The sequence below is a fragment of the Antechinus flavipes genome, chromosome 1 (assembly GCF_016432865.1).
Source record: "Antechinus flavipes isolate AdamAnt ecotype Samford, QLD, Australia chromosome 1, AdamAnt_v2, whole genome shotgun sequence".
Taxonomy (NCBI): Eukaryota; Metazoa; Chordata; class Mammalia; order Dasyuromorphia; family Dasyuridae; genus Antechinus; species Antechinus flavipes.
This window is the reverse complement of record NC_067398.1, coordinates 601,086,963-601,231,141: the sequence shown is the minus strand read 5'-3', so window position 1 is coordinate 601,231,141 and position 144,179 is coordinate 601,086,963. Positions and strand designations below refer to the sequence as shown.

General features: G+C 31.9%; 2 protein-coding genes across 2 annotated transcripts; both read left to right on the top strand.

Moving 5' to 3' along the window:
• The first annotated feature begins 72,559 nt into the window (after positions 1-72,559).
• Positions 72,560-86,106, top strand: LOC127544379 (CUB and sushi domain-containing protein 3-like). Its single transcript, XM_051971003.1, has 5 exons — positions 72,560-73,491; positions 75,628-75,816; positions 78,970-79,147; positions 80,632-80,777; positions 85,679-86,106. The coding sequence occupies exons 1-5, from the start codon at positions 73,194-73,196 to the stop codon at positions 85,771-85,773; spliced, it is 906 nt and encodes a 301-aa protein (XP_051826963.1). The 5' UTR covers positions 72,560-73,193; the 3' UTR covers positions 85,774-86,106.
• Positions 86,107-86,565: 459 nt separating this feature from the next.
• LOC127547617 (CUB and sushi domain-containing protein 3-like) lies at positions 86,566-135,609 on the top strand. Its single transcript, XM_051974540.1, has 11 exons — positions 86,566-86,663; positions 97,820-98,008; positions 98,472-98,618; positions 106,441-106,629; positions 117,838-118,023; positions 119,156-119,350; positions 121,531-121,704; positions 128,868-129,041; positions 129,680-129,853; positions 131,578-131,763; positions 135,425-135,609. Exons 1-11 carry the CDS (start codon positions 86,636-86,638, stop codon positions 135,607-135,609), a joined length of 1,827 nt encoding a protein of 608 aa, XP_051830500.1. The 5' UTR covers positions 86,566-86,635.
• Positions 135,610-144,179: the final 8,570 nt, after the last annotated feature.

Below are 144,179 nucleotides of genomic sequence, written 5' to 3'. Positions count from 1 at the left end.
AAACATGAAGTAGAATAATAACCAAACCCAAATGGCAGAAAGTTAATTAAATATGGAGAAAGCAGCCTGTTACGATTTCATCCTGTCAAGGTCAAATGTTCTAAAGCTGCCATGTATTAACAGAAGGATTGGGTATGATTCTTGTCAGAAAATGAAAACATATTAAAATTCTTGCTTGTACCAAGTATTAGAGGAACCATCATCAAGTAAAAGAAAGGAAGAGGAACTTGATCTATGTTGCAAGTTTGCCTCACTGTAGCAATCTCTGTTCCTGAAGTTCATCTCTATATCAGTAACATTAAACTTTAAAAAAAACTTTTATTTTTCCCTGTTAAATTTAAAATATTTTTAAAGATTTATTTTAAAAACTTAAGAGTCCCAGATTCTCTCCATTACCCTCCTTCCCACCTCTATTAAGGAATCACATAGCACTAAATTTTCAAAATTTGATTCCCATTATCAAAACTTGTTCAGAAAACTTAAAAGCTCTGTTCTCTATGGTTCAACTCGAGATCCCCAGGTCTGTAAAATCCATTTTAAAATCTTCCCATCTAATTCTCCCTCTTCTGTATAGAATGAAAAGAAGTGTAATGATTTTAAGTAGTGAAAAAAAGGATTTAAAAAAAAATTTTGGGGCCATATGACTTCTCTAGATTTAGTCAACAAAGTGTTGAAAGGTTAAGAGTTTGTCTGAAAGACTCAGAGTGTTCATTGTGTGCTTTAAATATTGTAGTAGAAAACAGGAATCTATATGAAATGAGGATGGTAAATAAGAGAGGTCTCCAGGAGACATAATGAACAAATAACTAGGCTTGGACTCTAAGAAACCTGAACCCAAATCCTGTCTTAGTTATTTACTAGCTAAGCAACACTGAATAGCACACTAATGTTCCATTTTTCTTGACTTACTCATCTGTAAAATGAGAATAATGATAGTATCTGTGTCCTAGGGTTGGATAATAAGGTAGCACAGTGGACAGAAGAGCCATACCTGAAGCCAAGAAGACTTATCTTCCTGAGTTTAAAAAAAAAAAAAAAAAAAAAAAAAAGGTTTAGACACTTACTAGCAGCATGACCCTAGGCAAGTGACTCCTTATTTTCCTCATCTGTAAAATGAGCTGGATAAGGAAATGATAAACCATCCCAGTATCTTGCTAAGAAAACATCAAATGGGGTCCCAACGCATCAGATATGATTGAAACAATGAAACAACAAACATTTCCTAAGGTTGTTGCAGTGGTGCAGTAATAAACTAGGATAAGATTTGTGAGACACTTAACACCCCTTAAACTGTTATGTAATTACTATCTATTGTAATTGTTATTAAATTGGAATAAAGCTATTGAATTTAGAAAAAAAATAATGTATAGGAATAAGTATAGCCTCCCCCTCCCCAACTTCTCCACAATAATCTAGAAAATAAGAATCCTTTTCAAGAAATTCAGGGGGAGAAAACAACAACAACATCATAAGTTGTTCTTCCAGCCCATTTCTCTATAGGTAAATAGAGAGATTTGTAGACTCTGGGGACAAGGTTTGGCCCAAAGTATAGAGCAAATCAGTTCAGGCTGTGTACTAGTCAAGAGGAAGTCCTAAATATGGCTTGGAGATGCCTAAAGTTGTGTGGAGTAAAACTGACTGGGGAGCAGCTCTATAGCTCACTACCAAATTCTGCATCATAAATCTTGGGTTATCTGGGGGATGGCACAAAGGCTAGGTATGGCATTCCATAATAAGGATTTATTATAAAACAAAGTGTGTGTACTATGAATTTACAATTAAGCAACAGTTGTGTGGCCTAGACCCCAGCAGTTTCAATTTTTAGTCCAGTCTAAAGCTTTCAAAGGAATAACCAGGGCACAAATATCACAAAAGGAGAAGTCATTCTGAAAACTGTCAATCTGAACAAGTAGAAGTTTCTGTCTGGAGGCTGGATCCAGAATTGCTCTTATTGAAACTCCAAATGGGGCAAACCCCTAAATCTATTTTTAAACAAACCTCAAACTAGGCTAAAACTTGCAGAACTAAGTCCAGTGAGAAAGTAATCAGTCCTTTCTTTAGATCAGACCACTTTGGGACCACTACTAGCTTACAAATAACTAGTCTGAACTGTCTCTAAGATTCTAGAATAATGGAATAATCAGTCCCGCCAAGAAAAAGCAACAGAACCAGCTCAGATCTTCCTTCCAGAATTGTATAAAGACTGCCTCTAACAATGACCAGGAAGATGAACAAATAACAACAAAGAATTTGCCATCAAAACAAACAAACAAACAAACAAAACTATTACAATTATAGGGATGCTCAAGACACAAACTGAGAAGAAGAGAATGCCTCCAAGACATCCACTAGCAAAAGCTTAAAGAAAAAAAGAGGGGGAGGAGGGATTGTGTGTGTGTGTGTGTGTGTGTGTGTGTGTGTGTGTGTGTGTTTATATGTGTGTTTTATATAAGTGTGTGTATAAGTTGCTTTAAGGCTGAAATAATTGCCTTATGGTAGATATCTGTTGATTATTTATCAATTTCCTTTTTTTGCTCTCTTCTATTACCTTTATCTTTTACTTCTGTTAGACTCCTTCCCATCTCTGCTCTGCTACTTTCTTTCTCTCTTTCCTTCAATTTCCCTTCTCTGTCTCCTTTTCCTGTATTATTCATTTCTTTGTTATCATAAACAAAGTTTGTTTTTAAAGACCTACCTCTGCTGGGGAAAAAAAACAAAACAAACAAAAAATCCTTTTATGCTGATGGCATATGTTTTTTTCCCTTCAGAGTTTGCCATTCTATTTCTTAAAGTTCAGTTCTGATCCTAGCTCTAAGTAATAAATATTAATATTATACTTGTATTGAGAAATGACAAATGCTATAGAAACCCAAATATGGCACTAGTATTTAATCTGTGTTCTCCCATTTCTGACGGTCAATTCTCCTCAGTAATGATCCACACATCCAGTCATTATTTATTTATCATATATCTCTTTCAATTGGTCTTTATGTTACTATAGAATACTCTATTCAGGTAATTGTAATTAATAGCATTATTACCATTAGCTTATGTTGTTCTTATATTATAATAAGGTAGAAATATGATACTTTTGTGCAAGAGATACAGAAGTAGCTCTTTCTGAATTTAGGGTCAATGTAAAGCTAGAAGCATGAACAAGGAAGTTTGTATGGTAATGTTGCAGTGCCTTATATTTAGAACTGGAGTTCCTACAAAGGAGTTGTCACTAATTAGAAATAAGTTCTTGATTAAATAACTTCTATATATAAGTCTATTAGTTCAGTGACTTTTATTGTGCATTTATGTTTCATTGTCACTATCCAGGGATATTGTAATGACTTTCTATTAAAAATCAGAACCAATTAAACATATACATTTTAAGACAATATTTGATTTTTTTCCTTAGTTCTTTAACTGAAGCCAACACAAACTATCACTGAGCAAATAACATGCTGTTGTACTTAGCATGATTAATGGTGTTAACTGCATAGTAATTTTTAATATATGTTTGTATCAAGGGTGCATGGCATTATAATAGGCCAAGTATTGGAATGAGAAATCAGAAGATAGAGATTTTAGTTCTGCCATTTTATAATTTTTCTTATATGCTGATTATATCACCTAACCTTTTCTCTTTGGTAAAATGAGAGAATTAATTTAAGGAGTCTTTAAGTTACCTTCTATAAAGTTTTTTCCCTCTCCCTGTTTTTTCTCTTTTGTTCTGATTCTTCTCTCCTATTATGATTCATAAAGCAATGTGTATTAAAATAAATTAATTAATTAAAAAATAAAATAACTTTTAAAATATATCACATGTCAGAAGAGTCAATTCTGGAAGAAAAACATGAAGAAATTCAGCTGGGGATTTTTCTCTCCTATTATGATTCATGAATCCATGGAACAACTCTACAAACTATTTCAAATTTTTAAAAAATGTCATAATAATGACAAGAACTAATGTGATTTTAAAACCAACATGGGATCAAGGAGTCAAGTTTATCATTACTATTTCTAAGGATCTGACAATAATTTCATGACTACAATATAAAAGTCTTAATGAAAATTGTCATTGTAATATGCCAATCTATATTGTATGACACATTCATTGTTCAAGTGCTAGGTAAATAGATGTTTACCATGACAGAACTTACAGCAATATCCCTGAAGTATTTTTTTTTGAAATTCTGTACTTACAGCAGATTATGAATTTATTGAAGCTACTTTTTCCAATGGAAATAATTATTTAAGATATCTTATAATAACCTATGATTTGTCACTTTAAAAAAATCCATAACTCATGGAATTTTTAGAGATAAATCCCCAGCTGAATTTCTTCATGTTTTTCTTCCAGAATTGACTCTTCTGACATGTGATATATTTTTAAAGTATTTTATTTTTTAATTAATTTATTTATTTTAATACACATTGCTTTATGAATCATAATAGGAGAGAAGAATCAGAACAAAAGAGAAAAAAACAGGGAGAGGGAAAAAATCAAGTGAAAACATAAAAGAAGTAAACATACCATGTATTGATTTACATTCAATCTCCATAGTTCTTTTTCTGCATGAAAATAACATTTTCTGTCCAAAATCTATTGGGATTGCTTTGGATCATTGACCCAGTGAGAAGAAGAACCAAGTCTTTCATAGGCGATCATTACATATTTTTGCTGTTATTGTGTAATTATATTCTGGTTCTGCTTGTTTCACTCAGCATCCATTCATGTAAATCTTTCCAGGCCTTTCCAAAATCAGCTTTTTCCATCATTTTTATAGAACAATAATATTCCATTAACTTCACATACCACAGCTTATTCACCCATTCCCCAATTGGTGAACATATATTCATTTTCCAATTTTTTGTTACCACAAAGAGAGCTGCTACAAACATTTGTATACATGTGGGTCTTTTACCCTTTATGATTTCCTTGGTTTATAGACTTAGTAGTGGCACTGCTGGTTCAAAGGGTATTCACAATTTGATGGAAAAGAGTTACAGACAGAGTGTCAGAGAAAGAGACAAGGAAAGGCACAGAGTCAGAAAGAAAGAGGTGGAGCAGATAAAGAAACAAACAGAGAGACAGAGAGGGATGAGGCAGCCCATTATATTTTTGGACAACTCTAATCTTCAGGGAAAATAAATAATTTCAGTCTTAATTTTGCCTCTTTGCAGTTTCATTTGCAATCATTGTTACAAATTCTGCCCTTTGAGGCCAAGAAGAAAGATCTAGTGCAGTTTCTACAAAATAACCCTTCACACACTTTGAGGCAACTTATATTTCTGAAGTCTTCTGTTTTCCAAAATAAATATTCCAGTTACTTTAAATGATTCTCCTTTAAAATTAGTTAGCCTCCTTGAGTGTTCTCTGATTTATTAATATCCTTCTTAATAAAAGCATAAAATACAAGGAAAATTTTTGAAACAATCAGTTTGATGTCAAGCATTAATTACAGTAGTATCTATCTTAATATTAAAGAATTTGGAAGTTGGGAAAAATATTATAGATCGTCTAGCACAACCCCTTAAACTGTAGATATATAATTTTACTTTTTTTTTTTTTTTTTTTAGTGAAATGGTCTCTGATCTTAAAGTGTTCATATTTTATTACAGTAGAGGTGACATTCATAAGGAAATCATTAATATATAAAGGGTGAAGGAGAGAGCCAGACAAAATTTTCAGTCTCATGGTTCAGTGAGGATTACATAGTCTTGGAGCATTTGCTTGCAGATTTCAAATAACAAAGAATCTAATTCTCTCTAAGGTAGCCCCTTCATTTTTTGGCAACTCTAATTATTCATAAGGTTATTTCTTTAGAATTGAAATTTCCTTCCCTGAAGCCACAATCCTGGTTTTTTTCTCCACAGCCAAATAAAGCAAAAATGATCCCTCTTTCTTATGACAGCTTTTCAGATAGTTGGAAACAGCTATCATGTGTCTATTTTTTTTTAATCCTCTGGCCTAAATGCTATCATTCCCCAGTTATTTCAGCTAATTCATAATGAAGTAGATTATAGAATAAAAAGGGCTGATATTTTTGAGCAACACAAAGTTTTCATGCAAATAAGATTTTCAGATTTAATTTAAAACACCTATTTACAAATATAACCAGGTGAAGTTAGTATTTACTAAAGCAGCAGCATGTTGACTAGAATAATAGATGTGTAAAATTGTGAATTTGACAAACATGCCAAGATGTTTACTGGAATGGAATTGAGTATTGGGGAGTACCTAAATCCATTTTTAATTTGGAATTATTTAAAATATGAAATGTATGAAATATAAAATTTTATAAATAACCAACTTATATTTTCATCTAATGACTAAAACCTAAACATAATTTCTAAACATATTTCTGTTTTCATAATTAATGTTTATTAATTTAATTATAAAATTATAATTATAAAATATTTGACATTCATTACCTAATAAGATGCTATATTCAACAACAGAGATAAATGAATGTATTATCTATCTCTCAGAGGTGTTGGGCTAGAAAATGCTTTTCAATTCTGAAAGCATTATAGAAGATTGAATAAGTGTAGGTTTTAATATAATTTTCATAGTGTACCAGTTTTGAAGAGTTAATGCATCTTCCAGAGTTTCCTAATATGTATCAGAGAAGAGTATGATGTATTTGAATTACTTATACATTTTTATTTTTACTTATTCATTGGAAGCAAGGAAGAAAAGAAGGGAAGAAGGAAGGAAGGAAGGAAGGAAAGAAGGAAAGAAAAAGGAAGAAAGGAGGGAGGGAGGAAAGAAGAGAGGAAGGGAGGGAGGGAGAGTGGAGTGATTTTCCAGAATCACTAGCTGTTGTCTAAGGCCCTGACTTTAGGCCTAACATTCCATTCACTGAGCTATCAAGTAGCCATATGTGTGTGAATATGGCTGTGGATGTGGGTGTGGGTGTATACACATTGTGCTAAGAATTAGGGATTAAAAGAAAAAAAAAATGAAATACTCCTGGCCTTCAAAGAATTTATTTTCTTCTGACTTTCAGTCTAGTCCTTTATCTAGTATCCTGTTTTGTCTCCTTCACTAATTAGCATTCATTCATTTATTGAATAACCATTTCTTTAATGCTTATTTTTGTAAAAAATACAAAAAATGTTGATGAGATAAAATAATATATCGCTTTAACTCTCATGTACCTTATAATCTATAAAACCATTTAGGACAATAGGTAAAAATGTAATCATTATTTTAATAGAGACATTATGGAGCAATTATGCAATACTATGTCAAAAATGGATATCTAATAAGAATATGTCATCATACAAGGTTCAAGAAAGGAAGAAGATTATTTCTGAAAAGGGGGGGTGTGACATAAAATTTGGTATAACGATCAAATGGCATTTGATAAAATGGCTAGGTTTTCAACAAGTGAAGATAACTGAAGACATTTTAAGCAAGATCAAATACAAGAACAAAGATAGAGAAACTGGAAACTATCTGATAATAAACACAGAATGCCAAATATTCCAGTTTGGCTACAGTACAACCCGTAAAACTTGCAGTAATAGGTCTTTGGAAGAACAAAAGCAATTCATAGTACCCATTGGGGTACCAGCTTCTAAGTAAATAAAACTCATGGAAGATAATTTTTTTCCCTGAAACTCTTTGGGTCAGATTTACAAGTTGCTGGTGGTCATTTGAAGAAAAGAATCTGCACACTCAAATAAATAATTGATTAACCATTGGTATTGGAAGTAATGACAAGTTAACAGAATGAAAGAATAAGTTTTTGCTGTGCATCTGATTTAAACAGAAATATTAGAATACAACTTTTTAAAACTTCTAGCTGAAAATACTGAGAATCTCAAATGTTGGATAAGCAAAGGGGGAAAAAAAGGGAAAAAAAAACACAGACACAAAGACATATGCAGAGATTTATATTTTTCAAGTGTTTCAAATTCTCTTTTTGTCTGACTGAGATAGTTGAATGTTTTATGTGTGGGAAGTGGGACATATTCAAAATTAAATGTTCTTTGATTGCAGGACAAAAGAACTGTGAGGAATTCACAATTCTTTCTCACTTATTTGTTTAAATCTAAACTTACTGGTACATGAACTACAAGCTGAGAAAGCATATGTTATAAACAAACTTTCATTGTAAATTAACTTATGTTGTTATAAATCATTTATTAAAGAATAGAAACCCTTCAGTTTATAATGGAATTGTCTGAAATAAAATATTTGCAAAACACCAAGAAATAGGAGTATTAATACATGTAACTGCACAACAGGAGGAAATTATTTTTATAATTGATCAATAATTATTTCAAAATAAAATTTAATATCCTAAAACTCATGAATATATACTTTAGGGAAAGATTCTTAGGAAATAATATTGTAATTTTTGTGTATTTAACATTTTACTTTGCAATATTTCCGATTCATCATAGGTAATTGACAGGAATCCACATAAAAGTTCTAGCTTTATTATTTATAGACTAAGACTAAGAGGAATCTATGATCTTGAATCATAAGAAAGAACGACAATGTAAGGGTGAAGGATTACTGATAGAATTTTGATAATTTTGTTGGCAGGAAGGATTCAAAATTACGGTCCCCAGAAACTGAAAACAGTATGATTGCTTTAAATTATTTTTTTTTTACACTCACAGCAAATTACCTGCTGTGTTTTACATATTCCTTTCCTTTCAAAAGAATTGGACTGAGATCACCAGCTAATTTTAATGGGCCACAGAATACAAGTATTTATTATGAGCAATTATTTTCATATAAATCTCTGCATAGAATTTATCTCAATGTCCATATGAAGAAACATTTAGGCTTCCAAATAGATATGTTTATCTCAACAGTGGTCATGGAGACTTGTATGTTCAGAGAATAGTAAAATTCCAGTATTGTTTTTTAACTGTTTAAAAAAAAATTGAAAAACAGTCCAAAGAGCTGATGGGGAATTATCATATTTTGAAATTATTATAAGTGTATTCTATTTTCATCATTTTTGAATGAACTATTTTAACTAAATATAAAAGCATAGGGTTTTTTGTTTGAAGTATCTATTTTTAGATTCATTATTTAGAAGTCCAGAAAGCACACTTCCTCTTCTTTGGGGCTAGATCTTATCTACCAAGTTCTAGGTTTTGTGGACTATTATGCAATTGGATCAATTTTTGCAAATAAGCTTTTGCATTTGTATGCAAGATACAGATAAAATGAAATCTCAAGGCAATCTTTAAAAATATATATATATACTGGTAAGTATTTCAAAATTGTTTATACAGTAGAAAGATACATTCACTTGATACAAACTGTTTTTTCAAGAATCTCAGTTGCATGAGGGAGGAATCACAATACAATTTAATTTCCCAGGTACATTTCTTCAATGTTAAGAGATCATTTTAACATCAACTTTTGAAAAAAAATGTACAGTATTCAAAAGAAGCATCATCCCAATAAACTGTCTCAAAGAATGAAAATATTAACAGAAGCCTAAGCATGATGAGATAGAATTTCAAATAATATGCCAAAGAAAAGTAAAATTCCCCAAAATTTATTACTTCATTTTAGTTAATTGTACAAAGTGGAGGGAAAACTAGAAAGAGAAGAGAGTCACAAAGTTATCAGAAACAAGCTATGAAAATAAAAATGTAGAGATTACAATGTATAAATTATAAATTTTGCTATTTATTATTTGAATTGAAATATGTAAACACAGTTTCCTCAGAATCAGTTTTTTTTTCATGATTCTGTTGATGTTATGAGATATTCATTATTTCTATGATTTGAAATATTTTTTCAGGGAAAACAACCAATTGGCAATTTTCCACTTTGAAATGTAGGGGAAAAAATTACTATCATATTGTAATACTTTGTTCTCTCTCTCCTCCTCTTTCTATTTTTTGTTTTGTTTTGTTTTTGGATGGTTGGTGATTTTATGTTGCTTCTCCTGGTTCCTGTTGATCAGTGGTGTTTGGCCAGTTTGTATTTTTCCAGACATCACTCCATGATGTGGTTGAGGTGTATGATGGGCCAACTCAGCAATCTGCTCTGTTATCTTCCCTCTCAGGATCCCATTCAGGTATCCTTTAATAGAACTGACATGCTTCAGTTATTGACTTAGTACTGATTGTGATGGGTACCATAGTGAAAGTTGAGATATATGTGGTCCTTTCTTAGAAACAAATTAAGTTGAAAATGTAATCATAGTTTAAAAAAGAAAGTCAATTAGAAGTTACTCAAAAGCCAATTGAACTAACACAGAATTGATAAAAAAAAAAAATTCTATAGTCTACATTTCTTCTGGGACTGTGTCCTAGCATAAGACTAACTAAATTTTGCATTGATTAATTCATTTTGAAACAATATATGTAAAAGTGATTTTGGGGGGAACATTGTAAAGCACTATACAGATGTTACATGCTAATACTCTATGTATATGATGTTTATTTTGTTATGAAATATTTGAGTACTTTTGAGAAAAGTAGGTTGTATTGTCAAACTTCTAATTGAAGATTGTAATTATACCTTTGAACTCAACCATTAGAGACTTTATGATCAATGGCAATCATTTAAAATTAATTTTTTATAGATCACAGTTTGCAATTTTCAAATGACAGACCATTTTAGTAGATTTTTTTTGAAGTTTATTTAATGAAAATTATTTATGACATCTTAGTGTTTGTTTTATTGAGTAGGAGAATCACTTCCACTGAGTTCAGGTAATCAGATCACAATTCGATTTACTTCAGTTGGACCAATAACAGCTAAGGGATTTCACTTTGTTTATCAAGGTAAGTAACACATTAGCTTAGAAATACACTAAGGAATGATATATTCAGATATTACTCTGTGCTCCACATTATTCTTTAAAAAGCACATATCCATAAATATCTTAAAGATGGATATTATCTTTTATATTTAAAAAACCTCTCAAGTCTTTAATTACTTCTGTCCTCATCCTCAATTTAGAATTCACATTTATCTCCTCTTTTTGATCTCATCATGATATTAAATCTCTCTCTCTCTCTCCTTCTCTCTCTCTCTTTCTCTCTCTTTTTTTCTCCCTCTCGCATTACTTAGTCATTAATGTGCTTATAATTTCAACTACCAATATTACCAATTCTCTCTCTCTCTCTCTCTCTCTCTCTCTCTCTCTCTCTCTCTCTTTTTCTCTCTCTCATTACTCAGTCATTAATGTGCTTATAATTTCAACTATCAATATTGCTAATTCATGACATGGCAGTATACAAATATTGTGAATTTCCATCTCTTCTATCTGCAAAGATAAGAACCTTAATATTTATATCCCAGGATTTCCTACTATAATTCTGGTTCTAGTCCACTTTATAAGTACAAAGAATTTTATGACTCTGATGCATATTCTACAACTCTTGTAGAATCTGATTTGTTAAAATTTTCACATTATTTTTATAGATTTCTGGGCAATTGTCAGTACACTATATATTTTTTCTTCTTTTTTAATGATCATTTACACACTCCCAAACTTTTAGGAACTTTTATTTTAAATAGTTTCTTGGAATCACATATGGCATTCTTGTCTGTATTACTTTATTTTACTTATCATTTAGTTCTCATTTTAGAATCTTTTGTCAACTCCATAATTTGTTGTTCTTGTTAAATCTTCTCATCCTTCTTTTGGTTTGGCTGAATATTTTACTATTGACTAGATAACAATTTGCTGTGTAAATATTTTCAAGGTTTTAGTGATGGAAAAGAACCAAAGAAGTTCAGTTACTTTTGATCAAGGGGTATTTGAGAGTAGGCTTACTTGGAAAGTTTGTCAGATCTCATTTGACTTTTGCTGATCTCTTTCATTGCTATCTATTGATGTGTGTGTGTGTGTGTGTGTGTGTGTGTGTTTAAAAAAAAAAAACATCCTGTTATCATTGGAATTTATTTCAAGCATTATAAAATATTCTAATTGAAATACTGAATTCTGAAAAAGACCTCAAGTTTGATATCTCATTTAGTCAAATTTTTCTATTGTTGTTAATCTGTCTGACATGTTCTGTTTAGCCTAAGTCTATTCTCTCCTTTGAAATTGAAAAAAAGAAAACAAAATAGTATACCTATTTCAAGTAGCTAATTCTATAATCTTGATAGTGAATTACTAAGATACTTTTCTGGGTTTCTATAATAGTCTTTAGAAGTATCAGACGATGAAATAATGAGATGTCAATTCTCATTATATAATATGATTTTTATAAACTTAGTATGCCATTTTAATTAAGTAAAATAATTTTCTCACTTTTAATCCTACAAATCCAGATCTTTCTAAGATTGTGTTTTTATTTTGAACTAGAATATTAATATAATGTCATTCATTTCCAAAGGCTACTTTATTTGGTTAAAATATAAATATGGATTTATTTAATGGCAGTATTGATAAAACATTAACATGTGATCTCATTTGAATAGTATAATCTGCAAAATCTAGGAAATTTTAGGAATTCTCAAAAAATTAGTTTAGAAATAAATTTATAATTTTTGAAGTATGGGTGTATAAGTAGCATTTGAAAATCTGTTTTTCTATCAAATGGAAAATTGAAATAAACAATTGTTTATATGCATGCAGCTGTTCCCAGAACAAGTGCAACACAATGCAGTTCTGTTCCTGAACCAAGATTTGGAAGAAGGATTGGCAATGAATTTGCAGTTGGTTCATTGGTTCTTTTTGAATGTAATCCAGGATATATTCTCTATGGATCCATAGCAATTAGATGTGACACAGTGCCCAATTCTTTGGCACAATGGAATGATTCCTTACCTACATGTGTTGGTGAGTATGTGAAAATATATGTTTACTTATTATGTGTATTAAACAGATGAATCATCTGAATTTTTTCTTTTTTGATTCTAAAACTCAATATTTCATTCAAAATTTATTTTTCTCTTTATTACATTTAAACATGTAAAATGAAGTAGAAAATTAAGGCAATTATCTTGATAATTCAAGCAAAGAAAAAAGTGTATCAGGTTATTTGTCTCAGTTTTTCCAGCTTCATCACATGCTCATATACCAACATGAGTATTTACAGACACCTGCAAAATTATGTCAATGAATTTTTGATATACATTTGATATATATTGAAGGAATGATGTTCTCCATATAGTTGCTACAAATTTAGAATATAACGACATTTGATCCAATGTGAGTTTTTGTTTTTTTAATCCAAAAGTACTGCAATAACTATTTGTTATTCAACTGTAGTGGTATTTTCACAACTCATTATTTTTAATAGCTTTGTTCATTGCATTTTTTTTAATAATTCTAGATACATTTCATAGATCTGAGTTAAAAAAATAAAATGTTTTATAATTTTCATATAAAGACCCTAAGGATAATCTCTGTTCTTACTGTGATAAGTTGACTACAGACTTTTATGAAAGGTTTCTAGTGCTCACTGTTCTGAAATGCTTTTATTCAACCTGTCACAAGCATTAGACAGTAAAAACTTAAATAATTGGAAAGATTGGGGAAAAGGAGATTCTAATTGAGTTTTAAGATTAACTTAGACTTAACCCTTGGTTTTGAATTTCTTCTTAAAATGAATTAGTATGCTTTGTTGTGACAGTAAACATACTATTCTGAATATATATATATATATATATATATATATATATATATATATATAATATATATTTATCTGTTATTGATCTTAGGGCATATTCAGAAATGGTTTTAAAAAAATAGTTGTTACAATCTTATTATTTCTCTTTTGTTATTTTACTAAAAGTATGGAAAATAAATTAAGATTAATTGAGTTTTAAATTCTAATTAATTGAGGTCTTAGTGGTCATATGGTTCAACAAAACAGAAGAGAAAAAAAAGTAGAGATTAATTTTATGTTAACCTATTTTCTCTATCTGTTCACATGAATATTGGTTGGCTTTTTAAAATAATATAAATCTCTTGTGATTAAAAAAATAATCTTTTGGAATATCAGATTCCAGGCCCTTCGATCCTTTAATGTAGATGCTGCTAGATCCTGCGTAATCCTTATTGTGACTCCTGGTTGTTTGAATTGTTTTTTGCTTGTAGTATTTTGTAGTATTTGTAGTGGTTTTTCCTTGATCTAATAGTTCTGGAATTTAGCCACAATATTTCTTGGAGTTTTGATTTGGGGATCTCTTTCAGTAGGTGATAATTTTTTCAATGTCTTTTTTTGCCTTCTGTTTCTATAACATTTGGGCAGTTCTCTTTGATGATTTCCTGAAAAATAGTGTCTAGGCTCTTTTTTTCATCATGATTTTCAGGAAGTCCAATAATCTTCAGATTATCTCTCCTAAATCTATTTTTACCAGGTCTATTGTTTTCCCAAGTGGGTATTTAACATTTTTTTCTATTTTTTCATTTGTTTGATTTTGTTTGACTGGTTCTTGGTGTCTCTTCAAGTCATTTATTTCCATTTCTTCAAGTCTGATTTTTAATGAATTATTTTCTTCACTTACTTTTTGAATTAATCTTTTGTATTTTTCCAATTGGGTTTTAAAATGAGTTGTTTTGTTCTATGGATTTTTTTTTTCCATTTTGCCAATTTTTTTTTTTAAGAATTATTTTCTTTTTTTTTTTTCCCAATTCACAAATTCTGTTTTCTTTGGAATTGTTTACCTTTTCCAATTCACAAAACCTGTTTTCCTGAGAGTTGTTTATATTTTTCAATTCGCAAATTCTGTTTTTCAGGGAGTTGATTTCTTTATCTACTCTATCTTTTAATGACTTATCCTGACCCTCTTGCAAAATTTTCCTTTCCTTTCCCCATTTTTCATCTAGCTCTTTTTAAAGATCCTTTTTAATTTCTTCTATGAGAGCCTTGTGTGATGGGGGAATAGATCATATCCACCTTTGGATTTAGAGACAAACTGTTTTTAGTCTCTTCAGGGTTTGGAGTTTGCTCTCTTTACATGTAGAAGCTATCAATAGTTAGAGAGCTCTTTACTTTTTTGCTCATTTTGAAATTAAAAAAAAAAAAAAAAACAAAAAAACAAAAAAAAAAAACATGGTCTGCTTATCGGGGGCAGTGTGGTATTTCCAAACTGCTTCTACAGACAACAGAAAGTGGCAGTGAAGGGATGGTGGGACAGCACTCACTGGATGTGCAGGGGCCTGAAATCTGGTCCTGAAATAATCATCAGCAGAAAAGTAACTACTAGGACTGCACTGGGACCAACCACTGCGACTGCACCTGGATCACACTGAGTCATTCTGGGTGCTGGGTGGGTGTGGCCAGGTCCCGAGAGACTCCAGTGTTTTGTGGTTATAGTCGTTAACCCCTGTGTTTATAGCTTCTCTGCTGATCTACTGGCTTGCTGCCGGGACAGAGTAGCTCACACTGTGGTAAAGTTCTCCCTATGGATTTTCCACCAGCAGAGACCATCCCCCATCCCACTTTGGTCTGCTCAGCATGCCTGGCTCTCACTGCCTGCCTGAGGTCTGCGCCTGGCCTAACCCTATTCCAACCCTGTGCACAAGCAAAACAGACCTTTTCTGGAGAATTTCAAGAATATCTTCCATTGTTAATGTGTTGCACTCCCAATATTTGTAAATTTTGACAGTCAAGCACTAATTTTGAGGCTGAATATTGTTAAAATAGATTGAGGGAAAAGGAGAGTTTAGGAAAATGTGTGTGTTCTCTCCACCATTTTGGCTCTGCCCTCCCACCCCAACTTCAATTAATAAAATTTTGAAAGTGATCAAGATCTTGAAGATCATATTGACTAATAACTTCTTTTTATAGGTAAGATTTTATAAGTTTTGCAAGTAATAAGGTAAAAGAGTAAATGACATAAAGAAAATTATCCAAATATCAGATTACTGAGGAGGATTAAACCCTTAATTTCAGTTTCAGTCACTTAACCAACATTTATTAAGTAACTATTTTGTGGCAGGTACTGGTCTGGGTCTTAGAAATGCTTAATAAAATAAAGTTGGATCTCTAATAAAATAAAGTTGGATCTCTCTTCAAGGAATTTACATTAAAAAAGGAAGAAGGGTTTTGTATATATAGATATAGATATCTATATCTATATATATATATCTATATAAAAAACCCTTCTTCCTTTTTTGAATGTAAATCTACATATATATGTATACATATATATGTAGATGATCAACATATATATGTATACATATATGTAGATGATCAACATATATGTATACATATATGTAGATGATCAACATATATGTATACATATATATGTAGATGATCAACATATATATGTACACATACTGTAGGTGATCAACATATATGTATACATATATGTAGATGATCAACATATATGTATACATATATGTAGATGATCAACATATATATGTATACATATATATGTAGATGATCAACATTATCAAACACTGCAGAAATCAAGAATGATGATTTTAAAAATCAATTTGGCAAAAAATATATCATTTTTAACTTTGGACAGAACAATTTCAATGAGAGATAACCACCCCACACACCCCAGAACCAAATACAAAATGTTAAACAGAGAGTAAGAAGACAAATAGAGATTATTAGCTTTTCCCCCCCCTAGGAGTTTGTGACAGATAGGAGAGATATTAGAGGATAGCTTGATGGGACTTTGATGGGACATATGACAAGTCATGTGTGAATCTTTTTTCTATTTAAAGGATTGGGGAGCCTTACTCATGCTTGGATATATCAGGGAGGGAAAAAAAAACAGCCAACGAGAAGAAATTGAGATTAGATAGAGAAAGGAATATTTATGGAGTCAGTTTGGTAAAGGAAATGTCTGGGAATGGATTGAAGACTTTGTGAAGGGCTTATGTAGAGAGGTTTGGTTTAGGGATAAGAAAGCAACTTCTTCAGACTGGGATAAAGGAGTAGAGAATAAGGGATGATTTCAAGGGAGTTTTGAAGTGGAGAAAAAGGACAAGAAAGTGCACACTTGTGATATATAATATTTGTAAGCTATGAAGGGAGATCCCATCAACTGAGAGTGTTGGAGGGAGAAGTTTATGAGAAACCAGAAGAAAAGAAAAGGTTTAGAACAACCATTATGGGAAGGTAGTAAGGTAAAAAATCAATTAGGAAAATAAAAGGATTACACACACACACACACACACACACACACACACACACACACACATAATGAGGGCTTACTTAGGATTAGATAGCATAAAGAAAAAGACAATGGAAAGATAGGGAAGGAAGAAAGGGAAAAAGAAGGGAAGGAAGAAAATAATTTGTTATAAAGAATGTCTTATATGCCAGGTACTATACTAAGATTTTTTTTTAAATTTCTCTCAATTGAGCCTCCTCACAACATTATGATATAGGTTCTATAATTATGTCAATTTTCTATTTGAGGAAACTGAGGCAAACAAGTTAAGTGACTTGCTCAGGGTCATACAGCTTATGAAATCAGATTTGAACTCAAATCTTCTTGACTCTAGGTCCAGTACTTTATCTACTGTGCCACCAGCTTCCTCATAGATAGCAAAATTTTACAGTGGATCCAGCTGGCAAGATTAAAGATTTTTTTCTTGCTCTATTCAGTAATAGAAGTTGAGAAGAGAAATCATGAAAATACTGGCATATTGGCATTTGTGAAGGTAGGGGTGGTGAAAAGATGAGAAACCAAGAATTTCAAGAGTGAAAGTATAATATCAAACTGGTGAACAATAAAGTTAAACAATATTTTTCCCCCCTCTGGAAAGAGAAAATAATTGTAGCCTGAGGACTGAAATTATAGTTCATTGAGAAGACAAAGCATAGATTTAAGAGGAGTGATTGATGATATGATAGGAAATAATGATTAGATAAAGAGATTTCATTTTCCTGATTATGGCACTAGAACACTGTGGGAAATGGCAAGATCAAGACCATGGACATTTTTATAATTTTGGGGGGAGGGACTAAATTAGGACATGATGATTGAGGACATTAAGGAATTGGAAGAGTAGGATATTTAAAGTAATGTTAACATATATGTTAAAGTCCTGTTTTTTAAGGACTAAAGTTAACCTATAGAAGAATGGAAAAAGGAAGGATCATGACTTTAAAGCTCATAGATTCTTGTCACCAGAATATTTATTGACTAATATATTTGGACAGAGCAAGCTTCAAAAGAAGAACAAACTGAGTGATATTTAGTAGCAAAAGTCTAAGTGTGGCAGAGGAACAATCTCAAAATATCATTTGGAGCAAGTATTCCAAAATTCTGTCCATTGTTTAAAAGGGAATTGGAGAATATGTACCTAGAAAGAATGGCCAGGAATTTATAAGCTGGAGAGACTATTTTACCTCTACACATAATTTTATATCTCCTAATTTAGATCTTAGATTGAAATATTGATCTTAAATCATTCATAAATTTAAGTAAACTAACCATCAAGTTATCTCTTAAAACTAAAAATATTTTCTTATTGCTCAGTGTAATGAAAACTCTGATTTTACCTAAGACACAGACTACAGAAATGTTAGTCTATGTTTAGTAGGACAAATTGGTATTTGGTTCATTGGCTCTGCTAAATGCCAGTTGCTTGAGACTTCGATGTCTTGGGTATTGGTTACCGAGATATTTTTTAAATGTAAACATAAGAATCTCCTAATAAAATAGAATATATTGAATAATCTAAAAAATGTACATAGCCATAAGTTAAATTTATCATGGCTGTACTTATTTTAAGAAATAAATGTGACGTTTTATTTCACATGGCTTCAGAGAAGACCTAAAGAGATCTTTTTTCCTTTAAGAAATTTTTCTTCCTATAATCAGGGTAATACTCTCACTACCTAAAAGTAAATAACTTCATCCCATGCACATGATTTGAACTCTCAGACATTGTCTTTGAGTGGTCTGCCACTGATTATCATGTCTCAGAATTTAGTGCCAAGATCCTCTATATTGGGAAAGTAGAATAGGGAGATTATCTCTGAGGCAAACAGGGTTAAGTGACTTGCTCCAGGTCACACTGTAATGCCAGAAAAACTGAGCAAGATAGAAATTAGAAAGTATTTAATAATTTATTAAATGGAGAGATATACTGGGACCAAAGGATCCATGTTTGGTCCCAGGGCTGAATGAGACTATTGTCTATAAGAATCTAGCTAACAATCAGAGTTCTCAATGACATATATACACATGGCTCAGACACAGAGGGTAGAGTGAGGCAGGGGCCGAGTCAGGGTACTGAGAGCAGGAATGGGACTCTGAATACCAGAGATGGGGATGATATAATCGGGGGGAGACACCCCGAAATGGGGACAGACATCTTAATAAGACAATATCTTATATCCTAATAGCTCGGAACGGGGAGAGGCATTCTGACGTTCTATCAAATATTCTGATAAAGAGGGAGGGGAGGTTTTACAGAACTGAGAATCAGGGAAAATGAGATAGGACTGAGTCAGGATAATTAGGGAAACTGAGTCAGGACAATAAAAGAGAACTGTGGCATAACAATACAACTAATAAAAAAGATGAGTCTTCTTTAATCTAGGTTAAACACTGCATGCTCTGGCCACTTAGTGATATTATATTACATCCCACTTATGTCAATTACTCTTTTTGCCATTGTCCTTTAGGCCACATATAATGTCAACTTTTTGCTTAGTTTCTTCCTAATGTTGAAAATCCTCATGATGAATGAGGATTTTGAATGAATAGCATAGACAAAGTGCAGAAACGCAGAAATAGTGCAGAAGACCCTCAGCCTTAAGTTTGGAAGAGGAGTAGTAGTAATAGGTGGGAAGGGAGAAGAATCTGTCTTCTTAGCCTCTCTTTTTCCTCCTGTCATGTGCATTGTTAATCTTGCAACCTTAAATCAACATCTCTCACAATTTTCTTTCCATTGTTACCTTTTTCCTCTTAAAGAAACTCCACTGTAATTCATGCCATCAGCTTTCTAATCTAGAGTTGAAATAACTTTATTTCTACTTGGTGTGCTTTAGATTTGCTTGTCTGTATATACATTATTAACTATCTATACATTGTTAAATACCTCCATTTAAGATATGTGAAGACAATAATTGTATCTTTATATTCCTAATCTCTAGTACATTGTTTTTCACTCAGGAGATGCTTAATAAATGCTTCTTGGGTTTAAGAGAATTAGCCCTGATTGATTATAAGGCAAAGGGAGAGGAAAGCAGATTTGGGACTAGGAGGAAAGTAGAGTTGGAGTTAGGGTAATTTTTCAGCTACTCCAAACTGAGGGAGAAAGAAACAGAAATCCAAATTAGAGATTAACAATTTTTGTGACTAGGAAGCTTTCTGAAGAGGATTCACAGAGTGGTCATACCAGATTTGCATCTAAAACAAGCATAGATAAGTTGAGAATTCCAAAGCAATTTAAAAGCCTTTGAAATACATCTTTTCAACTTTATCTTTGTAGACAATTTTATTTCAACTTTATTTTGTAGACAAAACATTGTTTTATATATAGTCCTTATATTTATATCTGAATATAAAGTGAAGATGTTTCAACTTCTGAAACAATTTGCCACTTGTGACTGCAATAGGTGGCTAATTAAAATTAAGAAAATTGGTAACAACTCTTAGAGGTTGAGAGAGACTACATCTCATTGCATTTGTAGAGTTAACTGATGAAGAAACCCTTTTTTAATATTGTAGATTGGTACCTTCTTTGGAATTGAGAAATGAGAGAGATACCTAAAACAATGAGTTGTTAAGTGGCATGGTTGGGATCATAAAATCACTGTTTTAGAGATAACATTTGAACCCAGGTTCTACTTCGTCTGAGTACAGTTCTCTAACCATCATACCATGCAAACTTTCTTTGAGGTTAGTAGTATAAGTATTACTGTAATCTCAGTTTTTTATAGAGATTAAGCCATTTGCCCAAGGTCATATAGGTAAATCAGAATAAGAGCTGAAATTCAATTTTAGGCCATAATTCCAAAACCAGCACTTTCCCATCCATTTCCTATGCTATCCAAAAGCCAAAAAATCCTTGTGTGAAGGAGGTTATACCGAAGGAATTAATTACTCCATGTGTACTTTTATTTCTGTGCCAATAAAAGTCATGAAATATAGATAAATTAGAAATTGCATTGGATCAAATCAGTTTAATAATTGGAAGTGCTAGACATAGATATGATTGTACTAAATTGCACCAACTCCATAGTAAATGTTTAAATGTCCTTATATAGAGAGTAGATATCAATCATTCTGCTTGCTCCTGCTTTTGCCAATAATTATTTAGATACTTTACAATACACTGACCTTTAGTTTGTTCATGTAGGTAATGACAGATTCGATTAGTCATATAAGTATAAAATAGAGCAGCTCTATTTATTCCAATTAGATTTCCTTCCCATTTAACTGACTGCTTTATATTGTGATAAAATAGGCTAAGAGACTGGAAAGTAGTGTCTTTCACTTAAAGAAAAATTTTTTTTTCATCAATCTTATATTAAAAGCCATTTTCAAGGCAAAATATTTTTTTCTGTTTCTGTCTCTGTTTCTCTTTCTCTCTATCTTTCTGTCTCTATATCTCTTTCCACACATACACATACTTTTCTTGTTTTCAGGGTATTCATTAACCATATTCATGTCAAATGCTAAAATACTTAGATTTTCATTTATGAATTACTCTTAAAATATGAAGCATTTCACATCTTCCCATGTATTGTATTTGCAATTAAAATTAAAATTACCTATGTATTGGTGTTTTCTATCATTAAGCAAATATTAAATTGAGCATAGTCTACCACTATACCTGAGAGTGGTGTTTTCTGCAAAGTTCTCTGCTAATAGTATAAGAATTTTGCCTCCATTGAGATACATGTTAATGCCTTATCTAAAAATATAGCTATCTCTGCATAGATTGCAATGTACTATAACAATTAGTTTTCACATGCTTCATTTCTTTATTAATTTAAAGTAATGGTGCATATTGTCTTCCCTCTAAAATGTAAATTTGCATTTAACATTAAAAAAGAATGAGAGTTTAAGAAGATTAGAAATATAGCCATATAAGCAACACACAAGAATAAACAGAGTTTGCTATCTAGGAATATTGTACAATCTCTGTAAAGCAGATTTAAGAGCAAAGTAGTTATAGAAACACAATATTTTATAAATAATAATAATTTATGATTTAATATATTAACTCTTTTATGTGTTTTATTAGGTCTTAAAAAACTGACTTAATTGCTATTGTTTATTTATGACATTTTATTTTTAGGTTTCATGACTTTGTAGATTTACTTGTGCCTGGAAAGCTCTTCATCCTCACCTCTGCCTATTAGAAATCTAAGTTTCTGTTAAGGCCTAGATTGTGTCCTATCGCCTTATAAAAGCCTTTTCTTAATTCTCTCAGCCATTAGATCCCACTCAGAATTCATTATACTATGAAGTATATGTGTTGTGTCCATGAGGAAACTAAGTCTGAGAGAGATGAAATAACTAACCTAGGGATACACATTTGTTCACTAAGGATGGGAATAGGGGAAAATACAGCACTATTATGTGCTATAGTGTGCTAAACTCTTTTTAAAATAAATATTATTTCACTTCTTCTCACAACAGCTTTGTGAAATTATTGTTGTTTAGTCATTTTTAGTTGTATTTCATTTATGACCCCATGTGGGTTTCTTGGCAAAGATACTGGAATAGTTTTTTTGTTTTCTTCTACAATTTATTTTACAAAGGGGGAAACTAGATGTCTTTTATCTAGAATTGTTCCCCCTATTATATACTAAGGATGTTTTTATAAATCCATATGTAATTTTTGTTGTTCATTCATTCAATCATACTTGACTCTTTGTGATTCCTTGGACTTTACTATTCCAGGCCCTTCTGTCCTCCATTATCTCCCAAAGTCTGCCAAGCTCATATCTGTGCTTTCCATAAACTATTTGTCCATGTCATCTTCTGCTGTCCCCTTCTCCTTTTGCCTTCAACCTTTCCCATTAATAGGGATGAGTCCTGTCTTCTCATTATTTGGCCAAAATATTTAAGTTTCAGCTTTAGTATTAGTCCTTCTAATGAATGGTCTCAATTGATTTCATTAAGTATTAATTGATTTCCTCTTCTTTCTGTCCAAGGTACTCTCAAAAGTCTTTTCCAGTACCATAGTTCAAAGCATTAATTTTGTAGCACTTAGCTTTCCTACTAGTCCAGCTCTCACAGTCATATATTACTACTGGAAAACCATAGCTTTCACTGTATGGACCAAGATGGTATATCTGCTTTTTATTATGCTATCAGATTTACCATAACTTTCCTTCCATTGAGAAGGAAATTTTTAAAATGTCTTTTAATTGCATGGCTGCAAGTCACTGTCAGAAGGTAATCTTTGGAGCCCAAGAATATAAACTTTGACACTCCTCCCATTTTTCCTTCTATTTGCCAGGGAGTGATGGGACCAGTTGTTATGATCTAAGGTTTTTGTTTTGTTTTGTTTTAATGTTAACCTTCAAGCTAGCTTTAATACTCTCCTTGTTCACGTTTTAATTCTTCTTCACTTTCTGCCTAATATGTCTGAAATTATTGATATTTCTACCAGTAATTTTAAATCTGGCTTTTGAGTCATCTAGCCTGACATTTTGCATGATGTACTCACTCTGAGTATACGTTAAATAATAAGGTGGCACTATATATCCTTGTTATATGTTTTTCCCAATCTTAAATTAATCAGTTATTTCATGATTGATTCTAGCTATCCCTCATGCAAGGTTCCTCAGGAGACCAGTTATGATCTGGTACTCCCATCTCTTTGAGGACTAGCCACATTTTGCTGTGATCCACACACTCAAAGATCTTATTTAATGAAGCTGTAGTAGATGTCTTTGCTTTCTCTATAAACCAGAGAATGATGACAATTTAGATTCTAGTTCCTCTTTCTTTTTGAAAATCACCTTGTTCTTCTGGTCATTTTAGTTCACAGACTGCTAAAACCTAGATGGCAGAATCTTAAGCATAATTTTACGGGAATGTGAAATGAATGCAATTATTAGGTAACTTAAACCTTCTTTGGTATTGCCCTTCTTTTGGATTGGGACATAAGCTGATCTTTGTTCTATACAGTGGCTACTTTTGAGTTTTCCAATTTTGCTGACATTCTGAGTGCAGTACTTTAACAGCATCATATTTTAGTATTTTAAATATCTCAGCTGGAATTCCATCACCTCCACTAGACATTGTTAGCAATGCTTCCTCAGTCCCATTTGACGTCATTCTTCAGGATGTCTGGCTCAACATAAGTAACCATTAAACTTTCCTTTTTTTTTTTTTTCTTTCCTAAAATGAGCATGTCTTTTCTATTTGCATTGCTATTAACACTTCCTTACCCATTTACCAAACTTCATCCTTATGGACATATTTGCAAAGCAACATTGTAGTCATGATTCCTATCCTACCACATCTCAATAATATACAAGTTCAAATGCCTCCTTGCACATGACTCCTTATTTTGTAATGCTGGAGAAACTGAGGTATGATAGAGATTAGAGAGTTTTTAATATTTTATTAATTGGAGAGTATAATTGACTGGACAGGACTCTCATCTCAAAGTATCCAGCGATGAATGGGAGAATGCCAAATCTTTTTATACCTTTTCAAACAAAGAAGGGGAACAAAGTGGGAAACGTCTTCACAGATCCATTTGGTTCTGTCAGGATGGAGGGAGGCCATAAATTATTACTAAAAGTCTGAGTCAGGATGTCTGAATAAACGGAAGTAAAGATGTCAATGAGGTATCCAGAATAGTCTTATCTTTTGGAATATTTTAGAGGGGTAGTGTCATAAATTCTTGAAGGCAGAAGGAGTTAGGAGCCAAGAAGTCTGATCTCCCCCTCTTCTTGAGTCTCACATTGACAATTTATAATCTTAGAGCAAATGGTCCTCAGTCTTAATGGACCAGAGGAGGATTTTACAACTAAGGGGATTGAGGCAGAACAGTTAAGGAAACTAAAGTAGAACAGTTCAAAGCGACTGTGGCATAATATTTTCAACTTACTTAGCACTCATATTTGTATCAAAACATCTGAATTCACAACTCTATTACTTTTTTTCTTGATCTTTTTTCCCTGGGATATTTTTGGGTGTCTGTTGAATCCCAAAGCCACAGAATTTCATAAGTAGGAGGTACTTTGGCAGCTATTTAATGCAATCATTATTAAAAAAAAAAAAAATCCAAACTACAACACAATAGCTAAATTGTCCTCTATATTTTGGTTAAAGACTTCCAATAAATGGTAATATCCAAGTCCACTTTTATTGTGTAAGGAATGTGTCCTTTTGCTCCTTGAAACTTGTAAATAAAATCCCTATCCTCTGGACTACAACTTAAGTCCAAAAATACAGTAAGATTCTGGGCCACCCACCACCTAAACTATCATTCTTTGTACATAATCCATTTTATTCATTCATTTATTCTGGAAACTTTGGTAAGTGACTCCTAGGTACTAAGCACTATGGCAAACACTAGAGAGATAAAAAGGGAGGAAAGGTCATCCCCACCCTCAGGAGCTTACAATCTAATTGACAAACAAATATATACAAAGCAAACTACTTATGAGATAAATAGAAAATTAAAGAAGAAAAGAACTGGAATTAGGAGAAGTTGAGTAAGGTTTCTTGTAGAAGATGGGATTTTAATTGGGATATAAAAGAAGTTATGGAGGTCAGAAGTTGAAGCAAAAGAGAGAATTCCAGTTGTAAAGAAAGGCAGATAAAATGCCCCAAATAAAGAAATGGAGTAGCTTGTTCAAGGAATACCTAGAGGCCAGGCTGACTGGATAGAAAAGTATATGTTAGGGATTAAGGTATTAGAATACTGGCAAAGGAGGCAGAAACTTGGTTATGAAAGGTTTTGAATTTCCTTGAGTCAATAAAAAACAATTGGAGTTAATGAAGAGGGTGGTGACATGATTAGACCTGAGTTTTAGGAAAATTATTTTAGTGGTTAAATTGAGAATGGAAAAGTTTGAGGAGAAATTTAAGGTAAGCAAATCCACCCAGCAAGCTATTTATTGCAATAATCAAGATGTGAGGTGAGAAGGACCTGCACTAGAGTGGTGCAACTGTCAAAGAAAGGAGGCACATATGAGAGAGGTTACAAAGGTGAAATCAAAAAAGCCTTGATAAAAGCTTGTATAAGAGTTAGGAGTGAAAAATATTAGAGAATCAAGGATGAATCCTAGATTATGAGCCTGAGAAATGAGGAGTATGACATTGTTCTCTACAATGATAGGGAAGGTTTTGATTGGGGCAGTGTTTAGGGGGGAAAATGAGTTCTGTTTGGGGAATATTGATTTTGAGATTTGTATTGGGTATCCAGTTTGAGATGTCTGAAAGGTAGTTGAAGGTGTAAGATTGGAGATTAGCAGAGAGAAGGAGACAAGAAAAATAGATTTGAGAATCATCAAGATAGAAATGGTAATTAAATCCACAGGAACTGATTAAACCAGCAAGTGAAATGTTATTTGTCCTTTTTCTCAGAGGACTATGACATTAGGGAGATGATGCCAAGACATGCAGGTGGATTGGATTTAAGTGAGGGAGGATGTGCAAAGTTACCTACTTACTTTCTCCTCTAAATACATCTTAATCCAGTGACTAGATATAGATAAGAGGCCTGGAGGTGGAGAAGACAAGAGGATACAGTACTGAATCCTGAGAGACAATTCTCATTAAATTGTGTAATCTGAAGGAGGATCCAACAGAGAAAATAGTGAAGAAAAAGTTAGATAGATAGGAGAGAATGATGTCCTGAATGAGAAAAGAGCATATCTAGGAGAGTGATCAACAATGATAAAGATAATAGAGAGATCAAAGAGATTGAGGATTGAGAAAAGGCCCTTATATTTGGCTGCTGAGAGATCATTAGTATTTTTGTAGAGAATGGATTCAGCGAAATGATAAGATTGGAAGCCATGTACTTTTTAAAAAAAATTTGGCAAGTAAATTCAACTAAATATGAAATCAGAAATCAGGCCTATTCTTCTTGGTCAGAATACTATATCTGTGTGTGTGTGTGTATGTGTGTGTGTGTGTGTGTTTTTAATAGAAACTAATTGCAGAAATGTAACTCTTATATACTTTTTTTATTTCTACCAATATAACTAAAATTGAGATTATCCATTATTTGTTACCTGTATATTAACTTCCTGTGATCTATTTCTTCTACTGAACTTTTACTGTTCATAGTTAGAAGCCATGGAAAACTTTTTCTTCTTTATTTCTTCTGACCTCAGGTATGAACAATTAGGATTAGTTCTACTACCAACAACTTATTGAAGTAATACCAGCAGTAGTCTTGATTAGTTGATCAAAAAATCTTGCCAAAATAATGCTAAGTTCATTCTCATTTTCTCTTGATCATCTTCTTATTGCTTATTCATTCTAATAGTTTTTAAAGTTTGTGAAAGTTTTTGAAGTCAAGACCATTTAAATTTAGATGTTTTCTCCTTAGTTCAAGCTTGTGATTTCTCAGATTTAAGGATTCTTGAATGAGATAGAACCCTCTATCAATTGAGAAATGCAAATGTAGTGCAATTTAGTATTTTAAAAAGTTAAGTGAGAGGTCAGGTGATTTAGAATCATAAAGTCCTAGAGAGAGAACTGGAAGGGGCATGTGAGGCCCTTTAGGTTAATCTCAATTTACAAGGAGGCACAGTACTTAAACCTTAAATTGAAATTATCTCTCTCTCTCTGTTAATTACACATTGCCTCTCTGAAAAAGAATAGAATAAAAACCCGAAGGTGTATTTTTCTATATTAAAAAAAAAATAATCATTTATATAAAGGGTAGTTATTTAAATCAAGGTTTAATAAATAATAGATGTGTGGTATTTGAACTCTTCCCAAAGAGGACTAAAATATGGGAGAATGAGGTCAAAATTATCCCGAGATTAAAATGTATGTAGATTGAAATCTTCACCTGTAAAGGGACTATGCACATTCATGCGATCACAGATACATTAAACTGTTAAATATTAAATCTGTGCTTGTACTTTGCCATCAAATGGTTAATTTTCTGACAAAATACATCTCCTTTGGATACCTTTTAGTCTCCAATGCAATGTGTGCTCATTTTAAATATGCCACTCTTAGAAGTTTTGTGCTTCTTTTTCCTAATATAAAAACCATAACTTAATGCTTAACTATTTCTGATAAAATAATAACAATACTTACATATATCTTATGATTTTCAAAGCAGTCTACATATATCACCTTTTTGATGTTTATAACAATTTTGAGCAATGCATGCTATTATTCTCTTTTTACAGTGAAGGAAGCTGAGGCAAACAGAAGTTAAGTGAACTACCCAGGATCATGGAACTAGTAAATGTCTGAAGCAGGATTTTATCTCAGGTCTTCCTGACTATAAATCTACATTCATTTTACTGCACAACTTTAGCTATCTTCCTTTTAGAATTTATAATGCCAAAGGAACTGAGCAAGCTAGAGATTAGAGAACAATTTGATAATTTATTAAATGGAGAGATTTACTGGGACCAAATGGATCCATGTTTGATCCCAGGGCTGAATGAGACTATTGTCTCAAAGAATCCAGCCCAGACTGTAGGGTACAAGATTCTTTTATAGGGTAACAAGAACAATGACATAATGAAGGAGGTACCTGGATGAGGATGACCTAATAGGGGGAGGCATCTAGGATGACATAATGGGAGGTACTGGAGAGGCTCCTGATATTCTAATGACATCTACAATGGATAAAGACCTTTATCCCATCAAACATTGAGAGGGAATAATTATAGCCTAAGGTCTAAGATATAAGACCTTTATCCTATCAAACATTAAGAGGGAATGGTTATGACCTGAGGCAGAGTAACTGAATAGGACAATTAGGGAAACTGGGTCAGGACATTAAAAGAGAACTGTGACACAACATTCCACACTCTCTCTCTTCTAATTATTCAAATCTTTGAATTCCCTTCCTCTAGAAGGTCTTAGCACCATAATTTTGACCAACCCTATGTGAAGTAAATAAACCAAATAAAAATCAAAATAAAGCTAGAACAATGCAAGGACTTATGACAAGGACAAGTCTCTCCCTGATAACCCCAGAGTTAATCAACAGTACACAAAGCTCCTTATTGCAATCAGGTCAGGTCCTCTGCAGTTGGGGAGCATATGGACAGTTCACTGTGAGTTAGGTCTGTGGTCATTTATGCCTCAGCCTCTGCTTACAGAGCAGCAGGGCTCAAAACAATTGTGCTGCCCATTCAGATGGGCAAACTGCTCCAGGGGAGAAGGGGAAGGGTTGAAGTAGCTCACCCTGTCTCTGCCCAGAGGAAGAGACAGGACTGGAGAAAGGATCAGATTTCTGAGCAGATTATGCAGTTAGACCAAGGCAGGCAAACCCAAACTTTTAGAGGCCCGATATAAACTACAAGGTCCTTTTAAGTACACTGAAATACTAATTAAGGACCTGGGGTAACAGGAGTGGAGAAACAGATCAGAGAGACTGCCAGTCCCAAAACAAGTGTCTGACTTCTGGTTGTTTCTAAAAAATAATCCCCAAAACTGAGTCTGCCAGGACAATTTAACAGAATAAGGGTTTCCAAAGCTAAAGCATAACCAACAAATCATAGTCCAGTAAATTTAAGCAAGATGCAAAAATGAAAAGGACTGTTTAAATTAAATCTGAACTAGTAAGATAGAGGGTGGGGCAGAAGTGCCTAAGAAAATATACCAGCTTCCCCAATTTCTCATGTCTTCCTCCCTTTTTTTTCTTACAGAAAGGAATTATCAAATAATCCTTCCACATATAAATCATATACATATACATATACATAACAGACTAAAAACCCCTCAAACATAACAGCAATAGTTACACAAGTTTAACAATTTCCATCCCAAGTCTTAAACACACAGTGATAAAGTTAAAATTCTAACAATTCAACCACTTTCCCTCTCTCCCATATCAGTCCAAATTACATCAGGAGCAAGGGGATGGTTTTCTCAAAAACTGCTTCCTGCTGAAGATGGGCAGAGATGCACAGTGCAGGGAGGGGGATGGGTGTAGTGTGGTGTGCTGAAAATCAAAGCTTGATCCACGTCTCAGAAGCAAGTCTATATATCTATAATTTGACTAAATATAGAAATAAAAACAAATATGACAAAGAAAGTTAGAACAATCTGAGATAGAAAGACTGGTCCACAAGGACTGATACAAGATGTGGCCTCTTAGTTATAAATCTTAAAAAAAAATACTTGAATATCCATTCAAAATATGTAGTAACTGATAGATGACCAGACTAAATACTTAACTGCTCAAGTATTTAGGGTATAATGATTACAGATAACCAAGTATAACATATAACCAGATTCAAAATAGCAAGGTATGACATAATTGAATTGCATTAACAGTTTCTTATTGATCATTTCTATGATTACAGAAATCAGTTACAAGAGGAAACAATGCAATGACATATTAACTACAATCGCAAGAAATTTTACCTCCAATAACAAATCCCATTAACCAATATTTCAGACAAATCCTAAACAAATATGTACCATAACCTTATATTTATATAAATCAGTTTGCTCCTTTTATCCAAAACCAGGTGGCTACAACTTGATTAAAAAAAAAAAAGGGGGGGCTGGAACAGTTTAAAGGGAGGGGGAAAGGAAAGAATTCCACGAGGCTGCCCTTCCCCCCACTCCACCTCCAAAGACGCAGGAGGGAGGGGAGGTGAACTATTCTGCACTCCAGGTTAACTAGATGCTCCATAGAAATAGCAGAGAGCAGTGTGAGGGGTGAGGGGGGGAAGGGGAAAGGAAGGGGAGTGAGTTTAATCTTCACCTTTGAAGACAAAAGATCCCTATCCCACCCAACATTTAAAGCAGCAGAAATCAGTGGGGGATGGGTGGGGAAGATTCCATAAAACCCACATTTCCAGCAGAGCTGGATTTAAAGCATATCTTACAATGTTATAATCTAGGTAGTTTTTCTCTCCCTCTGATCCCATGTGGCCATTATTCCCAATGGACTTCTCCTAAGTTCCAACTTGGCCAGGGTTGAAACCTTCAGAAAAGTCAGATCCTTTTTGCTACATATTTTTTCTAATTAGAGACAAGTGACCCCTTTCAGGCAAGTTAACAGAATAACTAAATCTAGCCTGCATAGGCAACAGTAAATTTTTTTCCCCTAATTTAGAATCATCTTAAAATTCCTAATTAAATGTTTTCTCCAACTGGAGTTTAGTATTGAAATAACCAATTCCCAAATTGTTCTTAAAATTAACAAAACAGACAAAAATCACACAGAACACAGAACACACATAGACTATGCGGTCAAAACATTTAACATAGACTAGGGTCTATCTGGAAAGAATAGCCCTAAGGGAAATTGTCAGCTCCAGTCTTTCTTTCCATAATCCAAACAGAGACTTTTTTTTTTCTTTAGCCAGATGGTGTCTTTAAAAAAAGACACCCAGATTTATACTCTGGCATGCCCAGAATTCTGCCAACTGGCACACAGATGTCTCTTAGACCCCCAGGTAGGGTCCCCTGCGTCTAGAAGACCCTACTCCCAGAATTTATGCCTGTCACCATTTCATTATTCTGGGAATACAGATGCTAGCATACAGACAGAACAGAACAGGTCTTAAGATATAACCAGATGGTACCCCAAAAGGTACCCAGACAGACTTACTCTCCTGTGGCCGAAATGGGGGTGTCTACTATCAGACTGTTGTGGCTGGAAACTGCTGTCTTTCCAGAGGCTATGGAAAAAAAATCGAGGGGGTCCCAGGCTCTCCAGGGCAAGAATTCAGATCTGCAGCCACTCTGCCCAAGGCAGAGACCATAAAGTCTCTTATCTCTAATCCTGCTCATTTTCTAACCTCTTGCTGGGGAGCTCCAAAATGTAATGCTGGAGAAAGTGAGGCAGGATAGAGATTAGAGAACAATTTGACTATTAATTTATTGGAGAGTAAATCAATTGACTGGATCAGACTCTTGTCTCAAAGTATCCTGAGAGAAATGGCACAACAAATTTACTTTTAATATAATTCTATTTTTAAAAACCAGGCCTGTAAAAATCCTCTCAATATTGTCAAGTTAAAAGTAACTTCTCAATTATAATTAAATTTTTACTAGAAATCTGTTTTGGAATTAAGTATGTGAACAAAATCCCCAAGATTCAGAATCCCTTATTGGCTTAGTATTTGCTACATTACCATCCAGAAATCACTTTGATATACTCTCTCTCATTTTGGGGGTTCATTTTGCTCTAGTGCCTTCTAACAGTTTTAACAACAGAAGTTCTCTAGCTGTTTGGGATCTCAGAAGCTTGGAAGGATCAGCACTTCTGTATTTCTGAACCTGATGGTATCTGCAGAAAAGCCCCTACTTTCCTACCTGTTCCCTCTGGGCATTAAATCTTTAGTTTGGTTTTCAGCTAAATGCCTGGGCTAATACTTTCAGCCTGGCCTACCTTCTATTTATAGGCAAGCCTAGGGAAGGCTTCTTTATTTATAGTGTATCTCCCTGCCAGTCTCTGTACTTTGATCTTGACTTCTTTCGTCTGAATAGAAAATGAGAAAAAATATAAGATCTTATTACACTTGAGTCCTAACCCATTCTTCAATAGGAAGTAGCAAAATTGCAGAATCTAAATTGTGCCAGCTTATTCTCTAATTTTCATGTGATATTGACATTGTTATAAGCTTCTTTAAAAAACAAAACAAAACAAAAAACAACTCCATCTCACCATTTATATCATTAGTTCAGCCTGGGTTCTCTTACTGACCAAAATAACATTTTTATGGCCTTACTGGAGGTGAACTTCTTTTCAACAATTTTAAATTTAACTGATATAAAATGTATTCAAATGTATTATTGATATTTTCCCCTCAAATTTATTGTGCTAGAACTATAGAAATATATTTTTCAGGATCTGGTAAAATACTTTGCACATAGGTGGCATTGAATAAATATTTGTTAAAGTGGGTAGAATAAAATAGAAAACAATTTGAAGGAATTGAAGACATTTTTTCACTTTTGTCTTTTTTTGGAGATTCATTTGATGAAGGGGTCGAGAAAAACATACTTTTAAAAAATCCTTTATTTTGACCTTTTGTGAGGATCCTAAGATTTTTATTTTAATAACAAAAGTTTCATTTCTTCTCTCTTCCCTTAACTGAAAACAAAACAAAAATTTTTTTCCTTTGGAAATGTAAAAATAAATATATATATTTTTGTTCAACAAGGTTGCGGGGAGGAACAGGGTTAGGATACATCATCTCTTTGTTAATAATTACATAGTATGTTTTATCATAGAATTTCGGGTAAGGAGAACAGGTAAACAAGCAAGTAGAATGGATAAAATACTGGACCTAGAATCTGGAAATATGAATTCAAATTTAATCTCAGAAATTTTCTAGCTAGATGATACTGGGCAAATCATTATTTCAGTGTTCCTCAGTTTTCTCAGTTTTAAAATATGAATAATAATAACAACATTTATCTCATGGGATTGTGAAAGTGACATTATCTAATACACAATAAGCATTTAATTGCTTTTTCCCCTTCCCTCCAAAATCATTTCTGGTCATTGTATTTCTTAGAGTTCTTAATTATTTCCAATTTACTTTTCTTTATAATGTTATTATCTTAAAAATTAGTATCGTAGTTCTGCTCATTTCATTCTGCATTAGATATTACAAATATTCCTAGATTTCTTTGGGACCATTTCTTTCATTATTTCTTATGGCAAAATAATATTCTGATACAATCATGTATTATCATTTGTTCAGATATTCCCGAATGATTGGGCACTTAATTAGTTTCAAGTTCTTTCCCATCACAAAAAGAGCCATTATATAAGCAGCTAGAGAAATATAATTGTTCAGTGGTAGGCCAAGTCAATGTAATAAAATGATAATTCTACCTAAATTAATTTATTAATTAATTAAATTACCAAAAATAATTTTTGCAGCTAGAAAAAAAATTACAAAATTCAATTGGAAGGAAACAAAAAGATCAAGAATATAAAGAGAATCAATAAAATAAAGGAGGAGAAAGACAATGTACCAATACTAAATTTCAAATTATGTAACAGAGTAGTAGAAATCATCAAAACAATCTGTTGCTAAGAAATATACTTTTGTGTGTGTGTGTGTGTGTGTGTGTGTGTGTGAATACACACATATACACATATCCAAACAACTGGAAATTGAAGGAATGCTCAACAAATGGGGACTAGCTAAAGGAGTTGTATAATATATGATTGTGCTAGAATATTATCATGGTATAAGAAAGGATGAGTAGGATCATTTCAGAAAAAAACTTGGAAAGACTTATATGAACCAATTCAAGGTGAAGAGAGCAGAACCAGAAGAATATTGAACATAGTAACAGCAATGTGGTAATGATGATCAATTCTGAAAGACTTAGATATGCTGATTTACTTATACAAGATAATTCCAAAGGACTTATGCTTGTGAATGCTATCCACTTTCAGAGAAAGAACCAATGAAGTTTGAGTTCACATTGAAGCATAATTTTTTAACTTCCTTCATTTTTCTTTTCTTTCTTTTTTTTCCCCAATGTGTTTTGAAATGTTTAGAGACATGTTTTGCGTGATTTCACATATGTAATTGATGTCACACTTTTTGCTTCCTTAATGGATGTGGGGGGGTATGAGATAGAGAATTCAGAATGCTGATTAAAAAAAATCAATAAATTATAATTTTTAAAAGCTGTTATAAATATTTTGTACATTTGCATTCCATTTTTTTTTGGGAGCTTTGTCCTATAGGTATGGTACTGCTGGCTTAAAGAGTATACACATTTGAGTGACTTTTAGTCTTATTTATAAACTGACTTCCAGAATAGCTAAACCAATTTATACCTTTATCAACAAACAGTACATTAATATGTTTGTTTTTCCTAAGATCCTCCAATGTTTGTTATCTTTTATTTTTGTCAGTTTTGTCAATCTGATTGATATGAGGTAGATACCCAGAAGTGTTAAATTTCCATTTCTCTAATTGATAATAACGATAATAATAAATAACTTTTATGTATTACTTACCGTGTCTTTACTCTGTCCAGGCACTGTCTTAATTGATTTACATTATCTCATTTGATCCTCACAACAATCCTGGAAGGTAGATGCTATTATTATCCCCATTTTTCCAGATGTGGAAACTGAGATAAATAAGAGTGTAAATGAATTACTTGTAGAGATAAGGAGACCAAATTTGAAATCAAATCTTCTTAGCCTAATACTCTACCCACTGCCTCTGCTAAATTGCCTTAATTGTCTAGTAATTAGGAACCTTTTGGTTGTTTTAATGGCTATTGATGGCATACATTACTTTTTTAGAAAATTGCATGGTCATACCAAAAGGTCCTTTGAATCTATCATAAGAATTAATTATTCAACATAGAATTAATGAGTCAAACATTTTCCAGGTTTCTTACCCATTGTTCTCCTCCATGTGCTTTGGCCTAGCCATAATGGACTCCTTGCTTTTTCTCATTTGGCAATATTCTACCTTCCAGAAGTATGTGTCTCCAATGCTTTGTCTGAAATCCACTGCTTCCTTGTATACAACTCTTGTATGATTTTTATTTTTTAAATACTCAACTTAATCACTACCTACTATAATTAAAGCCTTTCATGATCAACTTAACTCCTAGTGTCTTCCCAAAATTGGATCAGTATAAAGAGTGGTGGACATGTAGCTAAGAATACCTGAGATCAAATACAACCTTAGATACTTACTAGCTTTGAGACCCCAGGGAATTCACATAATCTTTTCAAGTCTTAGTTTTCCTATCTATAAAATGTAAATAATGTAGCATCAAGGGTTGTTGTAATAAAAAAAATATATATATATCAAACACTTTTCAAATCTTAAAGCCCTAAGTTGTTTATATGATATACATGACATTTTCACCATTTAAATGTTAGTTCTGAAGGAATACACTTTCTATATTTTCTTCCTCCTTCCTTCTTTCCTCCCTTTGTAATGCTGGAAAAACTGAGGCAAGGTAAAGATTAGAGAGTTTTTAATACTTTATTTGAAAGGAAGAGATTTACTGGTACCAAATGATCCATGGTTTGGTCCCAGGGCTGAATGATAATATCGTCTCCAAGAATTCAGCAACCAATATCATATACAAAGATTCTTTTATATGGTAACAAGAACGATGACATGATGGGGGGAGGCACCAGAGAAGGAGAGGCATGTGATATTCTAATTAATTGGGATGGAGAAAGGCACCTGATATTCTCATGATGTCTAAGATATAAGATCTCTATCCTATCAAACATTCTGATGATTAAGAGGGAAGGGTGGTGTTGTAGGATTGAGCATTACAATTAGGAACTGAGGCAAAATAATTCAGGAAAATGGAGGCAGGACAATTAGTGAAACTGAATAAGGACAATAAAAGGGAACTGTAGCATAACATCTTCTTTCCTCTCTTCTTCTCTTCCTTCCTTCCTTCCTCTCTCCCTTCTTTCATCCCTTCCTTCCTTCCTCTCTCCTTCCCTTCCTCCCTCTCTTCCTCCTTTTCCTTCCTCTCTCCCTCCTTTCCTCCTGCCCTTCCTCCTTTTTTCCTTTCTGCTTCCCTCCTTTCTTCCTTCTTTTCCTCCCTTTTTCCCTCCCTCCCTCTCTCCCTTCCTTCCTCTTTCTGGGCCTTTTTCTATAGCAAATACAATCTCTTATATTTCGTGGTTGTGTTAAGAGTGTATATAACCTCACAAAAAAGAAAATAAAATCGGTTTTCAATTTAAAAAATAAGAATAATCTTTGGTTTATTTGGTGTTTTTTATTTCATTATATTTAAACAACAATAATAATCATAAAATATCATATTATTCTAGTTATTCCTTCTTTTTGTTTTTCCTTTTTTAAATTTTGTTTTAACTTTTAGCATAATACTTGTCATGTAAAGTATGATATCAATATTTGTTGTTTTCTTGATTAATTTGTGCATCATCTAGATCACTGATTTGTTGCATGAGGACATTTGAGTACCAGAACCCCAGAACTATTTCTATCTCTATGAGCTCTGATACTACAGTGACTATCTTTAGTCTATAATATTTTTATTTATCAAAGAGATGATTGAATTTGATGGACTACAAAATGCCTACCATATCTAAATTTCATGTCTTCTCTCCACCACTCACAAAATACAATGAATATTTAGCAAATGTAATGATTACTTTTTATATGACATTAACCTGTAAAGATTTCAAAGAGATTAGTGTATACCAGAGGCCAAACTAATAAGAACATACCTATGGCAATCCTGACATATCTTCACCTAAATTGTAAAAGGATAATATTTTATATTTCATATTGATTTCTTTATTTCTATTACATTAAGTTGTTAGTAAAATATAGACATAGCCACTTCCTGGGCCTCTTTTTTAAACATCAAATACTATCTCTCTTTTCCATTTCATGATTGTGCTAAGAGTATATATAGCCTCACAAAAGAGAAAATAAAATCTGTTGTCAATTTAAAAAAAAATTATCTTTCATTTATTTTTTTATTTTATTATATTCAAACAACAATAATAATCACAAAATGTCATATTCTAGTTATTTGTATGCATGGTCTTATTTCCATCAAATTATATTAAATGCTAATTTTTTAAAATGTAGAACAGCATGGATATAAAATTTATGTTTCTGAATAATTTCAAGTTAGTCATAATTGTATTAAATTCAAATGCTAATTTTGACTTTATAAATTTTAAAACCATCATTAAGAATCTCTTTACTTTCTTTTCTTTCCTCTCATGCTTCATTTCTCTGTCTTTCAACATTCCTACCTTTTCCCCCTATTCCTTCATGTCTCTATATCTGTCCCTTTTTGATTATATTTACTTTCAGTGCCCTGTGGTGGAATTTTAACTAAGCGCAAAGGGACCATTTTATCTCCTGGATATCCAGAGCCTTATGACAACAATCTGAATTGTGTGTGGAAGATCACGGTACCAGAGGGAGCTGGAATTCAGGTAAGAATATATATATATTTGGTATATGTATGAAGCTGATATTTTCAGAGATGACAGCATAACCAGATAGATTATTCATAAAAGTTTTAGCAAGCCATTACCACTTGTCATACCAAGATTTATCAGAAGGTTATTTTTAACCAGAGTTATACATACTGTCCATTTTGCTAAAGTAGAATTGAATAGAAATTTAGATATACAAGTAGATCATTTCAGAACAAATAAAGTGATTGTATTTTATTATTGATTCGATACTGGCTGCATGAATTGTATTTTTGACTCATAAAATATAACTTTGTCTTTCATAAAAATAACATTTTCCCAATTAAATCATACAATTTTACTTAGAAATTTGATAGACAATGCTAGAAAATAGCATAATCAAAATATAATTACTAAGAAAAATAAAGTTTTCTAAATAATTTTTAGTTTTAGTTTCCATTACTTTGGAAAAGATAACAGTAAATTGTGAGGGAAAAGTGAAAAAATATACTTAAAAAATTTTTTGTATCAAATTTGGCAAAAGGGAAAATTCTCTAGACTTTCACTTTAATCATAGATAGCAATAATTACCATATGTTCAAGGGTTATAAGTCATTCTTCATTCTTCCTCAAGGAATACAAAACCTGACTCATAATTTTCCTAGCTTTCTTAGTGACAACTATATAGTACAATGGATATTGGTTGATAAGGAAGATGCTAAGATGCAGTACTGGGCTACAAGGAAACAATACCCCTACATACACACTCACCCCCACCCCCACATACATCCACACACCTGGTGAGTGCAGTAGTAGGGGCTGAATATAGTGCTGCTTGTACACAGTCACAGGATGGTTGAATTCTTACTTTTTGGATTCTAGGCCAGAGGGAAAAACTGAAGGCAGAATCACCACCACCATCATCCCAGTACTAGAAGTGATTATACTAATGGGTTCTTGGGGAAAAAATTGAGCAGGCAAAGGAGAAAGAAACCAACATAGAAAGTTCCTATGGGAATAGGGAAAGAGGGTTCATCTTCAGAGGAGGATGCTGAAGTTAAAAAAAAAAAAAGTCTCTTTCTCTAAGAGCAATGTTAAATAGGTACCTGCCCAGAAAGAATTTATAGAACTCAAAAAAGACTTTAAACATAAAATGAAAGAGATGGAGGAAAAACTAAAAAAATAAAATCTGAGAAAAAACAAGATTATTAAAAGAAAGTCACTCTATTAGAAAAGGACACCCAGAGTACTAAAGAAGAAAATTACAATTTGAAAATTCAAATTGAGCAAGAGGAAGTCAGGGAAGTGATAAGAGATGAAAAAATAACAAAACAAAATAAAAACAATGAAAAATAGAAGAGAATTTGTAACATCTTATAGGAAAAAGAACAGATCTGGAGAACATATCAAGAAGAGAAAACGTAAGAATAATTTTGATTACCTGAAAGTTATGACTAAAAAAAAAAAAAAGAACTTTGACACAAAAAATACACAAAATAATTGCATTGACTTACAATGATTAACAAAAGTTCCCCTCTAAACTTTTATGAATAATCTATCTGGTTATGCTGTCATCTCTGAAAATATCAGCTTCTTACATATACATCTATCTTTTGGTTGCATTTAAATTTTAAATAAATATATATTTTTAAAAGTTAGAGCATTTTGACTGAGATGAATAGTAAGGTACCTTTAAGTTCTACTTTCTATGCTCTCTTGTGTTGTTCAGGTCTCCTACTCAATTAAATTTCTGCTTTTGCCTCCATCAGACTCTCACTTAACACCAGCTGGCATTTTTGAGATAGTGGAAGGAAAAGGAATTATAATCTCAAAGCATTTACCTAAGGCTCTGTGATTTATTATTATTTTTTTTTACATAGTTGTCATTGTCTATCAATTTTTACAGGAATGATTAGATTTTTTTAAAAGCTTGTGTATGTGTATAGGAGGAGGAATTTTTTGGGGGGATGTGTGTATGTGTTGGTTGGTGTAATGTTTATGCACAAATATACATATATGCAGAAGATAATATAAAGTTATAATCTCAAAGAATTAAATAAATGTTAATATATCCCTTGGCAGATATTTGTTGTGAAAATAATTTTAAATGAAAGATTGATCAGTAATGATCAGTCTTTCTTTGAATAATATTAGAACTACAGGGAGAAAAACAAGATGAAATAAAAAGTTATAAAATAGAAGATAATAAAAACATTTTAAAAAAATATTGGAACTAAATTTCTAGATGTAACAGGCACCTTCCAATGTAAAAAATACTTAATTTGGAATATTTGCTTAACCTTTTATTTGTAAAATAAGACAATCAAGTAACTCATTTATAGAACACTGAATCTGGTATCAAGAAGACATAATTTCAAATCCATTCTCAAACATTTCCAAGCTGTGTGACCCTAATTGGAATTCACTTAACTTTTTTCTTCCTCAGTTTACAAATGGAGATGATAATAACATGTTTTACATAATTTTCATGAGGATAGAATAAGTTAATATTAGAAAAGTGCTACATAAATCATTAAATCCTATATAAATACTCACTGCTATTATTATTATTATCATAAAGCTTCAGACTAGTAGAATATAAAAAGCATTGAATTTGTAGTGAGAGGGACTGAGTTTGAATTAATTCAATTCAGTTCCTTTTAATATAGTTTGAGCAAATGACTTTATCCCTCTTGGTTTGGGTTTTCTCATCTCTTAAATGAGGAGTATTTGAACTCTGAGCCTCTTTCTGGCTCTAAAATTATTTTACCTTCTTCAATAATATGAGGTAAACTACACATTTTCTAATCCTTCTCTCCTACTATTTCTTTTTTATTTATCAGGATAATATAATAATGGCTAGTTTTTTTTTTTTTATATCTATACCTTCCAAAATTATTTATATTGAAATAACAACTGACACATTGTTTTAAAGATTTCAAAGTGTTTTACTTATATCATTTCATGTTACTCTTACAATATCTTTGAGATGAGTAGGGTGAGAGGAAGTTACTTCAGCCCAACTGAGAACTGTTACTTCCTTTAAAGAGTCCAAATTCTTCCACTTCTTATAAGGAATCACAGTGGTCCTAATTTATATCCTAACACTGGGCTCAGATGGTTCCAGAGGAGAAAGTGAGGCTAATGACTTTGCACAACCTTACCTCACTTAAATCCAATTTACTTGGAAGTGATGATACCAACTTCCTGATGTCATGGTCCTCTTTGAGAAGGAAGGACAAGCAACAAACTAACAAAAGATCAACACTTAAAAATAAAGGGACTGAAACTTAGAAAAGGATCTTGTCTGTGATTACATGATTGAGAAATGTCACTTACAATAAGCAAAATATTTTTCTACTTACATGAGTTGAAGCAAAGTAGAATGATCAGAACCAGAAGAATATTCCCCACAGTTACAGGTATATTAATCATCAACAGTGAATGGTGCTGCTCAACAATATGATGATCCAAGATATTTCCAAAGGATTCATGTCCTATTTTAGAAAAAGAAAATGAAAAAGCCACCCCCCCAAAAAAAAATCTCCAGAGTCATTTGGATTCACAAGTCTACTAAACATGTAAAGAACAATTAATTCCTATTTCCAAATGGAAAAATAGGTAAAGAAGGAGTCCTGCCAAATTCTATGACACAAATATGGTATTGATATCTAAATTAGTAAGAGGCAAAACAGAGAAAAAAAATAAATAGAGCAATCTCTCTAATGAATATTGATATGAATTTAGCAAAGAGATTACAACTTATCAGCATGATAATACATTATTACTAAGTGGGATGTAAACCAGAAATGCAGGGCTGGTTCAATACAAGGAAAACTATTAGCATAATCAACCATATCAATAACAAAACTAACAGAAATGATATGATAATTTCAATAGATTTAGAAAAAGCTTTTGACAAAATACAACACTTATTCCTAATAAAAAACACTAGAGAGAATAGGGATATAGGGAACTTTCCTTAAAATAATGAGTACCTATCTAAAACCAACAGCAAGCATTATTTGTAATAGAGAGGAGTTGAGTATATTCTCAATAAGATTAGGCATGAAAAGATGATTCCTGTTATCACCACTATTATTCAACAATGTACTAGAAATGTTGGCTTTAGCAATAAGGAAAAAAAAAAGAAATTAAAATAGGCAATGAGGAAATAAAACTATCACTCTTTGCAGATAACATGATGATATACTTAGAGAATCCTAGAAAATCATCCAAAAACCTACTGGAAGCAATGAACAGCCTTAGCAGAATTCCAGGATATAAAATAAACTCACACAAATCATAAGCATTTCTGTATATGACTGAAAAAGTATATCAGGAAGAGATGGAAAAAGAAATTCCATTTAAAATTACTATAGACAAAATAAAATATCTGGGTTTCTATCTGCCAAGGCAAACCCAAGAAGCATATGAACATGATTACAAAACACATCTCACACAAATAAAGTCAGATCTAAACAACTGTTTAGATGTCAGTCATCTGATAAAGTCATCAAATAAAGGAAAAATATCTATTGCTCATGGGTAGGCTGAACTAATATTATAAAAATGACAATTTTGCCTAAATTGGTCTATTTATTCAGTGCCATATCAATCAAATTGCCAAAATATATATATATATATATATATAAAGCTAGAAAAAATAATAACAGTTTATCTGGAAAAACAAAAAGACAAGAATGTCAAGAGCATTATTGAAAATAATATATTAAATTTGATGTTTTAGCAATACTAAACCTAAAACTGTATTATAAAGCATCAATTAGCAAAGCCATTGATACTGGCTAAGAAAGAGAATGGTAGATCAGAGGAATAGTTTAGATACACATGACACAATAATCAAAGCCTATAATAATCTAATATTTGATAATACCCAAACTCCAGTTTCTCAAATAAGAATTCACTATTTGACAAAAATTGTTGAGAAAACTGAAAATTATTGTTTAAAAAACTCAGCAAATACCTGTTTTTCACACTTGATACCAAAATAAGGTCAAAATGGTAATGTGATTTGGGCATAAAGGATGATATCATAAACAAATTAAGAGAGCAAGGGATAATTTACCTATCAGATCTTTAGAGAAAGGAAGAATTTATGACAAAAGAACAAATAAAAAACATTATGAAAGGCAAAATGGACAATTTTGTTTACATTATTAAATTTAAAAGTTTTTGCACAGACAAAACCAATAGAAACAAGATTAAAATGAATGTACAAAGCTAGGGGAAAATATTTAGGTTTTGGTTACAGTTCTCATTTTTAAAATATATAAAGAACTCTGTCAAATTTATAAGAATACATGAACAGATGATTTTCAGATGATGAAATTAAAGCCATCTATAGTTATATGAAAAAATGATTTAAATCACTGTTGATTAGAGAAATACAAATTAAGACAATTCTGAGGTACCAACCTAAAGTGATAAGAAAAAGATAATGATAAATGTTGCAGATTTAAAAAAAAATTATACTAAGTTTATTTATTTTTAATGCACATTGTTTTATGAATCATGTTGGGAAAGAAAAATCAGAGCAAAAGAGGGAAAAAAAGAAAACATGGGAGATATTTTAAAAAAATAGAAAAAAAAAGAAATTAACATAGCATGTGTTGGTTTATATACAGTTTCCTTAGAAATTATTTTTCTAGATGCAGATGGCATTTTCTGTCCAAAGTCTTTTGGGATTGCTTTGGATTACTGAACCACTGTGAAGAACCTAGGCTTTCATAGTTGATGATTATACATTCTTGCTGTTATTGTATACAATGTATTCCTGGTTCTGTTTATTTTACTCAGCATCACTTTGTGTAAATCTTTCCAGGTCTTTCAATAATCAGCTTGGTCATCATTTTTATAGAACAACAATATTCCATTACCTTAATATATTTCAACATATTTAGGCATTCCCCAATTGAAGGGCATCCACTTCTTTTCCAATTCTTTGCTATCATAAAAAGAGCTACAATAAACATTTTTGCACATGTGGGTTCTTTCCCTCCCTTTATCATTTCCTTGGGATACAGACCTTTCCAACTGTTTGGTAGAGGATGTGAGAAAACTGGAACACTAATGGGAGTTGTGAAATGATCCAATCATTCTGGAGACCAATCTGGAGCTGTATTCAAAGGAGTATTAAATTGTGCATACCCTTTGATACAGCAGTACCATTACCAATTTCTAAGGAAATTTCTAAATTTCTAAAATGCCTGTACTCTTTAAGATAACCAATTACTTTTGGTTTGCTCAGATTGAAAGTATTAACAAATTCAGTCTATTCAAAGGAAATTTAAGCATGAATTAAGCGATTCCAATTTTCTCTTTTTTAAAAAGTGAGTGAATAATTCCAATACAAAGACCTTCATTGTTGATGTTGGGCACTTTTTAAAAATTGTAAATCTGAGAAAGAATTACATTTGAAATTATCACTGGCAAAAATCTCCTTTGAAATATTTTTAATATATGCATTTTTTAAATTGGCATATTTGAAAGGATGCCATCTCTAAATTAACCCATCATTTATTTTAAAAAAATGTGTTTTCCCCATCAAAATTAATTAATTTGAACCAATATTACATTCTATATTCCCCATCAAAATTTATTAATTGGAACCAATATTATATTCTATATCTGTGGTGTTCTCTTCTTTTGTATAATATATAATGGTTCTCTCTGGGAGCAGGTTTCTTGGGGAGGTTTTCTGGAGGCAGCCCTTAGTTTCGGTTCTGAGTAATAATCACCTCAAATACAGCCAGCTTAATAAAATCCAAATGTTTATTTTCTCCTTCCAAGTCTTGTCTCTTTCCTTGGACCTGGGTAGCTTTCTTAGAAGCCTATCTTCTTCCTTGGTTCTAAGAGCTCTTGCAGCTTGTCTGCCAGCTTCAGCCTTCAGCTTTCTCTGAATCTTGGTTCTGCCTGACTGCAGATTAGTTTCTCAATCTCCCAGAGTGCTTTGTGGCCCTGAGAGCTTCTTGCTTATATGCTATACACTGAGTACACACCAATCATTATATCACTGGGAAACCATTATTTGTTGTAGGATTAAATCAAAGCTAAACTAGATTTAACCATTGTCTCCTCAATTCCATTTAGTACCTTGTTTGAAGTTCTGGCCCATAACATCTCCTTGTAAGATCAGATCAATCATACTGAACCACATTAAATTAGATAATTATTGTCACTATCAATTCTAATGACTTAACATTTTGTATGGATTCCAACATATATCTTTAAAAAGATAAATTTATAGGTTTATTTTATATTTATTTATAATCTGTTTCTCCCATTTTCACCAGTAATTTAAGAGCAATAATAAAACATAAAAAAAGAATTCATTTTAAAAATGAATAGTTCAGTGAAACAAATTGTAATATTCTTCTCTAAAATCTAATGTTCTCTGGGAGCAGATTTCTTGGGGGGCTTCTGGAGGCACCCTTAGTTTCAGTTCAGAGTAATCACCCCAAATGTAGCCCAAATGCAGCCAGGAGTTAAAGTCCAAATCCTTTATTGTCTCCTTCAAATTCTTATCTCCTTCACTTGGGGCTCGACTAGTTTTTTCTGGAGGCCTTCTGTAGTCTTGGTTTCTAGAGCTTAAGCTGCCTTTTCTGGCTTGTGAATCCCCTCGACTGAATCCTGGCTGAGGCTCCGGGAGCTTCTAGGGAGATTGTGTCTTCTAGTGGACTTGTCCTTTTGTGGGCTTGTTCTTTAGTGGGCTTGTCTTTTAATGGGCTTGTGTTCCCTGGTCCTGAGATCTCCTCCATATATATCCCACACTCAGTATACACCAATCATTATATCACTAGGAAACCATTATTTGTTGTAGGATTAAATCAATGCTAAACTAAATTTACCACTGTCTCCTCAATTCCACTTACTTAGCACCTTGTAAGAATCCTAACAACAAATCACCACATTTATCATGCTCAAAAATGTGTCTGTCTCTGTATTTTAGGTTAATCACTTCTATGGCAAGGAGTGTAGTGTTTCATCTTTAGTTTTTTGAACTCATCTTTTGTCATTGTGTTGATAAAAGTTCTTTGAAAGTTATTTTTTTTTCTATCATGTTGAATAAATTGTTCTAATTCTACTAAATCCACTCTACAATGGGTAGTAGATGTTTTCCAAAGTTTCTTCTAAAATTACTGATTATTTCTTATTTCAACAGTATTCCTTAGGAATACATATCCTTTCTCCTTGACAAGGTCAGTGCTTCTGCTAGTATTCTTGTGCTATTCTTTCCCATTTCAAACATCATCTCTCAATTTGACTTTCATATTTTGGCTTATTCTCTGTTGATTACAGTGATACCTGGATCTTTCCCATCATTTTTTTTTTTAATTATTTTCCCCAGTTACATATGGAAACTTTTTTTGGCTATATACATGGATTCATTTTTTTAACATATTTTCTTATGAATCATGTTGGGAGAGACAAATCAAAACTAAAGGGAAAAACCATGAGAAGAACATAAAACAAAAAATAAAAAAGTGAACATAACATGTGTTGATTTTCATGCAGTCACCATAGTTCTTTCTCTGAATTTGGATAGTGTTTTCCATCCAAAGTTTATTGGCATTGCTTTGGATCACTGAACCACTGAGAAGAACCACTTGATCATTGCACAATCTTGCTGTTTCTATGTACTAAATTTTCCTGGTTCTGCTTGTGTTGTTCAGCATTAATTCATGAAAATCCAAGCATTTCTAAAATCAGTCTGTTTATTATCTTTTATAGAAAAATAATGTTTCATTAATTTCATATTCCATAATTTATCTGCCATTCCTTGATTGATGGACATCTACTCATTTTCCAATTCATTGCCACCACAAAAAGAGCTGCTACAAAAATTTTTGCACATGTGGAACCTTCTCAATTCCTATTCTTTTCATTTCTTTAAGATACAGATCCAGTAGTGGTATTGCTAGATCAAAGAGTATGCACAATTTTATAGATCTTTGGGATTAGTTCCAAATTGCTTTCCAGAATGGTTGTATCATTTCACAACTTCACCAAAAATTATTAGTGTCCCAGTTTTCCCACATCTTCTTCAACATTTATCATTTTTCTGTGTTCCTCTAATCAATAGTAATTTAGTGCATTTTTTCATATGACAATAGATGACTTTAACTTCTTTATCTGAAAATTGTCTGTTCATATCCTTTGATCATTTATTAAATTGGGAATGATTTGTACTCATAAATTTGAAATAGTTCTTTTTATATTTTAGATATGAGGCCTTTATCAGAAACATTGGCTATAGAATTCCACACTCCCCATCCAGCTTTCTGCTTTTCTTCTAATATTGGCTGTGTTTGGTTTTATTTGTGCAAAATCATTTTAATTTAAATAAGCCATTTTGCTTTTGATAATGTCTCTTGTTCTTTGGCCATAAATTCCTCATAATCTTTCATGTCCTTAAGGTATTGCTAGAAACTCCTTTCTCCAAGTTCACTAACTATCTTTTAATTTCTAAGTCCATGCAACTTTTCTTATTTTCATCTCTCTTGGTCTCTTCAGCCTTTGATATTTTCAACCTCCTCTTCTCCTGAAAACTGAAAACATGTTAGGGTTTTCGTAACATGAGTCTCTTCCTCCTATCTCTCTGACCACTTATTCTCAGTTATTGTTGTTTTTCTTTAAAATTAGATTATCATTTACAACCCCTTTTTGAATGCATTTAACTAAGAGCCCTATCCTTAAACTTTTTGCCTTTTCTTTCTATACTTGTTTACTTGGGGATATCATTAATTCACATTGATTCAATCAATAGTTATTTTCCAATAACAACAAATTCTACATATATTTTATCTTTTTCCCCTGAGTTCCCACTCTTTATTATTAAGTGCCTCCTGGACATATCTACTTAGATGTCCCATAGATATTTAAAATTCGCATGTTGAAAACTGAAGTAATTAACTTATCCCTCTCTTTACCTATTTTTCTTTCTTATTGATTCACTCTTGCCTGTGAGAACCTTATCTTTTTTAGTTTGCAATTAGGAAAAATTTGGCCCTTCATTCTTATCATACCGTATTTCCAATCAGTTGCCAAGTCTTTTTGATTTTCTCTCTTTTCCTTTGGCGTATATTTGGCATCTTTTCCTTGTGTATAATCATAATTTATTATCCCATTTTGGAGTCTTAGCACTCATCTCCTAGAAGATTCTACTTGTCTCCAAATTGATATAGTTGTCTGTAGTCCCTCTCTACTTACTTCTATCATCCATGGTGACATTTTTTTTTAAAGGCACAAGTCTGACCATGTAACTCTCTCACAGTAAGAGATTCAATAGTTCCTTATAATCTCTAGAATAAAATACAAACTCTTCTAAACAGAAGAGACCTTTGAAACACATCACAATGTATCTCCAGCCCATCATTTCAGAGTTGTTTCTTATTACTTCCTCTTATTCTCTCTATATTCCAATCAAATTGGCCTACTTGGTATTCTCCATACATCGCAGGGCTTTGCATATATACAACTATTTATTGAATGAATAACTGCTATTGAAAGAGACCAGATGAATGTAATTTTTTTTCTATTACCTGGCACCCAAGAGATACCAGCAAGTAATGAAAAGAAGAGGAGTGCAAATGAATAGAAAAGAGAGATATAAGGAGGAAGGAGCAAATTGTTTTAGTTGATGATGGTTATGTTGGAAACACACAGATTTGACTTAGTTCTTCCTCTTCCCTGGAAAATGGCCAATGGGACCATTGCCAGTTCTATAGAAAGGGCATCTGTTACCATGTGGCATTCACTACTGGCAAACAGGCACCTGTGTTTGCATGGGTGAATCAATAATTGTGAAGTACTTTGGAACTGAAAATTGCTGAGTGAATGCAAGTGTCATATTTATTCAATGAACAGTGGTAGTGTTTACACTTATATCAAACGTGTATATAAATACAAACAGTATAAAAAATCTGAATTCAAGGCAGAATCTGTGTTAATTGATAGAAAAGGGTTTGATAATATGGAGTTGTTAAAGTCTTATGCTCTTGTGTCACATCATGCTATGAGCAGTGATTTGGATTGAAAATAACACATGAAGATTTTTTAAAAATCAAATTTGTAAGAAGTAAAATGATTATACACCCAATACAGCCAATATACTTACAGACTCTCTTCTAAATTTTAGCATTTTTCTGCATGGTGATTTTTCAATTGATTTAAGATAAATATATGTGTGTATTTATAAACAGGCATACTAAATGATGACAGATATGATTAAGTGAAGAAAAGTACTAATCTATAACTCCTTGTCTTTTCTCAGGTACAAGTTATTAGTTTTGCTACAGAACATAACTGGGATTCTCTAGATTTTTATGATGGTGGTGACAACAATGCTCCAAGACTGGGAAGTTATTCAGGTAAATTAAAGTGGCAGAATATAAATAAAACTCATGTAAATCTGAATATATTGGTAAGACTGATCTCCTTCATCTTCATCTATCTCTCCCTCTCATCCCTATTCCTGTTTCTCTTTTCATTACCATCTATAGAAATAGCTGCTAATGAAGACAATCAGTGAAATTTTAGTTTAACTTCAATATTTGTCACATGTAAGCTAATAAACACATGATAATTTGAATTAAATTTTATAATTGATTACTTTAATAATATTTAAGGAAGTCAGAAAGTTTTAACAATCCTTATGATAGTTTTTTTCATTTAAACTGATTATGATCTTCCAAAAGTTTTCATCATTTATTCAGTGAAGTTGATTTTATTTACATTTCATTTTGTCATTCAAAGTAATATGAAAGGGAGCAGACATATTCAAAATCCACAGATAATTTTGAACATCTCTTACCATTAGCTCTACCCTCCCATGTTGCCTGAAAAACTGAAATTTGATTTCAAGTGTCTATCTCTGCATTTAATCATTCTCTAGGTTAAAAACCCTACATCTTTCAGTGGCAATGTTGAAACACAACAAAATCATGGGGATATAATCTAAAAATCTCAATACTCATTTTTTAAATAATTGAAATGTGCCCCAGCTGTGTTTTGCTATGGAATATGTAGAACTAGCCATTGTATGATAATATCTGTCATTTAATTTCAGGCACTACAATCCCACATCTTCTGAACAGTACATCTAATAATTTGTACCTAAACTTTCAATCAGATATCAGTGTATCAGCTGCTGGATTTCATCTTGAATATACAGGTAAAATAAACATTCTTATGTTTTAAAATATTAAAAAGTCTTTGTTATATTAATGACAAATATTAACAAGACCAATTGAGCATTACTGACAAAATAATTGAGATGACATTTAACCTGTGCTCTTTACGAAAAAAAAATATTATATTCCTATTGATTTCCATAAAGTTTACTTATGCTTTTGCAATGTAGAGCCTCTCCAGAGCAAGAGTTGATTGTTTTAATTTTTTTTCAAAAAAAAAAATTTTAAAAATAACAATCATTCTTTTTTCAGCTTATAAATTAGCAGGGGCATGACACATAAGGCTTTTAACTTTTTCTTAAACCTTTTCTATTTGGGACTTCTTTTCTCCTGAGAATCAAATATCACAGATTTAAGAATATGTACTTAACTATAATATGAAAAAAATCTTCCTTTCAGAAGAATAGATTGAGTTTTCTATCATAGAACATAGAAAATGAATAAGTTATTTCAGTTCCAAATTTTACAATTCACAGAATGTGAGAATTGGGAGGGACCTCTGTGACTATGTAATCCAACCACACACAAAAGACATTTCTATAATACATAACCCAATAAGCGATCATCCAGCCTTAGCTTGAAGATTTCCAATTTGGGGGAATATACCACCACCTGAAGCAAACAATTTCACTTTTGTTCAGCTATAATTCTTGAGATTTCTGCACCTAAAATAAAGTCTGGATTTTGATGGGGAACAGACCAACTGTTATATGAGGTTAAATCATTAACATATCTACATCACCTCAAAATTATCAGGATCATTTGGTGTATTGCTGCACCAATACAGAATACTGAGGATGTTTGAATCTTATATGAGATCATAAGACCAGAAGCTTCTTGTTTCCCCTGAATTAACACATCATCTCAGGGCATAATTTTTAAGTCAATATATGATATAATGTGGCAAATAACTGTAATACTTCTTTGATCTAAGGGTCAGTTTTTCAGTGACCCCAATCCTAATTCTTGCTATTGTTGCTTTTACTCAATACTAATAACTTACCATACTAACTATAAAGGACAGATGATTGGAGATTATAACAATATATAATTTATCACAACTTTATTTTATACCTTTATAAACAGTTCAGAGCCTACCCTTGCTCTGTATTGGGGCCTGCAATTATATTGAGTGATACTCTGTCCTCTTTATTCATGGTTGACTTTGTTCAAACAACAATCCTCTAATCAGATTATTGCAATAATTTTGTTTCATTTTCCAGCTACTGCTTTATCTTGACATTAGTTATTTTCATCTCCAGACCATGAGAATAAGTCTTTAGTATATTCTCAAAGATTTTGTTTCTTCCTATGCTCTTCCTAGTAGGAGACTTTCAGAATTAAGAATAGTTTTAGTAGTACTTTTGTTACTCAGTGTGGGCCACTCCTTCATTGACTTAACTGTATAGTGAAAACAGGGTTTCTGTCCCTATTATCATGTATCCAATCACTTACTTTTTCTTAGTATGCTACATATGATCATATAGCATAATACATATGATCCAACCAAATCCAATCTCATAACAACAAAAATAGTAATAACAAAATAACTATGTAATACATTAAGATAACACCTAAATGTATATCACTATAGATGCATAGACTAAAAACATAGATGAGGAAACGAATAAACTTGTGATTTTAATGGTATAGGACAGAGGTATCAAACACAGGCTCTACAGGACATATATCCTATAACACTACCAAGTGTGGTCTAAAACTTACTGGGAAGTAGCAAAATAAATAAAAATATAATAAAGCAAGGTAATATTAATATGTGGGTTTTTTTAATTCAATATATAAATGACAGGGATCCTTATATGTGGTTTAGTGGCATTGATTTTTTATTAAAGTTTGACATCAATATTGTAAGGAATGCCCTTTCTAATGTAGACTGGCACCTTCTCTACAACTTAGAATCTTAGAGAGTTTCCTAAAATGATGAGAAGTTAAATGACTTGCCCACAGTCACAAAGCTATCATATTAGCTTTGGTCTTAGCAGAAATTACACACAGTTTTTTTTACTTCAATGCTGGCTCTCTACCCAATATATCAAATTTCTTTTCTTAACATTAGGGCCTATGGCCAAAAATTGTTTTCATTTATCTACTTAAAGGACAATTAATTCTTTATAGAGAATTTATTGCCAGAAAAATATTTGGTATATAAAGTAAGTACATCTAGAATTAGGAATTTAGGAAGATCCCATGAGTCATGAGCACAGTGGATAAATAATATCACAAACAACAAAATAAAACAAAAAAATTGGATGAAAAATCAGGAAATTAGGTTTTTATATATTTTTTCTTACTTTTTGTGAAATTTTAGCTGTCATAACCTCTGTGAGCTTCAGTTTTTTTATCTATCTAAAAAAGATTCTGTAGTAAAGGAGCTAAAATGTCATATCTAGTTGAAAAATAATATGACTCAAAATGAGCAAAATTGCATCAAATAGATCCTTCAGCTCTCTTGATTATTGGTAGATATTTCATATTTGTTATTATTGATTTCACAATAGTGTGAAATGCACATTTGTGAAAGGGTACTTTTGCTTCAAGGAAATTCTTCCCCAGCTTCCTTTTATAATGGAAGAATCTCACTGATTGTGATATAAAGCCACATAGGTAAGCTATTCAGAACATAATATGTCCTCTTCAAACAGAATTCATTTTAGTTCTCGGAGCCCATTTGGTTTAAATGTGTTTAGAACAACATTCAATTATTTACTTCAACAGTATTTGAAATGTTGAATAGATGGACTCCACTTAAGTTGTCAAAGCAAATTCTGCAGCAAATATGAGTTTCTTTCTCTTAAGTTTAATACAAACAGCACTAAATAAGTTGCTGAAGTAATGTCAATATTAAAATAGAGTATTTTGTTAGGTTGATTTAAATTACCAAGAATTTCAATCTGTAAAGGAATTTTTTTTTCTCAGTGTAAGTTAACAAGATCAGTATTTATAGAATTTAAATATCTGTGATGGGAATAATTTCATCTATATTAGTCAATTCTTATATTTCATTAAACGTTCCCTGGAAAGCAAATTAAATTCAGAGATATGGAAAGAATCCTTATTAAACTTATTCTACTTTTGATACTGTATGAGACCAGTGATATCACCATCAAATCTATTTAGATAGAGAAAGAAGTTTGGAAAAGTTACGTCTGTTTTTTGTTGTTGTTGTTGTTTGTTTGTTTGTTTTGTTTTGTTTTTAAGGAATTCACTATTTTAAGGAAAACAGAAAAGTACCAGAGAAATTATTTGTTAAAAAAGCTTTAAGGTTTGCAAGCATTTTATATACAGGATCTCATTTGATCCTCATTTAAGACAAATGTTATTTACCCTATTTTAAGGCAACAAAACTGAGATTGAGTTACAGTGACTTGCCTAAGGGCACATAGATAATATCTGAGACTATATTTGAGTCCAAACCTTCCTTATTGAAACCATATTATGCAGAAAAAAAGGAGAAAAAGGGAAATGATTTATATTGTAGGGGTTCATACAAATAATTTCATTGATTTACATTATATGAATGCCAAAGTTGCTTTGCTTCTCTTAAAATTAATAAGAAGTGTATTGTCAGAAATATTTTTCATGACTCCAAGCCTAGTATTAGTCAAGATAAGCACCAATGTATTATGTCTCCACTACTTTCTCCAAGTGAGAGAATGAGAACTTCAAAAACTAGTAAGCAAGTATAGTTTAAATTAAATTCAAAGTAATCTCCACTGTAGAGCTTAATGGAAAAATAGTAAAATAAGCCACCATAGGATTGTTTGCTCTTATTCTAATAACAGAATGGACAGTATAATTATGATTATTTTTGCTAATACATGTGAGATGAATCAAGTGTTCAATATATCAAATAATGTTTGTGGTTTGAAAAACTGTTAAGTAGTACAAGCAGAGAAACTAACTCCTTGAACTTTGCCTCAGTGAATACATTATTTTCAGAAATTCTGGAGAAGATATTACCTTCTACATAAGTTAAATGAATTTTAATTTTTTTTCACACAAATAATTTTCTTTTTCTATGAAAAGGACATTTTTTGCCAAACTTTGAATCAATAAGATTCTTTGAAACAATGTAGAAACAGCTATGAAATTACAATTTAGTGAACAATGAAACCTAGTTATAAGAAGAATAGAAGGATAGGGACAGGACCTGTGGTTTCAATGTTAAAGAGAATGTTTAGATGAAGGAACTCCATCAGTGCAGGTTGACATCTTGTTTTAAAATTAGAGAGTTGCCTAAATCAGAGATAGCAAACTCAAATGGAAATTAGGGCCATTATTATAGCTATGTAACCTTAGGCAAATTATTTAAACATGCTTACCTCAGTTTTTTCATCCGTAAAATGAGCTGGAAAAGAAATTGGCAAATCATTGGATTAACTCTACCAAGAAAATCCCAAATGAGGTCAAGAAGAGGAAGGCTCAACTGAAAAGTTACAGAATAACAAAAATCCCTTATAACTATCTCTACCATCTATATGTGAACTTAACATGTGATATTATCTATGTCTTGATTTATTTTTTTTAATTTTGTTAAATATTTGTCATGATTTAATCTAGTTTCATGGAACTAGGAAGTGTGGCTTGTAACCAATATTTATTTGATACCTCTGCTCTGATTCTTGACTATTGACTTGCTCAGAGACACAGAAACAAAAACTGATTTGAACACATGTTCTGCCTGATTTTGAAGTCAACTCTTTGTGACATCATAGTATCTTTGGTAGAATAATAATCTAAAATAATAGTTTTTATTTGTTTGGTACTTTAAATTTTGCGAAGTGTTTGCATGCATTTTTTTTAAATTTTACCTGGTAGGTATTTTTATTGTTGTTTTTCAATTCTGTCTGACTCTTTCTGATCTAATTTGAGGTCTTCTTGGCAAAGATACTAGAATGGTTTATCATTTCCTTCACCAGTTTAATTTACAGATGAGAAAACTGAGGTAAAAAGGATTAAATGATACCACATAGGTAGCAAAAAAATTGACTTTGAATCTGAACTCAGAAAGCTGAACTTTCTTGACTCCAGGATCAGAACCATAGTGTTGTGGTCTAGTTCAGATGGATCTGAATCGGTCCCTGTTCAGGCGCCAAAATGTGGTGAGCTTTTTCTTCTCAAAAAGCAGCCAGGTGATAAAAGTTCAGATCTTTTATTATCTCCAATATAGTCTGGTTAGCTTAGAGGCCTATCTCTCTGCTTGGTTCCAAGAGCTCCCTCCGAATGTCACCAAATCCAAAGGTTCTGTCCTTTAGCCTCTGTTTCTTTTATCCAAGAGAGAGGAATTGTGGAATACAAGAGAGCGGGATTATGGGTTTTCTCCCATAGTGCTCTCTGGCCCAAAGAGCTTCAAGGGAGGTGTGAACTCACAAAGGTACAAAGTTTACTTTGTGAAGCTGGCATACTTGTGAACTCCAATGAGTAAAGGTGCAAACACAAGCATTGTACTAATTAGTTCTACTTAGTACCTTGTTTCAGGTTCTGCCCAAAACATCTTCTTGTAAGATTAGATCAACTCTAATTAGTTAGCAGTTTGTAAGGATTCCAACACCATAGCATTAAGTAAAATTTCAAAACATTAATCTATCATTTTGGCTATTAACCTAAGAAAATTAAAGAAACTGGAATAATAAAGCTTTCAATAATACACAGATGTAGAGTCTAGCAAGACAGCCATGTTTAAAATAGATGTGTGTATGTGTGTGTGTGTGTGTGTGTGTGTGTGTTGTATGTTACTACATTTTTCATATACCACAATTTACCCAGCCATTCTCCAATTGATGGGCATCCATTCATTTTCCAGTTTCTAGCCACTACAAATAGGGCTGCTACAAACATTTTGGCACATACAGGTCCCTTTCCCTTCTTTAGTATTTCTTTGGGATATAAGCCCAATAGAAACACTGCTGGATCAAAGGGTATGCACAATTTGATAATTTTTTGGGCATAATTCCAGATTGCTCTCCAGAATGGTTGGATTCGTTCACAACTCCACCAACAATGCATTAGTGTCCCAGTTTTCCCGCATCCCCTCCAACATTCATCATTATTTTTTCCTGTCATCTTAGCCAATCTGACAGGTGTGCTGTTACTACATTTTTAATTCATCATCTCTTTAACAAGAGATGAGTGAAATGCTTCCTCATCATTGTTTTAAGAAAGGGTTTAGGGAATATATTTTTATATAATGCCTACTATTTGCCAGACCCAGTGTTAGGCTTTTTTTATTTCTCTTAATATTATTTCATTTGATTTTCACAACAATTCCTGTTAGGTAGATGCTATTATTGTCAACTTTTTTAAAGTGGAGGAAACTGAAGCAAACAGAGGTGACTTGACTTCCTTAGAATAATTCAGTTAATACAGGTTGAAACTTTGCTCTGAACTGCTTTTCCTGACACTAGGCTGAGCATTCTATCCTATGCAAAAATAGCTTCCTCCTTTAGGTATGTGGTTTATCATTTTGTTCATCAGAATCTAAATGCTTTCCAAAGAGAAAATATAGAAGAGAAGAAGGCCTAAGGAAGTCATTCGTGATAAAAGCTATATTTTTAGGAAGAAGGAAGTGTATGAGAGAATAGCAAAACGATTAGAGGTATAATCAAAGAATATATAATATTGTACAAAGGAAAGAACCTGGATTTTTAGTCAAAGGAATATCGTTCTTAATATACTCTAAGTCCAGTAATTTCTGGACTTCAGATTTATCCTTCACAAAAATAGAGAGAGAGATATAGATGATAGATAGATAGATAGAGATAAAATCCCTGAGTTGACTTTAATTTTTCAAATTCTAGAACTCTGAATCTAATACTTCTAAGATCTAAGTGAATTATTTTACTCAGAAGCATGAGGAGGAAATAACAAGGAAATAACCTCAAAATCATCTTCACTATACCAGCAAGAAGAAACATTTAAAATATGAGTAGTTTATGTTATTCTCATCTAATCTGAATTGATTTCCACTTTAATGTAGGAATATCTTTTTATATTAAAATAAAAAAAATTAGATAAGCTATCTTTCCTTAGAGGTAAAAAATTTAAATAAAGCTCTTTTTGACAACTATGATTCTCTCTATCTGATTTCCCTTAGAAATAATTTTTGGTAATCAATAATTTCATAATTAATATTGATAGATGGACAACCCTTGAATTGATTCATCTATATCCTAGTTTTGAAAACTGAATCTTGGCAAATAATGTAGTTTATATGAGAGTTCCATCTGTTCCTTTATACTTTAGTTGATAATATTATAAGCAATGCTAATGCAAGTAGATTGTTGTAATATATTCCTAATTGCTTCTCATTTTCATTCTATACATCAAACCATTTACAGCTAATTACTCATGAAATAGCATTTTGATCCTCTTACTCCCTTCTTAAAAAAAAAAAAAAATTAACCAGGCTCCCATTGCCTATTCTTTAAAGTACAAATCCTCTGGTCTGGGATTCATGTGCTTCATTTGTAATAGTAAGAGCAATTATTTATACAGTGCTTTAAGATTTTCTTTTCTTTTTAAAATTTTAATAGCTTTTTATTTACAAGTTATGTGCATGGGTAATTTTACAGCATTGACAATTGACAAACCTTTTGTTCCAATTTTTTCCCTCCTTCCCCCAACCCCCTCCCCCAGATGACAGGATGACCAATACATGTTAATATATTAGAGGATAAATTAAATACAAAATAAGTATGCATGTCCAAACCATTATTTTGCTGTATAAAAAGAATCAGACTCCAAAATATTGTACAGTTAGCCTGTGAAGGAAATCAAAAATGCAGGTGAGCAAAAATATAGGGATTGGGAATTCAATGTAATGGTTCTTAGTCATCTCCTAGAGTTCTTTAGCTGTATGTAGCTGGTTCAGTTCATTACTGCTCCATTAGAACTGATTTGGTTCATCTCATTGCTGAAGATGGCCAAGTCTATCAGAATTGATCATCATATAGTATTGTTGAAGTATATAATCTCTTGGTCCTGCTCATTTCACTCAGCATCACTTCATGTAAGTCTCTCCAGGCCTTTCTGAAATCATCCTGTCAGTCATTTCTTACAGAACAGTAATATTCCATAACATTCATATACCACAATTTATTCAGCCATTCTCTAATTGAGGAGCATCCACTCAGTTTCCAGTTTCTGGCCACTACAAAGAAGGCTGCCACAAATATCATTGCATATACAGGTTCTTTTCCCTTCTTTAAGATCTCTTTGGGATATAAGCCTAGTGTATGCAACAATGAGTCCTTTATCAGAACCTTTGGCTGCAAAAATGTTTTCCCAGTTTATTGCTTCCCTTCTAATCTTGTCTGCATTAATTTTGTTTGTACAAAAACTTTTCAGTTAGATATAATCAAAATTTTCTATTTTGTGATCAGTAATGATCTCTAGTTCTTCATTGGTCATAAATTCCTTTCTCTTCCACAGGTCTGAGAGATAAACTATCCTATGTCCCCCTAATTTATTTGTAATCTCATTCTTTATGCCTAGGTCATGAACCCATTTTGACCTTATCTTGGTGTACGGTGTTAAGTGTGGGTCCATGCCTAGTTTCTGCCATATTATTTTCCAATTTTCCCAGCAATTTTTGTCAAATAGTGAGTTTTTATCCCCAAAGCTGGGATCTTTGGGTTTCTCAAATACTAGAGTATTAAGATTATTGACTGTGTTATCCTTTGAAACTAACCTATCCTACTGATCAACTGATCTATTTCTTAGCCAATACCAAATAGTTTTGGTGACCGCTGCTTTATAATATAATTTTAGATCTGGTACAACTAGGCCACCTTCATTCGATTTTTTTTTTTCATTAATTCCCTTTAAATTCTTGATCTTTTGTTTTTCCACATGAATTTTGTTGTTATTTTTTCTAGGTCATTAAAATAGTTTTTTGGGAGTCTGATTGGTATAGCACTAAACAAATAGATTAGTTTAGGTAGTTTTGTCAGCTTTATTATATTTGCTCCCCCTATCCAAGAGCATTTAATATTTTTCCAATTGGTTAGATCAAATTTTATTTGTGTGGAAAGCATTTTGTAGTTTTGCTCATAAAGTTTTGAATTTCTCTTGGCTGATAGATTCCTAAGCATTTTATATTATCAGTAGTTACTTTAAATGAAATTTCACTTTGTAACTCTGACTGTTGTATTTTGTTAGTGATATATAAGAATGTTGATGACTTATGTGAGTTTATTTTGTATCCTGCAACTTTACTAAAGGTATGGATTATTTATAATTTTTTAGTAGAATCTCTGGGGTTCTCTAAATATACCATCATATCATCAGCAAAGAGTAATAATTTGACTTCCTCATTGCCTACTCTAATTCCTTTAATCTCTTTCTCAACTCTTATTGCCAAAACTAGCATTTCTAATACAATTTAGTGGGCAACCTTGTTTTACTCCTGATCTTATTGGGAATGGTTGCAGTTTGTCCCCATTACATATGATGCTTACTACTGGTTTTAAATAGATGCTACTGATTATTTTAAGGAAAAGTCCATTTATTCCTATACTCTCAAGTGTTTTTAATAGGAATTGATGTTGGATTTTATCAAATGCTTTTTCTGCATCTATTGAGATGATCATATGGTTTTTGTTAATTTGGTTGTTAATATGGCTAATTATACTGATAGTTTTCCTAATATTGAACCATGCTTGCATTCCTGGTATAAATCTTACTTGATCATGGTGTATTATCCTAGAGATGATTTTCTGTAATCTTTTTGCTAATATCTTATTTAAGATTTTAGCATCAATATTCATCAGGGAGATTGAACTATAATTTCCTTTCTCTGTTTTCTGCCAACCTGTTTAGGTATCAGTACCATGTCTGTGTCATAAAAAGAATTTGGTAGGACTCCTTCATTCCCTATTTTATTGGATAGTTTATATTAGCATTGGGGTTAACTGTTCTTTAAATGTTTGATAGAATTCACATGTAAATCCATCTGGTCCTGGGGATTTTTTCCTAAGGAGTTGATTAATAGCTTGTTCTATTTCTTTTTCTGAAATGGGACTATTCAAGCAATTTACTTCCCCCCTCTGTTGATCTGGGAAACCTATATTTTTGGAGGTAGTCATCCATTTCACTTAAGTTATCAAATGTATTGACATAAAGTTTGGCAAAGTAACTCCTTATTATCTCTCTAATTTCCTCTTCATTGGTGGAAAGTTCTCCCTTTTCATTTTTAAGACTACTAATTTGATTTTCCTCTCTCCTTTTTCTAATCAGATTTATCAAAGGTTTATCTATTTTATTGGTTTTTTCATAAAACCAACTCTTAGTTTTATTTATTATTTCAATAGTTTTTTTTATTTTAATATTATTAATTTCTCCTTTTAATTTTAGAATTTCAAATTTAGTATTTGATTGGGGATTTTTAATTTGGTCTTTTTCTAGCTTTTTTAGTTGCAGGCCCAATTCATTGATCTTCTCTTTCTCTATTTTATTCAAGTAAGCTTGTAAGGATATAAAATTTCCTCTTATTACCACTTTGGCTACATCCCACAAATTTTGGTATGATGTCTCATCGTTTTCATTATCTTGAGTGAAATTATTAATTGTGTCTATAATTTGCTGTTTCACCCAATCATTCTTTAAGGTGAGATTCTTTAGTTTCCAATTACTTTTTGGTCTATTTAGCCCTAACTTTTTGTTGAATGTAGTTTTTATCACATTGTGATCTGAAAAAAAGCATTTAATATTTCTGGCTTCCTGCATTTCATTTTGAGGTCTTTATGTCCTAATATATATTCAATTTTTGTATAGGTTCCATGAACTGCTGAGAAGAAAGTATATTCCTTTCTGTCTCCATTCAGTTTTCTCCAAAGATCTGTCATACCTAATTTTTCTGATATTCTATTTACCTCTTTAATTTCTTTCTTATTTGTTTTGTGGTTTGATTTATCTAATTCTGAGAGTGCAAGGTTGAGATCTCCCACTATTACGTTTCCTGTCTATTTCTTCTTGCAACTCTCTTAACTTCTCCTTTAGGAAATTAAATGCTATTCCACTTGGTGAATTAATGTTTAATATTGATATTACTTCATTGTCTGTGCTACCCTTTAGCAAGATATAGTTTCCTTCCTTAAATCTTTTAATTAGATCAATTTTTGCTTTTGCTTGATCCGAGATAAAGATAGCTACCCCTGCTTTTTTGACTTCACCTCAAGCATAATAGATTCTGCTCCAGCCTTTTACCTTTACTCTGCATGTATCTCCCTGCTTTAAATGTGTTTCCTGTAAACAACATATGGTAGGATTCTGACTTTTGATCCAATCTGCTATTTGTCTCCGCTTTGTGGGAGAGTTCATCCCATTCACATTTACGGTTAAAATCACTAATTCTGTATTTCCTGCCATCTTATTATCCCCAGATTATACTTTTCTTTTACTTGCCTCCCCCAACCCTCTTTCCCAGTTTTACACTTATATGTCCCACTTGTATCACTCCACTTACTCTCTTTAGGATCCCTATCTCCCCCCTTTGAATCACTTCCCCTTTATTGTACCCTTCCCTTATTACTTGTTTCCTCTTCCCTTTTCCTCTCCCCCTTTTCAATGAGGTGAGAGAAGATTTTATGTAAGACAAGTATGTCAATTATTTTCTCCTTGAGCCAACTCTGATGAGAGTAAGATTCATACAATGTTCCTCCCCCTCTCTGAATTCCCTCAGAAATGGTGTTTCATCTCTTTGTGTGATGTAGTTTCCCTCTTTTTATCCTCCCTTTCCCTCTTTTCTGACATTATCTCTTTTCCATAACTACTTCCCTTTTTTATGTTACATCAGTAAAATGAAATTATACATGTAGTCTTTTTGTATATCCACAACAGAAATACAATTCTCAAGAGTTCCTTTAACCTTTTCTGCTTCTCTTGAGTTCTATGGTTGAAGATCAATTTTTTTTTTTTGTTTGTTTGTTTAGTTCTGGTTTTTTTCTTAGAAACAAATGGAATCCATCTGTTTCATTAAATGTCCATCTTCTTCCCTGGAAGAAAATGCTCAGCTTAGCTGGGCAGTTTATTCTTGGCATTCCAAGTTGTTTTGCCTTTTGGAATATCAGATTCCAGGCCCTTCGATCCTTTAATGTGGAGGCAGCCAGAACTTGGGTGATCCTTATTGTGGCACCTGGGTATTTGAATTGTGTTTTTCTGTTTATTTTTCCTTAATCTGATAGTTCTGGAATTTGGCCACAATATTCCTTGGAGTTTTTATTTTAGGGTCTTTTTCAGAAGGTGTTCGATGAATTCTTTCAAAGCCTATTTTACCTTCTGATTCTATTACCTCTGGGCAATTAATTCTCTTTGATGATTTCCTATAAAATAGTATCTAGGCTCTTTTTTTTAATCATATTTTTCAGAACGTTTAATAATCCTCAGATTATCTCTCCTACATCTATTTTCCAGGTTCGTCATTTTTCCAAGTAGATATTTCATGTTTTTTTTCCAATTTATCTCTTTTTTTTTTTTTTTTTTGGTTTTACTTGACTGATTCTTGCTGTCTCAATGAATCATTGGTTTCTACTTGTTCAGTTCTGATTTTTAATGTTATTTTCTTCATTAGCTTTTTTTTTTTTTTTTTTTTTTTTTACTTCTTTTTGTGTATGTCCAATTGAGTTTTTAAATGAGTTGTTTTGCTCTATGGAATTTTTTCCATTTCACTATTTTTTTAATGAATTATTTTATTTTTCCAATTCACAGATCCTACTTTCTTGTGAATTCTTTGTCTTTTCCAATTCATAAATCCTACTTTCTAGTAGTTTTAACTTACAAGCCTTAAACATTTAATTGTAGATGTTGAATTTGAAGCATCTACTAACATACATTTCTCATTATGTAGTGAAATTATTAAAGTAAGCATTCCAGTTCACAGTGACTCCTCCTTTCTTAAACTGTATATAATATGGAACATTAAAAATATCAATACGCTATATCAGTGTGACTCACATTTTATATATTATATACTGTTTTATCTACTGGGTCATTTGTTCATATGAAGCAACTAATCTTTATTTGTCTCTCTTAAGTCAAATCAGCCTGAAAGCCTATTAGTAATAAAGTTTTTAATTTCCTTTTGAATATGTTAAAGAATGAATTTTGCTGGAAATTTTGGAAATTGTTTCAGCAAAATGATGTTTGTAATAAAATTTGAACAAATACAATAGAATAACTTTGAACTTCCAATTATAACTGATCAATAACATTTCTATGCTAGATTTATTTTTGTATGAGAAGAGCTGGAAAAAAATAATGTGATGGTTATAAATAAATGTTGAAAATATAGAAAACTAAAGAGTTGAATTTTTTCAGATTGGGACACTGGCAGAAAAAAAAATTAGCAACAGACTTGATTCAATTTGATTTTACATCAAAATTTGCTTCTGGATCAACTTTGTCTCTGGTTTCAACAGTGTATTAATCAATCCAATTCTCATTAGAAAGTTAGAGAGCATTCTTGATTGCCAATAATTTTATTTTATAAAATTGTAACTCATAGATACTAAAATTTTTCATGGAATTTTATGGCCATAGATAAGGTTTTTGCTATTTGTTTCCAGGACATTTTGTGACCCTTTTTCTTGTCGATTCCTTAAAAGAAGGAAAAAGATCAATTCTGAATTTTGGCCCTCATAAGGAAGGCCTTCTAATTTGGCATGAAATCACTTGATGGGAAAAGAGCAGTAATAAATTTAGTTCTTTTTATAGTTAACTATTGGATGGAAGTCTTTAAATTTCAGCTTCTTAAATCACTATTTTCTTTTTACTGCTTTTACAAAACATATGTATTTCATTTGCTAAGCCAAAAGTCAAATGATGTACCTACATATGTCATGACTTGTTTATTTGTCTCCTATATTTACTGAAGTAGTTGCATTATATCCATATGTATAGGGAGTCAGAATGCATTCATCTAGCTCTTCTTTGTATTATATTACAAATAGATTTTATTGTAAAACCGACGTCTTCTGGGGGGAAAAAAAGCTTAGAAGAGCAGAAGCATATATGCAAGACTTCCTTTAAATGGAATACAAATCAAAAAGCTAGGATAAATGAATGAAAGGATAAATGGATGATTGGATGCAAGAATGGATGGATGGATGGATGGGTGAATGGGGCGAGTAGTTAAATAGATATGTGGATAGCTAGATCTGTGAATAGATGGATAAATAAATAATAATAAAATTTAATAAATACTTCTCAATTGATTTTGGCAAAAGAATCATATAACGTTACCATTCCAAAGCTATCAGCACTTTTTTGATATTCTGTGGGGCTCTGGAATACATCTGGATTTTAGAGCTTGAATTTTGACAAGCGGCACCAAAAGCAAGATACATTTTTTTTTTATTAAAACTTTTTATTTTCACAACATACACATTTATAATTTTTCAGTATTGACTCTTGCAAAACCTTGTGTTCCAAATTTCTCCCCCTTTCTCCATCCTCTCTCCTAGATGACAAATAATACAATATATGTTAAAAATGGTAAAAATATATGTTAAATTCAATGTATGTGTACATATTTATGTAATTATCTTGCTGCACAAAAAAAAAAATCAGATCAAAAAGAAAAAAAATGAGAAAGAAAACAAAATGCAAGGAAACAACAACAAAAAGAGTAAAAATGGTATGTTATTATCCACACTCAGTTTCCACAGTCTCTTCTGGGTGTAGATGGGTTTCCTTCACAGGCTAATAGTACACTATTTCAAACTCTGATTCTTTTTGTACAACAAAATAGCTATTAGGACATATATGCTTTAACATACTTAGCATGTATTGGTCAATGTGCCATTGTGGGGAGGGGATGGGGGGAAGGAGGGGAAAAATTGGAACAAAAGGTTGGGAATTGTCAGTGCTATAAAAGTACCCATGCATATAACTTGTAAATAAAAAGCTATAATAAAAAAAAAAAATTAAAAAGAAAAAAAAAAAGAAAACTTCCACTTTCTCATTCTGAGGTAGATTTTGCTTATTCAGTACAATTATAATTCACCAGCATCCAAGAATCTATGGCATATATGTGTTTTCCATGTATACTCTTAAGTGTGGCAAAAGTCCCTTAGAAGTGGCCTGTGAGTGTGATCCCTACATGCTCCTCATTTTTGCCTTTAGAAGGAATAGTGAATATCATAAGATGAATAAGTTATCATCATCACAAATCCATTATGTTCTTTTCCTCAACACTCACTCCTCTTCTACACTTTCCTATTACTTTCGAAGACATTTCCATATTTCCAGTCAAAATATTAGCATGATTCTCAGATCTCTCTCACTCTAAATATGCAATTAGGTACCTAATACTTTCATTTCTTTCTCTACAATATTTCTGACATATGTTCCCTTCTTTTTATTCCCTTGAATACCAGCCTATTTTAGGCCCTTGTTTCCTTTTACCTGGACTAATGTAATATCCTTCTAATTTATTTTTCAGCTTAATCATCTCCCCCTCTTCAGTCTATTTTTTATATGGCTTGCAAAGTTATTTGTTTAGAGTACAGATCTCATTATGTTATTACTCTATCCATTTGCTTATAGGAACTTCCAATTCATGTCAGGATTATTTTAACTTTGACTTGGGAAATTTAACTTAATTCTATATTTCTGTATATACATAGAGATATAAATGCATGTGTGTGTAAATCTGTGTATTTAAATACTAAAATAGATCTGGGAACATGCACATAGTAGGGGGCAAAGGTTAGCATATGCCATTAAAATAATTTATAGAGCTATGTGATTTTAAAAGTTTTGAGACCACTGAGTTAGAAGATCATTTTGATATCTTGCGAGGATGACTGCAGTAATTTATTGACTTAAACATTTAAGCTTAAAATTAAAATAAAATAGTATTAAAGTTACCAATTGACACTAATATTCTTGATTGAACATTCACAAATTTCTTTGGAAAATCATAGAAGGTAGAGCTTATTAGATAACAAAACAATTGAATTTAGCAATCCTACATTCTGTTTGAGTTCTATAAATTCTCTCTGAGGAAGGACCCATTTCACTTTACTTTTTGGAATAGCAGCTTTTTGGACTAAAATGTTCTCCTCTGAAGATGATCCTTGGTCTTCCCTGTTCCCATAATATGTTTCTATGGTGGGATTCTTTCTTCTTTACTGATTAATTTTTTTTTTTCTAAAAAGAGGTGTTAGTGTAAGCCCCTCTAGTTGTGGGATAGGATGATGGTGTCTCAATCTTCCCTTTAGTTCTCCACTCTGATAGGAACTCCAAACCAAGAGCTCCACCCTCCAAGTGCCCCCAGCCAACAGCATCTCTGCCCCATTACTTCTTTACTCATCCACTCACTGAATGTTGGTTTCTTCTGGCTGTGGTTCTTGCTGAGGCTCCAGCTACATCTACCTAGCCTGAAAGGTCCTCACTTGACGTTTCTGCAGAGCTATTCCATAGCTGTGTGCACTTCACACAAGTTAATTCCCAGATCGTTAGATCTTCTCATTGTGTATCAGGAGGATCCCTGTTCTTTCTACCTAAAGTCTTCTTGATTTTCTGTCAATCTATGTTCCTCCCGAGGCATAAATTTGTTCCATTTGTGGGGGAAATCTGGACGGCTTGAAATTTGCCACCCTACTCCACTGTCTTCCCAGAATCCTTCCCAAATCTTTTTTCTTTATTTTGCCAAAATTTAAGAGTGACAATGACTTATTTAAATAATTCCAAAACCATGTATACAATGAAATAAACTGTACACATTTCTATATTTCTTATAGTTCCTAAAATTTGAAAAATTTACATCTTTGAGATAGATTATATAAATTTGAAGTAAATACAGTTAAATCATCATCTTCCTTTTATTATTTAGAACATTATTTAATCTTCTATGATGACTTGATTTTTAAAATAGATAATTTCAACTGTCCAGCTTTGTACTATTTGCACTTTGACAGTGAATGACAGTATCTCAAATCCTGATGCTAAGTATTTGATTAAATGAATTCAATTTAAGGGATACAATACTTAACACATTATTATAGTAATTTGGATATAGTATGTAAAGAATGCTTTCATAGATAAATATAGCACATCATTTTTAACTGGTAATAGTTTCCCTTAATGTGTTTCAAACACTCATTTGATGTCTTCCCAAAAGTACCATTAGAAAGAATTGAGTCAAATAATAAATGTTTATGTGATTTCTTGGGATATAAAGTTCTTAATAGTGTGTGTCAACATGCATCTACATGATTAAAAAAGAATTGTTTTGGCTAAAATTAAGCAATGTTTTTAATGCCTTAAATGATTTCCTGCAGGGAAACCTTTCATGAGAACCTTTAATTCAGTGTTTTGTTTTTCTTTGTTAAGATATTGCCTGCCAAAACCTTACTTTTCTTTTTTGGAAATAGTAGCAGTGTTTTGAGCTATTCTTTGACCTCTATCACAGAATGTAAAAATGAGGAAAAATTGCAGACATCAAGAGGAAAATAACTTCTAGCCTCTCTGATTGCAGTCTGTTTTAAGACAAAATATTAACAATACGTTTCTACAAGTATATAAAGCTGAAAATGTGTAAATATTTCTATAAATTAAAGTTTCATTATATGATTATAAAGATAAATATTAGAGTTAATATATAATACATGATTACATATAATGCAAATATACGTCAAGCCCCCTTTTTAAAAAAAAGTTTCATATACTTTAGCTACTAAATAAATTTGCATTGTATCTATTGTTTCTTTGTTATAAATGAAATTTAACTGAGATTACAGTGCAATATATTCATATATAGCTGTATCTGAGTGTATGTGTATGTATGTATGAAATCCTCTTAGGTGAAATGCCAAATGACCCAATCTCACAATTTATTTTATGAAGTACTCATACTTAGTACTAATAATTGAAGTATGGTCACTTGACAGTAACTAGCACTATCCTGAAATACTTGAAATTAATCTTCTCTAGCAATTGGCTTGGATTCTTGTCCTGAACCACAGACTCCAAGCAGTGGAGTAAAAATTGGAGACAGATATATGGTTGGTGATGTGGTATCCTTTCAGTGTGATCAAGGATATTCTCTTCAGGTAAGACATTTTAAAAAATGTATTATTAATCTGCATGTTTCACTCCATTTGCCAATATGATTAATAACTGATTATTAACAGATTGATGAGCAACATTATGTATTATTATAGCAATCAATAGCCCTCCTTTTCCTGTTATTGTCCTAAAAGGTCAAATGGGCATTCAGGCTTGAAGGTGTTAGAAATATGAATGTAAAATTATGTGAATGCCTATATTGTACTCATTCCAAAATACATGCAAATAACTTCTAGACTTTTTTTTTGCATCTTATAGAGATATTTATATTTTTATGAGTATAGACATAATCATATATTTCCATATGTGTATGCTTGCATATATTCACATACACACATATATATACACATATTCATATACATATATATGTACATGCTTACATATCTATTATTACTTCACTACTTTTTTTCCCTTAATTTTTTAAAATAGCAAATGTATTTTGAATTAAAATTAATAATATTCCTGAAACATTTATGGAAATCCCCAAGGAAATAATTCATCCTCCTTGTAAGTAAAAATTGTTTTTTTCTAACATTAAATTTTCAAAATAATAACAATAATAATTTCAGATATTTTGTTTAATGCATTGTGAAGTTATTTATTTCACTCAAGGAAATGAATTTCTAAGTATATCAATGATCCTACTTTAGACATAGAATAATTTATTTTAATTGATGAATTTATTTTAAACATTGATGTGTTTGAGTTTCGGCATCAAATAATGAGATTTTGGAGAGCAATTGGCACCAAATGTGGGGTTTGGCATCAAACGTTTGGGTTTGGTCATGTGACTAATTCACAATGGTCACTCTTTGTCAAAATGGACATTTATTTAGGAGAAGAAGTTACAGACAAAATGAGAAGGTAAAATAGGCACCAGAAGCGGTAAATATGAAGTAGATTTTAGACACCGTATAGTTAGATACTATTAAGCATGGGAGAGGGATGGGGCAAGGAGAAAGACACCATGAGGCATATGGGAGGATATGAGAAGAAAAATACCATGAGGCAGAATGCTATGGCAAGCTAGCCCCACAAAATTTAGTAAAGATGGAATGTACCATGAACAGATTTACAGGGAAACTGTATTTGTGGGACTTTAATATAACTTGACTTTCTGATTAGATACACTAAAATAGGATTATCTAAAACCTCTACAGTGGGTGGGACTATAAGGTTAAACTGATTCCCATCAGTAGCCTTCCCTATTTGCCCCAGGGAATAATCTTATTAGTACTTCAGGCTTTTTCTGCCAACCCCAACTCCTGACCCAAGACTTCTTCAAACATATTGTTAGAAATTCTGTGTGTACTATATGTTATAAGGACCTTTTTTGTTTTGTTTTCTTAGTGGCCCTCAAAAATCTACACACTTTTTTGCTTCTAAAATATTGCTGTGAAACATAATCTTATACAGATTGGGAAAAAAACAACTGGATGATTATTTAGGAACTAATTCATTCAAAATTTCAAAATTATTTGTGAAGTAATTTATTTAAAAATTCAACATAGAAGTAAATTTTAAAAATAAATTCCATAATTAAATATTGAAATGAAAATCATAAAACTATAGGGGCATTATATAAATTAGATGTCCTTTCATTTTAAATTATATTCATAGGTTAAATAAGGAAAATCAAATTGATTACTTTTATTTCATGAAAGTTTTTGACTTCCATTCAAATGTAATGCTGGAGAAAGTAAGACAAGTTAGAGATTAGACAGTTTTTAATATTTTATTTGAAAGAGAGATTTAATGGGACCAAATGGATCCTTATTTTGGTCCCAGGGCTAAATGAGATTATTCTCTCCAAGAATCCAGCAAACAATGTGACTCAGATACAGGGGTAGACTGAGACAGGGGTGGAGTCAGAGTGCTGAGAGCAGGAATGGAACTAACAATCCAGTTCTGACAGGGTGGGGGGAGGAATTCAGATAAATTGGGATTACAGAATGGGTAGAGTCACTGGACATTCTGATGATGTCTAAGATAAAACGTCTTTCTCTCTCCTTACCTGGATCATCATAATTAGGAGGGAGGGGTAGTTTTGCAGGATTGACCAGAACAATTAGGAACTGAAGCAGAACAATTCAGGGAAACTGAGTCAGGGTGTTGCGCCACAGCTCTCTCTTAATGTCCTGACCCAGTTTCCCTAATTATCCTATTCAGTTACTCTGCCTCAGGTTATAATCATTCCCTCTTAATGTTTGATAGGATAAAAGTCTTATATCTTAGACCTTAGGCTATAAATATTCCCTCTCAATGTTTGATGGGATAAAGGTCTTTATCCATTTTAGATGCCATTAGAATATCAGGAGCCTCTCCAGTACCTCCCATTATGTCATTCTAGGTGCCTGCCCCCATTAGGTCATCCCCATCCAGGTACCTCCCCCATTATGTTATTGTTCTTGTTACCCTATAAAAGAATCTTGTATCCCACAGTCTGGGCTGGATTTTTTGAGACAATAGTCTCATTCAGCCCTGGGACCAAACCATGGATCCACTTGGTCCCAGTAAATCTCTCCCATTTAATAAATTATTAAATTGCTCTCCAATCTCTATCCTGCCTCAGTTTCTCCAGCATTACAAGGGCAATTAGGGAAACTGAATCAGGGAAACAAAAGAGAACTGTGGCACAACAATAAGCCTACTTCATTTGGTTTTAAAAAATTGCATGAATTCTTAAAAACATAAATTGTAAACTAATGTGTTTATAATCCCACCTATGTGTCTTTGCTCAATTTCAACTTTTTAAAAAATTAGTTAACAGATAAAATTTCTGGTCTTAATATAAAAATCAATATCTAATGCAGAATTCTGATTTATTTCCAGACAATAAACAATGTAATATGAAAATAAGACAACATACCAGAGAAATATTTTAAATACTCTTTTTTTTTTTTCACTACTTTATCTACAAGTACTTATTTTGATATAGTTTCTGTTTGCTTGGCAACAAGAGTTCATAAAGAATTTAAACATTTCTCCCCTTTAGGAATTCACAATCTAAAGAAGAAAAACTGCAAATAACTAAGTACATATAATATATGCATAGGGTAAATGGAAAACAATCTTGCAAGGAATGCTGGGGAATAGGAGAGGGGGAAAAAAAGCCTTTTGAATATGGTGGAATTTTTACCATTTTAACAGTCTTAAAATAATTCTAAATCTCTCAATAACTCCTTTATTGACATGCATTGCTTGTCTTTTTTAGGGTCATTCTCACATTACCTGTATGCCTGGGCCTGTAAGAAGATGGAATTATCCTATTCCAATTTGTTTAGGTAAGTCTAATGATTATTTACTTTTCCATCTTATTAAATTGAAATGTTTTGTTTTTGCTTTGATTTTTCAAATATCCAATCCTGGGGAGAGGTGGGAAGGGGATAGAGAGCAATCTGAGAAAGTCGTGATTTATTGTGAACAGTAGAAAGGTTCTTACAGAAGCTACAAGTTCTAAAACACAGCCTGATACTTTACCTGCAATTTAGTATATCTGCAAGACTTTTAGTTGAGAATAACTTGTCAGTGGAGAAAATGTTATTAATTGAAAGAAATCAGTACATTTAGAAAAGAATACCAATTGTTTCTTTGGATTATTATTCTCTTTTAACCAAAGTAAAACAGCCACTTTCCTTGTTTTCTCTTGATCTGAATTGATAAGGGTTTTTGTTTTTCTGAAGTACTTTACTTCCAAGTAAAGGCTAACTTCAAGTAGAGGCTATGAATGGATATCAGAATTCTGACTTACTTTAATGTTTACTCTTTTCATGAGACTAAGAAAGCTCATTATTGTGATAAATCTGTTGCTACATCTTATTTACATAAACTCAAATTATTGGTACAGTTTTAGCCCAAGTAATTCCTGCTTTGAAATCATTAAATATGTTGTTTTAGCATTTAAGAAATTAAATCACAAATAACATATTTTTTCTTATATTTTATGATAGAGTAGGGAATTCCTTGTTATCTTCAAAGCCATTTGCAAAATATGTTTTACATTAGAAATTTCATTAGCATATGAACTTGACTTTTTTTATTCTTTTAGACGATGCTATGCATATATTTAATACTTGATAACTGGACTATGGCTTCACTATAATATTTATGTGATTATACAATTTTAATACCTCCTAATGTAGCTCTGTTATTTTATAGCTCAGTGTGGTGGTGCTATGTCAGATTTCAGTGGAGTGATCCTAAGCCCTGGATTTCCTGGAAATTATCCTAGCAGCTTAGATTGCACATGGACAATAAAATTGCCTATAGGGTTTGGTATGTATCTTTAAAAATATGGCATCCCATTTTCATTTTGTTTTTCCTGAAGTAAAATACTTATTTCTCTAATTTGCTGATACTAATTTATAATATTTCTACCTATCATAACTACTGAATGTGAATTGTGAATGGATGAATAAAGGAATGCATGAAGCTTTTTTTTCCCTTGTTTTCTTTCTAAGAGATATTACAGAAGGGGGCAGCTAGTTGGTGCAGTGGATAAAACACCAGCCCTGAAGTCAGGAGGACCTAAATGCAAATCTGTCCTCAAACACTTGTGTGACCTTAAACAAGTCACTTAATCCCAATTGCCTCTGTAAAAAAAAAAAAAAATAAAATAAAAAAGAATTATTACAGAAATTGTAGATTTATCCATAGGGCACTTGATGAGCTTGCAAAAACAAGTTCAGTATTGATTTGATTTCTGGGTCCACAGTGACAAGCAGAATGAACAGGAAGTGAGAGCCTGTCAAGGTGGTAGGGCATCTGGCAAGATGACCTGTGTGAACTGTTTCATGGGACTTGAAACAAGGTCTGTTTTGGGGCTAGCTGGATATAAAGAAGTAGGTAAATTTTTCACTCTTACACAAACCAAAGGAAAAAATACAGCTTTAGGTCATAACTTCAAAAGTTGAGCCATTTTCAGAGACTGGAGACATCTTTTCTGGAGGCCCAAGAAATCATGGTTGGTCATTGCATTGATCAGTTATTAAATAATATGTATTTCTTTTTTGTATCCCTCTCTGTCTTTTTGTCTGTTTATTTTTTAGGAGTACATTTGCAATTTGTGAATTTCTCCACTGAAACAATCCATGATTATTTGGAAGTAAGGAGTGGATCTTCAGAAACTAGCACTGTTATTGGGCGACTTAGTGGTCCTCAAATACCATCTTCTTTATTTAGCACTACCCATGAAACCAGCTTATATTTTCATAGTGATTATTCTCAAAATAAACAAGGATTTCATATAATATATCAAGGTAAAAAAGGAAATAGTTTACAAGAATCTAAATAAGAGGAATATTTAATTTCTATGCTTATTTACTGCTTTTTTATTGAAGGAGGAAATGGGATTTCAATGACACAAGCTCAAGTTAGAAAGATGGTTGTTTAGAGTTTTTGCCTTTTAAAAACTCATTTTGTAAAAAAGAAATACATGACAGGACAGGAAGGAAAAAGAGAACAAAACTATATATATAGTGGAGAAAATAGGATGGAAGGAAATAGAGAGCTGGTAATTATAACTGTTAATGTGAATGGGATAAACTGTCCCATAAATTGAAAACAAAAATAGCAAAGTGGATTAAAAAAACAGAATCCTAAATAAAAATAAATAAATAAAAATAAAAATTCATTTTATTGGAGAGGTTCTGAGATTATATCCATTCCCTAAAGCTTCTACATGTAGCTTTTCATATATAATATTCTAATAACATTAACTTTTGACCCTGTGTTATTATAACACATATAAACAGATTTAATATTAGTCACAAATTTTGATTCACTAGAAAACCCATTTCTATGAAACTATGATTAATCACAGCATTATTATAATTATTTATGGAGAGTCTTGTATTTCATATTATTCCTAAATTGTATTTTGTCATCTTTAACTGAGTATATCATGATATAGGGGAAAGATGTATCTGGTTCTGAGTGTGGATTAAAGAAGGGAAGGTTTGGACCTAAAATTTCACCTGTATAGGAATTTCCAAGGGAAAGAAACTCCTTTTACCAGTGCAAGGTATTTATAATACCTATCCTTCCTAACAAAATGGAAAGGAAATACCAAATATTTTCAAATTGTAAGTATTCATTCAAATCTAGATCTACTCAAGCAATAACCTTGGCTTATTCTAACAAGGGCATTGGAAAGATAGATTTTCATTAATAGGACTACAAATGCATGTCAGACAAGATCACCTATAGAATAAAGAGCCTGTTTTAAAGTCACAAAGATGAATTCAAACATCACCTTTCACTCATTTTAAGTGTTACCCCAGACAAGCCACTTAATCTTTAAATGCTTAAGGCATATCTCTAAGGCATATCATATTGATATAATAATGGTGTCAAATAAATAAATGAATGAATAAATGCTGATCAGAATTAAGAGAATGAGTTACTATAGTTCTCTATATCAATGAAATATTATAGTCTCTATCCTTTAAATGAATATAGAATTTTATAACCCACTGATAAAGTAATGAATTTGCTTGATTTTTTAAAATTGTATCAGAATGATATCTTTGTGAAAAATGGAAAATCTAGTAGAGTAGAAGTGAAAAGGACAAACCCAGGACAAAAGCCTCTCATAGGACAATTCAGAACTCTGTGAGGTATAACAAGGGAGTGGAAGTTGGTTAAGCTATTTAAGGTGTCATGTTATTTGGATCAGAATTTTTTGCTCTTGTGGATAGAAAATTCAAATTCTTCCTAAATCCGGGGTTTGCTTCTTTACAATTTCTTTCAGAAATAAGCATATGTTTTCTAGATGCTTCAACCAAAATTTCTAGATTTTTATAATATATAACTGAGAATACTTATTTTTATTTCTTCAGAAGGATTATTTTACTTGAAATCAATTTTTTTCTCTTATTTATTAGTGTGCAACCTCTCTAAAAAAGTCAGAACAGGGAATTTAGTTATTTCTTTGAAGGTTAAAAAATTAGTTTAAAAAGAGACTTATAAATAGGTTTTACATACATAAATCTGTAAATATAACTGTGCACATGTAGTTCAAACCAATAAGCAATCACATTCTGTGTAAGAGAATCAGAATATGGTTGATTAAAATTGTAGCTTTATGAGTACGTTTACATTTTCTCTAAAAGACTCCAATTTAGGATAGATTGTATGGGTGGGGTGAGGAAATTTAATGCATTTTTGTGAATTTTATTAGCATTTTAAACAGCAAAATTGTAGGCATGAGAAGAAATTCATATTAGATGATCATTGATATAATTTAACATAGAAGTGAATTGCTAAATATAGCTAATTAAAAACAATATGTCTCTCTATGAAACTTATATTATCTTCCCCAAATGCAAGTCTTATTTAGTTTCAATCCTCTGAACTTAAGTTAATTTATCTGATATCTGTTGCTTCTTTCCTAGCTTATCAGTTGCAAAGTTGCCCTGATCCACGCCCATTTCGAAATGGTTTTGTGATAGGAAATGATTTCACTGTAGGCCAAACTATTTCTTTTGAGTGTTTCCCAGGATACACTCTTATTGGAAATTCAGCACTCACTTGCCTCCATGGAGTTAGCCGTAACTGGAATTATCCTCTTCCAAGGTGTGAAGGTATGTTTCTAGGAAATAAATTGTCTTTTACATAATCAGACTTGTGTCTTTTTGAGGCTTTTGTGGCAATGTGGTGACCTTATTTTCCAAGAGTGAAACTGTCTACATCTCATGATTCAAGGTACCACAAAGAAATTGTGTGTGTGTGTGTGTGTGTGTGTGTGTGTGTGTGTTTTGAGCTATTTAAAAAAAAAAAAAAAAAAACTTAAATAGAAAATATGAAAAAAAAAACTGCCATGTAAACAGCAGAAAATGAGAGGATTCAAAATATAAAGCAATGCATTTCCATTTCACAAAAGCCTATTTTTTGTCAGGACTATTTACTTTTTTTTTTTTTTTTTTGCTTCCTTTTAGGTTTTCTTTTGTTTTTTGCTGCACACTTTTTATTTCATTCTTCCTCCCCCCCCCCTTCTTACCCTGAAGAAATGTACAATTAAGCATGAACACACATACACACATACATATATACATACAAATATATACACAAAGTAAGTATATGCATACTTATACACATAAATATGCAAAGATATCTATAATCATATACATATACATTCATATGCATGTATGTAAAACTACTGTGCTTGTTATTTTTCTATTTCCCTGATGGTGGGTAACATCTTTTTTTTTTTTAATAAATCCAAACTTTCCATATTTTTCTAAATCAACCAGTTCATAATTTCCTACACCACAGCAATTTAAATAGCCCAAAACAATTTTGATTAATATGACTGGCATATAGTAGTTTCCTTATATTTCTCATTTGCTTAGATCTATTTTGGCTTTAACTTTGAGATCTGGATTACCACACTTACTAGTCAATATTGTATTAAAGGAATTAGAGTAGGTAATAAGGAAACCAAATTATCGTTCTTTGCAGATGATATGGTGGTGTAATTAGAGTACCCTAGAGAATCAAATAAAAAACTACAAGAAACAATCTACAACTTTAGCAAAGTTGCAAGATATAAAATAAATCCACATAAGTCATCAGCATTTTTACATATTGCCAACAAATCCAGCAGCAAGAGATACAAAGAGAAATTTCATTTAAAATAACTATTCACAATATAAAATATCTGAGAGTCTATCTGCCAAGTCAAAGTCAGGAACTATATAAATATAACTACAAAACACTTTTCACACAAATAAAGTCAGGTCTAAACAACTGGAAAAATATTAAGTGCTCTTTGATAGGCTGAGCAAATATAATAAAAATGACAATACTACTTAAATTAATGTACTTATTTAGTGCTATGCCCATCAAACACCCAAGAAAATATTTTACAGATCTAGAAAAAATAATAACAAATTCCATCTGGAAGAAGGAAAAAGTCAAGAATTTCAAGGGAATCAATGAAAAAAAAATGCAAATAAAGGTGGCCTAGTGGTGCCAGACCTAAAACTATATTATAAAGCAGCAGTCATCAAAACCATTTGGTATTGGCTAAGAAATAGAGTACTCAGTCAGTGAAATAGGTTAGAATCATAGGACAAAATAGTCAGTGACTAAAGTAATCTAGTATTTGACAAACCCAACAACCCCAACTTCTGGGATAAGAACTCAAAATTTGACAAAAACTGCTGGGAAAATTGGAAACTACTATGGCAGAAACTAGGTATTGACCCACAACTGACACTGTATACCAATAAAAGGTCAAAATGAATTATGAAGAACATAAGATAGTTTACCTCTCAGATCTGTGGAGGAGGAAGGAATTTGTGACCAAAGAAGAACTGGAGATCATTATTGATCACAAAATAGATAATTTGCATTATATTAAGTCAAAAAGGTTTTGTACAAACAAAATTAATGCAGACAAAATTAGAAGGTAAACAATAAACTGGGAAGACATTTTTACATTCAAGGATTCTGATAAAGACCTCATTTCTAAAATATATAGAGAATTGACTCAAACTTATAGGAATTCAAACTATTCTCCAATTGATAAATGGTCCACAGATATGAATAGACAATTTTCAGGTGAAGAAATTGAAACTGGATGTTTTATTCTGAACAAACTTTGACACAATTACATTTCCAGTGTCATTCTTCATTCCCTAAGTGGGTAAAAAAAGTAGCATTGTTATCATAAGGATGGCAATGAGAAAAGTCATAATACTGATCAGCCTGTAAATTGTGCTAAATGAACACAGGCTCAATACAAATAAATGACAGCAACTTTCGAGTGACAGAGAATACTGGGAGTGAGGGAGGTAGTGGAATAAGAAGGGAAAGAAAGTTTGGAAAGTGGTGGGACAATACTGCAGCATCTTAAGGAGGGATTGATTAAGGAGTAGGCTAATGGAATCCTATCTCATGCAATAAATAAGTTCTGGAAAATATATTTTGGGATTTAAAGTAAAATAGAGGCCACAGACTTGTAATTTAACTAAATGGTTTGTATTTGTATTAGAAGCAGAGAACAACATCACACATTAAAAAAAAAGACAATGTTTTAATTTCAGTCAGGAAGACTTGATTCATAAGATCATAGCTTTTCAAGTTAGAAGACTTTAGAGGCTCTAGCAAGTCCAACTGGAGATTTTAGGAATAAATTTGAAGAAACTGAGACTCACCAGAAAAAATTAATTGTGACCTAGGCTCATGCAGCTAATAAGTATCTGAAGTCAGATTTGATTCAGGTCTTCCTGACTCCAAGTTTAGTAACATTTCGTGTGATAGACTGGCTCTTTGTCAAATCAGATCCCTGACACTTATTGACTATATGACTAAGGACAAATAGTTTCATGAGCTTCAGAGAAATTTATATACTCATTTGGGAGAGAGGATTTTCACATTAAAAACCTCCCCACCCTGCCCTTATGGCAGGTATAGATTTGTCATGTCCAAGAAGCTGAACTGAGCTTGAACTGGCTTGAACTGAAGCCATTTTAAAAAACAATTCCTTGTGGGGTGTAATATTACTCTTATGAACACATTTCCAGTACTTTTGATGAAAAAGAGAAAAGCTCATCAATATCTGTGCATTCACATTCTTAAATTATTTTATTTCACATGCCAGGATTCAAGCACACATTGTCTCAAGCTTATAACCAGATAAATATTTTATATTGCTTAAGAAGATGCAAAATATATGACACTGTTGTAGTCAATATTTATATTTTGATTTGATTTGTTTTGTTTTTACTTAGCCCTCTGTGGTGGTAACATAACTGCAATGAATGGCACTATTTACTCTCCTGGATATCCTGATGAATATCCGAACTTTCAAGACTGCTTTTGGCTTGTAAGAGTACCACCGGGAAATGGAATCTACATCAATTTTACAGTTCTCCAAACAGAACCAATATATGATTTTATTACTGTCTGGTAAGCAAGAGACATTATTATTGTTTAATTTCAACTCTATCGCAGTGAGACAAGGTAGGGAAGGAAAATATTTCAGAATTCCTTGTTACAAATTACTACCTTATATTTGATTTGGTGGTAATAACTAGGAATGGCGGGAATTTTTGAGAATCAAACAAACAAACAAAAAAAGTCTTTTGTTGCCCTGCATCATGAAGTATTTAAGTACTATAGAATAAAATAATCTGTTAAGTCGGAAAGCTCAGAATACCAATTACATAACTAATTTGTCAGTTGTTGTTTTTTTTCCTTCAGAACATAGTAGATGTTGATAAATCACAATGATCTTTGTCTCAAGGCAACAATTGTCAAAAAGCATAGAAAAGAAAAGATCTTAATTTACAAAAAGAAAAATCTGTTATAATTTCTTGTTGCTCCAAAGTTTTCTTTTTTTAATTTATTTATTTTAAAAGCATTTATTTTTTCTCAGATGAACAATTTTTTTTCGAAGAAGAAAAAAGAAACAAATCACAATAATCATGCATAATTCAGCAAAAACACACACACACACACACACACACACAAATTCTCATTATGACCATGTTCAAATATTATCTCATGCTACATTGTTTATCACCTTTCTATAAGAAAATAACATAATTCATTTTCAGTCCCCTGGAGTTGTGATTTATTTTGTACTAATTGGATTTCTAAAGTCTTTTAAAGTTGTTTTTATTTACAATATTGTTATTGTATAAATTGTTCTTTTAATTTTGCTCACTTCACATTGAATAATTTCATTAGTTATTTTTAAGTGAAATATCTTTACTTTCTTTTTTTAATGTTGTTGTGGTTAAAATCAGGATCTATGGGTAGTTGAACATCAAGGAAACATTAAACTTCTTCAAAGAAAATAAGTGAGACCTTTGATGGTATTCCAGAAATTTAAATTCAAGATTCTACTTATATTGTATTAGGCAGTGCCCCTACAAGTATTATTCACTTTAAAAAAAAGAGTGAATCAAAAGAACTTAAAAAACATTCATGATAATGAATATCTTCTGACTTTTTATCAAGTTAAGAACTTGTGGGAGCTAATTATTAAATTTTTAGTGTGACCATTTAGTACTTAGAAATCAGCAATATCAATAAATCAAGAGCTGATTATTTAGTTTATTAAGAAAAAAATTAGCAATACAGTTTAATAATAATAATGAGTGTATACTTTTATTAGTTCCTAAAGAGTTTGGCTATTAAGTATTCATAAACATACCTCTTATTGATGTCTATAAACTTTGTTTGAGTTCAGTAGTTGTTCAGCAGAAGATTCTAGAATGAAGCATTTCCATATTGGAGGTCTAGTGACTATAGGCTAATGATAACAATAACTGCTATTTATGAAATACTTTAAGATTTATAAAGTGTTCCTTAGGAGGTCACTTGAACTACTGTTCCCCTCAGTATTCAATTATGAAACATGACTGTATATATTTTTTCCTTTAAAGGGATGGACCAGATCAAAACTCACCTCAAATTGGTCAATTCAGTGGCAATACTGCTTTGGAGTCTGTGTATAGCACTTCAAATCAGATTTTAATCAAATTCCATAGTGACTTCACAACAAGTGGCTTCTTTGTTCTCAGTTATCATGGTTGGTATTATATATAATTTCTATTTTCTTAACACTAGGTAATTTTTATTTGCACAAATTGAATGAAACATATGTAAACATAATGATTGAAAATTTACTAAAACTTAAGAAATTTTTACTACTGAAACTATCTTCAAGACACTTGGAAACATTCACATGCAAACAAAAAGACATGAAATAAATCAGTCAGTAACTATTGATATAGAAGAAAATACTAGTTTGCAGGGAACTAATAAAGATCAGCTGTTCATACTTGATTGTGTGTGATTGTGAAATATCAGTTGATTTTCAATGGCAAATTTGTAAAGAGTGACCCACAAGAAAAACTTTTATTTATGTGGATTTTCTCTATTGATGTTTAGGGATATTCAAAATAAAAATGTCAGTTTTATGATGAAAATAATTATGACATCTCTGGCTTCCTTAAAGGGACTTTGAGATACACAGGAGTCTCCAAAACACACAGATGTATTTGATAATATCTTTATTTAAATCATTCTTTTGGTTTATTTATGATTAAATTTAGTAATTAATGAATCCCAAATTATATTTTCTGTAGAGAACAGCTTGTATGAATTCACTCAAAGATCATTCTTCCCATTAAAAGAAATATGTATTTTTCTTTTTTCTAGAAGAATAATTTTATGGATATTTTTACTGGATATAAAATTGTTGCATGCTCTGAACATGCAACAATTGCTTATTTATTAAATCAGTTTATTCCTATTTTTTTCTCCCAACAAGATGTTTTCTTTCATATTCTTTGTTATTCAAAACTTTTTAAAGTTATCTTAAAAACAGAATATTTTGAAGTTACCAAAAGCATTATGAAGACCTTCATGTGGTAAACATATTGTATACTTAAGTAAAACATATTTTCATTTTTAAGCAAAATAATGTTATTTTTCATTTGATGAAAAGAATGGTGAGATAATTTATTGGTGTCAAAATTTGAATATATATGTATATATATATATATATATATATATATATATATATATATGTAATAGATTCATCTTAGATAATCACAAATTAGACTATGTATTGATCAGCAAATAGAAAATATGGAATTAATTGCCTCTTGATTTGGTTAAATAATGATTTATTCAGGCACAGATTTTGTGTCTAAAATATGCCAGTGAAGTCATTAGAAAGTAAATAATTCAAACAACTTTTTTTTCTTCTTTTGGCATGAAAGGGATGACTTTTACTGGATTGAAAAATCTCATTGGTTATAAAAAATGCAACTTGAAAAAGTCAAAACAGTATTTATTCCAATTATAGGAGCATATAAATGATAAGTACAAATAAATTAAGTGACTAGTCAGGCCAATTATGTGAACCCTAGTGGTAGAATCAAATTATTATACATTCATTGTCTCTTTGGAGCCCAGGCTAATACTCCTTGGTCTATTTGAAATATTTAGTGTCTTTCTAGGTAAATTATAAGAGGGACAAGGAAGCTTGATAATCTGTTGGTCGGGGTATTGTTGAGTTGTATCAATCATGTCTGGCTTTACATAAGCCCTATTTTAACTTCATAATTTTCATTCCTTTCCCTTGTTTTCTCATTTATTTAGCAAAATTTTAGCTAGTCTTTCATGTCCTTATATGTACACATCTATCCTTCTCCTTTATGTTTCTACTGCTCTTATATTCATCATAATTTGTCAAAATATTTTGGAAACTTTAATAATTATATAATTATGAAAATAAAACCACCAGATTAATTTTTTTTCTGTTTTCTCCTGTTGGTTAATATTTATTTTTAACATAGTCCTGGGTCAGAATATTACTCATCTGATTTCCTCTAAATTATTTGATTTGGTTTAATTAGTTCTGTCATCTTTTTTTTTTTTTTTTTTTTTTTTTTACAATAATATTGTTTCTTAGCTTTGGGACTCTGTATTTTTTTATTTATCTGACATGGTAAATATTTCTTATGCTTTCTTAAGATCCTATCAATCATATAAATTTCCATTTTTTAGATATTAAAGAATAGTTTACCTAAAATATATATTTTCCTCTTTTCAGTGACTTATTTTATGAGATATATTCAGATAATCCATCTTTCTTTTACAAAATACCACCTTCATTAAACTTTCTGGGACTCAAAATAACAGACACAGAAAGCTTTGCAAAATGAAAATTGTATGCAATCAAAAAAGGGGAGGAGTGCTAAAAGGAACATATGAATATTGTAGAACAGGTACATAAGATAGCTGGCCTCTTTTTCTATGTATATAATTTATGGCTCTCTGTGTGGTCTTTAATGTAATGTAAAGAATTAGTAAAGCAGATACCATAACTACTTTCTGTTCTGCAAAGTGTCAGTACATAATAAATGAAAACTGTAATTATGCCCAAATCTGTGAATTCTTAAAAGTTAAACAAAAAGAGACAACTTTATTTTTATATGATGCAATAAGGTAATGACTTCTCATAACATTTAATATACTATAAAACATAAGCCCAAATTAAAGGTCATTCAAAATATTAATTTGGGGTTTTGTTGTTTTTGGTGGTGGTGGAAGTTTTTGTTTTTACTTTTTTATTTTTAGCAAAATTACTAACAATGATGCTTTATAGGAAACAGAAGTCAGCATTTAACCTCTGCATTCAAAATTATTGGATTATATGTAGAGCCACATGGCTCTCTGTATAGACATAAGGAGAAAGAAAAGAGAGTTGATCTTGGGATAGGAATTGTGTTCTAGTGCTGACTTTGTCACTTTTGAAATTATTGTGCTGAACAAGTCATTTAATCTCTCTATCAGAGTTTTCTCAATTGTAAAACAAGGGTAATTAAGCCTGCTCTGCCTTCTTCATGTTGTTGTTATGAAAGCCAAGTATCTCACATAAGATATTTAAGTTTTTCCTCTAAACATGGAAGTTATTTACTGTAACACATTTTTTTAAAAAATGAGTAGCTTAGTTTTACATAGACTCACTGAAGAGGAAACAAGTGCTCTTTTCCATAATCATTTAGGTAAAATTCTAAGAGGATTCAATGAGCCTAGAATTCAAAAAATAAGGCTATTTCTTGTCATTATTAAATATTAATTTTATGTCACATGATATATCTTTTAAATTTTTCTTACTCTTATCAACTTCAATTTATCTTACCTTTAGCTTACACTAGAAATGGATTTGATGTTTTCCAATATTTACTATTGGCTATCTTTCTGATCACAATTATTTAAGCAATATTTATTTTTTCCATTAATATTTGAATATTAACACTATCAAGAATTAATGAATGGTATTATTATTATCAAAACCCTCATCAATTCTCTGGGACTTCTTTACAGTTTAAGAACTATATGTCCCCCTCATAATCTTGCTTCAGCATAAAAAAAAAAAAAAAACAAATAAAAGTTATTGATTTAATAAGTTTCAATTTTTGTTTTTACAAATATGAAAACTTTATCCTCTTGTAAGGATTACCATGTTAATCAAAAAATGGGTTTTAAGAGAACATTCATTAGGTTAAGAAAGAAAGATGGCAATCTATCATCATAAAAATTATATATCTTTTTGAGTAATCATTTCACAATGGCAATGAAATAAGTAAATGGATCATGTTGTTTTGAAAAACATGTTTGTCATATATTGTAAAGAGATCAGGAAAATAAAGATAAGAATTAAAAGCAAGAAAAGAGAGAATCATTTAAATCCTGGAACTATTTTAAGTAAAAAAAAAAAAAAAAACAATTTAAAAACTGTTGTATATCAGTATAAGACATTTGTACTTGCCTGATGAAATGGAGCTTCTGCTCAATCTGAACAAACAGGACAATAACATGCAGATCAGGGAATATTTGTAAATTATTTGTAGAAAAATATATATCATCTGAAAAACTTGTTAGCATGAGGGTCATGATTCTTCAGAAATATAAACATGAAATAAATGCATAATTTTAAACATATAATCTTTCCTATATCTTTCAGCTATTATATTAAATAATGTTTGAAATATGATAAATATGGGATGTTCAAATGTGTAAGCACAAGTTATTATTAAATCTTAAACCGTACTAAGATTTTTTGGATATTCTGTATAATCAATTTATTTCAGTTACAATCAAACATTTTTTAACAACTCAAATTGTACTACTTTTCTCCTTATTTTTAACAAATTTTTATAAATTTCTTTATCATAGCAATAATACTATTGAGATGACAGTGACTTCAGGTTCTGGCTCAATGTTAGATTGTAACCGCTGTTTTCAGAAGAAACCCAGCTAAGCACTTATAAGCTTATCAATCAACAAGCATTTATTAAGAACAAACTATATGTCAAGAACTATGATAGCTCCTATTATACTAAGAACAAAAAGTAAAAAATTCCTTGTACAACATCCCTTTTTTGTTAGTTTAATGAATTGTTTGTCCATACAAAACTCAAAATGGACTGGAATCCTACTTTTTACCCTTACATTTACTTTCACAAAAATCCTGTCTTCTGAGTCTAAATCTATAATACAATGGTTTTAATTGCTTTAATCATATAGCATGAAGCTAGGTATGGTTGATTTGACAAGATTAGTTGTAGAAAGTGAGTTTAGAGTTTCTGTTGAAAAGCAGAAATATGATAGTTGGTTTAAAATAGCATTCTAGGTAGGACAAACAGGATCATTAACAATAAGGTTTTAAGTGGAAGATTAAAAAAGACATTTGTGTGTGTTGAAGTGAAAGCACATAAGAAAATACTAATAGCTATGCTGCAGAATAAATAGTAATATCAAAGTACAGATTTAATATTCAATTGTGTGCTTGCATATATATTTATAGAGCTAGATAGAACTTGTGATTTCATTGCTAAAGATAATTTCTTTATCTACTAATTATTCACATTCATTGAAAACATTAATGAAAATATTTTCTTTTTTTTTTTTTAGCCTATCAGCTACGAGTATGCCAGCCTCCACCACCTATCCCAAATGCTGAAATTTTGACAGAAGATGATGAATTTGAAATAGGTAAAACTTATTAAATGATTTTTGAAAAGAAAACACTCTGAGACTATCCCACCATTTGTTCAGTGATAAATGTAAACACCTAAAAAAAAGTGAATAGAAGCATATTATTTCTCACCATCTCTTACTGGTTTGGCAAAATTGGATGTAAATTTCAAAATTAGTGTGGGTAGAAAGGTAAAGCATCGTAGAAAAGGATGATAACTGGAACAGCTGTGTAGCAGGGACTATTTTGTTGACAAATGACTATGATTATTGGTGGTTTTTCTCAAGAGCTTTGCTGTGTTTGTTCAAGGTTATTTCCTTCTGACATTGGACAGGTGCTTCCATAGTTATATTATTCTCCTGTACATCCAGGCACAATTCTGATTATGAAGACTATTTGGAATTTAGAAAATATGCAAGAAGAATACTTTTCTCTCATTCCCAAGAGGATTGTTTACATTGATTGGTTATTTTCAAACTGTTCATAATTTTTTTTAAATCTTATATAAATCAAGATAAAATATAATCTGTAGTTTTTTAATCTCTTCAAAAATGTAGAAAAAGTGTTTCATTTTTAACATGTTTTTCACAAACTAATGTTAATCATTTCAATGGAAAAGTAATAGTTTTATGTTTTTGTATATGAACTAATTTATTTACTTACAGAATTTTAATTTTAACCTCCATCAGTATTACTGATTATACTATAATTTATATTGTGAATTTTAAAGAACATTAACCTAGAGTGTTCAAGGCAAAAGTTTATTTTTCTCACCTTGCTGTTTAACTAGAGTCTTTTTATTGATAGGTGACATCATAAGGTATCAGTGTCTGCCAGGATTTACTCTGGTTGGCAATGAAATTCTAACATGCAGATTGGGAGAGCGGCTTCAAATGGATGGAGCACCTCCTGTTTGTCAAGGTATTATAAAGATATAGTTTAATTTGTATGTTATTTTGTTTATTATATAAGGATTAACATAATTACATATATCAATAATTTAAAAAGTATATCAATAGTTAAAAAACAGTTTTGAGAGATATATAGTTGGCATAATTTTATTCATTTCATTATATCTTATCCACTATCTTTCAATTTTTTTTAATAAACCAAGCTGTCTAGCATTCAATGTTTCCTGTTCCTGAAAAGAATAGATTTCCCAACTTTCATAAAAAATTATATCTGATGTAACTTTGTTGTTTTCAAGAAGACAGACGTCTTCTTGACAATAGTAACTCTTACTTGATTACAGTGATAATCTCACTAGGCCTTCAGGTGATTACCATCTCCTTTGAGAATACTCCAATGGCAACATTGGATGACATAAGATGCCTGCTTGCTTTTTACCACAGCTATTTTAAACAAAATTATTATTAGAGAGGTTAGAAGTTTCTCCATTTTACACTAGGCAGAAGAAAAGACAATTTGGCAGATGCTAGCAAGTTATGATTCCTCCCCTGAATTTTCCAGACAAAGAACTTTAAATTTGGATAGAGATTCTAATATTTACCATTAGGTTTCTTGTATCTAAAATAGTGTATCTACATTCTTGTGTTAAGTTCCTTTTCTTTTTTTTTTTTTGGAAAGATTTTTATTTTCAAAACATATGCACATGTAAATCATTATTGGTCAGAGAAATGCAAATTAGATGACTCTGAGATACCATTACACATCTTTCAGTTTGGCTAAGATGACCAAAAAAGATAATGATGAATGCTGAAGGGGATGTGGGAAAACTAGGACACTAATACATTATTGGTGGAATTGTGAACAGATTCAATCATTCTGGAAAGCAATTTGGAATTATGCCCAAAGAGTTATCAAAATGACAATGGTGAGACATCATACCAAAATTTATGGGATGCAGCCAAAGCGGCAATAAGGGGAAATTGTATACCTTAGAGGCTTACTTGAATAAAATAGAGAAAAAGAAGATCAATGAATTGGGCCTGCAACTTAAAAAGCTAGAAAAATACCAAATTAAACCCCCCCAATCAATTACTAAACTTGAAATTCTAAAATTAAAAGAAGAAATTAATAATATAGAAAGTAAAATATCTATTGAACTAATAAATAAAACAAAGAGTTGGTTTTATGAAAAAATCAATAAAATTGATAAACCTTTGGTAAATCTGATTAGAAAAAGGAGAGAGGAAAATCAAATTAGTAGTCTTAAAAATGAAAAGGGAGAACTTTCCACCAATGAAGAAGAAATTAAAGAAATGATAAGGAGTTATTTTGCCCAACTTTATGCCAATAAATTTGATAACCTAAGCAAAATGGATAACTGCCTCCAAAAATATAGGCTTACCAGATTATCAGAGGAGGAAGTAAATTGCTTAAATAGTTCCATTTTAGAAAAAACAAATAGAACAAGCTATTAATCAACTCCCTAAAAAAAAAAAAAATCCCCGGGACCAGATGGAGTTACATGTGAATTCTACGAAACATTGAAAGAACAATTAGCCCCAATGCTTTATAAACTATTTGAAAAAATAGGGTATGAAGGAGTCATTACCAAATTCCTTTTACAACACAGACATGGTACTGATACCTAAACCAGGTAGATTGAAAACAGAGAAAGAAAATTATAGACCAATCTCCCTAATGAATATTGATGCTAAAATCTTAAATAAGATATTAGCAAAAAGACTACAGAAAATCATCCCCAGGATAATACACCACGATCAAGTAGGATTTATACCAGGAATGCAGGGCTGGTTGAATATTAGGAAAACTATCAGTATAATTGGCCATATTAATAATCAAATTAACAAAAACCATATGATCATCTCAATAGATGCAGAAAAAGCATTTGATAAAATCCAACATCCATTCCTATTAAAAACTCTTGAGAGTATAGGAATAAATGGACTTTTCCTTAAAATAATCAGTAGCATCTATTTAAAACCAGCAGTAAACATCATATATAACAGGGACAAACTGCAATCATTCCCAATAAGATCAGGAATGAAACAATGTTGCCCACTCTCACTGTTACTATTTAATATTGTATTAGAAATGCTAGCTTTGGCAATAAAGGTTGAGAAAGAGATTAAAGGAATAAGAATAGGCAATGAGGAAACCAAATTATCACTCTTTGCTGATGATATGATGGTATACTTAAAGAACCCCAGAGATTCTACTAAAAAGTTATTAGAAACAATCGACATCTTTAGCAAAGTTGCAGGATAAACCCACATAAGTCATCAGCATTTTTAAATATCACAACAAAACCCAATAATTAGAGTTACAAAGAGAAATTCCATTTAAAGTAACTACTGATTGTATAAAATATTTAGGAATCCAACTGCCAAAGGAAAATCAGAAACTTTATGAGCAAAACCAAAGAGTTATCAAACTGTGCATATCCTTTGATCCAGCAGTGTTTCTACTGGGCTTATATCCCAAAGAAATCTTAAAGGAGGGAAAAGGATGCACATGTGCAAAAATGTTTGTGGCACCCCTTTTTGTAATGGCAAGAAACTGGAAACTGAATGGATGCCTATCAGTTGGAGAATGGCTGAATAAGTTATGGTATATGAATATTATGGAATGTTATTGTTCTATAAGAAATAATAAACAGGATGATTTCAGAGAGTCCTGGAGAGACTTACAAAACTGATGCTAAGTGAAATGAGTAGAATCAGGATATCATTGTACATGACAACAACAAGATTATACTAAGATCAATTCTGATGGACATGGCTCTCTTCAACAATGAGATGATTCAAACCAGTTCCAATGATCTTGTGATGAGGAGAGTCATCTACATCCAAAGAGAGTACTGTGGGAACTGAGTGTGGTTCACAAGATAGCATTTTCACTCTTTTTTGTTGTTTGCTTGCATTTTATTTTCTTTCTCATTTTTTCTGGTTTGATCTGATTTCTGTTGTGAAACAAGATAATTGCATAAATATGTAGAAATGAATTGTATAAATAAATAAATCTGCCTATATTGGGTTTAGCATGCATTTCTACCATGTTTAATATGTATTGAACCACTTGCCATCTAGGGGAGGGAATGGGGCAAGGGGAGAAAATTTAGAACACAAGTTTTGGAAGGGTTAATATTGAAGAATTATGTTTTGAAACATAAAAAAAAAAAGCTTTGATAAAATTAAAAAAAAAAAAAAACATATGCATGGGTAATTTTTCAACACTGACCCTTGAATAGTCTTGTGTTCCAAATTTTCCCCTCCTTCTCCTCATTTCCCCACCAGATGGCAAGTAATCCAATATATGTTATATATGCTAAAATATATATTAAATCCAATATATGTAAACATATTTATGCAATTATATTATTGCATAAGAAAAACCAGATCAAAAAGAAGAGAAAATGAGTAAGAAAACAAAATGCAAGGGAACAACAACAAAAAGAATGGGAATCTTATGTTGTGATCCATTGTGTTCAGTTTCTAACAAAAAAATGCCTTAAGAAAATGGTTTCTGAACCATCTACCAATCACTTCCAATTTTCAAGAGAAAAAAAAAAGTCTGCTTTATCTCACTTTATATAATAATCTCAACAAATTATTTTTATGGCTTGTGCTTTATCCAGAAAAAAAATATTAAAATTTCATGGCATAAATATACCTTTTAAACATATGTTAAGTTAATGTTTAGAAATAAAACTGAAATTATCTTAATTTTAAATTCCACACAAAGACTGGTTAATCTTGGAGTCTTCTTAGTTCTTCACTGTTTCCCAATGCATAAGTCAAATCAGTTGCCAAATCTAATATTCTTTGAAATTATTCAGCTTTTATATTCACATAGCTGCCTCATTATAGTATGTAAAGGCTATGACTCTAGAGAAGTACACTTGAAAGAAGGTTGCTCAATAGAATTGATAAGATAATGGTTATCTAGTTTAGCATGGTGAATAGAGAACTATTGTTCTCTAGTTCATGTACATAGTACTTAATATAGTTCTATGAGATTGACACCTATGATGATGTGCTTATAATAGAGTATATAAGATCCAACAAGGACTGGATGAGAGACATTCCATCTCCCACCATGCTGGTGGTTGGCCTGTCCTCCTCCACTTCTCCACTAAAGACTAAGGACTTGGGGCTGGTCCTGAGATCCTCCAGAAAGCCAGTCTTGACACTATATTTTAATCACTCCACTGTGAGGGCTCTAAAAACCAATGGTACGTTTTGTCACCCCAACTTGGGGGCTCTACAAAGCAAGACATTACATTTGGACGTGTAGACTGCTGACTGGCTAATTGGCTGAGACTGCTGATGAAGACTGGGAAACTGAAGGATACAATAAAAAATTTGGATTTTATCCCTGACTATTCTTGTGGTGATTACTCTGCTGAAAGGAAGGCTGGTCCTAAGACCTCCAGAAAACCAAACAGAACATTACAACAGTGGGCCTTCATCAAATCAAATCTAACCTCTATACATCATGGATGTAAAATACTAAACTTGAGGGCCACATGTAGTCCATAACTCTCCCAAGTGTGTTCTAAACCACATTAAATTGAGAAATATTTAACAAAATGGATAAAAATACAACACAACATAGAAAAGATTAACTAACTCAATATGCTCTTGCAAGAATTCTTATGTACAGCTTAGTGGCCCTATTTCTATTTGAGTTTGACACCAGTGTAATATTCCAAAAGTAGTTATAGAAATTTACTAATCTCCTACTCAAAAATCTCCAGTGTCTTCATAATGTTTTTACATAAAAATACATGCTTCTCTGTTAAATGTTTGGTATTTAAAATTTATGACAATGATTCTAGGCTACTTTTTCCATGCCAATTACATTTATTCATCTTTTTGTTATTGAGGCATTTTTCAGTTGTATCTACTCTTCATGAAGTCATTTAAGTGATTTGCCAAGAGTCACACAGCTAATAAGTGTCAGAGGCTGGTTTAGAACTCAGGAAATTATCTGGTCCTAAATAGACTGGACCCTAATATATTTAATTCAAACAATATTTTGACTTTTTCCTAGTGGAGAGGAGTCATTTCTGGCACTATTTGTTTTATCTCCTTTCCTCCTCACAACCCTAGAATAGAGATGAAATTATAATCCTGTGACATAGTTGAAGAAACAGAGACAAAGAAAGATTACATGACTTACTCAGGTTATCTAATAAGTGTCTGAGGTAGGATCTGAACTGAGTTATTCCTTCATCCACTTTAGTCCACCTTTTTCACCACTGTATCATTCAGGAAATGATTTGACAACTTTTGCTCAAACTTAAAAAAAGAATATCTCTCAAATCCGTTCCAAAGATGCAAAGAGTTTAGGTTGTACTATGAACAATTTGCAAAGGAGTCCCAAAATAGAAAATTATTTACTTAATTCATTGATACTTTCATGTCTCTCATTATCAACATCCGCTTATCTGCATAAGATAACTTATTCTGTAAAACAAAACAAAACAAAACAAAAACATCTTATATAGATACAGTTCACTGTCTTAATTACTTTACTATTCCCAAATCACCTGGTTAAGTTCTAAATTAAAACACTACATTACTTCTTATATTAAAAAAATAAAAAAATTAAAAAAAAACTGTGAATGTACAAATACTTAGCTTTGTTCTCTACAAAATGAGAGTCATTTTCTAGATAATTACAATTTTTTTCATAATAAGTATGACTTATTTAACAAAATATAGAAACACCTTACTCCTCAAAGAGGTTAAAATGAAATTATGATGTTGATTTCAGGTAATGCTAACTCTGGAAGTCATTTAGAGTCAATTAGATTTCACAAATATTTGAGTCCCAAATATTTGTGCTTGTTACTTGGTTATACAAGAAATATCATCTCTAAATTACTATTGATCAGAGAAATTCAAATTAAGACAACTCTGAGGTATTGTTACACATCTCTCAGATTGACTAAGGTGACTAAATAACTAAAATGGAGGGAATGTTGGTCAGTGATTTTTTGTTTGCATATCACTGTTCACTCAATGCAGATTCCAAAGTTGAGATACAACAAAGTGTGAATCAGTTCTCTGCTGCTTGTGCTAATTTTGGTCTAACAATTAACACTGAGGAAACACAGGTACGACAGCAGTAGCATTGTACAATTCATATCTGGAACTATCAGTTACAGAAAATGGAGAAATTTTGATTACTGTAGTTAAGTTCACTTACCAGAACGTACATATTAACAATAAGGCTGATACACACATTACCAGAGTCAGAAAAAAAAAAAAAAATACAAGGACACTTTCAAGGTCTCTCTTAAGAACTTTAAAATTGATTGTATGACATGGGAAATACTGGCATAGGACCACTTTGCATTGTGAGCCCTCATAAAAGAAGATCCTGTGTTCAGAGCAAAATAACATTGAATTAACTCAGAAGAAATTTAAAAGGTGCAAAGTTATTGCTTGTTTGGTTTTGAAATAAATCTCTTTTAATTATAAACTCTGAAGGGCTCTACTAACATTTGGGGGAAATTAATTTGAACCAAAAAAAGCCTGATTTATGATTTTTTTTTGCTTTATAACTAAATACGTAGCCAAGTTCTATTGTGGTTTTAAGACAGTTGTGGCACTTGCCCTAAAGTTTAGCTAGAAAGCCATCCAGTCAGTAAGCATTTATTAAACCCCCAATATATTCCACACGCTGTATGGTTACAAAAAGGCACAAGATAGTCTCAGTCACCAAAGAACTCACAATCTAAATGGGGAGAGAAGCAAAAATATATGTATAAACATGAAAATTAAAAAAATAATAATAAAAGAGGGAATGTACTGGAATTAGGAAGTGTTAGGGAAAGTTTCTGGTAGAAGACAAGATTTTACTTAGCACTTTAAGGAAACCAAGAAGCAGAAATAAAAAGAGAGAACTTTCCAGGTGTGAAAAACAGGTAGTAAAAACAATAGAAGCTGGGATATGCAGTATTTTGTTTGTAGAACAGTTCAGTCACTAGACTGAAGAGTAAGCAGCAGAGAGTAAGGTTTTAAAAAAAATGGAAGTTGGGGGAAGAGGGTGAAAGATTGATCATGAAGGACTTTCGATGGAAAAAAAAGGAGAATTTTGTATTTGAATCTGATGCTGTTTGGATGGTCTAGATTAGTGTCTATAAGAGAGTTGTTAAGAATCCCCTTTAAATCAGCTATAGGTTTTAAGAGTGAAAGAATTCACTCATTCCCGAATTATTAGTTGTAAAATGAAAATTTATTGTTGGATAGAAATCAGTTTACCAAGAGACTTCTCTAGTGGCAGATCTATGGAAAATAGAGTTTTGCACTGAGAATGCAGTTCTTAGTGGACACAAGGTCCTGGCAGCAAAGGAGCTACCAAGGTTCATCTGCAAAGACTTTAGTTGATAGAAGTTATTATATTGAGTGTCTTGGTGGGGTCTGGGACAGCCCGAGCAGAGCAGGTCAGCCCCGATGGGGGCTAGTGGGTGGAGTACCAAATTAGCTCATCTACAAGCTGGATTTTAGCTTGAGCTGGATTTGAATAAAATTGTATAGAAGATCTTTAATTGAATAGGGTTGGAATTATTTTGCTCAGGACTGAATCAGCCCTCCCTAGATAACAGAATGAAACTGTTTGTCTTGTTTCCCTCAGGCTGGGTCCCTCACTGAAGCAGAGTTGAAGGAGATTTTCTCTTTCAAGGATTTTTAGAGTTTTGGGGTTCCTTCTTCAAATCTGCAGGTGATAACATGGTTGGACCTATGCTTCAGTAAAATAATTTTGATGACTGAATGGAAAATGGATTGGAGTGATAAGAACCACCAGCAGGCTATTGCAATAGACAAAATATAAGAAGAGGAGGGTAGAAGAGTAGTAGAATTATCAATGGAAAGGATTTTGAGAGCTATTGCAAGTTGATAGGCCAGAACCAAAAAAAAAAAAAAATGGTATATAAAGGGAGGTCATGAGAAATAGTAAGAATTCAAAAATGATATCTGGGTTATGATGCTAGAATTTGGAAGCATGGTGGTGCCCTTAACAGCAATATAAAATTTGGGAGAGGATTTAATATGAGTTTAGCTTTGAAATATTGAATTTAAGATGTCTACTGGACCATATAGTTTGAGAGTAGAGGTCAACAGATAGGTTAGGGAAGAAGATAGATTTGAAAATCAACAACACAAAGATGTCAATTTAATCAATTGAGACTAATGAGGATACTAAGTGAAGGACTGGAAAGGGAAAAGAAGAGAACCAAGACTAATTTGGTAGTACACATACAATTAGAGAGTTAAATGGGATGAGATTCTAACTAAGGAGATGGAAAAGGAGCATTGTGATAAGTAGAAGAAGAATCCAGAAAAGTACCAAAAACTTAGAGAGAAAAGAGTATCAAGATGAAAAGAGTGATTAACATTGTCAGAAATATAGAGAGGTCAGTGAGAATAAGCATACAGAAAAGATCATTTGTTGATGAGCTTATCAGTAACTTTGGAGAGACCATTTTTGATGGAATAATTAGAATCAAAATCTGAATAGCTCTATTATTTGAAGTGAGGGAGTAGTCCTTTGTTTAGGACAAATAATCAAGTGTAGAGATTGCTAATTTTATTTCTCTACCCCCACTGAGAGTAACAAGTAACAATTGTTTGTTTGAATTACTTGAAAGCCTTGCCATTATATAGAATACAAATGATGAAAGTAGGAAGAAAAGGGATAAATACACAAAAAGCCTTACCAAGAGTAGTAAAAATTTACCTGCACTATATTTTAAGGAAAGTATTCTTTAATTAATTAATTAATTTTAATACACATTGTTTTATGAATCATGTTAGGCAAGAAAAATCAGAACAAAAGGAGAAAAAAAAAAAAAACCTTGGGAGAGGGGAAAAAAGAGAGAAAAGCATTAACATAACATATGTTGATTTACATTCAATCTCTAAAATTCTTTTTTGGATACAGATGGCATTTTCTATCCAAAGTTTATTGGGACTGCCTTTGCTCACTAAACTACTGAGAAGATCCAAACCTTTCATATTTGATCATGGCACATATTCTTGCTGTGACTGCATACAATATATGCCTGGTTTTACTTGTTTTGCTCAGCTTCGATTTGTATAAATCTTTCCAGGCCTTTCTAAAATCAGCTTGATCATTTTTTATAGAATAATAATATTTCATTATCGTCATATACCACAACTTATTCAGCCATTCCTCAAATGATGGGTATCTACTCATTTTCTAATTCTTTGTTTCTAGCTGCTACAAACATTTTTGCACATGTGGGTCCTTTTCCCTTCTTTATGATTTGCTTGGGATACAGACTATGCCCTTTGGTCATAGTTCCAAATTGCTCTCAAGAATGGTTGGATTACTTCACAATTCAACCAATAGTGTCTTAGTGTCCCAGTTTTTTCACATCCCCTCCAACATTTATCATTATCTTTTCCTCTAACCTTAACCAATCTGAGAAGTGTGAGATGAAACCCAAAGTTGTTTTAACTTGCACTTTTCTAGTTAATAGTGTTTCAGAGCATTTTTATAAAACTTTATATGCCTTTAATTTTGTCATCTGAAAATTATCTGTTCATATCCTTTAACTATTTATCAAGTAGGGAATGATTTGAATTATTACAAATTTGACACCGTTTTTCATGTATTTTAGAAATGAGACTTTTATCACAAACATTGTTTCTAAAGATTTTTTTTCCAGCTTTGGAATTCCTTTTTTTTTCTCCCCTGAGGCAATTGAGGTTAAGTGACTTGCCTAGAGTCACACAGCTAGGAAGTGCTAAGAGTCTGAGGCCTGATCTGAACTCAGGTCCTCCTTGAATTCAGAGCTGGTGCTCTATCCACTGTGCCACCTAACTTCCCCCTGGATTACTTTGTTAAATTTTGTTTCTGATAGTTTTCTTTGTGCAAAAAAAAAAATGTAATTTAATGTAGTCCATTTTGTCTTTCATAATGTTCTCCAATTCTTCTTTGGTCATAAATTCTTCCCTTTTCTAAAGATCTTCAAGGGAAACTATTTCTCTCCTAATTTTTATGGCATCATCCCTTATGCCCAAATCACATATCCATTTTGGCCTTATTTTGTATGGGACATATGTATGTATATCTATGCCAAGTTTCTGACGTATCATTTTCTAGTTTCCCCAGCAATTTTTGTCAAATACTGAGTTCTTATTCCAGAAGCTGGAGTTTAACCTGCACTATTAAATAAAATATATCTTTTGAAATTTGAAAACTGAATTTATTTTTTATTTTTAATATTATTTTGCAGAATAGAAATGTCATCCATCTCTGTATTTCAATAGCATTTTTGATCTTTTGAAGGAGTTGGAGTAAAATAGCTAATAAAAAAGGACTCTATTAGGACTTAAGAAGCTTATGTTCTTTCCTAAGCTTTGCCATTAAATACCTGTATGTCATTAAACATACAATTTTATTTCTTTGAGTTTGTTTTTTCATGTGTAAAATAAAGGGTTTGGATTAGGTGATCTCTAAAAGTATCTTCCAGACATGACATTCTAAGAACTTTTCTTTCCTTAGAATTGAGTTTGCATAACCCAAGCATAAACTAATCCACCTCAGCTTTTAACAGATATATAACAGATCATTGGGTATATCAGAGATGCAAGTATACACAAAGGAGTCATATATTATATATTCCATGTATTTTTATAACTGAAATTTCATGTTTATTTTACATCAATCTATAAAGATAAAAATTACTAGAGAGCATTTGTTAACCTTTTTTCTATGACTATATCTTGACCTATTTATGTTAAAACAACAAATTGTCTCTCTTAGCATATAATTTAGTACCCAGCTTCTTAAAATTCTGGGTTGTAGCTTCATTTGGGGGTTTGTAACTGAATGCAGAGATTGCAAATTTATTATTTATTATCAGTAAATGTTTGATTTGTATGCTAATTTTATATGACTCTAAACTTTGGTTCATATAAAAATTTCTCAAGCAAAAAGGAATAGTGAGAAAGTTTAAGAAGCCCTGATTTAGTTAGTGCACAGTCTTTTCACATCAAACTCTTATTATAGAAGTCAAATCAAATAATGCATAGAATAGATTTATCCACTAGTTCCTAGGATCTAAAATATTTGTATTATTTAATAACTTTTATTTTTTTTTTTTATAGTGCTCTGTCCTGCCAATGAATTACGATTAGATTCAACGGGTGTCATATTAAGTCCAGGATACCCTGACAGCTACCCAAATCTTCAGATGTGTGCATGGAGCATTTCAGTTGAAAAAGGCTATAACATTAGCATGTTTGTAGAATTCTTCCAGACAGAAAAGGAATTTGATGTTCTTCAGGTGTATGATGGTAAGTGTTGGCCTTATTTATATTCTTAAGTTCTTCTTTCATATATCTTCAATAAACATGCAAAACATTTACTAAAATGTGACATTAAAAGTATCAAAAGAAATATTTGAAAAGGATTTAATAAAATATGAATATAACAATTAGATGATCATTTCACTATATATACATATGTGTGTGTGTGTATATATATATATATATATATATATGTTCTTATCATCTTTGCATTTAAGATGTCTTTTAAAACACAGTTTTGTGTCTTATATAAAGTTTCATAAAAAAAATATAGATAGATAGATTCTTCCTGGACTTCCAAATTATAAAACACCCACAACACATTTAACTTACTTGTAAATTTTGAAGTTGTTTTCTTTTAAAGCAGGGAGCTTGTTAGTATTTATGTAATATTCACATGAGATTTTGTGTCTACATAATATTTGTTTTGTTTTTTGTTTTCTACTTGAAGGACCAAATATTCAAAGCCCAGTGCTTATTTCACTCAGTGGGGATTACTCCTCTGCTCTTAATATATCTAGCAATGGTCATGAAGTTTTCCTGCAGTGGTCAGCAGATCATGGAAATAATAAAAAAGGATTCAGGATAAGATATATAGGTATGGGTTTGTATGTCATTTGTTCCTCTTATTATTTACATATTTGGTGTAAAGTTCTTATGCAAGTATTTCATTAATAAGTCTTCAGAAAATGACTGACAACCTGTAATTGGTTCATATTCAATATTATCTATTTAGACAGCAAAGAAGCCAGAATAACTATTTTCTGGAATTCTACAAAAGCAAAGGGTATGATAACCCCCTTTATAATCAAAGGCTATTCATTAAGGTTGAGGAGATATTTGTTTCCTGTCTCTTATTGGGGTAGCTTGCTTTTATTCCATCTTATTGTAAAATGGAATTTTTTGTAGTTTTTGAAAAATATAGCATGGAATGTTGACTTTACTTCCAGTCTCTTTTGTAAGGCAGGGAGAGTTCTTGTGTTCATAGTTCATTCATAACAACCCTGTACCCTTGAGGGAACCCTACAAGATTAACTGAAAACTAGCAATTCTCTGTCAAGACAGCCTAAAAAGTGTAAAAGGATTTGATTTGTAATATATTACTAATGAGATCTCAACTTCCCTCAGGGTAGAAACCAAATATTATAGCTTGTGCATTCCCCATAGCACCTAATAGTGTTGGTCATACAGAAAATGTGTATTAAATGGTCATTTATTGATTTATATGGAACATACACTCAGGGAAAAAAATAACATGGTATTTGTAACAATAATTAGTCTGTTTTAGAAATTTTCAAATAGAAAATAACTTGTGTCTTTGTGTTATTAAAATACTTCAATTATATTATTCACTTGTGAATTACTTGTACTATTAAGAGCTTTAATGATTTTGACAAAGAATAAAAATGAAGTCCCTAATTTTGTTTTCTGGGATGCTTTTTATCAAAGTTTCTATCCATTGTCTCATGAATCAAAAATCTAAAAGCATTTATTAAACACTTACTACTTGTCAGGAATTATGCTAAGTTTTGAGGATGCAAAGAAATGCCTATATTCAAATTCACATTATTTGAACTTATATTTTTATAAAATATAATCATTGATTCCATCCCAATGGAAGTATATAGTTTAAATCTGAATAATCCTACCACTTCATGGAATTCATTATTTATATTAATCTTGACCTAGTTATAAATAAAAGAAAAAAAAAATCTCCCTATCCTCAATGAGTTCACATTCTAATGGAATTAGCATGTCAAAGAAATACCTCTATAAGTTGATGAGTCAGTGATCTCCTAGGTATGGCAATATTTGCAGTAGTACAGATCCCAGACTTGCTGTACCTTCTCACCATATTCAGTTCATGTCTGCCTTTGCTCTAGTTTCAATAAAACTATTCTGTGGGTAACTATGAATCACCCAAGCTGTCCATCTATTATTGCTTACTCTCCCTCCATGACTAGACCCACTTCTCTTTCCAATCATGAATATCTTTAATAGTTTATTTTGCTCCATATTTTTCAATAAAATAATTGTTGATGACATATCAAAGTCTACCAATATGCCTACATTGAAAGATCATGATTTTTTTTGTTACCCATAAAACATCAATAGTTACTTTGCACTCTATATACCCACCCAGCATTCATTATACTAACAGTATAGGAAAGATCCCCCTCTGGAAACTTCACTAACTCATACTGGAAAAGAGAACAAACACTAATTAAATACTTATTCTGTATGAGATACTTTACAATATCATATTATTTAATCAGAAATTTGTGTATAATATAATTGTTTTCATAGGGTGGATAATAATGTTTAAAAAAGGATTTCATTAGTATCATTAAGTAGTTAGGAATCATTTTAAAGGGCTATAGATAGATTGAGTTGTCTTATAAAGATATAGAAATGTATGAGTCGGTAGTTTCTCACATTTTTTTAAGTTATTTAAAAAAATTTACTTATACTCATATTTTGGGGGTAGTATGTTATCTTTGAAATGTCTTAAACATTAGTCTCTGATTATCTTCAAAATTACATTTGGTTTAACATAAATTTCATTGTGTCTTCTGTAGTCAGATACAGTCAATCATTCTACTCACCCCGACCTTGTGTATAGCAGTCCAAAAAATAAAATAGGAAAAAATAAAAAAAAATTATTGATAATTTATTAGGAGAAAATGCTATAGAAATTCTAGAAAATGTTTTGGTCCACCATTTGATATCTTTGGTTCCCCTAATTTCTTTTTTAGGATTATCTTTTATTTTTTCAATTAGCAATCATTTTGTTCACCTTCCATATTCCTTTCTGATAATAAAAATAACAAAAGCAAAAACACAAGCCACATAACAAATATGTATAAACAAAATGTAGCAAAAAATTTCTCATATTAGCCATGTATTAAAATATCCCTCATTCTGTATATTGAGCTCATGACCCTTTTATTGAATGGATATTTATCCTTGGCACTCTAGAATAATGATTAGTCCTAGTGTTAACAGTGTTCATTTTTACAATGCTGTTACATATGTACATTGTTTTTCTGCTTCTGTTCACTTGATTTTGTAACAATTAAAATATTTTCCTGGTATCTTAAACTATCTGTTTTATAATTTTTTATGGCAAAATAGCATCTTGTTACTTTCATAGAATATAATTTATTTAGTCATTCATTAACTGCTGGATATCCCATTACTTTCTAGTCCTTATCATTTATAATTGAACTTTCAAAAAACAAATATTTTTAAATTTTTGATCCGATACATATTTCACATTATCTGGAAAGTTTTTTTTTTTTTTTTTTTTTGTTGTTGTTGTTGTTTTTTTGTTTTGTTTTGTTTTGTTTTTAACATATTTGTTTTCCTACCACTTTGTTTTCTGTTTATAAGTATGTGTTTCTTTGTGTTTTGTCATTTATAATTTTAGTTGTTCTGAGATAATGGTATTACATGACTCAAAGTTACAATAGCATTTTTAAGACAATAGGAAACATTTAAGAATCACTGAAAGAACTATGTAATTTTCTTGACATGCGATAGGGCAGGATTTAGTCAATTATGCATTGGCATAGCTTGTCTGCAGTACAAATATCGTAGAGCTAATTTAGTCAGCTGCTCTTTAACTTCATGTCATATAGAGCTAACACACAAGGTGTACAAAAAGGTATGTTAAATTTAAACTTAATAACAGCATAAAACATTTTGTTATTATTTTGAACTTAAAAGAGCTTTTAAAAAGTGTGAACTAGTTTATAAAAAAAGGAAAAATGGAAATTAATATATAAAGAAATAGAGACTATCAAGTATGTCATATTTAAAACAATTAATCAATGATTACATATTAAGCATTTATTATGTGCCTGACACTCTTCTGGTTTTGAAAAAATATACTATTATAATGAATGAAATATGTCCTTTGTGAAAGGGATTTACATCCCAATGAAGGAAATGAGTTCACATATAAATATACAGAATAAATACAAAACGAAAAAAAAAAGGCATATATAGAAAGTAATGAAATACAGGACAGTTTGGAAGGGAACATCATCAGAACTTGAAGGAGTCAGGATAATGTATATAACACATTAAAAACACTTATTCCAAAGCTGTCCTTCTTGATTTTTGTTTCTCTTTAAATTTTCTTTTGTTCTCTCTACATGCTTCTGAAAATGCTTCCTTTATGACTTTATATTCCTGCTTTTTTTCCTGTGATGTTATCATTAATTCCTTTGCCTCCAATTCTCCCTAGTGATTTTGAGGTTTTCATGGACTTTAAATGAAGCAATTTCGATTGGGTATTACCTTCCAAGACAGTAGTAAAGATACTATGAGTATAAAGTCTTAAGATGATGCCACATGGATCATGGTATAGTTTGTATGAAAATCTTTTGTACTCACAAGTACAATTTTTATTTATTGCTTTTAAATCTCAAAAACATTTTCCAAAATTTTTACAATATTTTTAAAAGCATAAAAGCAAAATCCAACAAACTTTATATGCAATATTCCATGCACATAGTATTCTTCCTCTCTACTGAAAAGAAGCATAGGTTTTATCTTCTTTTATCTGGAACCAAGAATCTGCTTTTCAGTGAATCTGAATTCAGTAGTATCATAGTTTTGTTGCCATTTCTATTTGTTGTGTTTTATTTTGTATATTATTCTATTGTGCCTACTTTATTTGCTTTGTATCAATTCATTTGTTTTCCCTTTTTTAATTTATTCCTTGAATTTATTTTTTTTATTAGATAATAATAATCCATTAATTTTGTATTAGTTTCTTTGCCTATAATCATTTTATGAACATCTATTGTGTTTTCTGTTTTTTACCTTCACCAAATTATGTATATATATATATATGTATATATATATAAATTATTTTTTGGTCAGATTACCTTTTGTTTTATATCCATTAGTAGGAAGAATGGATGAAAATATGTGAATAATTTAGTAGCAATCTCACAATTGAATGATGATAATTCAATATCTTTATCTTAGCAAAAATAAGAATACAAACAAAAACATTAATATAATCAAGTTAGAATTATATCAAGTATAGAAGAAAATTCTTTATTAGAAAAACAATTTTCCCATGCTTATTTAACATTATTATAGAAACACTACCTATTACAATAATATAAGAAAAGAATTGATAGCATGAGCATTGGCAAAGAAATGATAAATGTATCTATGTGCAGATGACTTGTCATATCTATAAACTACTTCAAAATCAATTTTAAAAACTAACAAACATGATGAAAGGTGAAATATCAGGATGCCAAAAAGTACACAAAGTAAAGTAAAAGTCAATAGAAAATGACAAAACAATTCCAATCAAATTATATAAAATAACTTGGAATTTATATTAAGTTAAGATACACTTAGAATTTATATGCACATAACTACAAAATGCTCCTTTTCATAGGATATTTAATTTAGTCTTACTGGATTGTCTATTTTTCATAGACTTTAAATAAGCTATTTTGATTGGACATTAATATATCTCTCAAGACAGTGACAAAGATGTTGTGAGTATAAAGTCTTAGGATGGCACTACTTGGATCATCATCTAGTAAATAAATCAATAAACAAATATTTTGATACATAAAAATGAGTATTATAGAAGAAACTAAATTTCTTTTGAATTTTTCTTTTAAAATACATATGTGAATGAGAAGAGAAAGAGAGGAGAAAAAAGGGATAGGGTGAGGGAAAGAGGGAAGAATGGGAAGAGAGAGAAAGAAACAGACAGAGAAATTAAATTAAAGTAATACATTTTTCTCTTTTTATCCATGTTGAATATAAAATTGTGATGATGAAAACAAAGGAAGAAAAACAATTAGAGAGACATCTGTTGTTCATAATTGAGCCAAGCCAATATAGTTAAAATGATAACACTGTTTAAACTAATTTACAGATTCAGTGATTTACCAGTTCAATTGATGGGAAGATAATTTATGTATTGTGATAAAATAAAAACTAAATGAATTTAGAGGAACAAAAGGAATCAAGAGAAATAAGGCACAGGAAGAAGATGGAATGAAAGTATAAAATATAATATTGATGAATATTAAGTTATATAGCAATAATAAAATATTGATACAGATTAAATATAAAAAGATCAGTAAGAAAGGCAAGATGAGGAAGACCAAGAAGCATTTGAAATGAGTAACTCATTGTTTTATAAACCCAATATCACAAAATATTAAGAGAACAAATTCTTATTTTCCAGAAAGCCTAGAAAAATTTAAGTGAAATTTGAATACCTTTAAATTTATTTTTCTACTCAAAGAGATATAAAACTTAAATATAAGAGCTTTTTACAAATTAAAAGAAAATTGAAGTAGGTACTTCTGTCAATTATGGTTAAGGAGAGAATTCCTAATTAAACAGTAGATAGAGCTAACCATTAAAGACAAAATTTTGATACAAACTTTGTAAGTTTTTACACAAACAAAATTAATGTCATTAGAATATGAAAAGAAATTTTTGATTTGGAAGATATTTGCTTAAAGATCTCTGCTAAAATTCTAATGTCCAGTGTTGACTTAAATGGAGAGCCATGCTTCAATAGATTTGAGGGGATTAAATGATTTGAGGGAAAACTAGTTCCAAAACTGTTTAGGAAGAGTAATATAGCAACTCTACCACCATGTTTTGGGACATAAGTTTCAATCCAATTTATTTGTAATATACAAATGGCAATTACAAAACTTCCTTCTGATTCAGAGGTCATTGATCATAAGATCATGGATTTAGAGGGATTTTAAATCCTAAATTCCTAAAAAGGAATTTAGACGTCATTAATGCTGAACTCTTCATTTTATATCTAAAGAAACTGAGAATCAGAAAAATTAAATAACTTGTTTAGGGTCACAGGTTATTAAATGCCCAAAAAAAGATCTGAACTCAGAGTCCTAACTGCAAGTCTAATATTCAATCCACTAAACTATGTTGCTTCTCTGAGTTTCAGGTGAAAAAATATATAGACATGTGTCAAAAAAAATTAAAACAAAAAGTAGAATGCTTACTAAATTACTACAATTCGCAAAATGACGTTTTTATTAAGATGTATATTCACTTTTCCCTCCTCTTAGCTTTTAAGAAATATACTTTCTGTCTCATTTGTCAACATGAGAATAATTATTATCTGGGGATATCTTTCTCTTAAAGTTACAAAATGTATGTTAGCAACTCAAATATGAAATATTATAATTTTATATGATATAAGATATCTATTCATAATACTTCAGAAATTTTCATCTACCAATTATTTTTGCCAGGAAGCAATTCAATTGAGAGATTTCTTCCCCAAAATGTACACAACTTGGCCAAGAGAACATTTAAAATGATTGTCATATACTATATATAATACTATATTAGACTTAGTTCATGGCTACATAAATAAAAGTCAAAGCCACTTAGTGATTTCAAACATCAGAATACTATACTGGTAGTATTTTGTGTTCTAGAATAACGTAGTAGAGTTTTTATCAGATAGTTAACCATTCAAGAGAACATTGAATAGAAATGATTTTTAAGAATCCATTTTGCACCTTTTTAAGTATTTTTAGTGAGTAGAGTAGCTCAAGAGTAGCTTGACACATTGAGGACATTGTTTTTTAATGGCAGTTGATGACACCACAGTTTTAATTCCATATATTTCATATGTTACTGAAGATTTCTAAGGGTAAATGAAGCTTCTCTCAGCCTGACACTGTCCAAAAAGTATATACATGCAAAACAGCCACAGCCACTTGACATTATCTTTTGTCATTTAAGGCTTTCAAGATGAGAAAAAGGCTTTATTCTACTGAGAAGCTTTTATTGTCATTTTTGTTGTTTGCATTTTAGTATCTTTAGAATGACTTGAAAGAATGAATACTTTTTTTTAGGCAAACAGCAAAACAGGTTGTGAAATTTTGTAGTCTACTGCCTTTGTTTCAATAAGGGGAAATTCTGTGTGTGGCATGGCATAGCAGGGATGTCACATGACAACTATAGGGCCGCATTTACCATGTTTAATCCTGCTGGGATATTTTCAACATGTTGCAGCCAAAGGTGCTATTTTTTAGTCTCTCTTACTGATAGGAGGTATTATTTAATAAATTGGTTATCTGTTCTTTGAAATTTTGTAATATTTCAAGTACATTATTCTGCAAGGAACTTAGACAATGTGTTAAATAGCAAGGACGATAAGAAGTTGAAAACACAGCGAGAATGTTTCATGAAGGAAACAGGATTTTTTTAAGTATAAAGCAAGATGAGATCCAAATATGCTACAATTTAGATAAATGAGCATGTGTTCATGTTGAATAACATTATAGCCATTGTTTATTAGCTTATGTAGACATAGTAATAAGGAATTTATGATTTGTGTAAGTAATTTAATTAAGATTTTATTTTCTTTGGGTTAGCTCTCTACTGTAGTACTCCAGAATCTCCCCCCCATGGATACATCATTAGTCAGACAGGAGGTCAACTTAATAGTGTGGTTCGATGGGCTTGTGACAGAGGATTCAGGCTTGTTGGAAAAAGCAGCGCTGTATGCAAAAAGTCTCCATATGGGTACCATGCATGGGATGCACCTGTTCCAGCCTGTCAAGGTAGAGTATCAAAATGGAGTAGCCCCATTAAGAAATCTGTTTTATGTTCAAAATGTCATTGGTTTTTCTGATTAAACTTGTCTGAAAATGTATATGCTTTTGTTTAGATCCATACATTTCTTTAAAGAAAATGCTAATAGTAGACAGTAAGAATTTAAAATGCACATTCACTAAATGTTGCTAAAAGAGTAAATTGAAATTATAATTTTTTTGCCACTTATAGTAGTTATACTCTTCTGATGTTGTGTCTTATTCCTTGGTATAAATTATGATGCTACACATCTGTTATTTCAGGAATTTATTTGCCATAAACCTCTGAGATAGGATCTTGAAAAGCTGGATTGTTTTAGTTTGAACACATGTCATCATGTCACCACACACACACACACGCACACACACGCACAAATAGTTGATTAAAAAGAAAAAAAAATCTATTCAATCACTGATAATTTTGTTTCCATAAAGTCAAACAAGTGGAAGCTGGATGGCACAGTGGATAGAGTGCTAGCCCTGAATTCAGGAATACCTGAGTTCAAATTGGACTCAGACATTTAATACTTCCTAGTGTTACCCTGAGCAAGTTAACCCCAATTGCCACAAATAAATAAATAAAGTCAAACAACTGTAAAGATTCAGTTTTCTTGTTAAATTTATTTGTAGTTTTGGCATAGCAAGGTTATACTTATTAAGTCCTGAAATAAGAATGTGGAAATAGAGCAAACTAGAGATTCAGATATTGACATTTTGACCACCCATGACTTGAAACATTAAACTGTATCTGTTGTATTTTAGGCAAATATGATTGCATTGACACAAATCTATTATCATTTTGAGAGAAAAAAAGACATTGATATCAGTCCTGAGAGTGCAAATTCACAGAATCACAGGTTTGAAAAAAGATTTACAGATGAAAATTCAACCCATACTTAAAGAATCTCCTCCATAAGCACTAAAAAAGTATCCAACCACTCTAGCCAAACAATCCCAATGAGGAGGGCTTTTTAGAAAGTGAATTTCACTTTTGTATAAATCTAAAAATTTATTTTTATTATATTAAATGAAAATTTGCTGCTGAAATTTCTACCTATTGCTCCTAGATCTGTTTTTTAGGGCAATGCAGAATTGGTTTAATCTCCTTCCACATGATAATCCATCATAGTTTGAAGAGCCAGTCCTTTATTTTCCAGAATAAATATATCTACTTGCTTCACAGGAATCCTCATATAACTTGATCTTGAATCTCTTCACCAGGGTAAGGATATACACTTATGATATAAAACAGGAAATATCAATCACCAAACACTGGAAACAGGTTCTTTTTTGGTAGATAGTACTGTTAATATCTCATTCAAATTGAATAGGCATTGATTAAATACTCAGAACAAATTGACTCTCTGTGCTCAGGAGTAATTGGAACCAAGATAAATAAGACCTTGAGCTCTTTGATGAGTGATATAGAAATAACTGAATAATTTTTCCTATATATTTGATGTTTTGTTCTACTAATTTGACATTAATCACCTTTTGGAGTGATTTATTTTTTATAACTTCCATTTGTTGCAATGCAATTTCAATAACTACACAGCCTATTTCCTAACCACAGATGGCTCATAGTCACAGTCAACTTGTGTGGATTTCTACAATGGATATCTTTTCTCCCTTATTTGAGTATAATTTTCTGAATTTGTTAAATTCATATACTTCTCTGATTAAATCAAAAAAAAAAATATTAGAATACTCCCTGTTATTTCCACTATCCAAGTGTAATCTAGTCCAATGTAAAAACATTTAATATTTCTAATAGTTATATTGAATATGCCCTAAAATCCAATGTCAATGCCTCAAAGAGACACACATTTTCCATTTATGAACAAAAATACCCTCCACCACAACTAGACATCAGCTATGGATCAAGAATTTCTGTGGAGAGATGATTCATTATAATTTCTAAGATTTATTTCACTTTCAGATAGCTAGCTATAATCAAAAGTTTTTCCTTGCATATGCTTCACTGCAACTTCTATCCACTAATCCTACTTCTTCATTTTAGAAATGAACCAAAAAAAAATGTTTCTCATGATGTCCTTTCAATTTCTTTAATATAATTGTCATTTTCCTGCCAAAACTGCTCTTATCAGGCTAAATTTGTCCATTTCCCTCAATGAAATGTCTTATGACCTGAATTCAAACCCTTACATTATCACTGTTTTCCAGAGTAACAAAGTAATTCTCAAATATGGATTCCAGAATTGAATACAATATTTCATCTGTGATCTAACCAGATTAAAATAGTTTCACTGTATACATATATGCAATCATGTATGTGTATGTACACACACACACAATATATATTAAACAAAATTTCTATCTTGACACATATTGCTCGTCTTTTATTTTTGAAGATTATATTAAAAAAAATCAACAGGTGTATAGATTTCAGATTTTGTCAGTACAACAACTAATTGTAGCCTCTGTCTTGGGTCTTGATCATATCTAATAACATTCAATATTTTTTCAACTAGTAGTTTATTTTGTCTTTTTTATGTAGTAAAGGAATTATAGACATTATATCTTGTTAGTCCTGAAATTATGGAAAGAATTTTTTGACTTTTTGATTTTATCAGGATTATTTTGCCATTATTATTTAGAGAATAAAACTGTTTTGATAAATGTGATTGGAATAGAAAATAATTGTGTGTTGGAAAAATTAAACTATTTAATTTGGAAACAGGAGCACTTAGTTCAAATATTATCTTTGTGACCTGGGGGCAAATCACTATTTTTCTTGCCTTCATTTCTTTCCTTTCTAAATTAGGGATATTTGCTATGCTTGTTTCTTAGACTATCATTAGGAAAATATATTGCAAAACATGCAGTATTATTTATTTGTGAGGAAAAACTTCTTAAAATGTCCAATTCTCCCCAACTTTTCTTAATATGATTTTAAAAAGTATTTTGTCAAAACTCATCCAGATTTTCTAACTAGAAGATTATGGATGTTTAAAGAAGGATAATGATAATAAAATATCTCTATCATTGCTCATCACAACCTTTACAATGATTTATTTTGAATTTTTTTCATTGACAATTACTCTCATTGAGATTAGAATTTGTCATTAAAGTGTACTTTGCTGATTCTCTTTTTATTTTCCTTTAGTGTCCTGGAAATAAATCTTTGTAATATTCCTGGATGTAGGTACTTCTCTGTTGTGATCTAGTTCAGATGGATCTGAATCGGTCCCTGTTCAGGCGCCAAAATGTGGTGAGCTTTTTCTTCTCAAAACTCAGCCAGGTGATATAAGTTCAGATCTTTTATTATCCCAATATAGCCCGGTTAGCTTAGAGGCCTATCTCTCTGCTTGGTTCCAAGAGCTCTCTCCGAATGTCACCAAATCCAAAGGTCTGGTCCTTCAGCCTCTGCCTCAGTTTTCTTCAGCCTCCAGCCAGCTCCAACTCTTCATGTCATTCCGCTGAAATCTCGACTTATAGCATCTTCACTCTCCAGCACTCTCCGACTGGCCCATTGGCCTATTTATGCTCCTTCCAGAGAGAGGGATTATGGGTAGTTCTACTTAGTACCTTGTTTCAGGTTCTGCCCAAAACATCTTCTTGTAAGATTAGATCAACTCTAATTACTTAGCAGTTAGTAAGGATTCCAACATCTCCCCCTTTCTTTTGTTTTAAAACATAGGGGTTTCTGAGGGGGTACACATAAATCCATCAATATGGGCCAGAACTTTGTAACAGATATACATGGTATACATAAATCCATCAATATGGGAGGCATTATACATAATTTACAAAAGCACACAGCAATATAACACAGGCTAGTGGTAATGTAACAAATAACATGAATCAACATGAAAATTTAACTACTGCAAAAGTCTCATCAACAATCTTTCATCTCAAGAAATCCAATGATTCTTGCAATTGCTTAAAATACATAAGCACATAGTAATATAACACAGGCTAGTAGTAATGTAACAACATAAATCGACCTGAAAATTTACAAATGTCCATAAGTCCTAGAAATAGTCCATAAGGAATCCATTGTTCATTAGTTCATGCGCCAGGAATCTAATAATTCCTGTAAGCTCTGAAGTACTGCAAAAAGTCTCATCAACAATTTTTCATCTCAGGGAATCCAGTGATTCTTGCTGATTTTTCAGGAACTGAAAGCTGAAGATTTTAAAGTTCTTTTGACAGTCTCATTGTTAGCCATCTGATTCCTTTTCCACCTGTGGAAATATAAGCAGATCCTCTTCCCCAAGCAATTAACCTAATTCCCTTCTATTTACCAAATTTGGGATTTCTTCTCATCATCTGGTAATTACATTGGAGTTGTTTGCATTGGATATTGTCTTGTTGTCTTAAAAGGCCTGTATTCTTCCCAACTGTAATCCTGATTGCTTTTCTGTTGGTTGATGACATCAGAGTTCTGAATTTCTAAAGTCTCTCTGGGTGTAACCTCAGCTGCTATCATGCCCCACCTGTCCTTTGATTGATACTTTGGAGCTGGGCCTTGCCTCTCATTCTTCTGGGTCAATATACATTTAGAGGCCCAATGAAAGCCTCGGTTACATTTTGGACATGGGGTTTTGGGTTTTCTCTCACCCTGTCTTCTCACTCTATCTCCATATCTACAATGAGCTCTCAAATGTCCAATTTTTCCGCAGTGAAAACATCGACGAGTTTCTCTAGAATTCCTCTGCCAAGAAGGACCTTGTCTTTCCATGTTCATCATAGTCTGGGCATAATAAGCATTTGTGCCCACTGTGGCACAGCGTCTAATGATTTCTTTTAAAGGAGCATTTTTGTCTAGCCCCCATATAATTCTCTTGCAAATCTTATTGGCATTTTCCTTAGCCAAATGTCTAGTCATTATTTCTGTTGCTGCATTGTCTCCAATGGTTCTTATTACAGCTGTTTGTAAACGTCCCACAAAATCTGCAAAAGGTTCATTGGGACCTTGCTCTATTTTTGTGAAAACATTATTTCCATCTTTCTGTCCAGGGAGAGAATTCCAAGCTTTTATTGCAGCCTTAGAAATTTGCTCATACAATGTTATGGGATAATAAATTTGTTCTGAACTCTCTGCATACTGACCTTCACCAGCTAGTTGGTCAAAAGTGATTTGTACAACAGCTCCTTTTTGCCTATTGCGTCCCAAATTAAAAGGAGTGTATTTTCTCTCTTTTTGACCTGAGGAGTTGAGCTCTTCAATCACAGGATATGCATTTATAAAATCAGATATATCTTCTCCTTCATTTTTTGCTTTAATTAATGCTTTTTCTAATCTTGTCAAATTCTGCTTTACAGGAGAAGCTGACTGTGTTTCTGTCTCTCTCCCTCCCCCTTGTTCTACCCATGAAGGGTTAATTGCGGGGGGAGGGTCATGAGATGTGGAATCACCTAATTCCTCCTTCTGTGAAGTATCATACTCAGAATTGTAATTAACTCCATTCTCATCTGATTTGTCCTCCTTTTCACCTAGTAAAGTTGGCACTTCCTCCTGTACTTTCCTTTTCATCATTCTATCACTTAAATAACTTCTTATAGCCAATTGTATTACATTATATGTATTAATTATTGAGTTAGGCCCATTTTTATCATAGAATTGACAAAGATCCTCTCCAACCAATTTCCATTCATTTAGATCTAATTCCTTATCAAGAGAGAAACAAGGACATATGTCCTTTACAGTTTGTAAAAATTCAGTGATTTGCTGTAAACTTATAATTAAACCTTGGCTTTCCATAATTTTGACAATGCTCTCTAAACATTTTCCTTGAACAGAAACAGGCTGTTTTCTAAATATCTGTCCCATCTTAGCTGAAATTCTACTTTAACTCTTCTAACAAAATTTCTTTGTTGTACTCACCCTAATTTCTGGGTTGAAGAGTCTTTTCCACTGGATCAGGATCAGAGGCTTTTCCACTTGAATCAGGATCGGAGCTTTTCCACCGAAATCCACTGAGGGGTCTGTTTGTCCCACGTTCAGGGCGCCAAAATGTGGTGAGCTTTTTCTTCTCAAAACTCAGCCAGGTGATATAAGTTCAGATCTTTTATTATCCCAATATAGCCCGGTTAGCTTAGAGACCTATCTCTCTGCTTGGTTCCAAGAGCTCTCTCCGAATGTCACCAAATCCAAAGGTCTGGTCCTTCAGCCTCTGCCTCAGTTTTCTTCAGCCTCCAGCCAGCTCCAACTCTTCATGTCATTCCGCTGAAATCTCGACTTGTAGCATCTTCACTCTCCAGCACTCTCTGACTGGCCCATTGGCCTATTTATGCTCCTTCCAGAGAGAGGGATTATGGGTAGTTCTACTTAGTACCTTGTTTCAGGTTCTGCCCAAAACATCTTCTTGTAAGATTAGATCAACTCTAATTAGTTAGCAGTTAGTAAGGATTCCAACACTTCTCCTTTTATTCTAAGTTATATTAGTTTCTCAAGTTGAGTGAGTTTCCAAGATAATTTCCTTGGTAATTAGTTGAAAGATATAAATTCTGAACTAAAAGCTCTGCATAAAAGAAAACTAGAATTTTGTTGTTAAGTTGACAATATAAAATTCTCATTCACTCCCTTTTCTCTCTTTCTCCCTCTTCCTTTCCCTTTCCCTATCTCTCTCTGTGTCTCTCTCCCTTTCCCTCTTCCTCTCCATCTTCTTTGCCTTTCTCTCTCTCTCTCTCCCCCTCTCCCTTTCCCTCTTCATCTCCCTGTCCTCCTTTCTCTATTCCCACCCTACTTCCCTCTCCTCTTCCCTCCTTCTCCTCTGCTTCCTCTCCTCCCTCTCTCTCCCTCTCCCTTTCCATGTCCCTTTCCTCCTTTCCTTCTCCCTCTCCATTTCCCTCTTCTTCTCCCTGTCCTCCTTTCTCTCTCTCTTCTTCCCCTCTCTTTTCAAATTTTCCAGAGTAACAAAGTAATTCTCAAATATGGATTCCAGAATTGAATACAATATTTCATCTGTGATCTAACCAGATTAAAATAGTTTCACTGTATACATATATGCAATCATGTATGTGTATGTACACACACACACAATATATATATTAAACAAAATTTCTATCTTGACACATATTGCTCGTCTTTTATTTTTGAAGATTATATTAAAAAATCAACAGGTGTATAGATTTCAGATTTTGTCAGTACAACAACTAATTGTAGCCTCTGTCTTGGGTCTTGATCATATCTAATAACATTCAATATTTTTTCAACTAGTAGTTTATTTTGTCTTTTTTATGTAGTAAAGGAATTATAGACATTATATCTTGTTAGTCCTGAAATTATGGAAGGAATTTTTTGACTTTTTGATTTTATCAGGATTATTTTGCCATTATTATTTAGAGAATAAAACTGTTTTGATAAATGTGATTGGAATAGAAAATAATTGTGTGTTGGAAAAATTAAACTATTTAATTTGGAAACAGGAGCACTTAGTTCAAATATTATCTTTGTGACCTGGGGGCAAATCACTATTTTTCTTGCCTTCATTTCTTTCCTTTCTAAATTAGGGATATTTGCTATGCTTGTTTCTTAGACTATCATTAGGAAAATATATTGCAAAACATGCAGTATTATTTATTTGTGAGGAAAAACTTCTTAAAATGTCCAATTCTCCCCAACTTTTCTTAATATGATTTTAAAAAGTATTTTGTCAAAACTCATCCAGATTTTCTAACTAGAAGATTATGGATGTTTAAAGAAGGATAATGATAATAAAATATCTCTATCATTGCTCATCACAACCTTTACAATGATTTATTTTGAATTTTTTTCATTGACAATTACTCTCATTGAGATTAGAATTTGTCATTAAAGTGTACTTTGCTGATTCTCTTTTTATTTTCCTTTAGTGTCCTGGAAATAAATCTTTGTAATATTCCTGGATGTAGGTACTTCTCCTTTTATTCTAAGTTATATTAGTTTCTCAAGTTGAGTGAGTTTCCAAGATAATTTCCTTGGTAATTAGTTGAAAGATATAAATTCTGAACTAAAAGCTCTGCATAGAAGAAAACTAGAATTTTGTTGTTAAGTTGACAATATAAAATTCTCATTCACTCCCTTTTCTCTCTTTCTCCCTCTTCCTTTCCCTTTCCCTATCTCTCTCTGTGTCTCTCTCCCTTTCCCTCTTCCTCTCCATCTTCTTTGCCTTTCTCTCTCTCTCTCTCCCCCTCTCCCTTTCCCTCTTCATCTCCCTGTCCTCCTTTCTCTATTCCCACCCTACTTCCCTCTCCTCTTCCCTCCTTCTCCTCTGCTTCCTCTCCTCCCTCTCTCTCCCTCTCCCTTTCCATGTCCCTTTCCTCCTTTCCTTCTCCCTCTCCATTTCCCTCTTCTTCTCCCTGTCCTCCTTTCTCTCTCTCTTCTTCCCCTCTCTTTTCAAATTTTCCAGAGGTCTACATAAAAATGTGCCATTGTTTCAATGGAAGTCAGGGAGCTTTTTACCTTTGCAGGACTATTTAAAGGCTCTATAATTAGATAGTAAGTGTAATTATATTCCTAATTATTCAAAAAAGGATAAATAAAATTATTTTATCAATTCATCAATCAATTCATAAATGTAATTTTATCAATTAATTATCAATTAATTTTTAAAATAAATTCCATTGCTTTTCTGTATTCTACAAAGGCCAAAATCACAATGGATCTAATGCTTTTGTCATGGGAATCCTGTCCTTCTGTTCATTTTATAGAAGAGAACAAAATGGAAAATCCATTTTTCTACTAAGCTCATCTTCACAATAACCCTATCTAGAAGATGCCATTATCATTTTCATTTCACAGATGAAGAAACTGAAGCCATAAGAGTTTAAGTTACTTGCCCCAAGGTCACTCTAATAAGTTAATAATTATCTAAGTATCTAAGGCTAGTTCTTCCTGAATCCAGGATTAGAGTTTTATTCACTCAGCCACCAGCTACTTCACTGTTAGATTACATGCCAGGAACTGGCATACAAATAGGGCTTTCTGAATTAATGTATTTTCTACAGGCCAAAATAAAACTCAACCCATAAGTTACATTGAGTATCTATTATTTACACATGGGGATACTAAGGCATAGCTATAGAATAAGGGTAGAGATTTATTTTACTCAGGGGATTCCCATATGAGGAAACTTTCCATTAATGCCACTTAGGAATTTTTCTGTAACTTAACAATTTTAAAGTAGTAACACAGCAAGTGCTTAAGTGTTTTGTCTAATGTCACCTGGCCATTTTTTGTCAGATGGAGGACTTGAGCTCATTTTCTTAACTATTAGACCAACTGTTTAACCACTGTACCAAGCTTTCTTTGAAGTAAGCCAAAGTTTTTATTTTAGAGAGTTCTTCAGAATAAACTCTGAAATAGGAGCAATAAGCCAAAAATAGAAACTGTCTAGTTCCCAAGATTAAGCCATGTCTATGTGATCTCAGAATACTTAGGGGTAAGAAGAGCTAGGCCACAGAACCTATCTAGGATGCATGTACAGAATTCATCATTTTTTGTGAACCACAAATCTTTGAGGTTTGTCTAAAATTTTATTATAAATAAGTTGATATATGTACCTTAGAATTAAATGAGTCAGGATAACTTATCATGATCTCCATTTGGATTATTTGGATATTATATGGATTTATTAACTAATTCTCAGAATACTGAAATTTCTCCTGGAAGAGAGGTGTAATTATTTAAAATAGTTTAGTCTGACCATCAATGTGGAGAAAACTAAGTAGAGGAAAAATTCCTGTTGATGAGATTGGGACATACATTTGGATGAACAACTTATGCATGTTGTCCAAATTATAAAGGTATTGATGATAGACAGATATACATGCATATATACACATATTTGGTGGACAGTATTTTTAGTATATTGTAAGATGCTTTAATGTCCCTAAAACAATAAAAATACAAAAAAAGTATCTTTTTAATATCTACATTCTACTATATTGTCATGTGGTAACAAGTCATAGCATGCAAAATTTAAAATGAATGTCATGTAGATAGCATTGGAGGGGTGCAAAACAAAAGATGTCATTGAGAATATGCATGATTAAATGAGAAAATGAGCTTGCTTTGTAGTAAAAGTGAGAAAGAACAGACAAAGATCAGAGGTACAGTAATAACCTCATGTTATCAGAAGAAATTGAGTAAAGCTTATTAGCATGTTTAGTAAATCTTCTGACTAATTTCTGGGACATAGGCTTACGTGTTATAGTATTAGGAAGAATGAGGGAACACATAAATCAATGAAAGGCATATTAATTTATTTGACTATATATTTCAAATTTGGAGGGATGGTGAATACATCTTTCAGGACCACTAGCAATGGAAAGTCTAGGTGCACACTAAAACTTAAATGTGCATCACAGACATTGTGGGCCCCAGTGCATGGCACTGAGAGAGGAGTCACCAGAGAGCTGTCCTGAATGGTGCATATGAATCAAGTTAAATCAACATGGACAGATATTATTTAACTAAGAAAAGAGTGAAAGGAAAATGATGAAAGTAAACACATCAATTTGAATACTTCCCATCTCAATCTGATGAAATTCCAGAGCATTAACCCTTGCTTTAATGCCATTGAAATTTATTTCTTCCTGGAAAGTAACCATACTTACAGAATAGGAATGCCTTTCTGGTACCTCTAAACAATAGCCCATGAACTATAACTTCAACAGATTTATAGAAATTCAAATTGATCAGTGATTCCTCTGATCATCATCTTACTCTCATCCCTGAAAGCTACACACGCCCAAAATAGTGGATGGGGAAGACTACAAAGATTTGGCAATCTTTACACCTCTTGCCTTTCCCTCAATAACAAAGTCTAAGCCATTTTCTCTACATTCCTATATAGGAAAATTCCATTTTTTCCTATATTCCAATAAGCACAAAAAGTATTGGTCTCTTTACACAAGCTATTTAGGAAGTGAATTTTAAAACTATATAAAAAATATGGAGATAAAGCAGCAAGAATCTAGATTTGGGAACTGGATAAATAAATGTTTACATAATGTACCTTTGAAAAACACTTATACTTGGAAATTAAGGAAGTCCTTTTCATATTAGTATTTTTTCAATGACTTGATAAAATCCTAGATACATTTTATATCTTTATATACACACATATATGTATACACACACATATATTTAACTACATATACCAATAGACTTTTCTCATTAAAGACACATTTAGTACCATTTTGGGTTTTTTTTTTTTTTTTTTTTAGCAATTTCTTGTGGGATTCCTAAAGCACCAACAAATGGTGGAATACTCACAACAGATTACTTGGTGGGGACCCGTGTTACCTATTTCTGCAATGATGGCTACAGACTCTCATCTAAGGAACTCACCACAGCGGTATGTCAGTCTGATGGAACATGGAGCAATCATAATAAAACACCTCGCTGTGTGGGTAAGTAATAGAATTTTTATAATTTATATCTTTATATTAAAAAAGTCAATTTTCAAATCTCATTTACTTCTGAGATTACTATTAAGATGAATTTGTTATTACAGTGGGGATCAATCAAGATTGATTCTGCTACTGTAAGCATCAAAATACTGAGGAAATAAAGTACATCTTCATTAAAAAAAAAAAAAAAACATATTTCAGTTTCCAGACAAACAAAAACATATTATTTAATGAAGAGAACTCTACCATCATAGCTTCCTTATTTTTATGTTTCAATCACCCATCTTTCTACAAGTAAATGATGAGTGCATAAGAATATATGAGATCTGGATCATAATCAGAGTGGGAAGAAATTCTGGTCTAGCTCTGGAGACTTGGTGCATGAATGTCTTCAACAATTCCCTAAAAAATTGTCAGAGAAAAGTTTTACATACTCCTAGATGGCAATTCATACATAATAGTAAATGTAATTTGCCTACTTGAAAAACATGACATGGTAATAGGAATGACTGAATTATGACATCATTTAAGGTAAAGTAAAGACTGTAATTAAAAAAAATATGATGCTGATCACTATATCCCTATTTCAGATTGAAATTTGATCACAGAGGAAGGCAGATATTATGGTGAAAGACCTTACATGCATGACATATGAGAATTCACTGAAGAAAATGAGAATGTTCAACTTATGGAAGAGATAATTTACAAGGGACATGAGCATTGTCTTCAAATATTTAAAATGTGAATATAAGAAAGACAAATTAAATTTGCCAAGTACCCACAAGCTGGGGATAGTAGACACAATGGATAGAAGTCACAAAGAAATAAATTTAGACTTGATGTTAAACATAACTTCCTAACAATCATCTCCATACAAAAGAGCAGGACATTTTTTTCAGAGTTAGTAGATTTCCCCTTCACCAGTCTTTCAAGGAAAAGTTGAATGTTCATGTATGCTTTAGAATATAGTGTTCTTACTCAGAAAGAGTTTCATTTAAATGGCCTCTGAGGCCTCTTCTAACTCCAAAATTTTCTAATTTATTGGTCAAGTAAAAAATAGATATTCAATAAATATTTCTCTAACAAATAAAATATTGAATTAATTAAGACAATACTCTTTTTATTCAAATAGTTGTTACTTGCCCAAGCATTAATTCCTTCTCATTGGAACATGGAAGGTGGCGAATTGTGAATGGCTCCCATTATGAGTATAAAACAAAAGTAGTTTTTAGCTGTGATCCTGGTTATCATGGATTAGGCCCCGCATCTATTGAATGTCTTGCTAATGGGACTTGGAGCTGGAGAAATGAAAGACCATACTGCCAAAGTAAGTAATTACTAACCCTATTTTTTTTTTCCTACTGCATGATGTTGATATGAAAAATAGCAGATGATTAAAATGCTAATAAATAACTTATTTTTTTCTTTCCCAAAGTACTATCAGCTAATATTTTGTTTATACTATCTAAATAATTTCAAGTAGTACTCTCAAGTATCTGTGCTAGACCTGTGATAATGATAATAATGACAATTAAATATATTTTTTATTAATGTATTTTTGTTGTTATTCAAATTTGTAATTATATTAGCAGGGAGATTTCCTGACATTATTATTGCTTTCATTGATGTACATCAGTATTTTATCTCTAACTCATTATTTCAGACAATTGCTTTAAGCACTGAGAAGTTAATGATTTACCCATGGTCACTCAACCAGTATTGTTTTGCAGGAAGAAATTGAACATTTATAATATCAGGTCTCCATGTACCATATCATGATGTCTGTGATGATATTAACAAACAAACAAACAAAAAACAACAAAAAAATAAAACTTTTTTATTAAAAAAATTCTACTTTTTTTACACAAAACTTCGTATTATTTTATTTTCATGATACTACCATGAATTACCTGAAATGGCTATCAGCATGCTTGTTTTTACAAATGAGACAGCTGAGGCATTTAGCAGTTGAGTATTTTACTTAAATTCTCAAAATTGGTTAATATCCATATGTGAACAAATCAATTATTATATGATCCACAAGTCAGGCTTCTATGTACCAGATCATTAAAGTGTCTGGAATTGTGACAAAGTTTAACTTCAGAATTTTGTAGATCAAAAATTTATTGCCCATTATTCCAAATCTAATGTTCCAGAGATTACTGAAAATGGTTGAGGGTTGTACTTGATTATATCTATCATGGAATAATAGTAAACTCACAAGAAGTTACAATAACACATAGCTATTTCTCTAATCAAAGAAAACTAGCTGCTTGCCCTGGCAAGTAAACAAATCATTCCATAAAAGATGAGAATATTTAAAAAACTGAATGAAAAATTTTGAAATCTTCTATTGCACTATCCACAAAGTTTAATGACTCTCAAAAACAATTTTCCTTAGAAGTACAAAATAGAAAGTCACAGATATTGATTTCCAATGAAGTTCTGCACAATAGCAATTATTCAGGACCCAAAAGAGGTAATACAGAAGAGAATGAGGCTGTTTATTGAAATACTTGAAACAGAATTTGATGGAAAAACGGAAAATAGCATTTGAAAATAATGTGAACCATTTTCACTTTTCACCCAATTGCACTATTGAGCTGCTAATTTATAACATAGTTTATTTCAGCTTGAATTTTCTGTTTAGGCAAATATATACATTTTTAAAAATGACATCATTATCACTTTCTTTGGGAACCTCAAAATAGTTCAATAAAATTTTTATAGTTTTGAAGAACAAAACATCTAAAAGCTCTTTCTTAGAATCCTAAGTATATTTCTCTGTGGTAAACAGTATGTACATTTTTATTCTGCAATTTAAAAACCTCATGAACCTAGAGATTTTGTAGGTTTATCATTGTTGCACAAATTAGCAGTATGCTACGTGAAAGAAAATATATAATGAAAGCTTTTCAATGAGGACTAAATCCTAATATCTTGAAATTTCTGATTTAATTGTCATATTTTATTCAGCAGCTCAGGACTCATTTTTGGTCCTCTGTGTTGTAAGAATCTGCATAATTTGTACATTAAATAAGTGATTTTAAGATATTTAACATAAAACAAAAATATTTAATTATATTAAAATAAATGATCAAATCATATTAAATACCTCCAAAATTTGAAATGTTTCTCTTGGACACTATCACACCAGATTTTCTTCTTTTGATTGTGCTCTCTAGCCTCTTTGCTGAAGAATTCCTTATTCCACCACTATATTTTAAATTAAAAACAATTAGGGCCAGAGCACTTAAATATATTAGCTCCTTTATTTTTCCTGACCTAAAAAATGACAAACAGTTTTCACAACAAAGGATTTTCAAGGAATAAATTGTCAACATGACTTATTCTAATTTTTTTTTCTGTTAATCTGCAACACTCCAATTTGAATGAGTAAATGATATTTCTAATTGATAAAATTAGATAAAATTGATAAAATTGTTTTTATAAAACCACACATATAATATAATTTCTTAAATTATTCTTTCTTTTTAACTTTTAAAGTTATTTCTTGTGGAGAACTTCCTACACCTCCAAATGGGAATAAGATTGGAACTCAAATTTCATATGGATCAACAGCTATCTTTACGTGTGATTCAGGCTACATGCTTGTGGGCTCTACTGTAAGAGAATGCCTTTCTTCTGGACTCTGGAGTGGAACTGAAACCAGATGCTTAGGTACATATTTTAATTGCTATACTTAATTTACATATTACTATTTCTTACAAAACTGGAAAGCAAGAAAAATAAAGTTTTTTTTTTAATTTCTCTTAAACATACCAATGGAGTTATATTCATTATGCATTTTGATATAATATAACAGCACTATATAAACTATTTGTATAAATATTTAATAAAATATTACATTCATAGCTTTATGGAAAATACAAGGTGACTTGGGATAGATTGTCAAACAAATAGATACATTCAGAGATGTCTTCATGGTTATATAGAAAAAGTATTCATTAATATTGGTCAGTGTTAATTTTATGGAAAGATTCTAATGTATAGCACTAAGGTATTGAGAGGGTTTAAGATTAGGGAGATACTTAACATATTATATATAAATATATTTATGTATGTGTATTTACATACATGTTTGTACATACGAACACACATATATGCTAAAAGAAGTAGGGATAAGGAATGTTAAGTCTGGAAAGGAGAAGATGGGAAAATACAGCTATTTTTAAGTATTTGAATAACTATCCAGAATTAAACTTCTTTTGTGCTCCAGAAGATAGAAGTGCAATCAATGAGTTGAAAATAGCAAGAGACAGGTTTTAGTTCAATGTGTCAAAAAGTAGATTGAGACATAACAAGTAAAATAATATTCTCTAGTATTAGAAGTCCTCAAGTAGAGACTTGGTAATTTTCTTTGTTGTTATAGAGGGAATTTTTGTTGAGGTACAGATTAAAAAAATGGCATCTAATAACCTACGTAACTCTGAGATTCTGTGAATCTTTGATTCTGTTACTTGGGTTCAAAAGATCTAGACTTGAAAACTTACCTGATAAATGTCAGTGAGAAAGTCCCTGAAGTTTCCTGAGTTTGGGGATTCTTTTCTATAAAATGAGGATAATATTTCCATTACTTATCTCACTGGAATGGTATGGGGGAGGGGCTTTGTGCAATATGAAATACAATCCACATTAGCTGTTGCTGCTGCTGCTGTTGCTTCTATTATTACTACTAAATAATGAAATACAGGATGCCCCCCAAATTTTAAAACTGCTATTTCAAGCTGTACTAGGATTTTGGGATGCACTATATGTAGCACATAGCATACAATAGAAAAAAAAGTTATTCATGTTGAGATTAATCAATTAGCAATCTTTATGACTGCTAATTATTTTATTTTAACTTCAGTTTCTTAATCTATAAAATATGGGTTATTGCTTGGTTATTTCCTAACTATAGTCTATCATCTTAGAGAAATATTTTCATTCAGAAATGATGAATAGATATAACAGGAAATATTATTGAAAGTTAAAATAATGTCTAAATATATGATTGAACTAATATTAATCAAAATCAGCTCTTGTAATATATATATATAATATATATATATATAATATGTATATATATATATATATATATATATATCAACTGACTATTGACTAAATGTCCAATGAATACATTATTATTCCAGCATTTTTACTTTATTTCATGTTTTGTTTTATGCTTTGTTACTCTGAATTGTGTAACTCTATGATGTGATTTGGATTGATTTGTTTTTTTGTTTTGAAGTAAAAATAAAATAGTTACATTGATAATATGAGTGTAAGTGATTACAGAAGGAGAATTGCACATGTCAGTATCTTTCTTTTAAAAAACTCCTTGATTCCTTAAAATTTCTGGAGTTTTGATTTTTTATTATTATAGTAAGTTGCTTCAATTCTTAAATGATTTATAGTTTTCTTGGTGTAAGACTTTCAGTAACAGAGCAACTTCTATATATTAGAAGGTGTCATCAAATTGATACGGTAAAAAAAAAAAATCTTCCTATGATCATGAGTTTTTTTTCAAATATAGATAGGCCAATACTAGAACAAGAAATCTATAACCCGTTATGGATTTCTTAATGAAAATTGAACATCTTTCTTATTTATTGCTTTCTAAATTAGTAGTTTATTCACTAGCTTCACCTGTTAGAACCAAAATCAAAGGAAGCATGAGAACAGGAATATAGCAGAAAAAAAAATATTTAAAACCAAACATGTAGAATCTCATTTGTGAAATAGAATTTTGGTAGAGTGTTTTTTTTTTTTATTTTAAATTTTAGGTTCTTTTGAAATATACTATGAATACCCCTGACTAGTAAAGTAGTATATGTATGCATATGTGTGTGTGTGTGTGTGTGTGTGTGTGTGTGTATATGAGGGGGAGGGGTGGGTGGGTGTGTATGTATCCTCAAACTCTTTTTGTCAGTATTAAAAAACATGATTTTTGCTTCATCTTTTTTCAGATATACATCATTAATTCTCTTAATATTAAAATGTTGTCATGATATATGGTTCATCCTCCAGAAAAAGGTTTAAGATCATGACAATACATATAGAATTAAATAATAATGACATCTTTTACACTAATTTCTAACTTGCCTGTGGAGGAAAATTTTTATTTTCCTCTTCACAAACCTAACAAAAATACTATGAAGCAAAGAGAGTATTGTTAAATGCTCCCAATTTAGCTCTAAATATCTGCTAACTAGGTTTATAGCTGGTAAAAAATAATGATGAATTATCTGTTCTTGAGTATTTTAAAATATATTTTTGCCTTCAAGAAGATAGGAAATGCCTAATGATAAGCTTGAAAATAGTCACATATCATATAGTCTTTATTCCAAAATTAAAAGAGGGTAGCCAGAAGCCTTTAATTTAAATCCCATTTCTCTGAGGCAGATTGACTAATAGGCATATTTTAGAATCCAACAATACAATTTTATTAGGCAAAATATGAAAAGTATTATAGAAAGTTATGAAAATAGGAATGTAGAAGAAATAGGAATGTAAAACTTTTTCAGTATGCATTACTGTGTCAAGAGGATTAATGTTATCTGACAAGTGAAGTGTACACTCCAGCAAACATTGGTTTGCTAGTATTGGTTTTATCATTTGAAAAATGGCAATAAATATTCATGTTTGAACTACATATTCTCCCAAAGTCAATCAGTAAATATCTATTAAGTGCTCACTATGTTCCAAGAACTGTGGAAGAGATGGAAAGATAAAAGTAAAAAATTCCTACCTTCAAGGAGAATATTCTATTGTGGGATAAAAATATAAATGTATGTATGCAGGAAAATAATTTCAGGAAGATAATTTCAGCTTTGGTGAATCCTCATACTTTTTAGCTTCTTAAAGTGCCTTACATCCAAAAGATGTAGCAATCTACTATGATATTTTCTAGATCTTTTGAAACCATGCACCAGTTCTTTTCAGGATGTCTGTGTCTTAAATAGGGTTTCAAAGCTAATGATCATGTGTGAAGAGGACTTGGATCAGACTCAGCCTGCTGAGTCTTTCTTTACCCAGAATTCAAGTACTGGATGTATTCAAATAGTGACAGCAAGCCAGAAAGTTTCTCTATGTTGTAGGAAAGCAAACACCTATGAATGTTGAAAGAAATTATGTCCATCTGTTGACAATCCAAAGAAGGTTTCATGGAGAAGATAATATTGGGTCTTAAAGAATTTTGACATGGAAGAAGGGCATTTCAAGTACAGGGAGTAACAAGAGCCAAGTAAACGGGACAAGGGCAAGCATTACAAATGTTTAGGGAAGTATGAATAATGAAATGGAGCAGTTCATATCTACAAAAATGAAAGCTGCCATCTATATAGTGCATTATAAGATTTGCAGTATACTCTAATTTGCTTTAAAAAAAAACAATTGGGTATTACAAATTAAGAATATTGATAAATTGAATAATATTCAAAAGAGGTGACTAGAATGGAAAGCATCTTAAATCTAGGCTGTATGAGGATAAATTCAGTTATTAATCCCAGGATATACTAATAAAAGCAAAAAGAAAATAGTCCCTGACTTCAAGGAGTTTGTGTTCTAAACAGGCAAGAACATATACAAAAGGGAGTTGAAGCTTGGGATGGGTATGAAGTATGAAGGTCCCCCGCTCTGAAACAATTTTGAAGTCAAAGAAAATCAGGGTTAGTAGAGAAATAAAGTTAGGCCAGCCTGGGTCCCTCTACAAAAGGGAATCTCTAGGAATCTCCCACTAATGGGAGAAGTGAGGAAGACTGCTGGAAATGAGAAGATAGTCCATGGTTGATATTGAGGTTATCAGGTGAAGTAATACAAAGGGAAAATTGAAGAAAAGCTAGGACAGAACTCTTGAGTTCAGGGGAGAGTATATATTTTAGATGAGATTCAGCAAAAGAGACTAATAAGAGGTCAGAGAAAGTAAAGGAAAACCAATAGAGAACAGAGTTCCAAAATCTAGAGAGAAGAGAGTATCAAGCAGAAGAGGATGATCAATAATATTTGTCAAAGGTCACAGAGAGGGCCAAGACAATGAGGAAAAGGCCAAGAAAGAGATTATTGGTAACTTTGGAGAGAGCACTTTTGGTAGAATGATAAAGTAAGTCAGCATTTAGATTGTATGGAATTAAGAAAATGAGAATAGAGAAAGTGGAGATACCTACTGTAGATGACCTTGTCAAGGAGTTTACCCACAAATGGCAGATGAGATATAGAAATGAGAGATAGATGAAGTGAGTTTTTTTTTTTGTTGTTGTTGTTTGTTTTGATTTGTTTTGTTTTGGTTTTAGGCTGGGGAATACATGGGATTTATAGGCAGTAGGAAATTAAACAATAGAAAGGGAGGTATTAAAAAGTGTTAGACTGAATAAGAGAGAGAAGGTAATCTGTTGGGGGAAATTGGAATGGAATGGGGTTCTCTAGAACATTTGATGTCCAAAAAGAACACTGAAAGTGAGTCAGGCAGAAAGAAGAATTATTAGACGGTAATGTAATGTAAATTAGAGAGGATAGAGAATTTAGGAGAAGTAATCTACTAGTGTCATAGGCTGCAGAGATATCAAAAATATTGAAGATTGAAAGATCTTGGATAACTTTTTAAAGAGTAGTTTCATTTGTATAAAGAACACAGTAGATAGTGATTGAAGATAAGGAAAAGAATGGTAAGGGTGTAAATCTACGAGAAGAGGCTGGAAACAATGGGATCAAGCTGAGTGTAGAATGTGGAAATCTTAAAGAGTGATGAGTAAAATGGAAAATATTTGAGGAACATGTCTGAATTATTGGAAATGAAGAGCAAGAGAAGAAATTAGTTCTTGAAAGATGGCTACATTTTTTTTTGATAAAGTATTAGATTCTTAGCAATGAGGGCCTGAGGAGAAATAAGAAAGCTTCAAATAGTTATTATGCAGAATAGGACTATGAAACCATTAGCAAATAGTAAAATGATTGCCTTGCTACAGTGGGACCTAGGTAAGACTGCAAAATTTAAAATTTTAGCAGATATAATGAACAAGACTTTGGTGACTACCCCCTTCCTTCTAATCAACATCATATTAATAGAAGTGAAAGAAATAGTGGTAATCCAATGATAATGTATGACAAAGGCATTGATCCAGATGGGAATTAATTCATTCTAAAAGCATTTTTACTTTAACAGGAATTTATTCATTAATTAGATGTTTTCTAATCAAGCCATGCAATCTGACTTTATTGACAATACAACAATACAAACATCACTACCACCACCACCACCACCACCCCAAAAAAAAAAAAAAAAAAAAGGTAATGGTGAGCAAGTATTGTATCACCATCCCTGGTGGGATTTTCTCTTTGCCTAACTGAAGACTGTCTCTTCCCTCTGAGGTGGCATTCTTACATGTTTCCACCAGTTGACACTGCCCTATAGTAAAAATTGGAAGCTTGGATCTTGAAATGGAAGGAATCAAGAAGTCTGAGTTGACTAAGGATCACTCAGAAGCTGACTTATGGTTGAAGCCATTAATGTTTAGGGTTCTGACTAAGCTTTTATAACTTAAATTTAAATTCTGATTGGTGATCAATTATCAAAGTTTATGAGGAAAGGAAACAGTCAAAGCTAAACATTGATCCATTGCTCCCCAAATTTAGGACACATATGCCACCAGTAGTTTATCAGATTTTGAGCACATTGCACATCAATGACAAACAATAGCAATGAAGTTGTTTTCTTATAAGGGGAAAAAAAAAACAAGAAAAAAAAATCCTTACATAATAATTGCATGGTCACAGACTGGAAGCTTAAAATGAAATTGCTCATCTTTAGCTAGCATATTTATTTCCAATATAAGGGGTTTTGTTTTGTTTTGTTTTTGTTGTTGTTTTTTAATATGGAAGAGAGGGATTGTGTTAATTCACCAAAGGTTCCATTTAGGGAAGAAAAGAGAATATATCCAGTGCAGAGAAGATGGCCTGAGAAAAAAATTGAATTTTAGAGTGATTGAAAGTAATTTTGACAAAAAAGAAAGGAGGTAAGTATCATAAGGCTCAGGCAAAGATGAAAAGATTAAAAATTATGGTAATCAAATAGGATTTTAGAGTTCTTAAAATAGGAAGTGGAATACTTGTGAATCATAGAAAGATTAAAGTTATGATGATCTCTCTGTATAGCTGAGGAATACTGGAAGAATTGGTCAGTGAATTAAATAAAACGAAGAGGGGAAAAATAATGTACTTGAAGAAGACTCAATAAATATATTAAATTCCCCTACCATGAAGACAGGAGTTGGAGGGTGGGGATGAGCCCATCATTGAACTCATTAAAAAATGAAGAAGGATGTTCTTAGTGTTTGCATATGAAAGCAACTAACTACCAAGGTCTAAAGTAGATGACAAAATTCTGCTTACTCTTTCAATGGTGCTTTTTGGAATATTTGCTTAACTATTATCCTTACACACATTTCTCCTGTTCTGGTATGTACTGAGACCTGACTTTCTCTTGATAATAATGCTTTTTTCTTGTTTCCTTAATTATTAGTTCAGGTAAGAGAGTCAGAATTCTCCTTATTCCTTATTGCTGTTTTCAGATTATCTTTACTATCATAAAAAGCAAAAGAGAATTTATTTGATAATTATTAGATAATTAGATATAGATTCCATTCAATTATGCTTTATTATGTTCAACCTGAGTTACAGGTATAGGTACTAGGTGCTGATAATACAAAAAGACAGAAATGAGGCATTCTTTGTTATCAAGGAGTTTTTAAACATACATTTCAAAAATGGGAACTTAAACCATGATTTAAGATGTCAAAAGAGTGACTAATTTTTTTCTCCCTCAATTTATATAAATACTATTTCAGCGGGTCATTGTGGAGTTCCAGAGCTCATTGTGAATGGACAAGTCATTGGAGAAAATTATGGGTACAGAGACACAGTTGTTTATCAGTGTAATCCTGGCTTTCGATTGATTGGTTCTTCTGTACGGATATGCCAACAAGATCACAATTGGTCTGGTCAGCTGCCATCCTGTGTGCGTAAGTAAGCATGGCACAGAACCACAGGGGAATTTTATCCTTATATTTTATAATAATTGTCTTCTTTATAAAAAAAATTTGACATGAAGAAAGAGAAATAATTCTTACAATTCCCCCTAAATATCTGTTTCTTAATCTGTCAAATAATTGCTTTGAAATTTTTAGTGCATTTATTAAATTTTTCCTAAAATAATTATGTGACTCCAAAGATCACACATCTAGAGTTTAATATAGTATTTGAATGTAGACCTGACAGTTTTTCTACTCTACTACATTACACAGAAATGATAAGGAGTAAGAGTAGAAAGATAGGTTGGTTCTGAATTGTGCAGACTTTTAATCTAGATGCAATAATAGTATACTCAGACTTTATTTGAGAACAATTTTACCTTGTAGTGCCTCAGGCAACTATCTAAGACTCTGGGTTGCTGACAATTTGGGGATGTCTATTGTTAGAACATATTTCCTCACCTGGGATCTTTGTAACCTCGATGAAATCACAATTCCAATCTTAAAAGATGAGAAATAAACATTTTTTATTAAATTGTCTTTGGGGTATTAAATATTATTATAACTTCTAACCCAACATTACTATCTTTGGGCCTTTTTTGTTGTTTTATTCTTATAAATGTTTTCAGCTGTTAGCTGTGGTCACCCTGGTAGCCCAATTTATGGAAGAACAAGTGGAAATGGATTCAACTTCAATGATATTGTAACATTCTCATGCAACATTGGGTATATAATGCAAGGCCCAACAAAGGCCCAATGCCAGGCCAACAGACAATGGAGCCATCCACCACCAGTATGTAAAGGTAAGCCTATAGATTGAAGCATGTACCAGTCCCCGTTAAAAAAAAAAGTTACCAGTTCTGAACATACTTTAAAGAGGAAAATGACTATTAATAATTTATTTGATATGTATATAATATCATAATTGATCTAATTTTGGTAAAATAATAGAAAATACTCATTACATTAACTGCTTTAATACTTCAATATTCATTTTAGTAACTATGTTAGCTATTATGCATAATCCTCAAAGAGTATTTTTTCCCCTCTCCAGCCAGCAATTATTTGCTTTTTCTTATTATTGTTGCTTAATTTGAGGAGAAAAAAGAGAAATAATCAGTGCCCCTTCCATATCTATTTAACTTTATTACCTTGTATTTAGATTATATCTGTACATGAAAAGTATGAAAATTTCAAAAAGCTTTTATAAGTTATGAAAAAACCTAAATTTTTAATGTATCTATTTTATATACACATCTATATATGTGTATATTTATATAATACAGAAATATGAATTTTGGAAAAAAATTGAATAATTACCTGTTCTTTATTTCTTCTTTTAAATAAAAACTACAGATATAGATAACCCTGCTGTTTGAGGTTTCCCTCATTTTGCCACAGAATGATCATAATATTTATTTTAAAATTTGTTCATACGTATTACAGTTATTATATAAAGGATTAATTGATAGAGAGATGTCCCCTGGTAATAAAGACCTCATTTCAAATCCAATCTCTATCACAGACTGACAATGTGACTCTGGGGAATACTATTTCTTAGTGTACCAGTCATTTCTGTGGGACTATAAGAATTGCATATCTATGTTGGTCTTCATTCAATAAACATTTATTAAACACCTAAGGTGTTCCAGTCACTATGTTAAGCACCGGGGAATACAAAAATGAGACAGAAGACAGTTCCTGTACTCAAGGAGCTTATAATCTAATGGAGGAGACAACATGCAAACAAATATGTACAAAATAAAGTATGTACAGGATGAATAGAAAATGATTATAAGAATGAAAACATACTTTTAGGAGGAATTAAAGAAGGTTTCCTGTAGAAAGTGGAATTTTAATTAGGACACACGTACACATGCACAAACACACATACATACACACATACCCCTATATTGGTGCTCACATAACTTATGGAATAGTCCATTATAATTAAAGAGATATCTCACTGTTGAAGCAGGTGTCTATGATTCAGTCAGCATATTTATTTAGCATTGAGAGAGGTTCAAATATTATTTGCTATTATCAAGGTTCCAATCTGTAGCATTGTAACTGTGTAAGAAATTTGGAAAAAATCTTTTCCTCTTTACTTCTCATCATAATGATATTTTGTCAATCTCCAGTCCCATGAGAATTAGTATTACACAGTGAAAGAGGGTGGGACCCAGAATCCTTTAGTCAAATTACTTGGTTTCTCTGGACCTCACTTATAAATGAGGAAGTTAGACTAGTTAATCTTTTCTAAGCTTATGAGTTCAGGAAAAATTGGGTTTTATTTTAGGTACAACTAAATCATCTTTCAATGTCTTGTAATATAGATACAAAGACAGTGAGTATATGTGTATATATATACATATATATATACATATATATATATATATGTATATATATATGTATGTATGTATGTGTGTATGTGACTTTATGAGCTGCTTTTTCGAAATCACCCAAGTGATCATGAATATTTATTACCTTTTAGATATTGTTCTAAAAATATGTATTTTCTGCTTAGTGGTCAACTGTTCTGATCCAGGAATTCCAGCTAATTCTAAAAGAGAAAGTAAAATAGAGCATGGGAATTTCACTTATGGAACTGTGGTATTCTACGACTGCAATCCTGGCTATTTTTTATTTGGATCCTCAGTTCTGATATGTCAACCAAATGGCCATTGGGATAAACCTCTCCCAGAGTGTATTAGTAAGTAGATAATGTGTTCTTTTCCTTTAAAATATAGTGGAAGCAATGCATTTGATAAGTACATTTTTCTTGTAGATTAAGCCTCATAAAGGATAGGTGTGAGAGCCTGATAGTTTTCAACTTCTATGGACATTTTCATTTATGTCTGATTTTTTTTTTTTTTTTTTTGCTCAATGATTTTAAAATTCAAAACAAATTGTTTCTTCCTTTTATCTTTGAATTTGAAACACTACTTTTTTTTTCTTGTTTCTCCTTCAATCCTCTAGTCTTGATTTGGAGAGGATTTGATTTTTATCTTTACATTTTTCAGGACAACCCCAGATTACTCAGGAGTTTAAAAGGCTGAAATTTTGAAATTGCCATTTTTTATGGGTTGCAGTTGCACAAGAATTCATGTCTCTCACACACACACACAAACACATATATACATACATAAATAGCAGCTAGGATTTGAAATTGGAAAAAAAACCTACATTCTATTTTTGTCTGCTATACCTACTAACTTTTTGACCAATAATACAACTCTCAGTATGCAATTTGAGACTATAAATTACTAAAGAATCTTGACTCTGTATGAGTAAAAGGAGTTGACATGATAAAAGTTTCCTATACAATGAAATGACAAATCCAGACATGCAGACAAATAGATTTATTTGTTTCATTATTATTAGTTATAAGCTTATTATTAAGCATTTAAAATTCTATTTAGGAAGAGATTCAAAAATTTATTTTAATAGCAAACATTCATTAAAAAAAAAATCCTTATAAAATACCTAGTAGGAACAAGGTACTGTGTTGAAAGAAAGGTTTTTAAAAATAGCATAGTTTCTGTCCTCATCTAGTTTATAATTTACTGAGGGACTATAATGCCTATGTTGATAAGTGTGTTGAAGATTGATTGTGATGAAGCTGAAGAAAGATTCAGACAATATGGAATAGGAAAATTTGAGGAAGTAGCAAACATTATTAGCCAGGAAAATACTGATATTGCTGTAAAGAAATGCATTGCCCATACTACATCCTACATTTGAATTGATTTTTCTTGGACACTGAATTACATTTGAAGTTAGAACCTAAAGTGAACCCTAAAGTAAGATAAAAATAGTAGCTGATAGTAGGAGACATAATATACAAATTCAAAGGAAATAGTAAATGTCAAAGATACAGAATTCCTAGTAGTACCATTTGGCCAAGCTACTAAAGTCCTTGTAGATTGTAATCTGAAATTAGTTAAGAATGCTAAAACATAACAAATTATGAGTAGTATTTAGTTGTTTTTTTTCTTTAGAAATGATTTCATTGTGAAAATATATTTAAAGATTCAAGAAATATTAGCCTATTGATAAAATTGAGAAAGTTGGAACCAATTTCAAGTTCTGTCTGCATAATCCAATATGGTATGTTGAATCTGTTTGTCAAGTTGTTTGTGAACTCTTTTGGCAGATTTTTTTTTTAAATGAATTATTTTTACTTGAATTGTCAAATAGTTTTTTTTTAAGAACCTTATAAAATGATAGCTTGATAGTGAAATAGAATTTTTTGCTTGTTTGATTTGAGGTAGTTAAATCAAGTAATACAAAGTAGATAGTGCAATTCAAAGTCAGTAAGATCTGAGTTCAAATCCAGTCTCAAATTATTAGTGACTATTTGATCCTGAGCATACCAATCTTTCAGTTTTCTTAATGGTTCAATGGGTATTATAACAGCACTTACTTTACAGGTTGTTATGAGAATAAAATGAGATATTTGTAAAATGATTAGAGAATTGTCTGGAACTAAGTAGATGCTTTATTAATGCTTTTTTCCTCCTTCCCTTAATTTTTTTTTTAAATCTCCTGTTCAAAAAAAAAAAAATCTCCTGTTCAAAAAAAAAATCAGTTTATTTTTTATGTAGCATGTATATATTTTATTGAGATTGTCATCATTCCATATTGCCTTTTAGTAATGAATCCAAAACACAAAGAAGATCATTAACTTTTGTTTTGTTTTCATGAGTTAGAATTTATTTTTTATGATCACTGTGTTACCATTTTTGTTCTGTAGCCATAACTTAGTTTATATTATTCTAAATTAAATCAACAGGTTCCTAACTTTCAAGTGAATTTGGAGGAGAAGATATGTCATGAAATAGCATGCTATTCTTACCATACCCATCTATTTATCAATGAATAGACAAGTCCTTCAGTCTCTTGGCTAAAACAGCAATTGCTACATGATGCAATACACTAAGTTTTAGGTTTACTACCTTTGCTGTCTTCCCTCTTTTCTTCTTTTCTTCCTTGCCCTTTCTTTTTATCCCATTCATTTTATAATATATGAGGAATCACATGATCTTATAATATAATGGAGACAGGAAAATCTTATAGGAAGGCTTTAGGCTGATAAGAACTCATTAAACTCAGTAAGCTAGGCTAATTGGTAGAGTGTATTTCAAGACAAAATCACAGGAGGACTCACAGATAAATTGATCTTTACTGGACTTCTACATTTTCATTTCATTTCACAGAATCAAATCCTTCAGTTCTATATAACTTTCACTTCCTACTAATACCTCTTTGTAATGTTTCATCCTCTGTTCAGACAAAACATTGGGGTTAGTTAAGCAAAATGATATTTTCAAAAATATAACTACATATATATAAAGATTTACTTTATTGTCTCTTGTATTCCAGATTCACAATGGGAAAATACAAAACTTTGATGCAAACATAATGCAATAGCTAGATCTGGTTTGGGGTCTATTGCAAACCAACTTGATTTCCCAGAAAAAAAAAAATAGATCTACATTCTTTTTCCAGTTCCTCACAATTTAGTGATCTGCTTGTAACTTTTCAGCTTAATTAAGTTAACAGCAACTGACAGTGTTTATTTTCTTTAAATAGTGATGTGTAGAAATACCAGAGAGTGAGGACTAAGATGTGGAATTTGAGAGTAAGACTGGAAATGTCTTGCCAATGGTTCAGTATTGGGTAGGCCTTAAATGTGTGATTCACTCAGAGTATTCAGAAAGAGGATCAAAACATTTATATGTTAAGAATAAGTGGAAAACTTAAAAACGTTAATGTCCTTTTCTTCTACTAATAACCTTAGAGCTAGTTATTCATCTTTGCCCAAAGCTGGTCTTTAAAGGTGATAGTGAGAGTATTGGGACTGATATGCAATTATTTTCTTTATATTATTCTTTGTCATTTTGATTTTGGGACTAAGAAACCCACAATCTTACATACTTTGTTCCTTGTCTTCACATTCCAAATTTATTCAAAAATTATTTTAACATAGGATTGGGGAAAGGTTTATACTTTTTCTTTATGGACTCCCACCCAACTGTGGAATTTCAGGAATATCCTCAAATATATTACACATGGGAAAGCAAAACTATACTCATCTTTCCTTATTTTTAAGATACCTGGTTATGGCTGCTTCCTATGCTTTTCCTTCCACTACAAACATCACTTGTAGTGGGTAATGGGGGACGAATGCTAAAAGAATAACTATTTATGATATTTTTTACTAAGGAAAAGTGATAGCTTGACATTAAACAGTTGTGTTTTATATGTGTACAAAGCAATCATGCTTCCAATATAATTTTAAAATGTTTTGTTTTAGATCATTTGATTGGTAATTAAAATATTTCTTTATCTTCAATAATTATGTATTGTAGTGATTGACTGTGGACAACCAGGTGTTCCTCCCAATGCAATCCTGTCTGGAGAGAAGTATACATTTGGTTCTACTGTTCATTATTCATGTACAGGAAAACGAACCCTTCTTGGTCAATCAGCACGTACCTGCCAATTAAGTGGACATTGGAGTGGATCACAGCCTCATTGTTCAGGTATTTTTTGAAAGGGTAGAAGATATGTATTAGAAAAACTTTCATGCATTAAATGTTAGTTTTCCTTTTCCCAGGAATAACCAAAAAGAAAACAAACAACCCCCCCAAAAAAATTTAATCTTCTATTTCTATTAAATAAAAATACATTTGACAAAAGTAAATGATTTTGTACAAATTGTACATTGTACAAATTTTATTATAATGTTTCTAGTTGAAATAGTGATTTAATATGATTAATATGTCTGATACAAGGAGTTACACAGGTAATCTAACTCAATGGAACAAAAGTATTCTCATCTAAAATGAGGAAACTGGACTTTAATATATTTTCATTAGAACTTTAACAAATATCAGACCTAAAACTGTAAAAGAGACAGTTATAAAAGCCATCTGGTACAAAATAAGAAATAAAGTGTTAAATCCTTGGAATAGATGAAGTACAGAAGACACAATAGTCAATGGCTACAGTTATGTACTATTTTATAAACTCAAAGACTCCAGCTTTGGGGATAAGAACTCACTTTTTGACAAAAAATGCTGGGAAAACTGGGAAATAATATAGGATAAACTACAAAATAGACCACTATCTCATATTCTACACCAAAATAAGGTCAAAATGGGTACATGATTTAGATATAAAGGGTGATACTATAAGCAAATTAAGAGAGCAAGTTTACCTTTGGAGATCTTTGGAAAAGAGAAGAATTTAGCATCAACAAGAAATAGAAAACTATGAAATACAAAATGGATAATTTTGATTATATTATATTAAAAAGATTTTGCACAAACAAAATCAATATAGTCAAGTTTAGAAAGGAAAGAGTAAGCTAGGGGGAGGGAGGAATTCACAGCTAGTATTTCTGATAAAGTTTTCATCTCTAAAACATATAGAGAACTGAGTCAAATTTGTAAGAATGCAAGTTGTTCCTCAATGATAAGGAGAAGGAATCAAACGGTACAAACAGATAGTTTTTAATAAAGAAATTGAAGCTGTTTATAGCCATATAAAACTGCTCTATATCAATTCAAATTAAAACAACTATGAGGTACCATCTCACACCTATTAGTTTGGCTAAATGACAGGAAAAAATAATGATAAAGTTTGGAGGGGATGTAGAAAAACTAGGATATGAATATATTGTTGATAGAGTTGTGAATTCATCCATTGTGGAAAATAATTTTGAACTATGTCCAAAGGGCTATTAAATTGCGCATACCCTTTGATCTAGCAGTGCCACTACTGAATCTGTATCACAAAGAGATCATCACAAAAGACGCAAAGAGATTATAAAAAAGGGAAAAGGACCCACATGTGTAAAAGTATTTGTTATCAGCTGTAATGTCCAGACTAGCTCCCTGGAGGACTTCAGGATCAGCTGGAGTCCTTAGTCTTAGTGGAGGAGTGAAGGAGTCAGGAGAGTCACCAGGAGGATGGTCAAAGATGGATTCCAGAGTCTGCAGTCTGGAGTCTGAACTCTTCTCTGGGTATGTGACTAAGACTCACAGATGCCAATCCTCTCAGCCCTTAAATACCTCAGTATGATTACATCACTACAGCAACTAAGCAGGTACCAACTGTGGAACTATTACATCACCATATCACACTAAGTATATGCCAATTAGAGTGATTACATCATTATATCACATTAAGTATATGTTTACCTAGAGAACCATTATCTCATCAATTCCACTGAGTTAACACCTTGTAAGTATCCTTGTTTCAAGTATACTTCTTCAGAGTTCTGGCCCTCCACCATCAGCTCTTTTTGTGGCAACAAGGAATTGGAAATTAAGAGAATGCTCATCAATTGGGGAATAGCTAAATAGGTTATGGTATATGAATGTAATGAAATATTATTGTTCAATAAGATATGGTGAACAGGCTTATTTCATAAAAGCCTGGGAAGATTTTTTAAAAAATGAAGCTGAAGGAATTGAGCAGAGCCAGTAAAACATATTACATGGTAACAGTAAGATTGTGTGATGATCAACTTAGTTCTTCTCAGCAATACAGTGATACATGACAATTCCAATAGACTTAATATGGAAAATGTCATCCACATCCAGAAAAAGATGGAAACTTAATGTGAATTATTCTTTTTTTCCAACTTCTTGATTGGTTTTTGTTGTGTTTTTTTTCCTTTCTCATGGCTTTTTGCTTTTGTCCTGATTTTTCTTTAAAACCCATGATTCATATGGAATACATTAAAAAAAAAAGATTGTACATAAGAACAAACCGCCCTTCGTGCCAAATTAAAAAAAAATACTTAGTAAAGAATACAGTAGCTTTTCTTAGGGCAAAACTTTATTTCTTTGACTTCTGAAGCTAACAAATTCAGCTCAGAATTACCTTTTGAAATCACAACTTATTTATACCTTAATTCTCAATAGACTAAAATGTTTTAAAATGTGTCATATTTGTATAGTGAATAAACTTTCAGATATTTAACTTGCTCAATAAGTTTTTCTTTTATAACTTAATAGAAAAATAACTTTTCTGTTAATCTTAATGGGGAAACAATTACTATGAAAGATATATTTTTATTATTTTTAATCTTAATTTCTTCCCCCATAGAATTATTTTCAGAATTTCTTTCAGAATTCTCCCTTCCAACTTGAAATTGTATAATTCTAAATTCAGTGATGAGAACATTGACTAAATTTTCAGCTATTTCAATAGCATATACACCAAAAATTCAGGCTGCTAAAAGTTTCTCATAGGGTCTGGGTTAAAAGAATAAACACTGGTTGGAAATGGGAAAAGTGCTGAGTTTAGTTTATCTTTCAAAAGTCAATATATATATATATATATATATTACAAGCTATGGATAGAATATCACTGATTAAGGCTTATTCTATAAATCTTACTGACTTACTATACTCAAATGGCTTTTTCATGATTCAGAAGCTAACTTTTACAATATAGATGAGGCTTGCATTCTTATATCAGTGTTTTATAATCATTATAAAGTTGGGGTTAGAAAAGGAGTCTAATACTAGATTTGTAGATATATCTGTAGATAATAGATAGAAAAGTAGTCATTACATTATAGGAAAAAAATGAAATCTATTTACTATAAATGTGAGAACATCTGATTACTTTTTATTTTACTTCAATAAATGACAAAAACATTCAATTTCCTAAAACAAACAAACCAACCAACCAAAAACCCCTAAAAATTCATTCTTCTTTTGAGGCAGAAAAGGTTCTGTGTATGTGTAGTGGATGATACATAGGTATTGTATAGTTATATAAACATGTATGAGTGTATATATACATGATTGTATACCTGCACATACATACACACGTTTATAACTAATATTTATATAATACTTTAAGCTTTACATAGGGATTTACAAATATTACTCATGGAATTTTTACAATACTCTTGGAAGGTAGGTCCTATTATCTTCATTTTACATATGAAGAAACAGAGGCTCATGGACACCCAGTTAGCAAATATCTGAGTCCACTATTTGAAACCAAGGCTTCTTAACTGCAGATCTATCCCTCTATTTACTCTATCCATGTATATATTTATGTACAGACATACACACATTTTCATGGAATAAGCAATTAATGTATAAAAGATCCCTCTCCAAATTATGATACTTGGAAGATAAAAATCTGTATTTGACAGATATCAGAAAATTTCATTTGGAAGGGAGCTCAATGGCTATTAAAGCAAAATAATTAATTGGAATACAGTATCTGCTTGAACAGAGAGAACTGAAATACAATTCAAGAACAAAACCCAGATGCATTTATTGGACAAGTACAGCATATATATATAACAGTGATCTAATCAACCAGATAAAGTATCCTCTCAGAATTGGAAATAGATTTGGTCTAACACAACCTATTCTTCATGAATGCATATTTGAACCAACATGCATTCATGAAGAATGGGTTATGCTAGGTGAAATTTGTGACTCTGTGACTATCATTTACTTTCTAGATATTCACTACTCATGTATTTGATTTTGCCAGACATCAAGTATTCTAGTCCATAGTTGTTTTTTTTTTTAATTTGTTTATTTTAACATACATTGCTTTATGAATCATGTTGGAAGGGAAAAATTAGAGGAAAGGGGAAAAATTATGGGAGAGATTAAAAAGCAGAATAAAAAAGTGAACATAGCATGTGTTGATTTACATTCAGTCTCCTTAGCAATAATTGTACAGCTCGCTTAATGGCCTTTAATAAAATTCTAGCCACGAGCATTGGGTAAGGAGTAAGGCTGTGTTCTGATTGTGCCGGGAGGTTCACCCACTCTATCACACTGTCTCCTTGATGAAGGATTGCTGTGGGTGTTTCTTGTGGAGCAAAAACTGATATGTACAATGTTTTTTGAGTGATTCTTTCAACCACATTGGATAAAGTCAATTCAACTTCTCTCAAAGCCTCTTGAGCTTCTTTTGTAAGCTGATATGGTGAATTTAAAGCACTGTCACCCCTTAAAATGTCATATAATGGTTGCAGTTGATAGGTAGTCAAGCCTAACACTGGTCGCATCCATTGGATATCTCCTATCAATTTCTGAAAATCAATTAAAGTGTTTAGCTTCTCTTTTCTTAAGGATAGTTTTTTGTACTGTAAGCATCTTAGGGTATACGTCATATTCTAAATATTGAAAAGGAGCATGTTTTTGAATTTTTTTCTGGAGTATGTACAATTTCTAGTTCCTTAGTGTTTCTGTGGTCTTTTGTAGACATGCTTCTAACATTTGTTTCTCAGGTGAATATCCCAATATATCATCCATATGATGTAATAACATAACTTTTGGAAATGCTTTTGTTACTGGAATAAGAGCAGCAGCCACATACATTTGACACATAGTAGGGCTGTTTTTCATTTCCTGTGGCAAAACTGTCCATTCCTACCTTTTATAAGGCTCAGCTAAGTTAATGCTGGATACTGAAAAGGCAAATCTTTTCATATCCTCCTTATCTAGAGGGTTAGAATAGAAACAAGCCTTAATGTCTCTTACCCCAAAAGGCCATTCTCTAGGCAATTGAGTAGGAGATGGAAGTCCAGTGTAAAGAATTCCCATAGTTTCCACCTGTTCATTTACCTTTCTTAAATCAGTCAACATCCTCCATTTTCCAGATTTTTTTTTTTTATAACAAATACTGGGGAATTCCAAGGACTTAGAGAAGGTTGTAAGTGTTCTTGGTCAAGTTGCTCCTGTATTATATCTAATAAGGCCTGAATTTTATCGCAACCTAAGGGCCACTGTTCTATCCACACTGGCGTATCAGTTTTCCATTGGATAGGAACAGGTGAGAGTGTTGGCAGGCCTTCAACAGCAGCCCTGCTTAAAAAAAAAAAAAAAAAAAAACAAAGTATTCTAAGTGTTGTATTTCTAAGTGTTGTAAGATGTCTCTTCCCCACAGATTGATGGAGATTTTCTTCAACTATAAAAAGCATAAAAACTACTGTTTTGCCTTCAAAAGTGGGGCAGCACTAACTTCAGCTGGTATTGATCCTTCTACGCCAGACATGTAGGTGTCTGCTTTAATCTTTGGCCAGTGACTGGGCCAATTGGCACCTCTAATAACTGTACGATCTGCACCTGTGTCTACCAATTCTTCCAATGGTAGGCCATTCATATAGATAGTGAGCATAGGTCGGTCAGCCGTTACTGCTGCTGTCCAATATATTCCTGGATTTTGTGGTCTGGAGTCAGAATCTGGGTGACTATCACCAGGTTGCTTTTTAGGATTCTGTATGAGTAAACCTGATGCTACTACTTCTCCTGGGTGATAAGTCACACATTGTCTACCTGTATTAGTGACTGGGATATTATCTACACATTCCCCAGTTTCCCACATCAGTGCGTGGATGGACACTGTTTTGTACGTACAAAAAGGAGGTGAAATGGTCAAGCCTACTGTGCCTGGAGATAAGGGATCCATAGGCTGGAGAGGAACAGATTTCACCTCTCCAGGGGATATCTCAGTTGTCCCAGCTGCATACAACTCTATTCTCCCCAATTGTAATTCCTTTCTCCCATCAGATGGCTTCCTGGCTGATTGATCATGTCTGGGTCCTGGACTTCTAGGCACTCTGGGTATACCATTGGCTGCCATCATGCCCCAAGTGTTTTTTGGCTGGGGCCCTGGAGCTGGGCCCCTCATCCTATTTCCCTGAATCAGTCTACATTCTGATACTCAATGGAAGCCCCTATTGCATTTTGGATATGGGGTATTGGGTCTTGTTCTCCCACCCTGTTTTCTCATTCTGTCTCTATACCAACGTTGAGCTTTCAGATGCCCTACTTTACCACACTGAAAGCATTGATGAGTATTCCTGGAAGTCCCTTGCCAAAAGGGACACTGTTTTCCCATGTTGGGATCTTGAGAAGTCTGCATTATAGCCTGGCTATAAAAAGCATTTGTGCCCACTGTGGCACAGCGTCTTATGAGCTCCTCTAAAGGAGCATCCTTGTGCAGTCCTAGTATAATTCTTCTACAAATTAGCATTTTCCTTAGCAAGATGCTTTATCAAAATGTCTGTTACTGCATTTTCACCATTAGTCTGTGTGATAGCTGTCTGCAAATGTCCCACAAAATCAGCAAAGTGTTCATTTGACCCTTGTGTTATTTTTGTGAAGGCCTCACCTTTGTCATTTTTATTGTGGAGGGAAGCCCACACTTTGATAACAGCAGCAGCAATTTGCCCATATGCTGTTATGGAGTAATTAATCTGTACTGCGATGTCTACATAAGAACCTACACCTGTTATTTGGTCATAGGTGATTGGAGTATGAACTCCATTTTGACTATTTTGCTGGGCTTGTATCCTACAGAACTCACTATATTCAGAAAGCCACAACAAGTTTTGTCCAGGTTCTAAGCATACCCTTGCTATAGATTTCCAGTCATTAGGAAGTTAAGATTTCATGAGCCATATTCTGTAATAACATCTTAACATATGTCGATGTAGCCCCATAAAGAGTGCAACCCTTTTTCAGGTCTTTGAGAATTTCTATATCAAAAGGAGTGTATTTTCTACTTTTTTGACCTGAACAGTTAACTTGTTGAATTACAGGAAAAATTTGTGGTCTTAACTCATCCCTTCCTTAGTGGCCTTGGGTAGTGCCTTTTGAAATCTACTCATAGGAGCGGCTGGATGCTGGGGAGGACGTGCTGGTGGTGTCACTGCCCCTCCCACTACTTCTCCTCTCTCCATCCTGGAAATTGGAGTTCATGGAGGAGAGTCAATTATCTGCTCCTTATGGTGGACTGAAGCTTCCTCTTGGGATGGAATGTCATCATACCCTTGAGCTTCACTTAAATCTCCATGCCCTGTGGGGATATGGTCATTAATCTGTTCTTTGTCTTTGTTCTCTTTGTCTTCACACTTTCTCATCTGGCTGTTTTGAAAACTTTTCTTTTTTCTATAACTTACAGGATTTTTAAATTATATTATGTTGTATATATATAATGTTTCTTTGGAAATTGACTGGGAATCATTATCATTATAATATTCACACAATTGGTTGCTTACAAGCTTCCAATTATCTAAACATATCTCTTCTTCATTGAAGAACCAAGGGGACGTACATTCTAATGTATCCAGGAATTCATCAATCTGCTCCCAAGTCATAAATAAGCCCTGTCTCTTTATCAGTCTGAGTATGCTTCCTGCAGATTTCCTTTGGAGTGGGGTTGTGGGGTGGGGGTGGGGTTGGGGTTGGGGGAGAATCTTTTCCCAATATCTGCCCTATTTCAGCCAAGAAAAGATTACTAGTTTAGCCCTTAACAAAGGAAGAAGTTCTCTGTTTGTTTATTAAAATACTCACCTAATTTCCTGGTCACTGGAGACTTCTTCAGTGAAAGTAGGGTCCTTGGCCCCACAATGGGCACCAAATGTGATGATCGTGTTTAGCACCCAGAGTATATTAAAATCTGCCCAAGTCAAGATAAGGGAAAATCCTTGATCTTTACTCTTTCTGGAGGTGAAGGGGATGGCAATACTCACACATATACACGCAAATTCTCCCTTCCTCTCTCTCTCTTTTTCTCTCTCTCTTTCTGTATATATACATATGCCCATTCATACACACACACACACACACACACACACACACACACACACACACATCTATATCTATATATATATTTACATATGTAGATAACATATACATATATACATATGTACATTTATATGCATTTATGTAAGACTATACTATACTTGTTTATCCTTTGTTTCTCTAAAGGTGAATCTTTTGAGTCTTTCTATGTTTTTCTAAATCTACCAACTCATAGCAATTTTCAATCTTATACTATCTAGTTATTTTAGATAGTTAAAACAATATTAACATGGCTGATTTATAGTGTAGTTTGCCTATTTTTCTTTTTTGATCAAAATGACTTTAATTTTTTTCTGTGATCATATTACTACTCCTGCTTTTCTTACCTAATAAATTATATTTTGATATTTATTTTATATTAGTATGTATCTGTCATTTTCCATTCCTCCTGACTTCTCTGCTTTATTTCTACCTTTCTTGCCTTTCCATTACTTAACCCTCGTGTCCCAGAATCCCTTTTTTATTCTCTCCCTCCACCTTT

Bases quoted from the DNA above. Each gene is read 5' to 3' on its own strand.
- LOC127544379 (XM_051971003.1), top strand. From the start codon at position 73,194: ATGGTTGGTCATTGCATTGATCAGTTATTAAATAATATGTATTTCTTT. The intron at 75,817-78,969 runs GTATGTTTCTAG...GTTTTTACTTAG, and splicing joins TCCTCTTCCAAGGTGTGAAG to CCCTCTGTGGTGGTAACATA. The intron at 80,778-85,678 runs GTTGGTATTATA...TTTTTTTTTTAG, and splicing joins CTTTGTTCTCAGTTATCATG to CCTATCAGCTACGAGTATGC.
- LOC127547617 (XM_051974540.1), top strand. From the start codon at position 86,636: ATGGATGGAGCACCTCCTGTTTGTCAAG. The intron at 98,009-98,471 runs GTAAGTGTTGGC...TTCTACTTGAAG, and splicing joins TGTTCTTCAGGTGTATGATG to GACCAAATATTCAAAGCCCA. The intron at 129,042-129,679 runs GTAAGTAAGCAT...AAATGTTTTCAG, and splicing joins TCAGCTGCCATCCTGTGTGC to CTGTTAGCTGTGGTCACCCT.